At 42.8% G+C, this 144179-nt stretch overlaps 1 protein-coding gene across 2 annotated transcripts; it reads left to right on the top strand.

Annotated features, from left to right (window-relative positions):
• Positions 1–45666: 45666 nt before the first annotated feature.
• Positions 45667–118102, top strand: GLY1 (NAD-dependent glycerol-3-phosphate dehydrogenase family protein). 2 transcript variants are annotated; one of them, XM_086800638.1, is made up of 9 exons: positions 45668–46274; positions 73007–73143; positions 73281–73386; positions 73915–74116; positions 74237–74324; positions 74426–74573; positions 116843–116992; positions 117200–117349; positions 117564–118102. In XM_086800638.1, exons 1-9 carry the CDS (start codon positions 45693–45695, stop codon positions 117576–117578), a joined length of 1578 nt encoding a protein of 525 aa, XP_086656764.1. In that variant the 5' UTR covers positions 45668–45692; the 3' UTR covers positions 117579–118102. The 2 variants fall into 2 exon arrangements, with proteins under 2 accessions (XP_086656765.1, XP_086656764.1); XM_086800639.1 differs by lacking the exon at positions 117564–118102 and having other exon boundaries at positions 45667–46274; positions 116923–116992; positions 117200–117337.
• Positions 118103–144179: the final 26077 nt, after the last annotated feature.

The following is a 144179-nucleotide window of genomic DNA, read 5'->3' as shown; positions in this document are numbered from 1 at the left end:
ATAGGTGTACATTATGAATAGTACCATATATCTCAATCAAAATGTTTATTTATAAAATGTTTACATAATTTGGCAGAGGTGTGCATTAAGATAGTACCATATATCTTAAACAAAATGTTTTTGCAATATGGAACTCAGTCCCCATAGTATATACAAATTCAAAGAAAATGGTATTTATATCCCACTGCTTCCTCCTCTTCTTCCTCTCCTCTTCTTCCACTCCTCTCCTTCTGCCTCTCCTTTCCCCTCCTCTTCCCCTTAGATTCATTGGTTTTTTCCTTTAAATCTGCCAACATTTCATGGATGTCAAACATTTCTTGAGCTTCTTATTCTTTCCTTCATTCTTTCTACTTCCTCCACTTTTCTTCCTCCTTGTCCAAAGGCCCTCTATAGTGCAGCTCTTTTTTATTTAATATGTTAACTCCTATGTCACATTTAAAGTACATGAATCTGATCTTTGCTTCTAACTCTTCATTCGATTTCGTAGGAAAGATGCCTCTACCTGTGAGAATGCCAATAGATCATGTGAGCACATCCATTGCCACAACAAATAGCCAGCAACCCATATAACTAGAAAAGCTTGCAACAATCTCGTTGACCCATCAATTTGAACTCTGGCAAAATTGTGTATGTCCCATGTGTGTTCAACAAACATTTGTACGGGTTGTCATCTAGTAAGATTATAGTAGACTCTATATCCTGGTATAGCCTCCCAAAATGTCTTCAAATTCTTGAAGGATCTTGGCTTGCCATCTAGAAAATTGAAATCTATAGCATCACATATCTTGGACCCCAAAATGCTTTGATGTCCTTGTTGTCACCACTAGAACATTTTTAAAACCTTTTAACAATGTTTTCAGCTTTGGCACAACTCCATATATATACATCAAACCATCTGCAAGCCTAGGATAGAACTACAACTACATCAAACCATTTGCAAGCCTTTTACAATGTTTTCAACTTTGACACAACTCCATATATATACATCAAACCATCTGCAAGCCTAGGACAAAACTACAACAATCAAATTTGGTATAGATTTATAATTTTTTATAAGCCGGTGGTTTAGCAAAGTATGTGTGTGACACAAGACTCGTGGCTAATGCCATACTCTTTTTTTCCTCAGGTGGGGCATCCTTGTCTTCAATGCTCTAGTTGCATGACCTTATTATTTTCCCTTGACCTTTATTTAAAAAAACTTGCAAACATATAAGAATGTTAAACTAACCTCCTTATTATACTAACATGTAAGAATATTATCAAGCCTCCAAAAGATAGAATTGTATACCAAGCTCAAGCTGATGGTGGTTAATGCCTTATGTATCCTGTTGCTTCTTGATCCCCATGTTTCTTAAATAATCAAGAGTCATGTTTTTAGCAATCTTGTCTTGATTCTCATCAGGCACCTTTTCCATATCCTTAATTAGATTAGAGTTTGCCATGGATGCAACAACATGTAAGGAAACAACCCTATCATAATCACCTTTTTTCTCAATATAACATGTCTATCCTTCAATAGGACTCTCCTTTAAGCCTACTTCCCAACATTCTCTCAATATCCATGCATTCCTCCCCTTCTAGAGGGTGATTGTCTACACTATAGTTCTTCTATCTGTCATTGCCACCACTGGTAACTCCTTGTGCCATGGGAAGGGCATATGAAACTATTCTTTTCATGAAGATTTGCCTTACTGCCCTCAAGAGCACATGGATGCTCAATTGAGAAACCAATATGGCATGGTATAACACACAAAACATTGCCACCACTGGTAACTCCTTGTGCCATGGGAAGGGCATATGAAACTATTCTTTTCATGAAGATTTGGCTTACTACCCTCAAGAGCACATGGATGCTCAATTGAGAAACCAATATGGCATGGTATAACACACAAAACATGGCCAGGATGTGTCACTCACCTTGTGAACACTCATGGCTCGTCGATCCTTTACAGGCAACATCGTGAAAGAAGTACTCGAGAGCTAGACCTCATTATTGAATCCGCACACTAATGGAAGCTCGACCCCTCACAACTAAATATCACACTCTCACCCTCTCACATACATGCAAGCAAGCACACAAGAGCTCACCCTCTCACATACGTGCAAGCAAGCAAGCACACAAGAGCTCACCCTCTCACATACGTGCAAGCAAGCACACAAGAGCTCAAACAAGCAAGAGGAAAGTAAGAAAGCAATAGCATAGGAGAGTAGAGAAGAAGAGAATTTTATTGAATCTGCATAAGAGAATACAAGACCATGAGAGTTTGGCTTTCCTTTTGCCTTATCTCCTTCATTTCTAGGGTTCACACCATTTGGGCAAACAAACTTAAAAATAAGGTTCTTGGGATCTCTAGCCCACCTAGGCTAGTGTAAACACTCATCCAAAGGTAGTAACCTAAACTCCTTGATCCTGTGGTGCACCTTTCATAGAAAAGTGGAAAGAACACACACAATATATACATTACATGGATTTTAAGTGAATTCTGACCATTTCAGCACCTGTGAAAATGATTTAGTGTGGCCATCATCGATGCCATAGAGGCCCTCTCTGGTAATGGTTAACAAGCTCCCCTTCCTGATGTAGATTCTATCCTCGTAATATGTCGGTGAAGATAAGTTGTTGCCGCCTAAGATGCAAGGTGGCAATTGAATAGCCAAGTGTTGCAACGCCTACAATGGAAGGTGATGATTGGATAGTGTTGTGAGACCTACCATGAAAGATGATGATTGGGTTAGCTAACAATTTAACCAGTAAAATGTTCTTGCGTTAAGGCCTTAGGGATGTCAGGGCATTTTGTTGCTGCTCAGAGCAGATAATAGCATCAATATTTTGCTACTATTTTGTTCAGCAAAATGAGATTTCACTATTGAGGAGCGAGTATAGCAGCAAAATTTCACTGCTATACTATAATTTTGCTACTAGGCAGTAAGCATAGCAGCAAAATTTTGCTGCTATATTGAGATTTAAAATTCTAGAGAGTTATTGAAGATTGAATTTAGATTATACATGTCACATACATGCAGAAAATGATGATAGTTTTTTTAAAAATCCATCAGAACCCTTACAGCCATGCTTGAAAAAAAAAAGATAGTTGAAAACTTTTAAAGGAAAATAATTACAAAAACATTATCAATATCATGAATCTATCCCATCTTGTAGTAGATCCATTTGTGCTACTTTATGAATGTCTATATCTAATGGAAGCTCAACGAAAAGATGGGGTTCCATATCAATATCACTATCATTATCCAATAACGCATTGTCATGATCGATAGGTGACTCATCTTCTTCGGATTGATGGTTCTCATGCTCTTGATCAGCCTCCTCTAAATTTTTTTCTTCATTTTCATTGTTGTCTTCTTCCAATGAGTCAATTTGAGATAGTACTTGCACCTCATCCTCCAGAGATTTGGTCTCAACATCTTGACCTTGAAAGATATTTTTTGAACTAGGGGAAACTTGTATAACCACGTTGGATAAATTCAATCGGTGTGAAACACAATCTAAAATCACAAAGCAAAGGGGTTACACATTCATTATCTTACATCAAGATTTGTTGGTGATTGGTTGGGTTACTAACCTGTTGGGGACAGTGTTGAGATAGTATGAAAGTTTCTTTCTATCATTCCAAAGCTTGGTGGAATCAATTTGAAAAAAACCCATTCGGATGTTTTTTTTTGCAGTTTTTGAGTACCTCTATATATCACCTTAAACCATTTGACATCAAAGATGAATAGACTAAATGATCTAAACCCTACCTCAAGAATATCTTGAATAGTTCTACAATATGCAATATTGGCCTCTATGACATTGGTATCATGTCTATTAGCTTCACTTTTGTGCTTAAAAGTTACCATCACACCACAATTAAATATGTTTCTTTTAGAATCCACACGCTCTGTGCAAAAATGCCTTCCCTTTATCCATATTGCATTATATAGTTTGTACTAATATTAAACAAAAGCATGATATTTAGTTTAGTGCATTAAACAAGGGATATAACAATCAAAGCATGAGACAGAGATGAAAAATATACTTACTTGAGGGCACATCCTCGTGTACACTCATGCTCTTCTCTTGTGATCATCTCTCTGTTTTTTGATGCCATCGATATTTTCTTATGAAGCCATTCTATATTGATCACATTTGGAAGAGGTTCTAAGCTAGCGGGAATGGCAGCGTCTATTTGCTCTTCTGAAATCTCTTCTCTCATCCTTTTATCTATTGATTGTATCTTTCTATCTCCCAATCCACCTCTCCATAATAGGACTATTTAGAATGTAGAATGTATTCACCTTTTGGCATAATGCTTCATTCAGTTTTAATTTTTTTCTTTTTCCTTGTGGCACATTAGTGATTAGTTGGTCATCCTCCTAATTGCTCCACAATTGTGGCATGGGAGGATCTATGAAAGAGAGATGTTTTAAGATATACAGAAGAGACTCTTGTATCAACCATCCCTCTGCCATGCTTGCTTCTGGACTTTGTAGGGAAGTGTCTCAACACCTTTTGAAGAATTTTGTCTTCTTGCAAATCATCTCTATATTGACTCTCTCCACATTGTAAACATTGTGTTGCATCTTGATTAACCCCTCTAAATAGCATACAATCATTGGGACATGCATATATTTTTGTATAATCCATACCTAGCACAAAGAGAAATTTACAAGACCCATCTCGTGAGTCCGAAAATAGATTTTGAGGGGAAAGAATCTTCTTGAGAAGCCTACAACATAACATAAGAAATTGTATGTCAAAATATCTACAAGGAGAGTATATAAAAAAAGAGACATTTTCTATTTAAGAGAATATAATGATTGGATGATTCTCAACCATGTTTTCCCTATGAAGCCTTGCCACCTTTTGCAATCTACCCAATGTCATTAAATGGTGTGGTAATGTGTAACACTCTCCAATGGTTCTCCTCCCTATCATCATTTGCACTTGGTTTTGTGCACTTAGCACTTGCAAGTTGCGTGATTACTTGCTTGGGTATTATAAAAAATGATAGATAGTGATGTATTTTGGATTTTATCTGCTGCTCTGCTAAGGATAAACTCAACATGAACAACTACTTGTTATGGTCCTATATGATGCGACATGTATTGGTAGCCAAAGGGATATGTAATGTTGTGGTTGGTACTGAGAAATGCCTTGGCTTCTTTGATGAACATGATGTAGAAGACATACAGAAATGGACTTAGTTTCACATGGTGTATTACCACAACATAGCATACCTCCTACGTAAGAATAAATAAATGGGATGGAAGAGATACACATACACATGCGTTGCTTGCTTTGTCAGTCTCAAGAGGAGTATCATTCATCACATTTGGTCATGAAGGACTGTTAAACATGCTTGTGATGCACTTGTGTCATTGTACCAGTATGTAATGAATCATGTATTGCTTATATATGCAAGCAATTAGAGTCCAAACATATGGATGAGGGAGACTCCATGTATAATTTTCTTTACAAAAGTCAAGGCCTTTAAGGAGTATTTGGCTAGTGTTGATGAAGTATATCCTGATAGTTCATTGGTGCCTATTGTCTTGAATGTGTTGTAGACTTGTATTAAGGTTTTTCTTCTACCATCAGAGTCATGTGATGAAAAGAAATCCAAAAGCCTTGAAGTTTGAGGAGTTGGTTTCATGATCTTACAAGAAGAGAAATCTAGGTAAAACAAATCTATCATGCGTACAAGAGATCAGGCTTTTGCTGCTAGTTAACAAAGAGACAAAGGTAAATCCTTCCTTAGGGTAGTTATAAGCCAAAATCAGAGTCATTGGGCAAGCCTGCAGACAAGGAAGGTGACAAGCCAAAGAAAATTTGCAAATGCAAATATTGTAGGAAACTTAGTCACTACATTGATGAGTGTAAGAAGGAGAAAGAGAAAGACTTCGGTATGGTTGATGCATCCTAGTCACTACATTAATGAGTGTAAGAAGGAGAAAAATAAAGACTCAGATATATGGTTGTAGTAGCTGATGCATCAGCATCATCTAATGCAGAAAATAAGGAATCTACAAACTATGCACATGATGATTGGGCTTTCATTTGTGAAGTGCAATTTTGGACCTTCACATAAGGATGTATGCATGGTTGTTATAGATATAACATGTCTGGTATTTTCACTGTGATGCCAGTAAGCACATTACTTTTCATCGCAATTTGTTCTCATGAATTGAATCTACTCCAGAGGGAAACATTGTAAAATGTTCAAAAAACTCTAGAGGGAAATACTATAACATGTGCAAAAAACTCCTCATATCATGTAAAAGGAGCTGGTAAAGTTGTTCTCACTGCTACAAATGGTGGAATATTCATTCTTTCAAATGTATTATATGTACCAGGGATCAAATGTATTATATGTATTATATGTATTATATGTACCAGGGATCAAGAAAAACTTATTATTTGTCTCTACCATTACTAAGGCTGGATTAGTGGTTCAGTTTGTGGATGACAGATGCATTGTTCATGATCGCACTGAATGGAAATACAATTATTACTTCTGGTACTTTGTCTCATGGACTTTATAGGATAGATGCATATGAACAACAAAAGCATGATATACGTACATTTTCTACCAAAAGGCAATGCGTGATGCTAAGCCGTGGCATGTACACTTTGGTCACTTGAACTTTGGTAGTTTGTTATGTTTGTATAAGGATGACATGGTGTCTAAGATGCCACATCTTGAAGCCCCTATCAAACATATTTGTGAGGGTTGTATTCTTGGAAAAATGCAATAGGCATCATTTCCCAAAGATGGTTCAGTTAGAGTTGTCTAAAATTGTAGCTAATACACAATGATGTATGTGGTCCTATGAGGACACCATCTATTGGGGGCTACCTCTATTTTGTCACATTCATTGATGATTATTCTACCTGGGTATATCCATTGAAATAGAAATCATAGGTTTTAATGTGCTTTAGGCACTTTGCTACTATGGTTGAAAATGTTTCTACAAAAAAGATTGGTATCCTACGTATAGATCGAGGGGGGGAGTATATGTCTAAGGAGTTTCATACATGAATAATCATGGGATAAAACACTAATGTACTATGCCCTATACACCTCAGAAAAATGGTTTAGCTGAATACAAAAATAGGTCTCTCATGGAGATGGCACGTTGTATGGTCAAAAGTTAGGAGTTAAGTCATGGTTTCTAGCTAAAAGCAGACGTGTGCAGCATATGTTTGAATAGGTGTCCTACAAAGGCTTTGCATACAATTACACCTTTTGAATCTTAGAATGGTAAAAATCCCTCTATGGCTCACTTGAGTATTTTTGGTTGTCTTGCTTATGCTCTTGTGCCTAAGAAAATTCATAGCAAGCTTGATAATAAGGCTATCAAATGTAATTTTGTGGGGTACAGCTTGAAAAGTAAAGGTTATCGTCTCTATCATCCTACTACCAAGCGAATTATTATGAGTAGAAATGTTGTATTTGTGGAAGATGCAATTCAACCCTTGCTTTCATGTAAAAAATACAAAATGTATGCTCACATGACATATTTACCACTCTCCTTCCATTGTTCAATGTAGGACACATTAATGTAGAGCATTTGGGTAATCAAAGAAATGCTAAAAATAGCCCACACTGGTTACAAAGCAGCATGTTTTTTAGCCCATAAATCAACCTATTGAGTCAAATGTGGATGATGTAGTTGATGAGAAAAGAAGGGAAATCAAGGAGTTAAAAAGTATACCAAAATGACTGGTGCAAACACTGTACGTGATATGTAAGGTCACCCAACCTAAAAAGGGGAAACCTTAAGATAGTCTACTAAGTATAACAAAAGAAAAACTTCCCACTCCTTGACACCTCGATTGTGTAAAGATACGAGGATATGACTACTAGGTAAGACCTAGTTCTATCCCGCAGGAGGGGGAGCATGCTAGCCTAATCCTCTAGGTGATTATAAGAGACATTTAGGAGATTTAGGAGACCACGCTCCCCCTGTGCGGGATAGAACTAGGTCTAACCTACTAGTAGTCATATCCTCGTATCTTTACACAATCAAGGTGTCAAAGAGTGGGAAGTTTTTCTTTTATTAGACTTAGTAGACTGTCTTAAGGTTTCCCCTTTTTAGATTGGGTTACCTTACATATCACGTAGTGTTTGCACCAGCCATTTTGGCATACTTTTTGATTCCTCGATTTCCCTTCTTTTCTCATCAACTACATCATCCACATTTGCCTCATCATCAATAGGTTGATTTATGGGCTAAAAAAGATGCTACTTTGAAACCAGTGTGGGGTTGATTTTCAGTATTTCTTTGATTACCCTAATTCTCTACATTAATGTGTCCTGCATTGAACCATGGAAGGAGAGTGGTAATTATGTCATGTGAGCATACATTTTTGTATTTTTTACATGAAAGCAAGGGTTGAATTGCATATTCCACAAATACAACATATCTACTCACAAGTACAGCTGCTAGCCTCTAGAGTAGGGTTGCCCATGGACCTACTTGCCTAACATAGAGCCATCAAATAATTTTTTTGGAAAGCTACTCACCTAATCGGGTCCACCCATCCATAGGATGGTACCATCAAGGTATTTCATCCTCCCATTTTTCACCTAGCTCATGCGTTAATTTTGATTTTTAATTAGTCCTACCATGTTGTGTAATATATATAAATAAGTTTCTTAATTAGAGACCTTACACAGTGTTCGTTTAAAACACCACTTAACAATGATACAACAATACTAGAAAACAAGGTATTTAATTAAAAATAGATACAATGATCAAATATATCCACAACTAGATCAAGGCTTATTTTATTTCGTCGATTATCTAGAATTCGGCCTTCCAATCTCCATAGACTAGGCAAATTTCTATGGGAGCATATACCTCGTCGTAGTAGCTTGGTGAGGCCTCAAGCCCGCCTATCACCCTCTTAGGCTCCATCACTTAATCTGCTCCAAGTCACAGCAGCACTCCCCAAAGAAAACATGAAGCCACTAGTAGATCTTCTATCTGAGATACTACCAGCCCAATCAGCATCTGTGTACCCATGTACACATATCTCTGTCCTAGTTTCATAAAATAGTCCACAATGCAAAGTAAACCTCACATACCTCATTATGCGTCTCAATGCATCCAAATGCGGCTTCTGAGAAACCTGCATCAACTGACTCACCAACCCAACAGCATAACTCAAATCTGGCCTGGTGATCGTCATGTAGATCAAGCTTCCTACTATGCACCTATACATAGTAGGATCCTCCAAAATCTCTCCTAAATCTGCACTCAACTTACCATTCTGATCCAATGGCACTAAGATAGGCTTACAGCCTATCATACCATACTTGGACAACATGTCCAAGCCATACTGTCTCTGTAGTAATCCAATACCATGTGGTGACCTAATCACCTCAATGCCCAAGAAATATCTGAGCTCCCCTAGATCCTTCATCTCAAACTTCTGTCTAAGCAAGATCTTTACATCAAAGATCTCTGCATCATGGTCCCCCGTAATGATCAGGTCATCTACATAGATGACAACAAGCACAACCTCTCTATCACTGTGTCTCACATACAACGAGAAATCTGCGTTGGCTACATGAAAGCCAATAGTGACAAGATATTCAGAAATCTTGTCAGACCATGCTCTTGGTGCTTGTTTTAAGCCATACAAGGCTTTCTTCAACCTGCAAACATGCTCGGGGTAACTCACATTCTCACATAACCAGGTGGCTGCAACATATACACCTCTTACTGCAAATCCCCATGCAAGAATGTATTCTTTACATCTATCTGATGTAAAGACCATTTCTTTGACACAGCCACTGCTATATCACAACTCTCACTGTTGCCATCTTGGCAATTGGGCTGAAATTTTCCTCATAATCAATGCCATATGTCTGCGCATATCCTTTGGCTACCAATCTAGCCTTGTACCTGCTTATGCTTCCATCACTGTTATGTTTCTTTCTTGCCTTTAGACAATTGCACTAAATCCCAAGTCTCATTTCCATATAGTGCATCCATCTCCTCATCCATAGCTTTCTCCCAACACACATTTCCAACCGCCTCATCAATGCATGTGGGCTCTACAACCTGCACAACTTTTGCCATGTATGCATAGTGATGTGCCACATAACCATCATAGGTAAACCTTTGCACAGGATTCTTCACTCTCCCAGATCTTCACAGCTTTGCATTCATGGCTTCCATAGCCTTCCTTACACCAGGTGTTCTCATAGCTAGTATCCCAAGATCCTCATCAAGGCTCATCTCTGAGCCACTAGACTCTCCATCAACATGAGAACGCCTTGCAGAAATGTCAGGCATACTAAGGGGCTCAATCACTTTCTCTTTGCCTTTATGTGATGTACTAATCACATTTGCAGGACTGGTATTATGATGCAGCCTACCACTCCATGGTCTATCAAACAACTGAACCACTAGACGAGGACTCTCCTGGTCCACTCAAAGACTGTGATTGCTGACTTGCATTCTGTGCAACCACATTCACTCACATCAGCCCCCAACAGCTTCTTTTTTAGCAGCATACCAATTGCTCATCTCATCAAAAACAACATCCCTGCTGCGTACCCTCAACTCACGTGTAGCAGGGTTATAACACCTATATCCCTTTTGCTCAACGGAATACCCAATAAACACACATTTTTCAGCTTTTGGATCCAGCTTCGTTCTCAGCTCATCTGGCACATGCACATATGTAATGCATCCAAAGACTTTCAGATGAGACAAATCAGGTTTTCTGCCCAGTAAACCTCTCCTCTAGAGTTACATAATGTATGGCTGCAATTGGAGTCTTGTTCATGATGTAAACTGCTGTAGAAACAGCTTCAGCCCAATAGCTATGCGGCATATTCTTCTCTCCCATCAATGCTCGCGTAATCTTAGCAATGTGCCTGTTTTTCCACTCAGCAACTCCATTTTATTGCGGAGTGTATCTGCATGTAAACTGTCTTCGAATACTATTCTTCTTAAAAAATTCAGAGAACTCATTGGAGAAGTACTCTCCCCTTCCATCTGACCTTAGGCACTTTACATATTTCCCTGTTTTCTTTTCAACCATAACTCTGAAATTCTAAAAATGAGTGAACACCTCACCCTTCTCCTTCATGAAGTATACCCACACTTTCCTTGTGTGGTCATCAATAAATGTCACATAATACCTACAGCCTCCCATAGACATGGTCATCAATAAATGTCACCCTTCTCCTTCATGAAGTATACCCACACTTTCCTTGTGTGGTCATCAATAAATGTCACATAATACCTACAGCCTCCCATAGACATGGTCTTCGTAGAACCCCATACATCTGAATGCACAACATCTAGTGCATTTCTGCTCACATTTCTGTTACATGGAAATACATGCTTTGTTTGCTTTCCAAATTGGCATGCTTCACATATTTTCTGCATACCTTCAACTTTAAACTTTGGCAGCCCTATCATAATTCCTTTAGTCTGCATAGACTTCATTCTCTGCACATTCACATGTCCAATTCTTTTATGCCAAATGTCTGTGTCTGCAACAATTCCTGAACCATTTGCAAACATTGCAGCACTCACTTCAGGCATGTTTACATTCAATGTAAACATTCTGTCCACTTTGTTGCCTTTTGCAACCAACCTGCACTTGTCTTTAAAGTCTTCAACATAACAACCATCAGGGTTAAACTGAGCCTGCTGATGAAAAACAGGAAGAGGGAGAGGAGACACACACACAGGAGCAAACCCTAATGTATATTGCAAACCCTAACCATAGAGGGAAGCCATCTCCCTTCTCACACAATGCATAAAGCCATAATCCATAATACACAACACACACTATGTGTTGTGTCCACACTCAGCTAACCCTAGCTAATGTCCACACACTATGACCAGCTGGACGCGGTCATTTATGTCTCACACATGCTGCTACTTAACATGCCAGCACATAGTGCAGCTGGCACAAGCTGACATCGAGCTTGAATCTCAACAGCCCCTCTCAAGCTCATGATGTACTGCCATAGATGAAGATGTAGATGAGCTTGGGCTATCGAAGATGTAGATGAGCTTGGGCTATCAAAGCTCTCAACACTCCCCCTCAAGCTCATCCCACGTACTCCCAACATAGTATGGAAATACTCAAACTTCTCCCTACTAAGTGGCTTTGTAAAGATGTCGGCCACCTGCTCTTCAGTCTTCACATACTGCAAATCCACTATACCATCCAGCACTTTCTCTCTGACAAAGTGATAGTGGACCTCTATGTGTTTGGTCCGCGTATGAAAAACTGGATTCTTGGCCAACTGTATGCTGCTCATGTTGTCACAATGAATGACAACCTTGCCATCAATAGGCTCACCCAAATCAGCAAAGAGACTCTTTAACCATACTCCTTCACATGTAGCAATGGCTGCACCCCTGTATTCAACCTCTGTACTAGATAAAGCAACAATAGGTTGCTTCTTGCCACTCCAACTCACCACTGCACTTCCAAATGTAAAGGCATACCCACTAGTAGACCTCCTGTCATACGAGCTACCTGCCCAATCTGCGTCTGTGTAGCCATGTATATCCAAGCCTTTACCATGCTCATAAAGAAAACCATAATATGCAGTGGTCTTTACATATCGCATAATGCGTCTCACTGCATCCAAATGAGGTTTTTTGGGGCTCTGCATAAATTGGCTTACTAGTCCCATAGCATAACTAAGATCTAGGCGTATGATAGTCATGTAAATAAGACTTCCAACCATCTTTCTATACATAGGTGGATCATCCAACTCTTCACCAAAATTAGCCCGCAACTTCACATTCTGCTCCAAAGGTGTACTCATTGACTTACACCTTGTCATCCCATATTTTGCCAACATATCCAATGCATATTGGCGTTGCACTAACCATGTACCTGCATGGTCTTTGATCACTTCAATTCCAAGAAAATATCTCAATTCACCCGTCTTTCATGTCAAACTGCCCACTCAATGCCTTCTTGACATGCATAACATCTGTAGCATGATCTCCTGTGACAATCAAGTCATCCACATAGATGACAAGTAAGACAATCCCATGATCTATTTTCTTCACATAGAGTGAAGAATCTGCTGAAGAAACCTGAAATCCAAGGGAGATAAGATATCGGCTCATCTTATCACTCCAAGCACGAGGTGCTTGCTTCAAACCATATAATGCTTTCTTTAATCTGCATACATGAGTGGGATACCTCGGGGGTACATATCCTTCTGGCTATGCCATATAAACTTCCTCTTGTAGATCACCATTTAGAAATGCATTTTTCACATCTATTTAATGCATTTCCCAACCATTTGCTACAGCCATAGCAATGACTGCTCTCACTGTTCCTATATTTGCAACTGGACTAAATGTTTCATCATAGTCCAAGCCTTGGGTTTGTGCATAACCCTTAGCTACCAATCTTGCTTTATAGTGTTCAATGGAACCATCTGACTTGCATTTCACTTTGTAAACCCATTTGTAACCAATGACATTTTTGCCTTGTGGTAATGCAACCAAATCCTATGTTTCATTATGAACCAATGCGTCCATCTCAACATCCATTGCCTTCTCCCATACATGCTTCCCAATAGCTTCTGTATAGCATGTAGGTTCCACATGCTTCACCAAAGAGGTCATATATACGTAATGCATAGCAAAGTCACGATATGTCAACCTGTCAACTGGATACCTGACCCTTTGGGATCTCCGTAATGCATGCGGATCACTCTGAACACCTATCACTCTAGCATGTGGAGGCACATATCTATCCTGCCTTGCACCAGGTGTGCGTAAAACAGGTATGCCAAGTTCCTCATCCAAACTCTCTGAACTTGACGACTCATAACCTGTAATTCTAATTCCTTCAACTTTCTTTTTCCCTTTATCCACAGCACTACTGCCAGTGCTCACACTCTCATGCCTCAAGCGTCCTGACCATGGACGTATAGTGCTACTCTCAAACTCTGCTAGCCCAGACATAGAAATAGAACTTGCTTGTGAAAAGTTCACATGCACATCAGCATCAAGAGAATCAATGACACCCTCATCCTTTGCTTTGTACCAACTAGCAAGTTCATCAAACACCACATCTCATGAGATAACCACTTGCCTAGTTTGTGGATTGTAACATTTATATGCCTTGCGATCTTATGCATATCCAACAAACACACACTTCTTTGCCTTAGGAACTTCCTCCTTCTCTCGTCAGGCACATGTACATAAGCTATGCAACCAAACACTTTGAGGTGTCCAATGTTTGGCCTAAAACTTGTAAGCCGCATCTCTGGCGTATTTCCATGTATGGCTGTTGTGGGTGTCTTATTAAGTATATACACTGCGGTGGCACATGCTTCTACCCAATAATAGTCTGGCATGCTCTTTTCATTGAGCATCGCCCTGGCCACTTCACAAATGACTCTATTCTTCCTCTCAACAACACCATTTTGCTGAGGTGTGTATACCTGCAAGTTAACTGCCTTCTTATGCCATGCTTTCTCAAGAAATGCTCAAAAGCATGTGAGGTGTATTCACCACCTCCATCTCTCCTCAAACATTTTATCCACGAGCCATATTGCTTCTCTGTAGGAAACAGCAACCTCGCCTGCTTTCCAAACTGACAAGCATCACAAACATGCATATTCCCATCATACTTGAATCTAGGCAGCCCACTAACAATGCCTCTTGCATGCATGTTCTTTAACCTTTGTATGTTCACATGTCCAATCCTTTTATGCCACATATCAATGTCTTGTACCACATTTTGGCTTTTAGAGAACATGGCTGATTTCAACTCAGGAATCCTAGCATCCAGCTTAAATAACCTGCCTTCTTTCTTGCCTTTGGCAATGACTCTACATCCATTTTTGAAATCCTCAACGAAGCAACCATGCTCGTTGAAACGAACCTGTAAACCCTGTTCCACCATTTGACCAACTGAGGCCAAACTTTTTGTAATAGAAGGCACATACAAGACATCTGCCATAGACTTTGTTTCACCATTGTGCATAACCAATGGTACACTTCCAACATGTGTGCTAGCATGTTGGTTATCATTTCCTGTCTCCACATAGCCTTTCACATCCATAGGCTTCATATGCTCAAACCATTCGCCATGACAAGTCATATGGTTTGATGCTCCAGAGTCCATATACCAAGTGTCATCACTTTCACCATTTGTCATCATAGATCCAACAACATGTTTCATGGCAAACAAGTGATTTGCGCTGCCATCATTACTGCTTGATGCATAATTTCCACCACCATGTTGTGCATAATGTCCACCATGTTGTGCTCTACCCCCTCTCAAATCATTTTGTTTGCGGAAACAATCACGTGCCATATGACCAAATTTCCCACAATAATGGGATTCCACATTTTGCATAGATGTTTGTTGGCCTTGCCAACGTCCTCTCCCATAAGGATTACCTCTGCCTCTGTGAGGTGTATATCCACGACCACCTCTAGCACCATCTGTAGGCTAAAAATTTTGTTGTGGTGACCTGTCCTACCATCCACGACCATTACCACGACCACGTGATGCAAATCTCCCCCTGCCTCTAAATCCCCTTTGTGAATAGAAAGCCTAATTTCTGCCATTATCATCATGGCTAGAAGATGCATCATGAAAGGAGTCACTAAGTTTGATTTCCTCAACAAGCAAGAGTGAAACCAACTTATCAAAGTCTGGTAAACCTGTACTTCGAACCGAGATGGATGTATCAAAAGACTTATACTCCTTGCCCCAAGACCACGCAAGGTAATGTCTACCAAATCATCATCAGGCATGGGGGCATTGATTGTTGCCAATGCATCTGCATACTTCTTTATCTCTTGTACAAACGTCACACATGTTGCTACCTAACATGCCAGCACATAGTGCAGCTGGCACAAGCGGACATCGAGCTTGAATCTCAACACCTGCAAACCCTGCGCTCAATCATCTGGCTAACTGAAACCAAATTCTTTGTTATGTTTGGAGCATGAAGTACATCTACAAGGTACTTTACTTTGCCATCCTGCATAGACAATGGCACATCTCCAACATGGGCAATTGGATGAGCAGTGTCATCCCCTGTTTCCACAAAACCTAGTCTTTCAAGGTTTTTCATCTCCTTGAACCACTCCCCATGACTTGTGATGTGGTTCGAAGCACTTGAATCAACGTACCATACATCATCTTTATGTGCTGCTTCAACATTTTCAGACATGGCATTAACGACATGCTACATAACAAACAACCTTTCATCATCCTCATTGTTTATGCTCGAGGATGCATAGTTGTTTTGCTGTAATTTTCCATTTTGCATGTCACCTGCTTCTAATAACAATCTGCCTGCACATGTCCAAGCTTACCCCACAATAAAAGCATCCATGTGTATCATTATACTGCCTTTGCCAATTTCCATGACCTCTTTGACTCCCCCTGCCTCTAAATTGGCCTCTTCCACCTGTGTATTGTTGTTGTTGTGAATTTTGGGACTGTTGTTGTTGTTGTTGCTCGCCATAATTCTGATTACCTATTCGGCCACCTCCTTGGCCGCGTCCACGGCCTCCTCTATCTCGTCCTCTTCCTGAACTTGTGAAGAAGGCCTGTTGCTTTGAACTATTTTTGTTTTGTGAAGGTTGTTGGTCTTCGCCCAAGCTCTTCTCTTCTATGATCAACATAGACACCAAATTTGTGGAATTGGGAATGTTTTCCCGAGTCTGAATAGATGTCTTGAATGCCTTGTACTGCCCGAGACCACGTAGATAGACTTCCACCTTATCATCATCATCTACTGAAACGCCAATAGATGCACGAGACCAAGGTGTCCCGCGCCTCCTTGGGGGACTTGGCATCCTGTATGTGCCCAATCATGGTGTCTTGTATACTGATAGAGAGCCAATACATAACTTTTCTGGCTCCTTGGTTCCAATCCTTGAACTCTTTCACATCTGTATAGCAGTCGGATTGATCTCTGGTATCTCCGGTGCCTCTTCATGCTCACCTTCTATATAGTCCCAGTAACCCTTTCCCATCAGGAAATTTGTCAACTTGAACCTCCAAGCATGGAAGTTATTCTTATCAAGCTTCTCAGCAACAATCTGGTTTATGCCATCATTTGACATCTTGCCAGACACACAAATTTACCAGAAATAGCACTCTAGTTTGTCCTGCGCAAACTGCTGTATTTTTTGCAGCGGTACTGTACTACACTCAAATGTCACCAGTGACCTCAATGTGCATACATACACCTAATGGCAACTGTTGACCTCCTTGCAGCACACACAATGTCTGCACAACCAATCTGTCTTCTCGCAGCTCTTAAAACAGAGTTCTGCAGAGAATCCATGACTTACCCACAGTGCTCGAAATCGTCTGCTTTTTGAAAAACAGAGGTCCTAACGCGCCCGAAACACGTTTTTGGCCCAAGAAATTCTGTCCAATAGGACAATATAGTTGCCCTATAGGACAATATAGTTGCCTTATAGCTTTACTCCCGCAAAGAAAGCTCCTCAATCAGAGATCGTTTGCCGATGCCTCCTGTAGAGCTCTCGACAAGGGTGTAGTCCCCAACACAAATAGGGAAGAGTAGATGAAGCTCTTACCCTCGTACCGCTTCCTGTGCTTCTCTTGCTTGCAACTCAGTCCTTAGCATGAACCAGGCTCTGATACCATGAAAAGATGTAGGGGGGAAGAGAGTTTGAGCTCTTGCAAGCACACACACACTCACAAAACCCTAAAAGAGAACACACAAGGTGAGAGGCTGAAAATCTTCTTCTTCTTTACACAACACTCACACACCATATACAAAGATAAGAGTACACAATATGAAAAGGTACTCAACCAAATACATACTAGGGTTCTCTATAGTGTGAACCCAACTAAATGAGCTGGCGCTATAACTATGCCAGTCTCTAGAATGGTTGTCACACAGCATGTCATCCCACTGGCCGCATATCACCCATGATCTCACCAACCATGCCAGTAATGTAAGTGTGGGGCATATCCCTCAGGCAGGTCATTCAGTGTCCACCGCCTCACTAGATGAGCTTGATATCTCAACAAGAGTTGCATTACTTGGTCATATACACAGTGATTCTCTGATATCCGATTTTCCTCTATGGTCACATAGCTATCAGGTCTAGGAGTACCCCCATGAACTAGAATATGTAGACTATCTTCAACTTCTCGATCCAACAAACCCACTTTAAATTGATGGTGAGGTTCCCAATTTGGTCTGCTTGGATGATGAAGTATCTTGCCCCATGATACTAAAGTGATCTCTACCCCACCCTCTTTGGATATGAGAGGGAGGAGGGAGGGACAACTTCTCGTGTGTGTATATGCACCATCCTATTTCAAAATTTGAAATTCAAAGAGCAACAAGCTATCTAGAAGACACACTAATAGACTAGGAATCTCGAGTAAGCATCTCCCTCTTCCTACAATCATTCAATCACCAAGTCAAATTGTACTAGTAAGGTATTTTTTCAATCAGCATTTATTTTAGGTAAAACATACATTCAAACACAACCTTAAATAACAAATCCTAGGAACTAAGATCGACTCTGATACCAGTTGTAAGGTCCCCCAACCTAAAAAGTGGAAACCTTAAGATAGCCTACTAAGTCTAACAAAAGAAAAACCTGCTACTCGTCGACACCTCAACTGTGTAAAGATGCAAGGATACGACTAATAGGAAAGACCTAGTTCTATCCCGCATAGGAAGAGTGGTCTCCTAAATGACTCTTCAAATCAAATCACCCATAGAGTGATTTGCTTTACAATTTTTAAATTTGGGAAGCATTAATCACGTAAAAAGAATATCTCCACCTTTATAAGGGACTAGACACTGGAATAGGGAGAGTGGTCTCCTAAATGACTCTTCAAATCAAATCACCCATAGAGTGATTTGCTTTACAATTTTTAAATTTGGGAAGCATTAATCACGTAAAAAGAATATCTCCACCTTTATAAGGGACTAGACACTGGAATTGGGTAACCCCATTGCACATGACTTTCCATCCTTATAAGGAATCATGGAAAAATCACTCATAGTAGATAAATTTAATGGTGATACTTTCCAGACATGGCAGGTGAAACTTAAAGATAGGCAAAATTTGGACTAAAAAAGGGGCCTCTAAGAAGAGCCATGTGATCGCTAGAAAAAAGGGGGCCACAATTTGCACTAAAAAGGGGGCCTCTAAGAAGATCCATGTGATCGCTAGAAAAAAGGGGGCCACAATGAACCTTATGTCAAAATCTCCACATTTTGAGGTATGCAGACATTGATGGCCCACCTAGGTGATAGCTTCCACATGCCATTGGCAAAATTGGTGAGATTATGGTGTTGATATATAGTACTAGTGGATGATAGGCTATGTGACACAATCATATTTGAATGATTAGAGTATGGCAAAGCTTTAAACCTATGGAGCTTCTTTGTGTCCAATGCCTTTGTGAGGATATCGACCACCTGATCCTTTGTGCTAACATATACTTGATCTACATCACCTCCTATAACCTTCTCCCTTACAAAGTGATAATGCACCTTAATGTGCTTCATTCTAGTATGATATACTAGGTTATTGACCAACTATATGCTACTCATAATGTCATAATAAATGTGGCATATTCTTTCAGACATCAAGGAACGTGCCACTTCTACAATGTGCCTAATTTTTCTTTATACAAAACCATTGTGTTGGCGGAGTGTACCTGTATGTAAACTCTCTTGATTCCTTGCTTTCTCAAAAAAATTACTAAACTCATCGGAGAAATACTCTCCCCCACCATTTAATCTCAAGCATTTTATTTGTATATCTTTTTACTTATCAACCAAGACTTTAAATCTCTAAAAGTGACCAAACACTTCACTTTTCTCCTTATTAAATAAACCCACACTTTCTTAGTGTGATCATCAATGAATGTAACATAATACTTGCAACCTAGAATTGTTACAGTCTTGGTGGTTGGTCCCCATACATCTGAATGTATAACATCTAATGGCCTTACATTGATATGCTTTTCATGTGGGAAAGCATGTTTGAACTGCTTATACCAAGCTGGCATGCTTCACATACTTTATGCATACCATCAACCTTAAACTTTGGCAAACATGCACCAAAATTTTGGTCCTGCATAGACTTCAGCCCCACTCTATATTCACATGACCAATGTGCTTATGCCATATGTCAATATCTGCAATGACACCTGTTCCATGCATAAACATGGCTGCCTTTACCTCAGGCATGTTCATATCCAAAATAAACACCCTACCATTTCTATTACCCTTTGCAACTAAGGGACACTGATTTTTTTGAAGTCTTCCATAAAACATCCTTAAGGATTAAACTTCACTTGTAGACCCTAATCAACCATCTGTCCAATAGAAACCAGGTTCTTTTTAATATTTGTAACATGAAGTACATTTACCAAGTAATTTATTTTATCATCTTGCATAAACAATGGCACTTTACCAACATGCATAATGGGATGCACAATATCATTACCTATTTCTACATAACTTGGTTTTTCCATTTTCTACATGTCTCTAAACCATTCACCATGATGGGTCATGTGGTTAGAGGTGCCAGAATCCACATACCATAAATCTTTATATCTTGACACATATCTTGTTGTGAAACTGAGCATGTGCTACATCACAAACAACTTCTCACTTCTGTCATCACCACCCTATTTACTAGATGATGCATAGTTGGCTTATTGTAGCTTTGCACTTTTAATAAAGCAGTCCTTTGCCATGTGCCCTAGTTTGCCAAAATATTAGCACTCTATGCTATTTACACTATGATTTCTTTGCCAACCACCTCAATCCCTCTAGCTCCCCCTGACTCTAGACTGGCCTCTTCCACCTATGTATTATTGTCGTTTGCTGGTGTATATCATTGGACTGTTGTTATCCATAATTTTGGTTTCCATGTTAACCACCACCTTAGTCGACCATGACCTCTACCTGAATTGGAATAGAAGGCCTTTTTTGATGTGTTCTTGCTTTTTGTGAAGAAGAGTCCTCACCTAGAGACTTTTCTTCTATCATCAGCATGGACACTAAATCCCAAAAGTTGCGAGCATTCTCCCTGACTGCAATGGAGGTCTTGAATGGGTTGTACTCTTTTCCAAGCCCATTTAGACAAATGCCTAATAAATCATTATCTTCCATCGATACATTGATAGAATCAAGAGATTCAACAATACCCTTGATCTTTAAAGTATACTCATTGTGATAGACATGCTTTTCTTCTCCACAATATGTAACTCTTGTTTTAGTTGCAGTTTCCTTGTCTTTGTGTTGGTCTGGAACATTTGCACTAGGTTCTCCCATGCAACTACATATTGTTGTGCTTGACTCAATCTATAGGGTGCTTTGCACCATTGCACATATGGTTGATTCATTCTGATTGGTGCTTTGAAGCACTACAAATATGCTTTAAAGGAGTACACATATGCTTCATTCATTCTGAATGGTGCTTTGAAGCACTACAAATATGCTTTAAAGGACTACACATATGCTTCATTCATTCTGAATGGTGCTTTAAAGCACTACACATGTGCTTGATTCATTCTGAATGGTGCTTTGAAGCTTTGCATGTGTGGATTCTAAATCGGGCATGGATCTCAACTAACAATGCTCATGATCAATATGGGGCACTACTTTGAAGCAACAAAATGAATGTCGTGTATAAAGGAATGACAATCTCTCCACAATCTTGGATGATGGTGCTAGTGTCAACATAATCACTAAGGATTGCTGGGAGGCCTGTGGAAGCTCCACTCATAGGCACAAGCCTCGTGGTGGTCACAAGCTTGCCAATGGGAACACAAGTAGACCTTGGCGCATCCTGCAAGATGCAAACATCAAGGCATTCAGACTAAGTTTCCACCTTACATTCATGGTGTCTTACATACCGAGGTGGAGGCCTCTAGAGAGACAACTGTCAAAGCGAGGAGCTAGAGAGGATAAAAGAGAGGCAAGGGATGGCGGCCTCGGTCGGGGATGATGGAGCGGCTGCCATGGAGTCCTCCTAGGGGTTCAAGACTAGAAGATGCTGAAACTTGCCACGGATAAAAAACCGTCGAGAGCGATAAACGCCTCAATTGGAAAATAAGCACAGAGGGGAGGTGGGGAAGCAGGGCTTAAGGCTGAGTAGGTGAGGGAGGCGAAAAGGGTGGGCGGAGGATGATTGCCCCGCGAAGAATAGGAGAGGTGAAGGGGAGGGGGTGGTGGAGAGGTTAGGGCCGTGGGGGGGGGGATATGTGATGAAAATGGATGTGGATGTATGATGTGAAAGAATGGATGTGGATGTGTAAGTGAAAGAATGGATGTGCATGGAGTCTACCATGCCAATAGAGCTTCGAGAGGTAAAGGGGCTAGTTCCATTGCCTGCAGCTCCCAAGGAGATAGTGGTGAAGACACGCTATGGGATATCTAGTCCGCAGTCGAATCGACAGCATGGAGCAAAGGTGCATCATGTGCACCCCAGGTCCAAGTTTAGCAGGAGGGGATGCCACATGCACACCTTAATCCGGTGCCATGTAGACATGATTATTTCTTAGAGCTGCCTTAAGGGCAAAGTTAGAGGTTGTATATGGGCAATTTGGAGCGAATTTGGTGGCCCTATAGGTGCCCGAAGGTGTCTAGGACATGCACCAATGGTTGGGACATATTATGGGCCCAATATGAACACATTTTATGACATTTTTGATGACTTTTTATGGACTTGTTATCACTTTCCTATATAAAGGCATGTCATGGGTCATTCAATATAATTCAAAGACAAAAATAGCAGTTTGGATTACCCAAGTACATCTCCAAATCAATGTTTTCCCTTAATGCATAGAGGAGGACAATAAGCATTAGTTCAAGCATACCATTCATAGTCTAGATCTACATTGGATCTATGACAATCATTGTAATTACTCATTCATTCAGTAATATATAGTAGGAGTAGGTTAGGTAAAGAGTGTCTCTCTTCTTCTTCTCTCTACTTCTCTATGTCATGAGCATGTGATTAGTGTTAATCTTTATTGCTTTGTATTAATCATCATTAAGTACGCTTCCGCATAGTAGTCATGTTATACGGGGGCGGGTTCCTCGAATGAATAGAGGGGGGCCAATCACCATCGGGGGCTGCTGAGATAAATGCTCAAAACGGTTCCCTAACACAAGCGTATCCTCCTAGTGCCGGCTTGGCGTCGTACGCCGCTCGGCTCTCGACGTCGATCGGCGGTCTTGTCTCGGGCCAACGGTTTCCCACTTTCGTGTGCCCGCCTTAGTCAAGGCTTGGTGCTTTGGTACATGTGGGCCTGTGTCGCACCCACCTCTTGGGGAGGGTCCGAATTGGGGCTGTGCCGCCAGAGGGTGCCGGGGAGGGAGAGGGGGGGTGGTGGGGACAACAAGAGGCGGCCTCTTGGACTGTCGATGAGGGCAGACTCTAGCGAGGTGTCTCGTCTAGCGATAGATGAAACATTGGCTTGGGAGGCTAGAGTACTCAACACTGCAAAATTGGATCTCCGCGTAGACTAGGTAACGAAATGGTGTGAGGCACTGAGTCCCGGGAGGTGATGCAAACACGAAGGGATGGAATCCTAGCCTTCCATGCAAGAACCGAAGCAGAGGTTGGGGGGGGATTTCATCACCCTCCCGATAGCATCACCTATCACCGGGAGGAGAGAAAGGTACTCCTTCCCGAGATCTGGAAAGCAAATTGTCATAGGAAATCTTGAGACTCCAGCCAAAGGGTTAGACATCGGGTCGAAGTTGTGCTACCACCTTGCAAAGAAGGCTTGGGCCGTACGCAATGCGACGGGGCTCAAATGCATGACCTTGTCCGAAGCTACAGGTGAGTTGAACTCATCCTGGTTGTAGCAACGCTCCTAAGGATGAATGTCAGTGATCTTTCTAGGCACGCCGAGAAGGCTTGCCTGTAACAAATCCCTTAATGGTTCGTGCACTGGGCCCATTCGGCCCATGGGTTAGCCAACCACCCGACCACTGAATTGGTGGGATTCCTTTATAAAGATTTGATTGGGTTTTTGCCCGGGTATCGAGGAAAAGAGTTCCCAGGCCCCCTAGCTGGCGATTCATACAAATATCAAATAGGCACACCACATACACACCCAATATGAAATTGCCATTTATTCATGTATTGGTTTTTTATTAGTATACAGGACACCATGATTGGGCATATATAGGATGCCAAGCCACCTAAGGAGACATTGTTGGGGGTGACAACTTGGAAGATGTAAGATTCCTCCCCAGCCTCTCAAGATGTCCAGTATCTTCCCCTTGTAATCAATTCCCTCTTCAGAATAATAAAAGATCTTGTTTCGACCTATGTGGCTTAGAGAGAGAAAATGCTCTAGAGAGAGGTTATTCAGATTTTAGATATTTTTGGATGGAAAAATATCTCTTCTTATTAAAATAAATTCCCCCGAAACAGAAGTTCAAAAAGATTTTCAGAAGGTGCATTAGAAATAAATTAAAATCTGTTCAAAAGGCCTTATCCTAAGGGTCCAGATTTTCTGAAAATTTTTAATTAAGGTTCTGAGGGGCCAATCAGATTCATCCAAATGTATGGAGGAGATAAATTGAAGAAATAAAGAAAATCCCCCCAAAATAGAGTAAATACTCACATAAGATGAAGAGTGGACCAAGGACCAAAGGAAATACTAAAAAAATAAATTTTTGACACCTCAAGAGTGGGGATTCCCCCTCATGAAGGAGGCACCTATTTCACATGTGTTGTGGAGTTTTAAATTCTCAAATATTGAGATATTTCATCTCTCCTCTCTCCTCTCTCCTAATTCAAGTCTAGTTCCAAAAAGTAAGCTAAACTGACCCAAAAATGGTCAAAAAATTGACCAAACTGATCTGGAAAATTCTAGAATCAGTTTGCTTGGTTAGAAGCTCACTTTTTCCTATAAATAGAAGCCTCCCCCTTTGTAGAAGCTTAATAGTGTTTTATGCACTGTTACTCTACTCCACCCCAGAGCCAAAAACAATGAATTTATTGATAATTCATTAGTTTTTGACCTTTCCCTCTTCAAAAGAATTGGTGGCCACTCTTGTTACAAACAAGAGTAGATCCCTCAAACCATCAAGCCAAAGGAAAGCTCACAGAAATTCAAGTAAGCTAGAAATCCTACTTTTTCTTTATTCCTTTTAATGGTTTTCTAATTTTTATTTTCTTTAAAATGAAAAAATGATGTTATGCCTTGTTGGAAAGGCTTTCCTCCTCTCTTCATTCTTAAATTCAGCCTTTCTTTATCCTGGATTTTTAGAGAAGAGGATTATACACCGTAATCCTTAGAAGGCCCTGTATGAGAGAAGCAAGGTTGGCTATGCATATTGCGTTATGCCATTTGGCTTGACCAATGCCCCTACCTTTGGAAGATCGTGAAGATATTCATTGATGACCTATGCGTGCACTCAAAGTGGAAGGAGCATCTAGTTCATCTCAGGCTAGTCTTTGAGAGACTTTACCGCATCTTGTTAAACCCCCTCATGCATTAATTTTGGGGTAAGTACGGTGTCATTATTGAACACATTATTTTAAAAAAATGATATCTCCATAGACAAGAACAAGATTTGTGTGATTTTGGAATTTCCACCATTGATCAACTATAAATTTGAATGGATGGATGGATGTGATATGAATAGAGGTGATGTAATGTGAGGTGAATAAATGTGATGAGATGTCATGAGAATAAGATAGATGTGAATGAATGGATGGATGGATGTGATGTGAATGGAGGTAATGAGAGGTGAGGTGAATAGATGTGATGAGATGTGATGTGAATCAGATAGATGTGAATGAATGGATGGATGGATGTGATGTGAATAGAGGTGATGAGATGTGAGGTGAATACATGTACTTAGATGTGAGGTGAATACATGTACTTAGATGTGATGAGAATCAGATAGGTGTGAATGAATGGATGGGTGGATGTGATGTGAATAGAGGTAATGAGATGTGAGGTGAATAGATGTGATGTGAATCACATCTATTCACATGTGAGGTGAATACAATAGATGTGAATCAGATAGATGTGAATGAATGGATGGGTGGATGTGATGTAAATAGAGGTGATGAGATGTGAGGTGAATAGATGTAATGAGATGTGATGAGAATTAGATAAAGGTGTGAATGAATGGATGGGTGGATGTGATGTGAATAGAGGTGATGAGATGTGAGGTGAATAGATGTGATGAAATGTGATGTGAATCAGATAGATGTGAAGGAATGGATGGATGGATGTGATGTGAATAGAGGTGATGAGAAAACGGAGGTCCTAACACGTCCGAAACGCATTTTTGGCTCGAAAAATGTTGTTCAGTAGGACATCTAATAGGGCAGTATAGTTGTCCTATAGCTTTACTCCCGCAAAGAAAGCTCCTCAATCAGAGATCGTTTTGCCGGTGCCTCCTATAGTGCTCCCAACAAGGGTGTAGTCGCCAACACAAATAGGGAAGAGTAGATGAAGCTCTTACCCCCTCGTACCGCTTCCTGTGCTTCTCTTGCTTGCACCTAAGCCCTTAGCATGAACCAGGATCTAATACCATGAAAAGATGCAGGGGAGAAGAGAGCTTGAGCTCTTGCAAGCACACACACACTCACAAAACCCTAAAAGAGAACACACAAGGTGAGAGGCTGAAAATCTTCTTCTTCTTCACACAACACTCAACACACCATATACAAAGATAAGAGTACACACAATATGAAAAGGTACTCAACCAAATACATATTAGGGTTCTCTATAGTGTGAACCCAACTAAATGAGCTGGTGCTATAACTATGCTAGTCTCTAGAATGCCTGTCACACAGCCTGTCATCCCACTGGCCGCATATCACCCATGATCTCACCAACATTGCTAGTGGTGTAAGTGTGGGGCCTATCCCCCAGGCGGGTCATCAATGTCCACTACCTCACTAGATGAGCTCGATATCTCAACAACGAGTCCCTATGATGATATTCGTAACTGGAATGATGTTAATGACTCGTCTCATTCATCCTCATTGTGGTTTTGCTGAGCTTATTGCTTTTCACCCAAAATTCAAGAATCATCATCTTTCAATCAGAATCCAAATCAACTCATCAGTTCTCAACCAAAATTTTAAAATCATATCAACCACATTCCAATTCATCATCTGGATAGCATTTTTGCTTATAATTTCAAGGTCTTAGATTTACTCGTATATACTACCAATAAAGAGCTGTAAATATACCCTTGGTATATACGGGTAGACACGATCCTTGGAATTTTCAGGTAAAAAACATCATGTCTAGGCCTCATGCAAGTCAGGGATTCCATACAATTGCGGTACTTCCATTTGAAGACCCAATTACCTATTTATGAATCTTCATTTTGAATATCAATTTGTATGAATTTCATCACACAATTACAACCTTTTACTGCTACTTCGTAAATTTTTGACATTTCTAGCTTCTCGGTTATTTCACTTTAGCCAATTTGCACTGATACCAGCTGAAAGATCCCTGTCCCCACCGTGCAACGAATTCTGGGGTGGTGCTAGCAGTGGAAGTATCACTTCTTGCGTGGGGCAGGGTCCCTCACTCGGGGCCACTCGGGGCCACTCGGGGCCTCCCCCACGTATATCCAGACAAGAGACTAATCCCTCGGCTCTTCCAAAACCGAACCCGGAAAACATGAGCGATTCCTCCAGGATATTTTTACTCTAACATAGTCAAAAGCCTTAACTAATTGAACTGATCTAACCGAACCCGTAAGCCCCATAGTCAGATCAAGAAAAAGATTGCACTTGGATCATAGAGACCAATGCTTTTTTCCTCATTGAGAGGCACAGCCATTGATTCTTTTTCATAGAACATATTTTATCCAAGATTTACTTCATCTATCGTACCATAACAGAATTGAGTCTCATTTTAGGGATCCATCAATCCAACCTAACCCCATCCAGTCCCGTGGGTTAGCCAACCGCCCAACCACTATAGTGATGGGATCCATTTAAGAATTTGGTTAGGTTTTTGTCCTAGGTACCAGGGATAAGAGTTCCCAGGCCCCCTAGCCAGATATTCATACAAACTTAAAACTAGACACACCACTTACACACCCAATATGAAATTGCCTTTTTCGCAGATTCAACTGTCTTTAAAACAATCATTTAATGAAACTATAGTATCACTGATCATAATCCTCCAAAATATCCGGTTGAATCCTAATTTCCAATTTTTCCTTCATCGGTGTACCTATGGTATCTTTGGCAACCAGAACGCTCACCACCTATCCACTCACAAGGGCCTTTTTGATAGTTCCTAGCTCATAGTAACCACCAGTATTTTAACTTATAAAAATCAAAACGGAATCTCCGTTGAAGATCAGCAAGATCAACCAACAGATCCATATAAAAGAGCCATGGACTCATCCGTTGAGGACTAGCAAGGTCAATCAACCAGATCCATGCCCCAATTCAGAAAACATATCTTACTCCTTGTTCCAATATCTTCCCCGATGCACGTGTAGATATCTTCGGCGACCCAGAGCCCGAGCAACGTATGGTCAACACCCTCTAGGATCCTTCGCAGGTCACCTAGCGCTTCACTCATAGGCCGCTTCCTTGGTCCCTCATCCATCGTACCGGAAGCTCACCATTTGGTCAAGACCTCGGCCGACCTTGCTACGCGAGACGTCCTCCGTTGACTCTCCGTCAGCTATTGTAACTTTATCAAATAGGTCTCCACGACCTCATTCACAAGACGATCAAAATGCTTTTCCAGAATTTTTGACATAAAATAGTCATTTAAAAACAAGTAATAAATACAATTTCTATAACGAACTCTCATCTTTCCACATTGTTCCACATCAATCCTCATTTATTTCATATGTATTCCCATTCTCATCACATCATTTTTCCATCTCATCACATCTGTTCTCATTTATTCGCATCAGATCTCATCCACTCGCATCAAAATGCTTTTCCAGAATTTTTGACATAAAATAGTCATTTAAAAACAGGTAATAAATACAATTTCTATAATGAACTCTCGTCTTTCCACATTGTTTCACACAATCCTCATCTATTTCATATGTATTCCCATTCTCATCACATCATTTTTCCATCTCATCACATCTGTTCTCATTTATTCGCATCAAATCTCATCCACTCGCATCTACCCATATCCACATCTCATCACATCATATTCATTCACATCACATATTACATCTATCCCAATTTACATCACATCTCATTCATTCACATACCGATTAACATGACATCACATCTCATTCATTCACATCCTGATTCACATCACATCACATCTATTCACGTCCATCACATTCATTTACATCCATCACATCACATTCATTCATATCCATCACATTCATTTACATCACATCCATCACATCACATTCCTTCATATCCATCACATTCATATCTATCACTTCACATCCACATCACATCACATCTCTTTACATCACGTCACATTATTTCACATACACATCCACATCCATTTTTTCACATACATCCACATCCATTCTTTCACATACTCATCCACATCCATTCTTCACATACACATCCACATCCATTCTTCACATACACATTCACATCCATTCTTCACATACACATCTACATCCATTCTTCACATACACATTCACATCCATCACATCCATATCCATATCCATTCTTCACATACACATCTATATCCATTCTTCACATACACATTCACATCCATTCTTCACATACACATTCACATCCATCACATCCATATCCATTCTTCACATACACATCCATATCCATTCTTCACATACACATCCACATCCATTCTTCACATACACATCCACATCCATTCTTCACATACACATTCACATCCAATCTTCACATACAAATTCACATCGATTCTTCACATACACATCTACATCCATTCTTCACATACACATTCACATCCATTCTTCACATTCACATCTACATCCATTCTTCACATACACATCCATATCCATTCTTCACATACACATCTAAATCCATTATTCACATATACATTCACATCCATTCTTCACATCCCATATCAATCATATACATTCCGACTCCCATGACATCACATCTCATTTCTATGCAATTTTCAGTTTGATTTTCTTTTGAATACAAGGAGTATTTCTTGAATCAGTATCCCTAAAACTCATAGTGATTTGCTGAAGTCATTAACGTCATTTCAGTTAACGAACATCATCACAGGGACTCATCCCATTCATCCTCATTGTGGTTTTTCTCGGCTTATCGCTTTTCAACCAAATTTCAAAAATCGTCATTTTTCAATCAGAATCCAAATCAACTCATCAGTTCTCAACAAGAATTTTAAAATCATATCAACCACATTCCAATTCATCATCTGGATAGCATTTTTTCTTATAATTTCAAGGTCTTAGATTTACTCGTTTATACTGCCAGTAAAGAGCTGCAGTTATAACCTTGGTATATACGGGTAGTCACCGTCCTTGGAATTTTAAGGTAAATATCATCATGTCTAGGCCTCAAGCAAGTCAGGGATTCCATACAATTGCGGTACTTCCATTTGAGACCCAATTACCTAATTATGAATCTTTATTCTGAATATCAATTTGTATGAATTTCATCACACAATTACAACCTTTTACTGCTACTTCATAAATTTTTGACATTTTTGGCTTCTCGGTTGATTCACTTTAATCAATTTGCTCTTATACCAGCTGAAAGATCCATGTCCCCACACCGCGCAATGAATTCTGGGATGCTAGCAGCGGAAGTAGCACTTCTTTCACGGGGCAGGGTCCCTCACTCGGGGCCTCACCCACGTATATCCAGACAAGAGACTAATCCCTCAGTTCTTCCAAAATCGAACCCGAAAAAAATTTCCCTCACCCGGAAAACACGGGCGATTCCTCCATGATATTTTTACTCTAACGTAGTCAAAAGCCTTAACTAACTGAACTGATCTGACCGAACCCGTAAGTTCCATAGTCAGATCAAGGAAAAGATTGCACTTGGATCATAGAGACTAACGCTTTTTTCCTCATTGAGAGGCACAGCCGTTGATTCTTTTCCATAGAACAATTTTTATCCGGGATTTACTTCATCTATCGTACCATAACAGAATTGAGTCTCATTTTAGGGATCCATCAATCCAACCATCTAGTCCCGTGGGTTAGCCAACCGCCCAACCACTGTAGTGATGGGATCCATTTAAGAATTTGGTTAGGTTTTGTCCCGGGTACTAGGGAAAAGAGTTCCCATGCCCCCTAGCCAGATATTCATGCAAACTTAAAACTAGACACACCACTTACACACCCAATATGAAATTATCTTTTTCGCAGACTCAATTGTCTTTAAAACAATCATTTAATGAAACTATAGTATCACTGATCATAATCCTCAAAAATATCCGCTTTAATCCTAATTTCTAATTTTTCCTTCATCGGTGTACCTATGGTATCATTGGCAACCAGAACGGTCACCACCTATCCACTCAGGGGCCTTTTCGATAGTTCCTAGCTCATAGTAACCGGCAGTATTTTCACTTATAAAAATCAAAATGGAATCTTCATTGAAGATCAGCAAGATCAACCAACAGATCCATATAAAAGAGCCATGGACTCATCCATTGAGGACTAGCAAGGTCAATCACCAGATCCATGCCCCAATTCAGAAAACAACTCTTACTCCTTGTTCCAATATCTTCCCGGATGCACGTGTGGATATCTTCGGCGACCCACAGCCCGAGCATCGTATGGTCAGCACCCTCCAGATCCTTCGCAGGTCACTTAGCGCTTCACTCATAGGCCGCTTCCTTGGTCCCTCATCCACCGTACTAAAAGCTCACCATTTAAATCAAACCGAGGCTGGTCAAGACCTCGGCCGACCTTGCTACCCGAGACATCCTCCGTTGACTCTCCGTCAACTGGTTGCAAGTTTATCAGATAGGTCTCCACCACAACCTCATTCACAAGACCATCAAAATGCTTCCCCAACATTTTTGACATAAAACAGTCATTTAAAAACAGGTAATAAATAGAATTTCTATAACGAACTCTCGTCTTTCCACATTGTTCCACATAAATCCTCATTTATTTCATATGTATTTCCATTCTCATCACATCATTTTTCCATCTCATCATATCTGTTCTCATTTATCCGCATCAGATCATCTCATCCATTCGCATCTATCCATATCCACATCTCATCACATCATATTCATTCATATCACATATCACATCTATCCCAATTTACATCACATCTCATTCATTCACATCTCGATTCACATGACATCACATCTCATTCATTCACATGACATCACATCTTATTCATTCACATCCCCATTCACATCACATCACATCTATTCACGTCCATCACATTCATTTACATCACATCCATTTACATCCATCACATCACATTCATTCATATCCATCACATTCATTTACATCACATCCATCACATCACATTCATTCATATCCATCTCATTAATATCTATCACTTCACATCCACATATATTCATGTCACATCACATCTCTTTACATCACATCACATTATTTCACATACACATCCACATCCATTCTTTCACATACACATCCGCATCCATTCTTCACATACACATTCACATCCATTCTTCACATACACATCTACATCCATTCTTTACATACACATTCACATCCATTCTTCACATACACATCCATATCCATTCTTTACATACAAATTCACATCCATTCTTCACATACACATCTACATCCATTCTTCACATATACATTCACATCCATATCCATTCTTCACATACACATTCACATCCATTCTTCACATACACATCCATATCCATTCTTCACATACACATTCACATTCATTCTTCACATACACATCTATATCCATTCTTCACACATACACATTCACATCCAATCTTCACATACAAATTCACATCGATTCTTCACATACACATCTACATCCATTCTTTACATACACATTCACATCCATTCTACACATCTACATCCATTATTCACATACACATTCACATACATTCTTCACATCCCATATCAATCATATACATTCCAATTCCCATAACATCACATCTCATTTCTATGCAGTTTTCAGTTTGATTTTCTTTTGAATACAAGGAGTATTTCTTGAATCAGTATCCCTAAAACTTCTTGATCGGAATTTTGAGTTTCATACCAAAATTCCTCGAATTCTATAACCTTGATCCACAGATCAATTTGAAGGGTCTCAAACTTAGTTTCAGATTTGGCAGGAGTTTTGAGTGTATTTTTCTAAACTGGTCACACCTTCTTTCCTCAAAACTGACGAAAGAGTTTGGTCTTGGTCATAGTCTAATTCAAGGTTCGAGTCTCGGATAAGATTTTTCCTGATCTATCTTTCTCGAAAAGGTTTGATGGTTCAGTTACTATTTTACTGAATTTCTTTATGCATCTATTTATGCATAAAAATTAATTTTTATAAGAATAACACTTTTATAATTAAAAATGTTCCTTTATGCATCTTTCTATGCATAAATAGTAAATTTAATGAGAATAACACTTTTGTAATAAAAAATTTTCTTTATGCATCTTTCTATGCTTAAAAATTAAATTTAATGAGAATAACACTTTTGAAATACAAATAATTCCTTTATGCATCTTTCTATGCATAAAAATCAAATTTAATGAGAATAACACTTTTGAAATAAAAATAAGACCTTTATGCATCTTTCTATGCATAAAAATCAAATTTCATAAGAATAACACTTTTGAAAAAAAATAATTCCTTTATGCATCTTTCTATCCATAAAAATCAAATTTAAATGGCAACATTGGGGATCACTAAGACCAAAGAGGAATCAGCACACCAGAGTGTTCATCATAGTGTTGACCCCGAAGTATGACAATTTGGTGACCACATTGAACATGCCTATGTGCAACAACCTGCTGATCAAGGAGGAGATGCATTTCAAAGCCATAGATAGTAGTGATACTGAATTCTCCACAAATGCAAAGAAAGCCAAGGGAAAGGGCTCCAGCAACCCCAATGCTTGTGAGAAGAAGAAGAAATCAAACGCAAAGTGTTTCTATTATGAGACAAGCCTGGTCATATGATCAAATCATATAGATTGAAGGAAGCAGATGAGAAGAATGTCAATTTGAAGCCCCTGGAAGAAGAAGTCAGGGAGGAACAATGCTGAAGTGGAATTGGAGTTGTTTGTAGAAATAGAAGAAATATGTGCAAAAGAAAAACATTACAGGTGCCAGTTAGCACTCATAGTTGTAAGTGCTAGTGAGCACTCAAAGTTGCAAGTGCTAGTTAGCATTCAAAGCTACAGGTGCTAGTTAGCACTCATAGTTGAAAGTGCTAATGAGCACTCAAAGTTGTAGGTGCTAGTTAGCACTCAAAGCTGTAGGTCTTATGATAGTTAGCACTGGTAATATAGGTCTTATGCTAATAATTAGTACTTGTAATATAGGTCTTATACTAATTAGCATTGAGGTCATACCTAAGGCTCATCAACAAGTTGTTTTAGGTGCTTGATGTAGCTCTTTATTCTCTCATTCAGCAAACATCTTTCTTGTTGGGAGACATGTCTCTGATTCCCAAAAAGAGTACATCTTTTTCTTTATTTCTGTGGTGATTTGGCTAGAATGATCCCGATATTGTAAATGGATGTGAAGTTAGCAGTTTTGTAAATGGCCATCTCAAGGAGGAGGTTTATGTGGTACAACATGTCACGACCTTTATGACACTTAGAGAAGAATTCTATTTCTCAACACAAAAATTACAGCGCAAACCATAGACTTGGAATAAATTAAAAGCATTAACCTTACATAAACCATAGACTTGGAAAAAAATAAAAGCATTAACCTTACATAAACAAAATAAAATAAACACAACAACTAGAAAATAAGAAATATATTACTGTCGACACAAGATTAGGTTGAATCTCCCCTGGATGAGTGTGGCCCGTTATACCATAGGCTACTTTCCTAAAAGCCCACTTTGCTCACTTTGAGGTTGTTTTGGTGGCTTTATGTATTCCAAAAAGAGGGAAACATCACACTCCTTAGTGAATTTGCTGGTCGTATAGATCGCTTGGCCTCTTTGGCTTTCGCTTGCTTGAGATCTTCTAGGAGTTGGTCTCTTTTGGCTTCATGTGTCTTGGCTTTACCAAAACCTTGGCAGTCTCAAGGGCTGTAGAGGGCATCCATAATCACAAACCTTATGGCTGCCATAAGAATTAGAAGTTGAAGACCCTTTGGCTCATGAGTGTTGGATAGCTCCTCTTGGGTGGCTTTGGCTACCATAAGCTCATGCTGAAGTCCAAAGATTTCATGCATGGCTTTCTTGAGTTTGACTTTGAGATCTTGGGAAGCTTTTAAAAGCATTTGAAGTTAAAAGCTTTTAAAAGCATTTGAAGTTAAAGCTTTAGATAGGGAAGCTTTTAAAAGCATTTGAAGTTAAAGCATTTAAAAGCATTTAAACTTTAAACAAACAAATTATGCTTTTTTAACATCACTGATGTAGCATGATAAACCCCTCTTCTATGAGGATGCCTGTGATAAGAAAGAATGGACAGATGCAATGGACAAAGAGATGATTGCATTGCACAAGAATTACACTTGGTTTCCACCCAACAAGAAAGCCATAGGCTACAAATGGATTTACAAGCTAAAGTACAACAAGGAAGGAAAGATAGACATGTACAAAGCAAGACTTGTGGCTAAAGGTTTTCTAAAAAATAAGGGGTTGATTATGAAGAGACTTTCGTACCAGTATTTAAGATGAATTTGATCAAGTTAATCTTTTCGCTAGCCTCTCTTCATAAGTGGAAATTGTGGCAAATGGATGTCAACAATGCCTTCTTCAATGGCTAGCTTGAGGACAAAGTCTATATGTAGTAGCCTATAGGTTATGTCAAAGCAAGAACATAGCATCTTGTTTGCAAGCTGCAAAGGAGTATGTATGGCCTGAAACAAGCTCCAAGAGCTTGGTATGGCAGAATTGATAAGCATCTCAAAGCTCAAGGTTTTCAAAAGAGTAATGAAATTATACTCTCTACTACACAATGAAATGGAAGGACATTGTTCTTGTTCTTCTGTACGTTGATGATCTAATTTTGATAGGAAGCAATGAAGCCATGGTTGCAGCTATCAAATCCAAACTCTCAGCTAAGCTTGAAATGAATGATCTTTGATACTTGCACTGTATCCTTGGGATTGAAGTAGCCAGGACCACAGTAGGTGGTATCTTCATCTCTCACAACAAAAGTATATGTGTTGACTATTCTCAATGGAGACTTGTAAACATTGCAGTATCTACACCAATGGAATCCACTTTGAAGCTGACAAAGGATGAAATAGGACATCCTTCTGATACTACTTTGTAAAGGCAACTCATTGGTTCTCTCATCTACTTAACTCTACTTAACTATCACTAGGCCTAACCTCTATCACTATCACTAGGCCTAACCTCTATCTACTTAACTACCACTAGGCCTAACCTCTATTTTGTAGTCAATATTCTTGCTCAGTTTATGCAAAACCCCAAATTGTCTCATTGGAATGCAGCCAAAAAAGTGTTCAGATACTTGAAAGGCACTCAGAATTGGGGTATCTTATATGCAGGTGACACACTAAGTCTGCATGGATTTAGTGATTCTGATTATTCAACCTATCTGATGGACAGAAGAAGCATTAGTGGAAATGCATTTTTTCTTGGTGCAAGAGCCATTTCATGGTGTTCTAAGAAGCAGAATATAGTCAGACTTCCCTCTAAAGAGGCTTGGTCTTTATGGAGTTGATGGTCCTACTCCTATTCTTTGTGATAACATATCAGTTGAAGCCTTAGTCATGCATTAAAGGACCAAGTATATTAAAGCCAGCGAACATTTCATCAAGTAGAAGATACACTATGGGGACATAGTGTTAGAGCATTGCAATACAAAAGACAATGTTGTAGACATCTTCACTAAAGTCGTAGGCAAAGAGCTCTTTTTCAAGCATAGAGCAGGCCTTGGCATGATGGAGCTTTCCTTAAGGGAAGGTGTTTGAAGAGTAAGGGAAGGCTTCACAGTTGCTCCATGCTTGGAGAAACGGAAGGCTCAATAGTCTTCCATAAAATAAAAATGTTTTAGATTTTTTAATTTTCATTTTTCACCTCTAAGTCAGTTGTTTGAATCAGCTAACTGAATCAACTAATCAGATTCAAGTAACTAAAGAAGCTGCTGGAGTTAGCTTCCTATCTGCGGAGTCTTCAAGAGTCAGTTTTCTAAATCAACTATATGAATCAGCTAACTAAATCAACTGACTGAATCAATATGTAGTCAACTATCTAAACAAAGGTTTAGAGATGTTGTTGATCTTGAGGGAAGGTGTTAAAAGATGAAAGATTCACATCATCTAAGGTTTATAAAACCTTGGAGAAATGTACCGCCTGGTTGGTGAATAGATTTTCTACATCAAATGAGGAATTACAAGTCGCTTTTTCTCAGGAAAACTGCCGCGAGTTAGCTAATAGAAAGCTGCAGTATTACCCGTCACACCTAACCGATTTCATCGACAAAGATGAAGGCTCAATCACGATGCATCTACTATTGGGACGAGATGTTCATCCTAGATCATTATAAAAGCCTATTTTGTATGTAGCTACTAAAGGGCAAAGTGAACATAGTGAACAAGATAGTAAGCAAAAGCCATCTACTAAGTGTAGCCTGAGCCTAACACTCACAGCAGTGTATGAATTGTCAGATCTGAGCTATTTGAGATCCTTAATACTAGGATTAGGGTTCTTGGGATTAGCCCATTCACATATTAGAGTCATAATTTATTACTCTTGTATCTCATCTATTTTAGAAATATAAATAGTACTGATTCAGTTTTTAACTTATTCATTCAATCGGATGTGCTGGTTCCTTGTGGTAATCCACACACATTCTAAAGGTTCCATCATTCTTCTCCACAAGAAGCACTGGAGATGCAAAAGAAGATTGACTTGGCTCCACCCTTCCCATGTCCATCAATTCTTTCACTTGTTTGACCACCTCATCTCTCTCCACTTTGGATAATCTATATGGCGGCTTGTTGATGGGCCTAGCATTAGGCTCAAGCTCTATCCCGTGATCAATGTCTCTCTTTGGTGGTAAACATTTAGACATGTTGAATCCATCCTTGTATTCATCCAACAATTTTGGCATTCCCTTGTGCACTTCCTTCTCGATGGCCTCATTGCTCTCATCCTTGCAAAGCTACAATACATACACATAACCCATCTTCTTAAACTCTCTCTTAAGTTGGGTAGCATTGATCAAAGTAATCTTTGATGCATTCACTCCCATCAATGTAATTCTCCCTTCACCATGCATAAACTGCATAAAGCCTTGCTTCAAATTTATAGTGAAAGAACCAAGACTTGAGAGCCAATCATACCCAAGAACCATGTTGATGGGTCCCATATCAAGAAAAAGTAAAACAGCTTTGCATGTATACTCCTTTGAAAGCTCCAAGCTTACATCTTGACACATCATTTTGCAATCCATTTTAGCCCCATTTTCCACTTGAACTTCATGGAAAGTTGCCAAAGGTATGGGCTGTAATTTAAGACCACACAATGACTTCTTGTTCACAAACCTATGTGTACTTACACTATCCACCAAAACATGAGCCACTCTACCATTAACTTTGGCCTTAAACCTCAAAGTGTTTTCACCCTTGCATCTTCCATAAGAATCATGCACGACAAGGTATGCAAAGTTATGCTTGCATCACCAAAATTACACATAGGCATTCCATCATCATACTCTTGCCAAGCCTCTTGCAAAGTGCCACTGGGGTTAAAAGGATATCCCCTTCAAACACATAATCATCATCACTTTCCAAACATTCATTGCATCTCCATGATCATCTTCAATAGCCTCAACCAAGACCATGTTGACGATGATATTTTTGGCTTTGCAAGTTTTGAAATGCTCCTTGTTCCACTTCTCACCACATTTGTACCAAAGCCCTTTATTCCTCAACTCATTAATATGGTACTCCTTCATAAATTTACTTTTATTGACACCACCATTAGGTGGCTTTCCATCCCCACTTGAAGCTTTAGAAGGATTTGACCCAAATTTGAAATTCGTCTTGGCACCACCATCATAGATGGTTGGATATCTAGGAATGGTGGGGGTTGAAGAAGCATCTCTTGCAAACTTTGCAAAAGTTGGGACATTCAAATTAGTCCTACCTCCACTTCTATACATATTTTTCTTCATAGATCTCGGCATACATAATAGCTTCTTGGAGGTTATTAGGCCTTTGTGCTCTTACAGCCACCCCAATGGTTGGTTTAAGACCCTTGATGTATTTAAGCATCTTATACTTCTCACTAAAGCCATCCATGTGAAGAATAAGCTTCAAAAACTTTTGTGTGTAGTCCTTGACTTTGCCAAACCCTTAATCCAAGTCATCTCATTCACCAATCAACTTGTCATTCCTCAACTTGGAAGTAAAGGCATTTTGCATGGCATCCTTAAAAGCACCCCATGTGGTAATTTCATTACCATTGTCATGCAAGTGTCGCCACCAAATTGTGTGCATAGCCTTCCATATAGAATGAAGCAAAGTACACCTTAGCGTGATTTCTTCTTGGGTTCATCTCATAATACACGTCCAACTTATCAACCCATTCATCATATTCCTTATTGCTTGATCATTCTCCTTTGAATTTTACAAAGACAATCTTATCCTTGATGCCTTTGAGCTCATCATCATCCTCTCGCGTATTACGCATGCATGGCCTCATGGGTGGGTCATCATGATCTCAAGACTCATCCAGATGTGTAAAGTCGAAAGCCACACACTTCCCTTTTGCATCACCGCGTGATGTAGACATAATTTGTGAAGGCAAACTCCCAAAATATAATGATTTTAGTGGTAAATTTTCTTTATTGCCCAATTGCACATGCTCATTGCCACCCAAGTTCTTGTGTTAATAGAAGGAGTCTCCTAGTTGTTGTGAAGGACTCAATCAATCCATCACACTTGCATTGCCTTATGTAGTAGGTAACTCTTCCACCAGAGCTCTTTGCTTATGGATGGAATCCCCCTTGAAAGCTTCACGCAATGACATGTGATTCCAGTTCATACTTTCATCAAAGTGGCTTGGTTCTTGTTCATATTCTCAACCAAGCTCCCAAATGCATTGTCTTGTTGGGCTTAATTTTGGTTGATGGATTGAAGCATCGTACACATCATTTCAAGCATTGCTTGTGTCTCATTGCTTGGCCGGTGTCACTTGCACACTTGGGCTAGCATGCCCACTTGCATTCACATGAGCGTTGGTGATCGGCTCATCATAGTTATGCTCCAATCCCTCATCAATGTGTGTGCCCTCTTCATGTGCAAGCACATTACCCATATTTGCAATCTCTTCCGTTTCTTCAAGTGATGTCTCTTTTTTCTTTTGAGGTTTACCCCCCCCCCCCCCCCCCTGGCGCTATTATGGGGCTGAAAATGGAAAATTGGGTGTAGGAGGCTCAAAAGTTGTCAGAAATTGGAGATCTTGAGCTCTATGGATATCCTTAGGTGTGTACTACCCAACTATGCCAAAATAATAGAATTCCTATATGTCCTAATATTCTCTATTTTAGGGTTTCTTGTTAAAAATTGGAGATCTTGAGCTCTTTGGATAGCCCTAGATGCGTACTACTCAACTATGCCAAAATAGTAGAATTCATATATGTCGTAATATTCTTTGTTTTAGGGTTTCTATTACACTGCTAAATAGTAGAATTCATATATGCCCTAGATGCATACTACTCAACTATGCCAAAATAGTAGAATTCATATATGCCCTAATATTCTCTATTTTAGGGTTTTTATTATACTGTTAAAAATTAAGAATTGTCCTTAAAACCTTGAATATAAGCTCGGGGGGTGCACTACTAAGAAACCCTATGTATCACGTGTGTTCAAGGGGTATTTAAAAAACCCCTTACATGTAAAATTTTTTCATGAATAAAATGACCCCTTTGTCTTTATGGACTTATGGGTTTTTTTTCAAAATCAATTAAAAACCCCCTTTTATAAATGTATTTCTGTAAATCTACCGGCCAAGCACTTCTCTTACCCCCTTACCAAGTTTCAATCCGAGGCAAGGGTTAAGGCTATGTCTTCACCACCTGGTGCCTAGATCCCTTTCCGTATCGCTTTCCCATGGTATGCATGGCACGGAAAGTTTATGACACACTCCTGCTTGGACTCTCCTCCAATGCCAAGGATACTCTCTCACACAGCTAGATTCTACAATTGAATGTGTAAGAACAATGTGTGTGAGATGTGTAAGCTTTAAATGAAAGATTGTGAAGCTTACTTACATGTGGCACTTATAATTACATGCCTAATAAAAAAAATCCAATACAAGAGTTTCATGTTGTTGATGAGTTTCAATAGGTTTCCACATCCATCTTCCATGGCTCCAATTCCATTGCTTTGTTGATCTCTTCAATTGGCTTCTTAAAGAACATTTGATACACATTTGAAATGAAATGTCCATGCACTTATGCACAAAGATGACCAAAATCAATAGAAATTGGCCTCAATGATCATAGCTTCATGCATGAGATTCCCAGACATCAAGCAACATATGGAAAGATTAAGGAGATTATGCATTGGCTTCAATGAAATCCCCAAAAGAAACCCTAATTTGTAAGATTTTCCAAAAATCCCATTCTTGTCAAGAAACCCTAATTTCTTCCTCATTATTGTGCAATAAGGGTATGGATTAGTAGAGGAGAGCCATCTGCACAAGTCTAATGCCTTAGATCTCCAAAAGTATGAGGGCAAACCCTAATTTTCCAAGAAACCCTAATTTACAAGAAGAGGCCAAATTCATGTAATCTCATGCTTTTGCATCAACTAATCACATGTATGGGTCTAGCAAAGCATTGTGAAGATGAATCTTGAAGCAATTTTTCCAAAATGTGAAGTAAAACCCTAATTTTGCAAAGAGGCCATAAACCCTCATTCTCATCAAGATTCAAACATTGAGGGCATATTTGGGAAGAGAAAACAATCAAGAAGAAGATTATATGGATAATTTTCTCAATTTATGAGGAATCCCCTAATTCATGAGAACTTTCAGCCCCATATCCATCATTGAGGCACTTAATGTAAAGCTTACATGATATATTTGGAGTTCCATACCCTGTGGTGACCGATTATGAGCGTATGCACCTCCATGGAGCTCCATGAATTCACGTGTAGCACGGCCAGCCTTACAGGTAGAAAATTGCGATCAAAACGGCCACACCCATAGCTCTTTGTGAAGCTTATGCCTTCCCCACTCATAACCCTAAGCTATGGCAAGGATTAAGCTCAGGATTGAAGCTCCATGGCACTCACAAGACCAAGCAAAAAGAGGAGAAAGAGCAAAAACGTGAGCCTATGAAAATTTTTCTAATTCTTCCCCCAGTTTTAGTCCTAGGGTACCCCAAATTTACTCAAATGTGGTGCAGAGCCCAAATTTTGGCCAAGATCTACCAAAAATTGATCAAAATCTATTAAGATGGGACTCAATCCATGGTATCTATCACTCTCCCATGCTAAGAAAAATTTTCCACCCATGAAATAATGAGATTTTTTTTCAAGAAAATGCTAGAAATGGATCAAAGACATGGGCTCTGATACCAATGAAAGAAGGGAGGAAGAGGTGACTTGTTAGCGTGGATTCGGGAACACGGGACATTGTTTACATGGAGTCCAAAACATGGGTGAAGGTCACCATGGAAGCTTGTATGAGCAAGGCTTGATTGATATTGAGTAAAATGATAAAAGTGATTATTTACAACTTGGCCTTGTAGTTGTCTTATATACCTTTGACCCCTTTCACACTTATTAATGCCTTGGCCTCCAGATTGGGCCATACCCAAGGCCATGTCCCAAGGCCCATAATCCTTTAGCACTTTATTACATCCCTACAAAAATCTGCCTTCAAATATCAAACTGCCAAAACAAGCTTTGCCTAGAGCCTATGCTCTAATACCATGTAAGAATACATAATGGTGGAAGAAGGGTCAACACAATATAAAGAATTGGATTGCAAAAAGAAGTGGAGAGTAAACAATGTTACTGCTTGCATACTTAATTATAAACTGATGCTACTGCTTGCAAACTTGATTAAAAACCGATGGTGGTGGTTCACTCACCCATGTGCTCCGGGTAAAAAGCTTTGATAGTGATCTAGACAGACTTTGGATGGAGGATGTCTTTCTTATAGTAGGAGGCTTGAAATAAACTCGATGATTAACTAAGGCTACCAAACTAGTCTGTATATATTACCCATGGTTGGTATAGACATAGTTCAACCATGTTGACCAACCCACGAATTCATCCAAATGACCAACTGACCATATCATCCGAGTGGGACCATATTATACTATAAACAAGCCATCTAGGGCCAATTGGACCCTCAAATAGGCCTCGCAACCCGAGAATACTGTGTCCTCGGTTCACTGTCGTGCACTCACTAATGTGGTCACTTAGCTCGCAAATGTATGCATCCTACTTGTTGGTAGAGTCCCAAGTCTACATAAGTCATCTCCTAACCATTTGGCCATACTTGGGCACCATCCAATGTCTAAACTGTGAATTGTAGAGTGCCTGTGGGAGCTCACCACAACCACTACTCCTCCTCATAAATGGGGCCTTACAAAATAGAGCACATATGTCACTCACAAAAACAACACGAGGGTGGAGCATTGAGCAATTGCTTTTCCAACAACCTTGCCTTGAGTTGATTTACTTGCAAAAAACCAAGTTCCATTTGTAAGGTAAGATAGGTGTTAGTAATACGATCAAAGTGGCACAAAGACGAAAACATTTTTAAGAAGGCACTTGCAGGAAATAAGCCTTCAAAATTGTTGCCATTAGAAGCTAAGAGGATTTGCTAGCTTTCCGAAGAGATGCTTTTCCTTATTTCTTGGGCATTGAAACTACGTAAGAATTACATGCACATATAACACCTTGTAGTTGTTTGCCCTCCAATTTTGAAAAAGACACAATCAACCTTCAAAACTGTTGCCATTGGAAGCTGAGATGTTTTGGTAGCTTTCCGAAGAGATGCTTTCACGTATAACCCCTTGTAGTTGCTCCCCAATTTTGAAAAAGACACAAGTATTGGGCCCTAGAGCAATGTAAAGGTTATTTTTAACGCCTCACAAGTACACAACTTAATTAATAATCTTAAACTTGAGTTAAGAAAACATAAGCTCATGACAATAACACTTGATTGATGGCTTGGAGCTTATTGCTTGATAAGTTGGTCATGTTTTTGCATAGACATCTAAGACCTTGCTAAGAGCCTTGTGTAGTCAAATCTTGATGAGATGGCATGTGGCAAATTCCATCATCATAAATGATAGATGCCTTTTTTGTGTGACTATTCCTCGTTTTCTTGAAGCCTTTCAACTACAAAAGCCTTTGTATTAAATTTCTAAGCACCTAGTTTGCCCAACGGTCCTTGCTTTTGCTTCCTTCTTTGTCCAAGGGTCCTCTGTAAGCCTTTCTTTGAACTTTGGCTTCCCATTTACAAGAAGCTTTTGAATTTTCTCCTTAAGTAATACTTGGCTCCGATACCACTGATACGATCTTGGTATAAAAAGAAATCTCTCACCACACACTTAGACTTGCAAACTAGAATTGAATATAGCCTTGTGTAAATAAATCAAACCATGGCAAAGCATATGAAAGCACATAAAAGCATGGAGAAAATAACACAAGACAAACATTGGGTGTAATCTTTCTGTCCTCCCCCTCCCCCCGTTTGTGACGTGAAGTGGCTCCACTTCCCACACATGGGTATTTTTTATATTTTTTCCAAATTAGCCCAAGGAGCTATAATTAGTTTTCTTTACAAAATTAGGCTTGTCTTTTACAAAAATAACCATAAGTCATGCAACACAAATAATTGCACACACATGTGCATAAAATACAACACACCAACTATAATAACAAAATGTTAACATGTGGCCAAATAAATGAAGCAACTATGCATGATACTGTATGTACAAGCCTACACCCATATGCCATCCTAGTCGGCTCGACTTTGTGATCACTCATCAACAATGCCAATCATGTTAGTTACATACAATCAGTTGGACTTTTCACAGTCAATTCCAACATGACTGCATAAAATAGGCACACATGGAATCATGATACTGTATGTACAAGCCTACACCCATATGCCATCCTAGTCGGCTCGACTTTGTGATCACTCATCAACAATGCCAATCATGTTAGTTACATACAATCAGTTGGACTTTTCACAGTCAATTCCAACATGACTGCATAAAATAGGCACACATGGAATCACCCGTAATACCAATAACACTAGTATGGCCCCAAATATGCATGCTAGCCTGTTAGTATTTGATATGGAATCATCCATGATACCAACTATGAGCATGGTATGATGGTATTTTAGGCATCATTTAAATGTATTTGCCTTTATAGTACATATAAATAGGTGAGTATAACTCCAAAGAAGATGACAACCTCTAAGTGCAACATTTCTTATGGCGGCCAGCTAGACATGAGCTCAAAGAGAGCTTGGTCAGAATAGTGGGATCGTTGGGATCTAGAGGCTAATATTTACGGACTGTCCGGATGCGTGTGAAAGGCCCTAGCCCATTAATTTAGTGGATAGAGGTGATGAGTTTCTTGTGAGCCATGGCTGCTGCATGTCCACCTCCCCTTCTCCCTCACCTTCACCTTCGCGCTGTTTTCTCTTCTTCTTCCACCCGCACCTTGCCCCGCCTGCCCACCCCCTCCGATCACATACACCTGCGCTGTCAAGCTTCCCCTGAACGATATTTCGTCTCTGTGGCGGGCTCTGAAGCAAATTCCAGCATTTGCCTGCGCGAGTATCCCTCTGCAGAAATTAGGGTTGGAGAGCCCTCCATCACTGTAGAGTATGGGCCTGAGGAGCCTTCAGAAATTAGGGATGGGGAGTCCTCTACCTCTGCAGGAATTATTAGGGGTGGGAATTCTGCAGGAGTTAGGGCTGGGGAACCCCTTCTCTCTGATGAGGCATGCACAAGATTTACCCTAACAGAAACAAACGCAGCATTATGGGCTTCTTCTGATGCTGCGGAGAGCTTGCAGAGTTTTCCCTCTGCACCTGCTGCGTCGCAGACTCGAGACAGAAGCAAAGTTGTGAGGACCGCATGGGAGGCCCTTGTGCGATGGTCCAGGTCCTGGCAACTGCTCAATGCTCGCAAGGCCACCAATGTGCTGCAGAAAACAAGAAAGGTAGACACTTTGAGCTTCTAGCCCATAGCAAGTTAACCATTTTCTGAGAGATCAGGCTAATCTGTATTTAGGACTAACCTGCATTTTGGGCACAGAGTATTCCAGTGCATACATTGTATGGCTACCATCACAGATGAACTTTTGTTAAATAGCTGAATGTCTTCTGGGCATCCGTTTTTCATCACATGTTGGATATGGAGCAGTGGAATCATAAACATACCATGAAAGCCACTCGAGCTTCAAGACCTGCAGGTTGGGCATTATGTGATCGGATTTTCTCTTTAGTGCTGCCCTTCTTTTTGATGGAGTCTGCTCGATGAATACTTAGGTGGACATGTCCTCACAGATACACCCTTTCCCAGTATTGCAGAAGAAAACAGTGATAGAAGTTCTTGACGAGTGACTGGGCAAGTAGACAGCTCTGTGAACACATACATACAGCAATTTGTGTGTGGCATCCGATTGCAACACGAAGACAATAGGCAGAGAGATGACTAGCGGCAGCAGTTGGGGGCGGGACCTAACTAGGTCCTTTCCTTGCTTAATCGGTCTATTGATAAAGGTCCTCTCCTGAGTAAAGATCCCTCCCGTCCCATCCTCCACCTTACTAGAGTCCACTCCCACACTGCAGCCCTCTCCTGCTCCGCTGTATACAATGTTACTTATCCATATTTAGCAAGTTCTTTGCCACTCTCAGGTGTATACAGTAAAAAACTTGTGGCGGAATATATACAATTGCAATCTCTTGGCTAACGGTGGACATTTTACGGTGTGTATGCACAGCTTAGATAATATCTACTTGATGTCAGAGCTTTGACTGTGCAACAGACTTTTCTGCTAGTTTTTTGTGTTTACTTAAATGGCTCGATGGGGCAACTCCCAACTTCAATGGGAGAAACTATTGTTAAGGTATGGAAGCTGAATGTGAAGAACAGTCTGTCATACACATTATGGCTAGTGACCAGCTGGGCAGGCTAAACTTGTCATGACTATGGCTGTTAACAATTGGGAGAAGAAAAAAGCAGTTCTTTCATTTGTGGTTCAGAAAAGCAAAAACATAAGAAACAAGTGGGAGACTGAAGGACCCTAGAAGTTTGAGAAGCAATGAGGAGAGGCCTCAAAACAGTCTAGCAAGAGCAGCATGCTGAAGGGGTAGCCTGTGATAAATGTTTCATGTGGTGGCATTGGGCAATAGGTCCAGTTCAGGAGACTAGGGCTTCGGGCTTGTTGGAAAGACCCTCACAAAATGGTGAAAGGTTTGTGATGGCATTATGACTGGTTAGTAGGCCACTCCTTATTTTTGAGGAGTGAACAGGGACTTGATCTTGCTTTCAATGGTGTAGCTAAATGGCCATGGATAGTAAGGCCACGGGTTTGGGTGTTTTTCTTAATAGATAGAGTTAATGAGGGTGGGTACATGTAGAAAAGCATGGGGAAGAAACCCTACCTAGATGAATCCAGGAACATGCCCAAATTCACCTTTTAGGAATGTGCATGTTGTATACTCATGGCAGTCAACCCACAAGACTATATAACTATCAAGCATAGTATGGACTAGATACTATGACATCCCCACTAATGTCATCAGTGCCCAACAGTGAGTATAGAACTCTGGATCAAGATATGCTCTCTCTCTCTCTCACACACACACACACACACACACACACACACACACATAAGAGCATATATTCACACAAAGGCCTTCGTATTGTGTTTCTGTCAAACCTCCGAGGTGTAGGGCAGACTCAGCCATAATGAAGCCTAGCACTAAGGGAAGTAGCAAATAGAAAGAATTAGTACAACAAATAATAAGTAGTTGATAGGGCAAATGCACTGCTAAAGATAGAAAAAATACGCACAATATCAACTGGCCGCAACTCGGACGAAAAATTCACAATGTGAAATCTGCATGTCCGCTAATACGGCTGAATTATATATCTAGATGAATCTAGGAACATGTCCAAATTCACCTTTTAGGAATGTGCATGTTATATACTCATGGCAGTAAATCCACAAGACTATATAACTATCAACTCCATTATGCATAGTATGGACTAGATACTACGACATCCCCACTAACGTCATCAGTGCCTAATAGTGGGTGTAGAACTCTGTATCAAGATATGCTCTGACACGCACTCCACACACACACACACGCGCGCACACACACACACACATAAGAGCATATATTCACACACAGGCCTTCGTACTGAGTTTCTGTCAAATCTCTGGAGATGCAGGGCAAACTCAGCCATAATGAAGCCTTGTACTAAGGGAAATAGCAAATAGAAAGAATTAGTACAACAAATAATAAGTAGTTGATGGGGCAAATGCACCGCTAAGATAGAAAGAATAAGCACAATATCAACTGGCCGCAACTCGGACGAAAAATTCACAATGTGAAATCTGCATGTCCACTAATACGGCTGAATTATATACCTAGATGAATCGAGGAACATGCCCAAATTCACCTTTTAGGAATGTGCATGTTATATACTCATGGCAGTCAACCCACAAGACTATATAACTATCAACTCCATTATGCATAGTATGGACTAGATACCACGACATCCCCACTAACGTCATCGGTGCCCAATAGTGGGTGTAGAACTCTGTATCAAGATATGCTCTCACACACGCACTCCACACACACACATAAGAGCATATATTCACACAAAGGCCTTCGTATTGTGTTTTTGTCAAACCTGCGAGGTGCAGGGCAGACTCAGCCATAATGAAGTGTCACGTGCATCCCGCACTTGGATGCCACGTGGACATTCTGTACAGAAGGTGCAGGACCTGGGATGGTGAACTGGTCCCATGTGAGCCCAGTCCGGGACGAGTCAGCCAGGGATCCATCTCAGTCGTCCGAGGTCAGGTGTGCATTGTCCTGCACATGAGTCCAAGGTCAGGTGTGCAATGTCCTGCACAAGAAGCAGTGCCAGTCCGCGCTGTGAGTCTCCCTCTGGAATGATGTCAGATGTGCTGAGTATCTGGTTTGCAACTGGATGCCAGGCCTCTGTAGGCATGTAGGTTGCATGTAGAGATGGGGCCAGCCCATAGGGCTACCCCAGTGTAGGTGTTTGCATTGGCATAATTAGTATGGGCATGGGGGAGGCATAGAACCACCCCCAAGGGGCCAGGAGGGCCCAAGACTATGCCCACCAGCCAAGGCAAGGGCTGGAGGGGCAGTCGGCCAGCTCCAGACCCTCTGGACAGGCAGCCGACAGAGGGTATAAGCCCTGGACAGAAGGCGGCCAGGTGTGGGGGGCAGTCCCACACCTCTGCGTTGAATGCCCAGCAGCCAGGAGGCTGTCCAGGGGTCATGCGCAGGCTGGACAGGCTCCAAACCAGTGTGAAAACACTTTAATAGAGTGTGAAAGCATTTTATTGCTTGGAATTCAGTCGTGGGACTTCATAAAGCCAGCCGACTGCATGTTAGGAGGGGTATAAAAGCCCAAGTCATATTTCATTCATAGCATCTCATAATTCACCAAGAGCCTCAAGCATTCAAGGGCCAGGACAGCCAAGGGTTTGCTAAAGCTAAGGGGTGAAGGACTGAAGGTCAAGGGCAGGTTTTCCAGCCAAGAAAAGGTCAAGTACTTTGTATTTGTTTCAGATTTACATCATTCTAATAAAGCAAATACACCATCCGTGGTGGGGCCCCTACAGAGGGTAATTGGGACCCAATACTGTGTCCTTCTCCATCCCCCCCTTCTCTCTCTATTTTCTGCACATCGTCTTTCAGTTTTGTGCGTTAATTCCGTCGCGAAAAGAGTGCTGTTTTCTGAGTTTTGAAGTACCGATCCTTCTCCGAAGCTTCCGCATATTACAGTGGTATCAGAGCCTACTTCAAGGACGAAGATTCAGCAAAGAAAACCAGAAAATTTTTCGCTCGTGTGGTTGGTTGTTAGACGCCGGTGGACTACCCCTTTCGGAGTGACTCCTGTCCCTCGAAGGACGGTTGGTTTTTAGCCTCCGGAAGCCTCCGGAAGTCTCCCACACAGACAGTGGATGGTCAGATTGCGTTCCGGAAAGGAATTGCAGATTCCCGCTATGGCGAGCTTTGGCGACGAGAGAGAACCAGAACCATGGGACCAGAGTGCACCAGGCAGCCCAGTTAGGGCACCCGGCTTGAGTGTACAAGACATGTTCCAGCAGATGATGCGAGCAATCGCAGACCAGACAACCAAGTTGGACGAGCAGAAGGCGCGGATTTTGGCTCTGGAGGAGCGTTCTCGCTCTCCAGCGTCGCGTTTTCCATCTCCTCCTCCCTCTCCTTCCGTACCCCAGATACCAGATCCTCGTCACAGGGACCCTCTCGAGGGGTCACAGCCGCAGTCAAGCTCCTTGCTTGAGAGGCAGATACGGGCATTGGAGATTCGACAACGAGAAGACGAAGCCATGCGACGAGTGGAACACGAGCGTTACCTCCAAGCTTTGGACGCCAGATTGACACCGGCGGCGCCCTCGAATCATTTTCCCGAGAAAATGAACTTCAGTAAGTATAATGGTAAACTCGATCCCACTACTCTGTATTCATGGTTACATCAATTTGAAGCTTACTTTGCCGCAGTTAGGAAAACAGATATTGACAAAGTGATCTTAGCCAGTTGGTATTTGGAAGGTGAGGCCATTCCTTGGTGGACTCAGTGGGCTCATGCCCACACCAGATCAGGTATGGCAGCTTATGGGTGGGACGAGTTCGTCCGTGACCTTAAGCAGCGGTTTTTACCGCCCCACTACCTTGAGCGACTCGAAGACGAGTTCAGGGGTGCGCGTCAGAATGCGCAACCAGTCCTTCAGTTTGCCAATAGAATTTCGACCTTGTGTCTACAATTAGGCTTATCTGATGCGGACAAGAAAGGGCAGTTTTTGTATGGCTTGGACACACACATCCAATGGGAGGTGCGTATGTTTAGACCAGCCACCTTTGAGGACGCACTCTCGCTTGCGCAGAGTGCAGAAATGAAACACAATGGTGGCAAGCCCAAGACTTCCCAGCCGGCTTCTCCCAAGGCTAACACCTCGGGGGGCAAAAGCCAGAACCAGACGGGGTCTTCCCCAGGACAGAGCCCGGGAGCCTCTGGCTCCAAGAACTCGAACAATGCGTCTAAGCTTACTCCAGACCAGAAAGCGGAGGCAGGCAAGACAGGTGGCAAGTTGAGTGCTGAGGAGCTTGCTCAGTACAGGAAGGAGGGTAGATGTTACTTTTGTCACACAAAGGGACATACTTCTCGGGATTGTCCGAAGAAGCCTCCAAAGCCCGCCGCCGCCTCCACAGCTTCCGTGGTGAGCACAGCTCCCACACAGACCCCAGCGGCGACCCCTAGTTCTTCAAACCCCGGTGCTTCAGTAGGAGCAATTATTAGCCGGGAGCTCGAAGATAAGCAGAAGGGCGCCCATGACCAGGAGTATGAGCGCAACGAATTGCTCAAGTCCTTTGGCTACATAGGTGGCCAGAGAGTCGTTGTCTTGTTTGACAGCGGCAGCACGGAGGATGTGATCACGGAAGAGGCCGCTAGGCGTGCCCGCTTCGAGCTCACTCCGGTGGACAAACAAGTTGAGGGTTTTAGCACAGGTATGACTACGAGCGTCAAGTATGAAGCTCTAGGTGCTAAATTAGTCATTCAGGGCATAGAGTTTGTGCGTGACTTTATGGTTGCCCCTCTTGTAGGAGCAGACATAATTTTGGGTATCCAGTGGTTTCACAAGTTCCTTCCTGATGTCAAGTGGGACAAGCACACGTTCCAGATTGATCGGAATGTGTCAAACACCCCTGTGACCATTAAGTGTGAGCCAGGTATTCCAAACTTTCCACTCATAAGCCACTTGCAGGCTAAGCGAGCAGTCAGGAAAGGCGCACAGTGTGCGATGATTTACATCCAGACCGCCCAGACGGTGGCCAGTGCTTCCGAGAAGTACTCGGCTCTCCACGAAAAGTTCCAGAAGATTTTTCTTCGGGACAGTCTCCCTCCCCAGCTTCCCCCGTCCAGACCGGAGGATCACAAGATTGACCTCCTCCCAGGCTCGGAACCCCCGAGCAAGTTTCCGTATCGCCTTTCTAAGGCAATGGAATCGGAGTTGGACCGCCAACTCCAAGAATTGTTGCAAGCTGGCTTCATCCGCCCCAGCGTGTCGCCATTTGCAGCACCGATCTTATTTGTCAAGAAGAAAGATGGGTCTTCTCGGTTGTGTGTCGATTATCGTGCACTCAACAAGCTGACTATCAAGAGCCGATTCCCGATGCCTCGAATTGACTATATTCTCGAGAGGCTGAATGGAGCTAAGGTGTTCTCTAAATTGGATTTAAAGAGTGGGTACCACCAGGTTCGGATTGTTGAGGGGGACATCCCCAAGACAGCTTTCCGTACAGAACGAGCCCACTATGAATTTGTGGTCATGCCATTTGGTTTGACGAACGCCCCAGCTACATTTAACCGCATGATGATGCGTATTTTCCGGGAGTTGATTGGAGTGTGTGTGTTCATATTTTTGGACGACATACTCATATTTTCAGCTACAGTTGAGCAGCATGACATTGATGTGGAGAAAGTCCTTAGGTTGCTGGAAAGCAACGAGCTCTATGTCAATGAAAAGAAGTCAGAATTTTATCTGTTCCAGGTGCATTACTTGGGATATATAATCAGTGCCGAAGGCATTCGACTTGATCCGGCTAAAGTGGCCGAGATTGTTAACTGGGAAGTACCTCAGACTGCTTATGACATTAGATCATTTGTGGGTATATGCCAGGCATATTCCACCCACATTGATAAGTTTTCTGATCTCTCGGCAGACCTCACCGATCTGCTAAAGGGAGTGAAAACAAGGAGGCAAAAGATTCGAATGACTCCACGAGCGTTGGAGGCATTCCAGAACCTCAAGGTGGCTTTGTCAGAAGCGCCTTGTTTAGCCCTTGCCTCGTGGGACGAACCATTTCAGGTGATCACCGATGCGAGTAACATCGCAATTGGCGGTGTATTGCAACAGAATGGTCATCCAGTAGCTTACATGTCTCGTAAGTTACTGCCTGCCGAAAAGAATTACTCAGTCTACGATCGTGAACTCCTAGCAGTCATTCAGGCCTTGAAACATTGGAAACATTTCTTGTATGGCCGTGACTTCGAGGTCCGCACTGACCATCAGGCATTGCGCTGGATTCAGACAATGCCAAGTGCACAGTGGAGTGATCGACAGCACCGCTGGAGTCAGATATTCCAGCAGTTCGGTGGCATGATTGAGTACCTTCCAGGAAAGGCCAATCCAGTGGCCGATGCTTTGAGCAGGAAGGGACAAGTATCTACGATTCAGACCACTAGACTAGACCTTGTTGGTACTGGACTAGAAGACATGAAGCACACGTACGCGGATTCCGAGGAATTCGGTACGCAGTGGGAACAGGCATTGGATGCCACAGGACCATGCCATTTTCTGATACGCGATGGTTGGCTTTACTACAAAGGCCGACTGTGTGTCATGAAATCATTCCGGGCAGCTCTTCTCCATGATGCCCATGACGCCATTACAGGTGGTCATAGGGGCATGAATTCGACCCTGGAGAAATTAGAACGGCAATACTATTGGCCAAAGATGAGGCGTGATGTGTTTACTTATGTACAACGCTGTGACATTTGTCAAAAGGTGAAAGCTCCTCGTGGAAAGAAGATAGGGTTGTTACAGCCTTTGCCAATTCCTGAGGGTCCTTTCCAAGACATTTCAATGGACTTTGTCACAAATCTGCCTCCCAGTCCGAGTAAGCGTAATACACAGTGTTTGACTATTGTTGACAGGTTCAGCAAATTTGTGATGCTTATTCCTTGCAGGGCCAATGTGACCGCCGAGGACGTTGCCCAGCTTTTCATTCGGCATTGGTACCCGATTGGTGGGATTCCTAGGACCATAGTGTCAGACCGAGATGCCAAGTTTACCAGTCATTTTTGGAGGGCATTGTTTGATAATTTTGGTACTAAGTTGAATTTTTCCAGTGCATTCCACCCACAGACAGATGGCCAGACAGAGATATACAACCAGTTGGCCTTTGATGTGCTGAAGTGTTATGTCCACGATCAGCAAGCTATTGGCAGGACTCCATATGAGGCAGCGTTTGGAAGGCCTTTCCAGTCGTTGTTAACCAGGACGTCGTCTTCAGTACCGGAGGCGAACAGAGTGACGGAGTCTTACCAGGAGATCCTAGAGTCCGTCAAAGACAGATTGGCTAAAGCGCAAGAGGCCTACACTCGACAGGCCAATAAAGACCGAAGGGACATGAAGTTTTCGGAAGGAGATTGGGTATATCTTCGGATTATGAAGCAAAGATTAAAGCAGGTGGGCAAGCGATGCCCAAAGTTGTCTTTCAGGAGCTTCGGACCATTCCCTATCCGGAAAAAGATTAATGAGGTGTCTATGCAGTTAAAGCTACCTCCGAGTTGGACTATGCACGATGTATTTCATGTCAGTTGGTTAAAGCCATATGCAGGTCCACCCCCTTCAGAGGTCAAAGACGAAGCGGAACCAGACATCATTGATGAAGCAGAAGTAATGGTTCCAGAACAGATCCTTCTGCACCGTTTCAAGCATGGCTCCGGCTGAAGACTACGACAGTTCCTCACGAAGTTTCAGGACCGAGGAACTCATGAAGCGGTATGGCTCGACAAAGAATTCTTCGAAGACTATCCGGCTTTATTGACGGATTATTTGGAGGCTATGCAGCTTCCGTCAAGTTAAGCAGAAGGGGATGTCACGTGCATCCCGCACTTGGATGCCACGTGGACATTCTGTACAGAAGGTGCAGGACCTGGGATGGTGAACTGGTCCCATGTGAGCCCAGTCCGGGACGAGTCAGCCAGGGATCCATCTCAGTCGTCCGAGGTCAGGTGTGCATTGTCCTGCACATGAGTCCAAGGTCAGGTGTGCAATGTCCTGCACAAGAAGCAGTGCCAGTCCGCGCTGTGAGTCTCCCTCTGGAATGATGTCAGATGTGCTGAGTATCTGGTTTGCAACTGGATGCCAGGCCTCTGTAGGCATGTAGGTTGCATGTAGAGATGGGGCCAGCCCATAGGGCTACCCCAGTGTAGGTGTTTGCATTGGCATAATTAGTATGGGCATGGGGGAGGCATAGAACCACCCCCAAGGGGCCAGGAGGGCCCAAGACTATGCCCACCAGCCAAGGCAAGGGCTGGAGGGGCAGTCGGCCAGCTCCAGACCCTCTGGACAGGCAGCCGACAGAGGGTATAAGCCCTGGACAGAAGGCGGCCAGGTGTGGGGGGCAGTCCCACACCTCTGCGTTGAATGCCCAGCAGCCAGGAGGCTGTCCAGGGGTCATGCGCAGGCTGGACAGGCTCCAAACCAGTGTGAAAACACTTTAATAGAGTGTGAAAGCATTTTATTGCTTGGAATTCAGTCGTGGGACTTCATAAAGCCAGCCGACTGCATGTTAGGAGGGGTATAAAAGCCCAAGTCATATTTCATTCATAGCATCTCATAATTCACCAAGAGCCTCAAGCATTCAAGGGCCAGGACAGCCAAGGGTTTGCTAAAGCTAAGGGGTGAAGGACTGAAGGTCAAGGGCAGGTTTTCCAGCCAAGAAAAGGTCAAGTACTTTGTATTTGTTTCAGATTTACATCATTCTAATAAAGCAAATACACCATCCGTGGTGGGGCCCCTACAGAGGGTAATTGGGACCCAATACTGTGTCCTTCTCCATCCCCCCCTTCTCTCTCTATTTTCTGCACATCGTCTTTCAGTTTTGTGCGTTAATTCCGTCGCGAAAAGAGTGCTGTTTTCTGAGTTTTGAAGTACCGATCCTTCTCCGAAGCTTCCGCATATTACATGAAGCCTAGCACTAAGGGAAGTAGCAAATAGAAAGAATTAGTACAGCAAATAATAAGTAGTTGATAGGGCAAATGCACCGCTAAAGATAGAAAAAATAAGCACAATATCAACTGGCCGCAACTCGGACGAAAAATTCACAATGTGAAATCTGCATGTCCGCTAATACGGCTGAATTATATACCTAGATGAATCCAAGAACATGCCCAAATTCACCTTTTAGGAATGTGCATGTTATATACTCATGGCAGTCAACCCACAAGACTATATAACTATCAACTCCATTATGCATAGTATGGACTAGATACTACGACATCCCCACTAACGTCATTAGTGCCCAATAGTGGGTGTAGAACTCTGTATCAAGATATGCTCACACACGCACTCCACACACACACACACACACACACACACTCTTTTATTTATCGAAGTGACTTATAATACTTTTAAGTCAGTGTGTTCACATATATTTAATGAAGGCTGGACATATTCAATATTTGGGGCATGGAAAGGTGGAGAGAAAGGGGCGCCTACATGGGCTAAAAGCCTGGGAAAAGCATAAAGTGGATATTTTGGGCTAGCCCAACTACTTTTGGCATAAGGGAAAAGCAAGCCTAAAGGGGATCTGGTTGACTTTATAAAAAGGAAGGGAGGGGCTCCTATCTGGACCATCATGTGCTTGCAGCTTCTAGCCAACTGCATCCCTTCCCCTCTCTCTATTTCAGTGCTGGACGTACAACATCTCTCTTTCAACGCTGGCCGTACAGTATGTGCAGCAGGAGATTCTGACCGTACAGCAGTTCTCTTCTGCTGTGTGCTGGACATACACAGGCGACAACATTTGATTCGTTTTCTCCCACCTGTTTTGGAGCTGGTCGACTACAGGACCAACAACAACCATACTTTGCTATTGCTGGAGCCTGGCCACCTTCCAGTTGGTCACCCGCTGGCTGTTCAGACAGCCATACAGCAGTCATACAGTCCACACGTGGGCTTCAGCCGGGATTCTTCTCTCTGATATCATTGGCCGAGTAACAGGCAGCGTTTGGGGATGATTAAGAGCTGATTTATGGACTGTTTTGAGACACTTTTTGGGACTGTTTGTGACAGATTTGGGGCTGATTTGTGGCCTGTCTTTTGTGAAGAAGGATAAGCTTGAGTATTATATATATATATATATTATATATATATATATATATAATACATATGTATATTATATATATATATATATATATATTATATATGTATGTATATATATATATATGTATGTATATATACATACATATATATATATATATATATATACATACATATATATACATATTGTATGTATGTATGTATATATATATATATACATACATACATACATACATACATACATACATATATATATATATATATATATATATATATATATATATACATACATACATACATACATACATACATACATACATACATATATATATATATATATATATATATATATATATATATATATATATATATATATACATACATACATATATATATATAATATATATATACATACATACATACATACATACATATATATATATATGTATGTATGTATATATATATATACATACATACATATATATATATAGTATGTATATATATATATATGTATGTATATATATGTATGTATGTATATATATATATATACATACATACATATATATATATAGTATGTATATATATATATATATGTATGTACATATATATATAATATATATATATATATTTGTATGTATATATATATATATATATATATATATATATATGTATGTATTATATATATATATATATAATACATATGTATATTATATATATATATGTATGTATTATATATATATATATATAATACATATGTATATTATATATATATATGTATGTATTATATATATATATATATATATATATATATATATATATATATATATATATAAAATACATACATATGTATATTATATGTATGTATTTTATATATATATATATTATATATATAATACAGGAACATGTCCAAATTCACCTAATAAGAAAGAGCAATTTATAACCTCATGATAGTCATCCACTATTTATGCTCTATGAAAAGTCTCATGTATGCTTTGTGGAAAATCCGGTGTTGTATGCACCCGCACCTTGGTTTATTGTAAAAGCTTCTCTCTCAATAAAGAAGTTCCTACAGGAGGTAGGCCGTTCCGGCTCAGTGTAGTGTTCTATTTATTGTTTATGATTCTTCCGTTGTGTTTTCATACTCTATCTGGTATATTTGAAGTATTGGTCTATCACTCCGGTCCCCGATTTCAGTGACAATGTCCAACATGTGGCCATCCCCACGAGTCAGCGTTGTTTTACTTTGGGATTGCCCAAAGGCTCAGCAGGTTTGGCAAAGGATCCTACGCATCGTCACTATGGATTTGGCCACCGCCCATATTGTTACATGGGGCACAGTTGCTTGGGCCGCGATTGTCATGCCATATGAGGAGGAAGGTGGGGGACTAGCCCTTCAGGTCTCTCACCTTCGCATTTCTATAGTGCCATTCCCAAGCTCCATCCACACGTCGGTGGTCACCAAGTTCTTGCCAGAGTTGGGAGATTTGCAGCAATATAGCTACATGGCACATATGGAGATTGGTAACTTCAATGCTCAGAAATCAGCACACTTTATGCGATGAAAATAACGCACAAAACTGAATATAGATGTGTAGAAAATAGAGAGAGAGAGAGAGAGAGAGAGAGAGAGAGAGAGAGAGAGAGAGAGAGATGGAGAAGAGGACACAGTATTGGGTCCCGAATACCCTCTGTAGGTCCCCCACCACGGATGGTGTATTTGCTTTTATTAGAATGATGCAAATTTGAAAATAAAAGACTGAACCTGAACCTTCTTGGCTGAGGAGGATCCTCTGCCCTTGACCTTCAATTCTTCACTCTTTGCGTTAGCTTCTCCTTGGCTGTCCTGGCCCTTGAGTTAGCTCCAGCACTTTGTGAATTATGAGATGAATGAACTGAAATATGCCTTGGGTATTTATACCCTTTACTAATGCTGGTCGGCTGGTTATGTTTTCGTCCACGACTTGTTTAATAGCATTAAATGCTGAAAAGTCATGCGCATTCACATTGCCTTTAATGGCTGGCCAGGCTGTTATTAAATGGACGGCTGGGCAGTCCTGCGTTTGCAATACTGTATTCATATGCATTGGTATTGAAATCTGGTCAGAAATGCTCATGACACTATGTACTTGATTCTCCCAAGATCAATTTACTTTATTTGAGGGAGGGGCCGGCCCTTACAGCTCATTGTGCATCTCTTGTCAATTCAATAAATTACTTCTTGTATTGAGCACGTTGTCCATTAAATCTTGGTGTATTTAAGTGTATTGATTAGCATTGTGTTCAACCAAGTTACATCCGCTCGCGCATCCCAACACTTGTGAGGAAATGGGAGAAAATTGCTGAAGAAATTCGTGGCGATGGCTCTCACATGAGGGGGGTCTGTAACAATGGATCTATCTGGGCCATGCAACTTGCGGATACTCTCTCTTCGGGTGCATGGGCTTGCAATCTCAAAGAAATCTATAGGGACCCTGTCTCTTGCCTGCGTTGAAAAAGAGGCTCTGGCATGGTATCTGTACTCCACCTGCCGCTCCTCTATGGATCTGAGCTCCGTATGGGCGGCAACGAGTTGACTCTCAATCCACGGGCTATCTGATGTGCTCTCCTGAAGCCGTTGTAAAGAGGCAAGACCATGTGAACAGTCCTCTCTTGCTCTTCCAATCTGCTCTGTGCTGCCTGCTGTAAAACATTGCTAATCTCACCAAGGCCTGCTCTAGGGCTTCTGCGATTGCTCCTGAGTGAAAAGCAAGCCTCTCCCAAATCCCCCTATCTTGCTATAGATCCCTAGGTTCTAAATGAGGCTATATGGAATCGGGTACTCACTTGTCTGTGTTGTCTCTAGGTGTCATCCAGGGAGAGAATAATTGGTGCGTGGTTGGAAAAAGGTAATGCTATTATGCTAGCCAAAATACGAATCATGCCACAATGCCCACAAGCCCACTCGTCAACATAGAACCGATCGAGTCTGGATAAGTTATGGTCGGTATTCCTCTTGTCAGATCTGGAGAAACACAGACTCTTGGGACTACGTCCAAACTCTGGAAGATGCCAAGGGTTCTGTCCCTTGAGAGCCAAAATCAATTCCTTCCATGCCAAGTACTTGATATAGTCCCCATGTCACCTTCGAGTCTATCATCGGTCGACTCAAACATGTTAAAGTTCCCACCCATACACTAGAAATCTGCCCGTGGGCAGGGACCGATGGACTGTACTCTAGAAGGTGGCTCTGCCTGCCGCCGCGTTCCGGCTCGTAGACATTCAGGAAGCCTACACAATCCTCTCCTATCTTGATGGTCACCACTGAGCCTGTCCAGTGACAATGGTGTGTGAGTCAACCATTGTCGGCAAAAGCTGCTTATTGATGGAAATGCATATTCCACCATGTGTCGCGGAGGGGCCAAAAGAGTGGGACTAGAAGGTGTGACTCTTGCCTTGCAAGATCTTCCCACAGCGGCAGGCACAAAATTCCTCACAGCTTCTATTTTCTACTGTTCATGTGTGGCATATGGGGCCTGACATGACACACCGGTATGGCTGGTGGAGCTTGACATGGTGTGTCTGTATGGCATATGGAGGCTGACATGACAGTACATGTATGACTCATGGAGCGTGACATTATAGTACATGTGTGGCTTGTGGGGCCTGACATTGTGTACATGTATGGCTCATGGAGCCTGACATGATGTGATTTCCCTGGGGTTAGCTATCTTGGTGATCTTTTGTATTTATATTTTGGGGAGATTCCGGAAGGATCATGAAGCCCTGGACATTTTTTTTTATAGAAAGAGACTTCTATTAAGTATGAGAAAAACATACAACAATCACAGCTATAAGCCGGAAGAGAATAGAATCACCCCAGTATGTAAGGTGATTTCAACCTCTGAGGAGCATCATGATGCCATGTAAGACCTGTGGTACTAGAGGACAAGAAGATGCAATGGTCCCATTCCCGCATAAATATCACATGCTTCGCCTGCGCAGAACGAGAGGGCCCCTGAATGAGAGCCCAAGTAGCCATAAGAGTGTGGATGATATCACCCGATATGAGCAAATGGGTGTTTCTTCCAATCTAGCTGCACTCATGTGTATGCATGACTTTGATTTTATATTTGAATGACTTGTTTTATTTGCTTGGACAATGCTTGAGATTACTGCATGTGATGTCCATGGGGCCGGGGACGACTGGGCACCCTGTGGACATGTATGTGCACACCTGTTTGGGACTGATAGGTGGTCTACATGTGTTTTGTAGGAGGTAAGTGTCCCCAAAAACCCAATTTACAGCTTTATGATTTCACATACTAATAATTATGGGTGCTGGTCCACACTCACTTATAAGTGACCGGACAACTTATAAGATATTCACATTGGGGAGGACTATTTTAATACATGTGGCAGCCAAAGGGTGGGCACTGGACTTGTTTTGAGCCAATTGATAGTAGGTGTGCCCCCTTCTGGACCAGAAAAGCACACGACTGAGCTATTTTCAGCGGAGGAACTCTATTACGGGTGAAGGACTATGCTTTGTCTGTGCATTCGAGAGCTGGCCGACTGGTTTTTACCGCTTCCTACAGCCATCTACCACTACCTACTACGACGGACTTCACCCAGTTATGTGGCCAAGGCTGGTCGACTCCATCTGGTGGCTGTTTTGTTTCTGGCCGACTGAAAACAGCCCTAATAAAGTGCTGGTCAGGGCATCCAAAGGCAGAGAAAGGCTGGCCAATTTGTGTGGGAGGCATCCTCTACTGATCGGAGACCTTCTGGCTTGTGGCTTCTGAGAGCTGGTCAACTGCTGTAATTAGCCCTTCAAAGCTGGTCGACTTGTTCTGTGAGCCAGACATGAGGAAGATGAACATGCAGGGCTGTCCCGGGCTGATGTGGGAGTGCTATGGGTTGTCTATGTTTGTCCTACATGTGCTTTATGCGAGAAGTGAGGATGGGAAGAAAAGAAAGTTTGAGTCAGGGTTGCAATGAATCATTCAGAAGAGCCTTGTGGTGTATCCCCAAAACACTTTACAGGAGCTCATATATTTAGCTACTATTTTTGAGGAGCTACATGGTAAGGGAGCATCAAAAAGACAAGAATTAAGCTCATATAAGGGAAAATTCAGAGCTGGAAATGAGAAGAAAAAGGGTGGACAGCCACCTAAGTTTATGCCCAATGAGTCCAAGGATGCAAAAGGGGGCTCGAAAAAGAAGGCGGGGGGTAAAAAGGATGATCCTAAGCCGTCCAGACAGCACATTTTTTAGTGCATGAGAGAGGGGAAGTGCTTCTTGTGTGGGAGCAAGGATCACATGAAATCTTAATGCTCCCAGAATGCCAAAAAGAATAATGTGCAAGATGCAAAACTGAGTGTGAATGTTATACTCGATGTACAGGGTAATACTGCACATGAGCCAAAAAGCAGAATTTTATGCAAAGCTTGGGGCAAGCTAAAGGATGAAATAGCTTTATTCCTTTTTAATAATGCCTCTATAGATAACCTTATGTCCATTTAGATGGCTGCTGCCCTTGGGCTAAAGCTCGAGGAATTGGGCATGGACTTTCATGCAGATGCTCAAGGAAGTCAAGGTCACTCCCATTATCGAAAAGCTTCGCATACAGATTCAGGGATATTTGGATCATGAAGACTTCTTGGTGGCACCACTTACGGGATGTGATGTGATACTTGGGATGCCATGGCATTATCGTTTGGATCCCAAGATTTTGCACAAAGAGAAGTGCACAAAGAGAAGAAAGTACTGTTTACTCGTAGGGATAGGGAAGTTTGTATTGATGCGGGTACTACTGGGAGTACCATATCTGTGTTGTAAGCCACATTTCTATTTCCAAGGCAATAAAGAAGTCAGCTTGTTCTTACTTGGTCTTTGTACGTGATAATGTTGAGCATGATGCTGTAAATCTCGTAGATCAAGATAAGATTGGACAGTTATCCCCAGATAGGGCACATGGTCATTGTATTGACATAATGCCTGGTAGCTCTCCTCCTAACCGACCTCCTTATAGGGTGAGTGCTGCCCAATAGGAGGATTCCTCGAATCGATGATATTCTTGAGAAGCTTGAGAGAGCTGCTTGTTTTAGTCTCATTGATCTTAAGAGTGGCTACCATCAGATTAGAGTGGTACCTCAAGACGTACACAAAATGGCTTTCAGAACATCATTTGGGCTATTTTATTCTTGGTGGTGCCATTTGGTCTTAAGAGTGGCTACCATCAGATTAGAGTGGTACCTCAAGACGTACACAAAATGGCTTTCAGAACATGCTTGTTTTAGTCTCATTGATCTTAAGAGTGGCTACCATCAGATTAGAGTGGTACCTCAAGACGTACACAAAATGGCTTTCAGAACATCATTTGGGCTATTTTATTCTTGGTGGTGCCATTTGGTCTTACAAATGCTCTTGCCACTTTCAATAGAATGATGGACATTATCTTTAGACCTCACCGCAAGCTCACAGGAACTTTCTTTGATGATATTATTATCTTTTTGAAGAGTGAGGCTGAGCATAAAGAACATCTCGCCATTGTTTTTGAAGAGCTTAGGAAACACAAGCTTTTCATCAATGGAAAGAAGAGTGAATTCTTTTTGTCAGAGATCCATTATTTGGGGCATATTGTTTCGAAAGATGGTGTACGCATTGGATACCGCGTTTGCACAGGTTCGGACAGCCATAGAAAGATCTCAGGTTAAGCAGAAAAAGGCAGCTAACAAGCACATGCAAGAGGTTATTTAGAAGCTAGGAGCTGGAGATCCTCTTTGGAAAAGGAGAGGCAAGGGATTGTGGCCTCGGTCAAGGACGATGGAGCGGTTGCCATGGAGTCCTCCTAGAGGTTCAAGACCAGAAGATGTCGAAACTTGCCATGGATTAAAAAACCCCGAGAGCGATAAACACTTGGATGGGTAGACAAGAGAGGAGATGTGGGGGGGGGGGGGGGGATGAGGGTAATGCCGGGAAGCAGCAGGGCAACGAGGGGGCTTAAGGCGAGGGAGGATGAGGTGAGGGAGGCAAAGGTGGGATTGAGGCAGAAAAAGGCAGGGGCGGGAGATGATAGGCGGGAGGCAGCAAGAGAAGGGAAGGTGGAGGAGGGGGGGGGGGGGGGGGGTTGCGCTATGAACAAGGGACAAGGGCAGGGAGGATAAGGCAAGCGAGAGGGTGCTTGGCGCACAGGGGGAGAGCTCCAGGATTAGCTTGACGTTATTGTGAGACTGCAACTGGAGGCGGTCTCGTGGACTGCCGACGAGGGTAGACTTTGGTGAGGTGTCCCATTTGGCGACAGATGAAACATTGGCCTGGAAGGCCAGAGTTCTCAACTCTCTGCAAGATTGGATTTCCCCGCAGATTAAGGAGCAAAATAGTGTGAGGCACTAAGTCTAGGAAGGTGATGCAGATATGAAGGGATGGAATCCCAGCCCTCCGTGCAAGAACTGAAGCGGCGATGGGGCATCATCCCCCCGATAGCAGCACCTATCATCGAGAGGAGAGGAAGGTATTCCTTCCTAAGACCGGGAAAGCAGACTGTCATAGGAAAGCCTTAGACGCCAACCAAAGGGTCGGACGCGGGGTCGAAGCCGTGCTGCCATCTCGCAAAGAAGGCCTGGGTCGTATGTAGTGCCACGGGGCTCAGTTGCATGACTGTCCGAAGCTACAAGCGAATCGAACTCAACTTGGTAGTCGCCACGTCCTAGAGGATGAATTGTCAATGATCTTTCCAGGTGCGTCGAGAAGGCTTGCCTATAACAAATCCTTGAACCCCCCGCGCGTTGGGCGGCTACTCACGATCTTGCATACCAAGGTGGGGGCCTCCAAAGAGGCAATTGTTGAAGCAAGGAGCTGGAGATCCTCTTTGGAAAAGGAGAGGCAAGGGATTGTGGCCTCGGTCAGGGATGATGGAGCGCTTGCCATGGAGTTGTCCTGGAGGTTCAAGACCAGAAGATGCCGAAACTTGCCATGGATTAAAAAACCCCGAGAGCGATAAACACTTGGATGGGTAGACAAGAGAGGGGATTGGGGGGGGGGGGGAGAGGGTAATGCGGGGAAGCAGTAGGGCAAGGAGGGGGCTTAAGGCGAGGGAGGCAAAGCTGGGACTGAGGCAGAAAAAGGCAGGGACGGGAGATGATAGCAGTGCGAAGAAGGGGGGAGGAGAAGGGGGAAGGGGTGCTTGAGAGACGAGGGCGCCACAGGGGCATTCGACGGAAGAGGGGGAGGCAGAAGGGAGGCGAAGGTTGATAAGGGGACGTGGGCTGCAGGCGGAAGAGGGGCAGGTGGGATGCAGCAAGACAGGGGAAGGTGGAGGAGGGGGGTGTGTTATGAACAGGGGCAGGGAGGGCAGGGCAAGCAAGAGGGTGCTTGGCGCACAAGGGGGGAGCTCTAGCATCAGCTTGACGTTATTTGTGAGACTGTTGAATTCTCATTTTCCTAGCTTGTGACAACTTCTCCTTCCATCTTCCCGTTGATTGAGAGGCTTAAGAAGCCTCAATAATTGAGTTTGTTTCCATGAGGCATGAAGGAAAAACTTGACAAACTGGTAGTCCCCTGGGCGTTAGGTTACTAGTGAAGGCGAGTGGCCAGTGGAGAGGGACTCCGCGAAGGAGACCATCACGGACGCAAACTACGTCTCTCGTGCCATGCGTATGTGTAGAATGGTGTAAGCCCAGCGGGGCATGCAGTGACAGGCTCAACTACGTGTCCAAGAGATAAAGATATAGAGAGAGAGAGGGGAGAGAGAGAAGGGAATATGGATCTTTCACAGTACACCACACTGAGCGGGGAACAGGCCCCGCTCCCTTTTCAAGAATTTATTCAGGAACAATCCCCGGGCACGTTGGCCAAGATCAATACAATCAATGAATACAAAACAAACAGATATGGCGATGTAGGATATCCAAGTCGATGTCGATGTCGAGGCACAAGATCTCTGATGCCGAGCACACCACGGGGATGACCAGAAGTATCTCTCACCTGACTAGTACCAGATGTAATATCCAAATCCAAATCCAATGAATCAGCCTCTTGGCAGATAGGAGACCGAACCATGATGTACCTAGACAGAGGACCCTGACATATTTCTTCGGCACCAGCACCAGCAACCCAGCCCACACACCTCCTGATACCTTCTCCATTGGGCCATCAGGGCACCGACCACGCTCCTAGGTAGTCACCACTGATAGAGCAGTCATCTTATGTCGTGCTCGTTGGCCACGCCCACCAAGATCCCGACCACAGCATCCTCACCATCGCCAGATCAGAGCCATTATTACTCGGCATCGGAGGCGCCTACCTCGCTTCTACGACCTCTCCATTCTAGACAGCCCCATGGCGGAGATACTTGATCTAAGGAGAGGGCAACACTTCAACTGATCAGCATACATGGATCTACCTGATATACATTTTCCAGTATTTTCTACTCAGTATCGTCTCGGAGTCTTACAATTATGTTTTAATAACTATGAGACAATCAGTTTATTGTACTTTTTAGTCTCATTTAGTTGTTCTCTTTGATGAGACACCAACTTCAGATGTACTCTCAGTTTTGGTCTCATAGGCCATTATCTCCTATTAGAGACGTTAATATATCATTTCATTTCATTTCTCTCTCTCTCTCTCTCTCTCTTTAGACTTTGGCAATGAGGTCCGGAGGAAAAGAAAAGCATGAGGCTTTTGCCTTATATACCACCACTGGCGAGAAACCTACTGGTAATTCGGGGTCATGGAAATGGACGTGTAACTTTTATGGGAAGGGTTACACAAGTATTGCCACGAGGCTCCTTGCACATGTCCAAGCTTGGTGGGTTGAAAAATGTGTGTTCATTGGTTAATCCCTTGACAAAAAGGAGTACAGATGTTATAACCCTATCACATGTCAGATAAGGGTGAGAAGGGAGGGAAATGGTGTCATGCAAGGAGATTCTTCAAGAAATTGCGGATGGTATAGTGAAGAAGTACTCGCTTATCCGCAACCAAGGCAAAGGTGGACGTGGGGGAGCTTCCATGTTCGGTACCTGCGCATCCGTGACTCCTTTGCCCGTCCCATCTGACTCAGGCTCCGCCTCGAGTGGTTCCAACTTCCAATCAAAGAGGCCAAGGGAGGAGAGCTCTCCAGCAATGAGGTAAACCGCTACGGTGCAAACATTAACAACCTCACCTATGTGAAGGCGAAGATGAAAGCCGATTGCACGCATGGTCATCGATTGCAATCTCTCCTTCCATGTGCTCAAGGTTTCACAATGGCACAAAATGGTGAAGGCCATTGTGGAGGTGGGGCCATTCCATGGCGAATGGCATGGTATCACCTACCATGAGATGTGCACCACCGCGCTTAATGATGAGAGGCAAAGGATCAACGACAAACTCACACCCATGCGGGAAGGATGGGCAAAGTATGGTTGCTCTATCCTCTCCGATGGATGGAGTGATCGGAAGAAGAAGAGGGGTATCGTGAAGATCCTTGTTTCATGCGCTCTCGGCACATACTTCTTATGCGCCGTGGATACCGGAAAACTGGGGCAAAAAACATCAGGGGACTTTATCTATCGTCACATCTGGCAAGCCATCATAGAGGTATGTACTATGCCACATGTGCATTGCGATTTAAGTTTGAACTCTCAAGTCTCGACTCTCTAGTATCTATGTTCAAGATTTTAAGAATGTCATTGCATTTGCCATTGTGCTGCATGTAGGTTGGGCATGAAATCATCACGGACAATGCATCCGATTGCCGCAAAATGGGACGCTTGGTAGAGGCGGAGTTCCCATCCATTGTATGGACTCCTTGCGCCTTGGAGGATCTGGGAAAGCTAGAGTGGGTGAAGAGGTGGTCGCACAAGACCTATCCATTGTGAATTTCTTCACAAAGAAGATACAGGTGCTCGCTATGTTTCGCGAGCAAAGGGACTTGGGAGCTTAAGAAGCCCTCTTCCATGCGGTTTGCTTATATGTGGCTTCTCTTGGAGCGGTTATACGACGTGCAACAAAAGCTCTAGATCACCATGGTCTCCCCGGATTTTGTCGCATGGCTAAGAGAGGAGATGGTGACTAGTGTGGATGAGGCCCGAGCCATTCAACAGCTATTCATGCAGCATGAGGGAGTCCTTTTGGCGCGAGGAGCATGCCATTGTCATTGCGGTTTCTCCCTTATGTAGGGTTTTGCACATGGCCGAAATGGAGGGCTGCACATTGGGGCTACTCACCCACTTCATGCGAGAGGCTCTAGTGGAGATTTGTGCGACCACCGTGCTTGATGAGGAGGTCCCCGACATTCCTATAGAGGGGATTAGGTAAACCCATGTCCCATGTTTTCAAATCTCGTTTTCACATCTCTTTCTTGTTCCTTAAAGGCTTAACCTTAAAGTGACCTTTTTGCATTCTAGGGATCCCACCAATCCTCCATTCACTCTACGACGCGATTCGATTGTGGCGCTTGTAGAGAGGAGGCGGCAATGGATGCTTAGACCTATCCATGGTCTTACGACATTGTTGCATCTCGCCTATAAAGTACCAAGGCTCTTCGCCGATGAGGAGCTACTTTTCAATTGGGATGTCTGCTTGCCAAGGATACTTCTCGTCCACGAGCAAAGAGACTTCCTCCAAGAGCTCATTCGGTATAATGATCAGAGGGGAGTTGCTTTCACAAACCCACTTTGCTCGAGTAGGGAGTCAATGGTCCGGCCACTTTTTTGGTGGGAGTCATTTGGTTATCAAATGGCTCACGTACAAAAAGTGGCTTTGAGAGTCTTGTCACAGATGACTATTGAATATTTAAGACTTAACTTTAAAGTTTTTAGTATATACTCTAGAATAGTAACTACTAACTAGTTCTTACATTCTAACTCTCTATAATTTTTCCATAGGATTGCTCTTCGGAGGCATGTGAAAGGAACTCGAGTTCCTACTCACTCATACACACAAAGATACGAAACTGTCTCAGCACCATGCAGTTAGAGCGGCTTGTATATTGCCGTGCTAACATGCGCATGGTGGAGAAGATACAGGACATGGAGATCTCCAAATAGATAGAGATCTCCAGAGTTCAAACTTCGATTCATAGCATGTCATGAATGATGAGTTATGACTAATAATTTATAAATATTTGAAATTTACTTTCAAGTGAATGTCGACGAGTTCAAGTTCACAGCAGTGGACACTCTTAAGAGTGTCCACAAGGAGCGAGATCCAGACGAGGAGGCCATATATGCCGATCTCTACTGGGAGCTAGAGGATATTGAATGTCGAGTTTCTTGTACTCGTAGAGGTCGCGCAAGCTCGATGTGGCACACGAGTAGGAGGCCGCGGATGTACTGTTCGGCACCCTACTTTGATCTCGGTGGCTACATATGTGAGGCGTGGCTCCGGCTCGACTTCGAGGAGCACTTTAGCACTTGTTGTTGAAGAAGAGGATGCTCCTATTGGTAGATCCCAAACACTATTAATGAACCCTTAATCGTTTGAAAAAATTGAGATTAGTATCCACTAATCATTAATTAGTGAAGATAATCTCCAATTATGAGAGTAGAGAACAAAGATGTTAACACATTCCTAGGGTTAACAAGAGCTACTACCATTATCTTACATTAAGGAGTAAAGGTAGATACACTAAATGGTCATACATGCAAGATATGAATCAATGGTGTCCAAATCTACACCCTTGAAACAGAAATTCAAAAAGAACTTTCCAATGTGCAATTGGAATTAATTAGAAATGGGTATAAAGGACCTTAGCCTAAGGGTCTAGATTTTCAGAAATTTTTGGATTATGGTCCAATTAAGGTTCCTATGGGCCAATAGGATCAATCCAAGTGTGGGGAGGAGATAAATCCAATTTATAAAAGAAAATACCCAAAAATGAGTAAATGCCCACATAAGATGAAGAGTTGACTTAGTACAAGGTTTATTAGTAAAAAACTCTGAGTATTACTAAAAAAATGAGATATTTTGGATATAATGATTCATTTTTGACACATGTGTAAGGAAAAGGGGGCCCTTCAAGGAGGTGCCTATTTCATATGGTTGGCCTCTGATGATGGGAGCACCTCTAGCGAGGGCATTTCTTTTCCTAGTGATTCCTCTGAGGAGGAGGACTATTTTCTAGACATTTTTGTACTTAGTGTTGTGACTAGTCACAATACACTTTTTTGTATTTCCTATTATAGGCCGCGGGTCATGACTCTTATTTATGGCATGCCGCATATGTTCAATGTTCATTGTTCATGACTCTTGAGTCTTTGTACTAGTGTTTTAACTTTTTTCTAGTTTATGACAAGTTCCAACTTCTCTAGACTTTGCATCTCTAAATGTGTACAACTATCTTTTTTTCAAGTGTTTTTTAAAGTGGATCGTACCTCAATCGAACTTATTTTTCAAAATTTAAAAGTCTCGTACCGGTATCGTTTTTTGTGCCTTCGTTTCGTACCTAACAGCTATGATGAGGCCCTTGGTCTCCCTTTGCTCTTGACATAGCTCTGTCACTCTAAGAAAGTTTCTTGTAGAGAAATCTTGCTCTGATACTATTGTGAGCCTAGCGGGGCGTGCAGTGACAGACTCAACTGTCCAAGAGATAAAGATATAGAGAGAGGGGGGAGAGAGAGAAGGGAATAAGGATCTTGCACAGTACACCACACTGAGCGGGGAACAAGCCCCGCCCTCTTTTCAGGAATTTATTCAGGAATAATCTCGGAGCACGTTGGCCAAGATCAATACGATCAATGAATACAAAACAAACAGATATGGCGATGTAGGATATCCAAGTTGATGTTAATGTCAAGGCACAAGATCTTTGATGCCGAGCACACCACGGGGATGACCCACAAGTATCTCTCACCGGGCTAATACGAGATCTAATATCCAAATCCAAATCCAAATCCAATGAATCCAAGTCCAAGTTCGAATCCAATGTCCAAGTCCAAGTTCATTTCCAAGTCCAAGTCCATATCCAAGTCCAAGTCGAAGTCCAAGTTCTAGTTTCAATCTAAGTTCTAGTCCAATCCAATGATCAAGTCCATGCTCTATTTTCAATCCAATGATCAAGTCCAAGTTCTAGTTCCAATCCAATAATCAAGTCCAAGTCCAAGTCCAAGTCCAAGAGTCACTCGCTCATCCCATGAGTAATCTCCAGAATTCCTACAGCCTTGTCGATGAGGAAAACCATGGAAAAGCTCTTTCTAGCAAGAAAACTAATATAAAACTTGATTTAATGGTTTTCGGGTGATAAAACCCTCCAAAAAGCAGTTTTTAGGGTTTTTGGAGCAGTTTCAGGGTTTCTGAAATTTTCAGGCTGTACAGTTCCGTACGGCGTGGCACAATAGTTGATGTAGGTGCTTTGAATCAGTGAAGGCAACGATGAAAAATTCCATGATTTGGTTCATGATCAAGTAGATGGTGATGGAGAAGATAATCTACGCTACAACGAAGATGGCAATGCGATGAAGAGGTTCTTCTTCAACTTGCTGCTCAAGAGAGGCTCATGCTTCTTTTATGCTTGGGGAAGTCTTGCTTTTTGCCAAAAGGTGATGCTTTTGCTTTGCTTTTGCCTTTTTACTTTGCTTTTGGTCTTTTTAATAGTAACATATTACTCAACTTTAGTCAAAAGTTCTTGTTTTGCTTTCTAGCTTCAGAGCTTTGTTCTTTGGCCCTAGAGTTGCTTTTTGAAAAATCGGCTTTTAGCTTTTTCGTCTGGCTTTGTCTCGTCTTTCCAATGGTGCCCTTGGCTCGCGGTCAACCCTGTTTGACTTTTTGCTTTTTCTTGTTTTTTGACCAAGAATGGTGCTTTTTCTTAATCAAACCTTATGGACCTTGTCCCCATATCTTCTTCCATCTATCTAGTGTCCGGGCATGGGTTTCATCATATGAAATAGAGCTAGGAGGGCCAAATGGCAATTGTTGGACCAGGAGTAAAGCTTGTCCAATACAGCCTTACTTGCATCCAAAGGAGTGAAAAATCCTCCTCCAAAAAGTTTCACCACTTTGTCCATCGTCATGCCCCTGATACGGTCAAATATGGCCTCCACTTTGTCCATCGTCATGCCCCTGATACAGGCAAATATTGCCTCCACGCTTTCTTTGAGACCCTTAAGTAAATTTGCTAGTTGTGTGGAATCCATAACAAGTTGCTTGAAACCAAGGATAAAGAACAATGGCAAGGGTTGCAACGCTGCTTGGGTGTGATATGGTGATCACCTATACACTTGGAAAGAATCCAAATAGTGATATTTCCGGGGCACGTATACGCTAGAAGGAATTTTAATGATGTAATTGTTGCAATCCATGTCATAAAACTTGGCTATCAATGGATATCCAAGATCTTATGATAAAAAATATGTATCGACCATCCATGGCATAGTCTAGCACATTTCTATTTGCATTGACCATATCTTAGTGTAAATTGACTATTATGATTTATTCTCCATGCATTGCCTATGATTTATATATCGACTATAATGATTTATTATCCATGCATTATATTAGCCCATAATTTCCAACTATGAGGTGTCAAGCATCATCCACAAGTGATTTACCCAAGTTTGAGGTGTCATTTGTGCCCTATTTACACAAACCACACATACCAAAGTGTTGCACTTGACAAAACTAGCACATCTGCCCCCTTTCCCTCCATGGCATGTGGAATGGCCAGATAAGCATATAAGTACCACTAATAGCCTCTTGGATCTGTATTTGTTGGATGGAGGATTGTGATGCTCTGGATTGAGGGCATTGGCCCGCAGAAGAGAGAGAGAGAGAGAGAGAGAGAGGGTTGAATTGTGCCTTGGCAGGTGGTTGTGATTGGTGGAGGCTCTTTTGGAACAGCTATGGCTGTTTTATTAGCAAGGAATAAATCTGAGATGCAGGTCAGCCTGCTTCTTAGGGATGCCTCTATATGTGAGTCAATCAATACCAACCATGTGAACAGGTATAGACTTGAGTTTAGCTAAGTCGTGGCAAAATTTTCAGACTTTGTGGTTTACTGAAAAATATCATGAAGAGCATTGGGTGTGTTTTTTGAGATTGTTAATTTGGAGCCTTAAGTTGTTTCTTTTGAGTTCTCAGAAAGTATTTCCCGAAACACACACTACCACACAATATTGTGGCAACAATCAATCCACAAGAGGCATTCAAAGACTCTGAATACTGCATCCATGCTGTTCCAGTTCAGGTAAGAGAGCACTTTTGAAGTGATCAGTTCGTTGTTTTTGGTTCTGTAACACCCTCGTGTAGGCAATCAGGACTAACCTGCATCGAGGGCACCAACCACATGCACACAAATGCCTAGAGAACACGCAGTTGACAGACTCACCAACCCATTATGTGCCCGACTGCTTTGGACCACCCTTGAGGTTAGGGGAGAGATCAGGTGAATTCATCTGACGGTGAGGTCTCCAAGTCATAGACCTCCTTGAGCTAGACCCACAGACTTTGGCTCCACACTCAGTTATGTGCACTTCCACTCACTTCTATAGGCCCCAGGCCCTGTTAATAACCTTGATTTTATGGTATTATTAACCAATAGTCTAATGGTAAAGCATGTTACAGGGTGCATGATCTTTAAGAGTAATAACTACGCCCCTTAGCTTGTCCATGCCAAGGTTTTTCTTATCTTTTTCTTCTAATATGTGAGTGCTTTTCATTTTGTAAGATTTTGGACCTATTGGCTGCAGAAATGACTTGTGCTGCTTTGTTACAGTACAGTGCAGATTTTCTGAAGAGCATATCCGAGCATGTGCCCGCAAGTCTCCCATTCTTTTCGGTCAGCAAAGGTTTGGAGCTATCCTCCCTGGAGATGATGTCACAGGTCATTCCACGGGCGCTTGGCAATCAACGGCAGCCCCTGGCAGTAATATCCGGGCCCTCCTTTTCAATTGAGCTAATGGATGAGCTTCCGACAGGTGTGAGAAGTCTGAGATACTAGCAACAATATGTAGCCTTGATGAGTTCACCATTCAAGTCTCTCTCTTTCTCTCTCTATGCAGCCTAAAATTTCAAAGTCTTTCTGATTTTATATTTAGCTATGGTTGCTGCATCGAAAGACAAAGAACTTGCAAGAGCTGCACAGCAACTCTTGGCGTCTCGATATTTAAGGATTAACACATCGAGGTGATTCGTGACATCTGTCTGGGGCTTTTATACTGATGCTTTCAGTCATGCATGGAGGTTCATGCTAACACAATTGCATTGGGTCTGTCTCCGTATCGCAGTGATGTTGTCGGTGTGGAAATCGCAGGAGCATTGAAGAATGTGCTTGCCATTGCTGCTGGTATTGTGGAAGGGATGAATCTGGGAAATAATTGCATGGCCGCTCTGGTTGCTCAAGGTTGTTCCGAAATTCGATGGTTGGCTGAAAAGGTGTGCCATGTAACTAGAAGCTTGAGTTTCTCTGTTTGAAATGCATGTAAATCTTTGTAAGGATGGTAATTTTTTTTCCCTGAGTAGACCCTGCGATAGTAGCAGTTTTTCTCCCACATGGAGAAACCCCCCTTTTTGTCACCTTGGTAAAGCTTGTCATTCTTAATGTCGGCATAAAGCATGTGCCAGACGTTTTGCCATAGATCAGGTGATGACCTATTGAGGATCTCTAAATGGCCAAAATATACAGGCTCCAGATTTGTGAGACTGTGATTGGTGTGGGGCCCTTTTCTCGAGTGATTTCATTGAACATTTTTTTTGTTTATTAAAACCCAAATACTTTCCTCCATATCCCACATTATAAAGCCTGCTGTACCAACTTCTTCACCTTGCTCATGCCTTTTATCTCCTGTATTTGCAACTGTGTCAGATCTTAATCAACAAAGACATGTATGTTCCCTTCCGTGCCGTCCACGTACAAAATTAAATCTTCTGATATCGGCCCCAAACGATGCTGTTAGGAACAAGTCCTCAGCCCAACGTTGCTGCAGATCAATTTTTAGCTCCTCCAATCAGTCTCCCATTGAGTGCTTCTGACTGAGCTCGAGAAATCTTTAGAAATTAACAATGAACCTTAAACGCTGTCTATATAGGGTGAGGGGCAGGTCGGCCGACCTGAAATTACCCCTTTTCCCTGCACATGATTCTCCCAAGATTAATATACTATATTTGAGGGAGGGGCCGGCCGTTCGGCTTAGTGTGTGGCTCTTGTCAATTCAGTAAATTGGATCTTGTATTGTGCTTCTTGTACATTAAATCTTGGTGTATTTTAAGTGTATTGATTAGCATTGTGTTCAACCAAGCATTCCATATCGACCGGTGGAATTTTAAGATGCATGTTCTAAATGCACCTAATACTGCTGCTAGATGAGGCTAACTGTAGGGATAATCATGGCATTGCATATGTGCACGTGATATCCCCTCCTGTTGAGCTTGATGAAGGGTCACGCGAATCCAACCTTTTGTCTTTGACTTTGGATGACTGTCATCATCCCTTGCTTGCTCTGAGACTCCAACTTTGTCATACTTACTTCTGCCCTAGCAACTATACTGAATCTCTTATCTTGCCTCTGATTCCACTCCATGACTGGGAATGTGCATCTGTTTCACTGTTGACCCCTAACCTGCATACCCTTGCCCTTGAACGCACTGACTTTTGATTGATGTTTGAGGTTGATCAAGGTACCTATTTAGGGCTGCACCTCGTGTTCCCGGGAAGCCACTGAGGTACTCCTTTGAGGACCTAACTTCCATGGGCTAAATACGGAGGATTCACCTAATGCATACCTGACCTTCTTAATGCTTCTTAACTGCTTTGGGTTTACCTTGCTTGGACTTATACACCCCTTATGACAATGCCCTTGAGACCTACGACAATGCCCTTGTGGTGCAAGTACGACGCCCCTGGGGTCCTCGGTTGGTCCTCGTGTGATGAAGGTAGGTTGGGTGTGGCTACTAGTCAAGGAATGACTATTAGTCTAGGTATGTTAACTTTACATATTCTGTTTCACTAGTCCAGGTATGGTAACTTTACATATTCTGATGTGAAACTGTGGGACCTGCAGTGCTTGGTGATGTGGCTGCACCTGATACTGTGATACCAATGTGACATAGCGGAAGCCTTCATGCCTTAATCGTAGCCCTTAAGCACCCTGAGGAACATTAACGCAAGAGAGAGAGAGAGAGAGAGAGAGAGAGAGAGAGAGAGAGATGGAGTTTCGTCGAGAGAGGCCGACCTGAGGATGGGCGAGGACATCGCTCGTTGCCCTAGCTGCTCCCTCTACATCACCGTCGTCTACAACATGGAGGACTTCCAAGGCACTCCCATCGCCGTCGCCTGATACATCGCAGAGAGTTTTGTGGCCCGGAATTAACCAGGTATTACTGTAAGTACAGCAGGTACACTAGGGTTTCTAGCAAGTACTGCAGGTCCAGTAGGGTTTCCAGCAGGTGCTGCAGTACAGTAGGGGTTCTTGCAGGTACAATAGTTTCCGCAAGTACGGCAGGTACAAAAGAGTTTCCAGCTGCCGGTACTGTAGGTACATTAGGGTTTCTAGCAGGTGACTTGCAGGTACAGTAGGGTTTCAGCAGGTGGTGCACGTACAGAAGAGTTTCCAGCCAGTACTGCAGGTACAATAGGGTTTCAGCAGGTACTGCAGGTACAGAAGAGTTTCCAGCCAGCACTGCAGCAGGTGCTGAATTTGGGTTTGAGAGAACGGGTTTTCTTTGCTTTTGTACATGGATTTGGATGACCCGGCTGCTGTTGTTGGTGGCATGGCTGCCAATAGCCTTAACATGGATCTTATTGAGGAGATGATCGAGAAGGATGTGGGTTATGCTTCATATGCCTCGGAGCAACAAAAACGTCAAAGGCTTGATGTTGATGCAAGCTACACTCCGGTGAATGTTGGAGAGAATGCAGAGGAAAGTTCTCAGGTACCTTCTCCGGAGTTTGCACGTTTGCTGCAGATCACTGGTGAGCTTCTGCAAGAATATGTGGCTGCAGTAGATAATGGTGGTGTGGCTGATGTATGCATGGAGACTCCTTTGTTGCTACAATAGCTAGCAGATTTTCATGATCGTGCTGCTATCTTCTTCTTTACTGGGCGTATTCCGTTGTTGCCTCATCTTAGAGCATGGTTGGGCCGCTTGGTGTCGCCTGAGGCACTTGAGGAGATTTCCGATGGTCCAAGAGGCTTTTATGAAATAGTTTTTCGCACTTCGGAAGCCCGTAGGGCAGTCTTGGAGCAGGTGCCACTCTTTTTGGATGGGCAGTTGGTTCATGTGGTTCCGTGGAAGCCTATGGCAGAGTACCAAGATATGTTGTGCCAGGCTTGCCCAGTTTGGGTTGAAGTGAAACAATTCCCACCAATGTATTGGCGTGTTTTACCAGGTCTCATGCGAGGTATTGGTGATGTCTTGGTGGTGCCTCGAATGACATCTAGAAACCGAAATCGTCTATGCATGTTGTGGGATACTGGGAGACCTAGGCTGATACATTTACGTATCAATATGGTTGGGCTGCAACCTTTAATGTATGAATTGAGGTGGGATACATTTGCTGGCCAGTGTTTCAAATGTGGTGAGATGGGCCACTTTGTCTCCGAATGTCCTAAGAAAGAACAAGTTGTTGCTACCAAGGATATCGTTGATGGGCAGTTGCCCGTGGAAGATGAGCATGATGCTCCTTTACATGATGCCCAGCACATGGATGTACATGTGGATGTTCAGAATGAGGTTGAGCAGCCATGGGTGGAAGTATGTGGTAAAAAGACACGATTTGTTGCCCCGCGGGGGGATTTCTCAGATGCTGTTTGGCGGGGGCGTTTGCGTACTCATCAGCGGCCCTTACATACATATGCTCGTCGCCCTTTGGGTTCAGGTGCCCAGCAACAGACTAGGATTGAGAGGCCGGGAGGCCAACTTTCTCAGGGTATAGGGGCTCTTGGGGTGGATAGAGTAGAACGCTATCCTATTAGAAGTCGCCTAACAAAAGAAGCACAACAACAATTGCCTCATGTTTGGTTCGAAGGGTGAGGTCATCTCACCATGGGATGGTCATTACCCTTTGGCACGTGCTCGGGAACTCCAAGGGCAGTCTGAGATCACAAATACCATGTCTAAAAATGCAATGCTTCAAAAGGTTCGTGATTTGGCAGATTGTCCTGGGCCTAGTACACGGCCTTGTTGATTCCTTTTCTGGGAAGGCTTATGAAAATTGTACAATGGAATGTAAAGGGTATTTCTTCGCGCCAAAAGCAGTTCAGGCTTTCGCGCACAACTTTTTGTCATGGTTGGGATGTTTGGTGTGCAGTTGAACATAAGCAGCATAAGTTGGCTGGCAAAGCCTATGTATATAAGGGGTTTCATGTTTTCTACAGTGGACATCCTGCTTTGCAGTCAGGTGTTATGTTTGCTGTTCGTTCGCAGTTTCAACCTTCTCTTGTGATTCAAGATGTTCATGGAAGATTTCTAGTGATACAGATTGTTTGGGATGATACGCCTTTATGGTTGTTAGGGGTGTATGCTCCAAATAATGCTCGTGCACGCTGTCTGTTGTGGAATGACTTGTGTGCTCTTTCAATCTCTCATCCTGGCTTTGTGATGGGAGACTTTAATATGTCTGTCTCCAGGGAGCAAGCCACGTCGCCTCATTCTGTAATGGATGGCCCGGAGAGAATGGCGTGGGAAGCTTTTGCAGCAAGGTCGCTAAAACAAGACATGTGGTCTTGGTTGCATCCAGATGAAAGGGGTTACACTTATGCCTCACAACAGTTTCGGGGCACTTATGCTAGATTGGATAGGATGTATATTTTACATCAAGATCTCTTTTTGCCAGAGGTTCTTACTATGATGGTTGATCAGCAACAGGTTTTCTCGGATCATTGGCCGCTTGTGTTTGAAATGGTCTATCATCCTGTGGGTGCGTATAAAGTCTTGTCGGGACGCTTGCCTTTGCGCTTAAATCACACTTTTTTGGAGCATGAAGTTTTTGATGTTTATATGTGCCAGTTGATACGACATTTCTCCACAAGAATGTCCATGGTTGATTATCATGCTTGGCCAGTGTTCCTTACTAACACTCGGAAATTAGCGCGGCATTATGGTCTTGCTAATGCCTCTATACAAAAACAGCATGTGGCTCTTCTTGAGTCGCTTTTAAAGGGCTTGCAGGCGTTCATGTTTACTGACTCTATGGATGCTGAAGTTGTGGATGCCATAGAATGGCTGAAAAAGGAGCTATCTAGGGTGCAGGAAGCACAATATGTTCGCTTTAAACTACTTGCACGTCTTGATGCTTTGCGGGATGCTAACTGTCAATCTCATCGCTTCTATGATAAGTTGCATCAAAAACATATACGTGAGAATATTGTTAGGCTGATGGATGCCCAAGGCAACCTTGTTACTCAACCTTCTGAGGTTATTCAGCATTGCATCAGGTTTTATGAAGATTTGCTTGTCCCTCGAGAGGATGTCTCGCCGGCTGTCCTGGCTGCAAGGGAGTCATTGTTTGCTGAAGTACGATATCAAGTTGATCCTGATGTGGCGGTTCAGCTTGATGCTCCTGTTACTCAAGGGGAAGTGGAAGCTGTTCTCTCCAAACTTCCCATGGGAAAGAGCCCTGGTTGGGATGGTTTGACAAATGAGTTTTTCCGAAAATATGTTGATCAGCTTGCAGAGCCTTTGACGCTTATTTGTCAAAGGGTTTGGGATGAGGAATATATGCCTGCCGATTGGAAGTTGGGCATACTTCGTTTGTTGCCCAAAGTCCCTTCGCCTACTTCTTTGGCTCAATGGCGCCCGATCTCACTTATGGGTATTATGTATAAAATCTTTACAAAGATTTTTGCCAATCGCTTGCAGAAGGTGCTTCGTGCTCTTATTCATCCATATCAATATGGATTTGTGCATGGCAGGAATATTTTGCATAATATTCTTAATGTTCAAATTGGAGTGGATTATGCCAAGGCAAAGAAGCAAGAGATTGTGATGGTGCAGCTGGATCTTGAAAAAGCTTTTGATCATGTCAGCTGGTCTTTCCTTTCTCAGTTAATGACAGTCATGGGCTTTGGTCCCAAAATGGCTAATTTGGTGCACTTACTTGGCTCTGGCTCTATCACGCGGATTATGCTCAATGGAGGACTTTCGGATGGTATTTCTCCCACCCGTTCTCTCCGGCAGGGCTGTCCTCTTAGCCCTCTTTTCTTTGCCATTGCCACTCATCCTATGTTATCTCGCCTAGATGCTATGGCATCACATGGTGAAGTGGTTGGTTTGCATCTCCCTCATGGCAAGCAATTGGTTGCTCAAGTCCTTGCGGATGACACTGTTATGTTTCTCAGGGCCGAAAAAGCCAATATAGATCGAGCAATGGAAGCTTGGAATAATTTTGCATTGGCTTCTGGGCTGAAAATAAATTCAACAAAATCAGCCCCCATTGTATGCACGGAATTTGATCTTGAGCCATTAGGGTGGCAAGGCCGTGTGGTGCATACAGGAGACATTGTTCGTCATCTTGGGTATCCGGTAGGTGTGGATGTGGACCCCCAAGCGCTTCTTGCTTGGATTTCTGCTCGGATCTCGGATAAATTTGTGTATTGGAAAGCTCAAGGGTGGCCTATGCACGTAAGGGTTAAGGTAGCTCAGGTTATTATGCTTAGCATGATTTTCTATTTTTTGCCTTTGCTACCTTGGACGCACAAATCTCTTCTCCATTTGGTTGCTCCCATTCGGTTTATGCTGTGTAAGAGGCAAGGAAATATTATGGGTCAAACATGGATAGCTTGGAATCACATTACGACGCCTAAAAGAATGGGTGGGGCTGCTTTATTGGATGTCCGCTTGCATATGGTGGCGCGTAGGTGGGCGCTTTTTCAGGATATGTGTTTGCAGGAACAGCCTTGGGTATTCATGGCTCGTGACTTGATTGAGTTGGAGGGATTGTCACATGGACGGACGCGTGTGCAGGCTTCATGGTGGGACATTGTGAATGCGGCTCATCCTGTCCGTATTCGCTCATCTCACATTTTATCGCATATTTTCCTTTCTTGGCATGAAGTTCTACTATTGGCTCGGTGGGATCCTGGTCATGAAAGACTACTTTTGAACTCTTTGCAGTTCGAAACATTTGTGGAGTCGCGTGTCATTGTTTGGCCAGACAGAGATGCTTCACGCATACGACTCAACCGCATGGTCAGGTTAGGCTTGGTTAGAATCCGAGATGCTGTGATACCTGGTCGTGACAGGCCATATTCGTTTCGTCGTATTCGGCAGCACTTTAGGGTTCCTCGGACATTTCAGCCACTATGGGTTGACATCATGCATGCAGTTGAGCCTTTTACTCCATTGCCTCCGCCATCTGCAGATCAGCCTTGGCTTGATTGGGCACTATGTAAATCTGGTGACTTGATATCACTTTTAGCTAACTAGGTCTATCATAAGCTCGTATCAGAGAAAGATTGGTTTCAGCCAAGGCCAATAAGGTGTGGGGATTGCACAAGTCTAAATCATGGTGGCAGAAAACTCTTATGCGTGGTTGGCAGTCTAAACTCCCTTACCAAGGTAAGGTTTTCATTTGGAGGATGTTGGTGGGAGGGTTACCTACACGGGATCAGCTCAGCCATCGTAAAATTACATTGGCCTCTTGCTTCTTCTGCATGACATGCACTATGCATCTGTTCATGAGTTGTCCAGTGGCCCGTCAGATCTGGTCTTTTGTCTCTCGCGTTTGGGAGGCAGTAGAGAGGTCTACTGTTTCGGCTCATCAGTGGATATTTGGGATTTGTCCTCAAGTCATTACTTCGGACAGTCACCTTGTGATATTCCATTTCCTTAGATGGACAGGACTTTGGCATATTTGGACTACACGGAATGGGTTCATCTTTGATTCCTTGTCTGGAATACATGGGTATATTCTACGTATCTGCGGTTTGCTGCTTTGGCAGTTTTCTTCTCTTCTCTTCTCTCAGCTCAGCTACTGGATGCAGATGTTATTTCGTTATGGTCTACGGGGGCTCGGCTGGCTCATCTCTGATGCTTTTATATGGGATGCTTATTTGGCTAGGAGGCTTTCTTATTAGTGTACAGGTTTGCATGGTCATGATCCTTTAGAGGATCTTTTGTGGGGGGTTTTTTGGGGCCATAGGTTTTGTGTGAGCCATGTGGCTGATGTACATTTTTACATATAATATAAAACACCATTTCACGAAAAAAAAAAGAGAGAGAGAGAAATGAAATGAAATGATATATTAACGTCTTCAAAAGGCCAAAATGACCTATGAGACCAAAAAGGTTACAACAATTGGTGGATCTGATACAATGTCTGTGTAAGAAAAGCTAAAAACAACTAAACAACTAACTAAAACTGAAACAACTATGAGGAAAAGTAAGGTACTAGGAGCTCCTAATGGATAACATCTGGGAGGAAAACTCCAGCAACAAAAGTAAGCATCATATACATGACTATCCAAAGATGTCTCTCATCGGTTGATGGCGGATATCCTCAATGTCCTCCATGGTGAGTACTCTGACTGGACGTCTCCCATGCCGTGCTAGTATGGTCCTGATCCTGGTGTCGAGATGGGCCTCTCATCTTGGGGCGCCTGGACCGCCCCAGCTCTATAGCATGATCAATCACTGTACCTTTGGTGCGGCTATACTCTGGGGCTAGCTGCAATGCCTGCTGGCCTGACTGCTCAATCTCTGGTCGAAAGAAGTCTGTAATCTGCCTCTGTAGGTGTCTCTCCCTCTCTGATCCCCTCCCTCTCACGAGACCCTCTCTAAGTCTACGCAGCTCTAGCAAGTATAATCCGAGGCATCTCTGATCCTAGTATCTCATGACTCTAGAAAGTAGTCCGAAACCCTCTCTGAACAGGCAGTGAAAACGGCCTCGTATCTCATAATATACTGGACAGTGACATATGTAATGTCACTCTCTCTCTGAGAGAGAGAGATATTAAGCGTCTACTAAAGACCCACTGGGCCTATGAGACCAAAGTGATACAATAATGTCCATGGCATATCTCATCATGGAATGGAAAATAAAAGAAAGAAAACATAAACATAGCTATCTCACTGGGGTGATACAAAACTGTCCATGGAAACTCATCATGGAATACTAAGTGTTTCTTAGGAGTGCTCCAGCAGCGTTTAGGCTTTCTGGATGTCGGGGAATCATGTCGTTGCTCAGCACGGCAGTGCATGTGTGCACGTGACAGTGGATGCCTACAATTTACTCCAATATGAGGCTCGGGAGCTGGTTGACAATCTTTGGAAGTTTGTATGTGTCATCATTTCCGGGGTCTCTAGGATTTTAGGCATTAATTTCTATTTTATCAGATTTACAGGATTTATGGACTTTTGGACAAGCTTTGAGAATGGGAGGTTATCCAAGTTTAGGTTTTGGGCACCCTAGACATCTTGATGGGTGTCCAAGAACAAGAAACAAATATTGGATTATGTGAGGCGTGTGCATGACAGGTCATGGGTCTGATAGGAACGCTCGTTGTGTGGAAAGTAGAGTCAAAACATGTAATTTGTGCATCTTCTCAATGAAGGGTGTGTGTGGGCACTGTCATGAGATGGACATTTATCTGTATAGGGACCTCGTGTCAGCACCTAGACCCACTTGGATTGGGCTAGGGACCTCGTGTCCGAACCTAGATCCAATCGACTTGGATTAGGGACACTCTGGTCCGCACCTAATCCGAGCAGATGGCGTTTGTACAAGCTGTTGAGAATGGGAGATGCATTGCATTCTTGTGTGCTTGTTTGGGTTCATTGTTTTCATGCTCTCTTGCTTTGTGTGTGGTTCCCTCGAGGCTGAGAACGCCCGAAACAATGCCCGTGGGTTTTGTGCGCATGAAAGTGTATGCTGACGTGGCTTGTGCGTGCTGACAGGTGGTAAGTATGGCTCAAACACTTGTATTTTCTTCTCTATGGCTCTATCTTTTATATGCAGGTTCACACTTTTATAAAATATGGGTGCCCACATTTATTAATAGTTGGACATTTACACCTCATTAAACACGGTGGTGGACAATTTGTAAAATGGCAATGGGCAAAAATGATGGACATGACCAAGGTTCGTTCTTTTTCTCTCTTGTGGGCCGGGCACCTGGGCAAGGACTCCTGAGGGCATCGAGGGCAAGCCTTCCCCACCCCCCTCCTCCAAAATTGTGATGCATGGGCTAAGGGTCCCAACCTTTGGATCTTAGTCCAACTTACAATAAAATTTTCAACAAAAGAAAGTTGTATCCGTGTATGTCACTCTCCACGCCACCTTCCTCCATGCTCATGACTAAGTCTCTCTGTCACCATTTGGCCACCCAATTGGTCCACCTGTGCTTTCTTATAATGTATGTACATTGGACTGGTGTCCATGGCAGTTGTTTATGCTGAGATTGATGCCACTCATGTGATACTGTAGACTTGGCTTTCCGTTGGGACTTGTGCCTCTGTGTACATGCCCAGAAATGCTTGGTGGATTGGTGTTCCATTGGGTCTGGTACCTCGTGTACTTGCGTGGAGCACGTCTATTTTGGTATAGTCTCATGAACGGGGATTGTCCATACTAATGCTGCATTGCATAGCATCTTTATGTGCTTGCTTGCAATTGAAATTGCATGCTGTTTTCATGCTTGCTTGACCAATGTGTAGTTCCGGGTAAGGGGACGCCCGCCCGTGAACCGTGTGTGTGAAACTGTCTGTTGACATGGTTGTGTGGCATTGAACAGGTAGTAAGTATTACCCAATCTAGGCTCAAATAGCTTTTAGGACTTAGCCAATATTTATAAGTGAGTGCGTTCCCACTTCATTAAAGTTAGGGCGCCCAAAAGTCACTTATAAATTATGACCGCTTCCAAGTTCACACTCACTGAAGTCCCAAGGCGGACAAGACTTAATGTCCAGGACTTGATCCTTCCCTTTTACTCATAAATGGGCATCTCCCCATGTCCCTTCACCTGATTGGACCCCAATTCACTTACTTAATAAGAGAAAATTCGTGTTTTCTCTTCATGAAGATTTTTGGAGGCTGAAAACTCTGTTTTTCCACCATTTCTCTCCATTTCCAAGCTCTCCATAGCCATACCTAGCTTGCTAGGGTAAAGAGTGTTTCCAAGTGCTAATCACTCTCTTACTCACTCCCAATGACTGAAATTCAGCAAAACAGCTCTCATTTTTGTTGCAATTTTTGGTCTTTTTGCTGAAAACCCTAATTTCAGCCTTCCATTCTCAAGTTGAACCATAGGGGAAGCTTTCCCAAGGTCCCCTTAATCCTCTTGAAGACTTTTGCGCGAAGAAAGGCGACAAATCAAAGATCTCAACACTCCAAGGACTTCCATCGCGAAGATTTCCGCCGTCATCGACTCTACTTTCTATTGGTAAGCTTTTATGCTTAAATATGGGAGCAAGTAGCAGGAGGGAGGAACCGGATTACAAGATCACATACCCTGTGTAGTGTTCTCTTGTCCTACGTGCTCTCTTGTAGACTGTTGCTACCATGTGTTTGTGGAACAATAGAGAGCAGATGGTAGGGAACATGGGCAGTTGAGAGGGTAGCGTGGGTTGCAAGTCTACATCGACAACCACTTGTTTGCAATACTGTATTCATATGCATTGGTATGGAAATCTGGTCAGAAATGCCCACGACACTATGTACTTGATTCTCCCAAGATCAATAGACTTTATTTGAGGGAGGGGTCGGCCGTTCCGGCTCATTGTGTGTCTCTTGTCAATTCAGTAATTTACTTCTTATATTTGAGCAAGTGGCCATCAAATCTTAGTGTATTTAAGTGTATTGATTAGCATTGTGTTCAACCAAGTTAAGTCTCTCAGTTTGAAGGGACGCTTCTTGGTAGTGTTATTTTGAGCCTTTGGACCATTGTTATGTTGGTTTTGGTCCTTTTTAGGTGGCTGTCCCATCATTTTGCAGGTTTTGGACAGCCCTCTCTTTGCCTTGAAATGAGGGTTTAGCCTTATTGGATCGACTCAATTTGAGTTCCAATTGCTCCGTGGCGGTGGCAGCTGCGATTAATTGGTGTGGTATGACCAGGATACATTTATAGTCCCGCTTTGTACACAGGTTGCAATCCCGATTGAAACCTTCTCTTCCTTTCCGCCTTGGTGACATGCATAAATGGAGACACCTCCAAAAGCACTTTCCAAAACTTTTGTACATAGGCATTTACTGATTCCCCCTCATTTTGCTTTACCCAATCCCAGTCCATTGTTATCTCATTCAATGCATTGGGAGGCAAGAATTGAGCATAGAACCTCTCCTTGAACTCTTCCCATGATCTAACAGGATTCGGTGAGAGCTTCTCCGTGAGCCACCAATGGGCAGCAGTGCCTTTCATGAACATGCTTACATGCCGGATCATGGATTTCTGAGTGAAATCCTTATCACTGAAAGCAATATCAAACTGGGCAATAAAAGCAAGTGCCTTTGATGCATCATATTCCCCATGATATGTGTCAAACTTCCCGGATTTGTCTCCGGCTTTGAAGTCACGAGACTTTGATGCATGTGTGTGCATCTCAACATGTTTTCCCCCATGTTTGTCCATTGGGACAGCTCCTATGACTATCATCATTTTAGGACCAAAAGGTGATGCATAAGGCATAGATACATGTGCCCTTTAAGCATGAGACATGGCTGGCCCCTCAACATGCATTGATACATTTTCAGCCATAACTTCTCCCTCACGAGCACACTCGAAGGCATGAGTGGCATGAGAGATGCACGGAATACCTGCACCAACAAAAAATTGCAGCCCATGATGCATGTGTTGTGCATGCACATTTTCAGCCGGCAATGGCATTTGACATACATTTTGACCACTACCATAAACATTGTATCCTTCACGGGCTACATAAGGTGTTCCTGCATGGCGTGAAGTCACTAATTGTTCCTCTCCCATAGCATGGAGATTCATCCTCTTAGACATAAGTTCTTGTTCGGGCACTTGTGGGGATTCCAAGACATGTGAGATGGTTGCCTTTTCTGCATAGGCATCCTCGATACGAGCCAAGTATGCACGTGCTGCATCTCTCTGTTGTATGTGCAACTCTTGAGCAATCATTGCCATTGCATGATCCATATAAGATTCAGCTTTCTTGGCCTTCAAACGGTCATGTACCAATGGATCCTCGCGGCGGTAGAGATTCAATTCTTCTTGTTGTGCATGGAGAAGAGCCTGCATACGAGTAAGTTCAGCGCCCAAGACTATGGACTCTTCTTCCTGCATCTTTTCTTTGCCATGGGACGGCTGTCCCACATATTCATGTTCCCTATTGTGCACCACATGAGTTTGCTCATCCTGTAAAGCATTGGAGGCATGCATTTCATTGTCCCTGCCTCTTGTATTGGCATCTCCAACATTCATTGTATGGTTGTCCATATTGTTCTAAGTGTAGAGATAGCTAGTGTTCACGGTGATCATCTCTCAGGATAGAAGTGAAAGAGAACCGTATGCTCTGATACCAATGATTTTGTGTGGAATGTGATGCATGTGGAAATTGCATAGGAGCTGTCCTTAATCAAGAGGGACATGCCGTGGCTTATGAGAGTCGTAGATTGCTGTCACGTGCATCCCGCACTTGGATGCCACGTTGACATTTCTGTACAGAAGGTGCAGGACCTGGGATGGTGAACTGGTCCCATGTGAGCCCAGTCCGGGACGAGTCAGCCAGGGATCCATCTCAGTCGTCCGAGGTCAGGTGTGCATTGTCCTGCACACGAGTCCAAGGTCAGGTGTGCACTGTCCTGCACATGAAACAGTGCCAGTCCGCGTTGTGAGTCTCCCTCTAGAATGATGTCAGTGGTCCTGTGTATCTGGTATGGTACCGGATGCCAGATCACTGAGTAGACAGTGGTTAGGACAAGGGGCCAGCCCTTAGGGCTACCCCGGATCTTAGTGTGGGCATGGGAATGGTGTGGAAACACCGCCATGAGGGCCAGGAAGGCCCAGGCTGAACCCACCAGCCATGGAGGGGCTGTAGGACAGCCCTAGGGCAAAGATAAGGCTATTTCCAGGGTGTGGATGTGGACCCCCAAGCGCTTCTTGCTTGGATTTCTGCTCGGATCTCGGATAAATTTGTGTATTGGAAAGCTCAAGGGTGGCCTATGCACGTGAGGGTTAAGGTAGCTCAGGTTATTATGCGTAGCATGATTTTCTATTTTTTGCCTTTGCTACCTTGGACGCACAAATCTCTTCTCTGTTTGGTTGCTCCCATTCGGTTTATGCTCTGGAAGATGCAAGGAAATATTATGGGTCAAACATGGATAGCTTGGAATCACATTACGACGCCCAAAAGAATGGGTGGGGCTGCTTTATTGGATGTCCGCTTGCATATGGTGGCGCATAGGTGGGCGCTTTTTCAGGATATGTGTTTGCAGGAGCAGCCTTGGGTATTCATGTCTCGTGACTTGATTGAGTTGGAGGGATTGTCACATGGACGGACACGTGTGCAGGCTTCATGGTGGGACATTGTGAATGCGGCTCATCCTGTCCGTATTCGTTCATCTCACATTTTATCGCATATTCTCCTTTCTTGGCATGAAGTTCTACTATTGGCTCGGTGGGATCCTGGTCATGAAAGACTACTTTTGAACTCTTTGCAGTTCGAAACATTTGTGGAGTCGCGTGTCATTGCTTGGCCAGACAGAGATGCTTCACGCATACGACTCAACCGCATGGTCAGGTTAGGCTTGGTTAGAATCCGAGATGCTGTGATACCTGGTCGTGACAGGCCATATTCGTTTCGTCGTATTCGGCAGCACTTTAGGGTTCCTCGGACATTTCAGCCACTATGGGTTGACATCATGCATGCAATTGAGCCTTTTACTCCATTGCCTCGGCTATCTGCAGATCAGCCTTGGCTTGATTGGGCACTATGTAAATCTGGTGACTTGATATCACTTTCAGCTAACTAGGTCTATCATAAGCTCGTATCAGAGAAAGATTGGGTTTCAGCCAAGGCCAATAAGGTGTGGGGATTGCACAAGTCTAAATCATGGTGGCAGAAAACTCTTATGCGTGGTTGGCAGTCTAAACTCCCTTACCAAGGTAAGGTTTTCATTTGGAGGATGTTGGTGGGAGGGTTACCTACACGGGATCAGCTCAGCCGTCGTAAAATTACATTGGCCTCTTGCTTCTTCTACACGACATGCACTGAAACAGTTATGCATCTGTTCATGAGTTGTCCAGTGGCCCGTCAGATCTGGTCTTTTGTCTCTCGCGTTTGGGAGGCAGTAGAGAGGTCTACTGTTTCGGCTTATCAGTGGATATTTGGGATTTGTCCTCAAGTCATTACTTCGGACAGTCATCTTGTGATATTCCATTTCCTTAGATGGACAGGACTTTGGCATATTTGGACTACACGGAATGGGTTCATCTTTGATTCCTTGTCTGGAATACATGGACATATTCTACGTATCTGCGGTTTGCTGCTTTGGCAGTTTTCTTCTCTTCTCTTCTCTCAGCTCAGCTACTGGATGCAGATGTTATTTCGTTATGGTCTACGGGGGCTCGGCTGGCTCATCTTTGATGCTTTTATATGGGATGCTTATTTGGCTAGGAGGCTTTCTTATTAGTGTACAGGTTTGCATGGTCATGATCCTTTAGAGGATCTTTTGTGGGGGTTTTTTTGGGGCCATAGGTTCTGTGTGAGCCATGTGGCTGATGTACATTTTTACATATAATATAAAACACCATTTCACGAAAAAAAAAAGAGAGAGAGAGAAATGAAATGAAATGATATATTAACGTCTTCAGAAGGCCAAAATGACCTATGAGCCCAAAAAGGTTACAACAATTGGTGGATCTGATACAATGTCTGTGTAAGAAAAGCTAAAAACAACTAAACAACTAACTAAAACTGAAACAACTATGAGGAAAAGTAAGGTACTAGGAGCTCCTAATGGATAACATCTGGGAGGAAAACTCCAGCAACAAAAGTAAGCATCATATACATCACTATCCAAAGATGTCCCTCATCGGTTGATGGCGGATATCCTCAATGTCCTCCATGGTGAGTACTCTGACTGGACGTCTCCCATGCCGTGCTAGTATGGTCCTGATCCTGGTGTCGAGATGGGCCTCTCATCTTGGGGCGCCGAAACCCTCTCTGAACAGGCAGTGAAAACGACCTCGTATCTCGTAATATACTGGAAAGTGACATATGTAATGTAAGTCTGTCTCTAAGAGAGAGAGATATTAAGCGTCTACTAAAGACCCACTGGGCCTATGAGACCAAAGTGATACAATAATGTCCATGGCATATCTCATCATGGAATGGAAAATAAAAGAAAGAAAACATAAACATAGCTATCTCACTGGGGTGATACAAAACTGTCCATGGAAACTCATCATGGAATACTAAGTGTTTCTTAGGAGTGCTCCAGCAGCGTTTAGGCTTTTTGGATGTCGGGGAATCATGTCGCTACTCAGCATGGCAGTGCATGTGTGCACGTGACAGTGGATGCCTACAATTTACTCCAATATGAGGCTCGGGAGCTGGTTGACAATCCTTGGAAGTTTGTATGTGTCATCATTTCCGGGGTCTCTAGGATTTTAGGCATTAATTTCTATTTTATCAGATTTACAGGATTTATGGACTTTTGGACAAGCTTTGAGAATGGGAGGTTATCCAAGTTTAGGTTTTGGGCACCCTAGACATCTTGATGGGTGTCCAAGAACAAGAAACAAATATTGGATTATGTGAGGCGTGTGCATGACAAGTCATGGGTCTGATAGGAACGCTCGTTGTGTGGAAAGTGGAGTCAAAACATGTAATTTGTGCATCTTCTCAATGAAGGGTGTGTGTGGGCACTGTCATGAGATGGACATTTATTTGTTTAGGGACCTCGTGTCAGCACCTAGACCCACTTGGATTGGGCTAGGGACCTCGTGTCCGAACCTAGATCCAATCGACTTGGATTAGGGACACTCTGGTCCGCACCTAATCCGAGCAGATGACGTTTGTACAAGCTGTTTAGAATGGGAGATGCATTGCATTCTTGTGTGCTTGTTTGGGTTCATTGTTTTCATGCTTTCTTGCTTTGTGTGTGGTTCCCTCGAGGCTGAGAACGCCCGAAACAATGCCCGTGGGTTTTGTGCGCATGAAAGTGTATGCTGACGTGGCTTGTGCGTGCTGACAGGTGGTAAGTATGGCTCAAACACTTGTATTTTCTTCTCTATGGCTCTATCTTTTATATGCAGGTTCACACTTTTATAAAATATGGGTGCCCACATTTATTAATAGTTGGACATTTACACCTCATTAAAACACAGTGGTGGACAATTTGTAAAATGGCAATGGGCAAAAATGATGGACATGACCAAGGTTCGTTCTTTTTCTCTCTTGTGGGCCGGGCACCTGGGCAAGGACTCCTGAGGGCGTCGAGGGCGAGCCTCCCCCACCCCCCTCCTCCAAAATTGTGATGCATGGGCTAAGGGTCCCAACCTTTGGATGTTAGTCCAACTTACAATAAAATTTTCAACAAAAAAAAGTTGTATCCGTGTATGTCACCCTCCACGCCACCTTCCTCCATGCTCATGACTAAGTCTCTCTGTCACCATTTGGCCACCCAATTGGTCCACCTGTGCTTTCTTATCATGTATGTACATTGGACTGGTGTCCATGGCAGTTGTTTATGCCGGGATTGATGCCACTCATGTGATACTGTAGACTTGGCTTTTCGTTGGGACTTGTGCCTCCGTGTACATGCCCAGAAATGCTTGGTGGATTGGTGTTCCATTGGGTCTGGTACCTCGTGTACTTGCGTGGAGCACGTCTATTTTGGTATAGTCTCATGAACAGGGATTGTCCATACCAATGCTGTATTGCATAGCATCTTTATGTGCTTGCTTGCAATTGAAATTGCATGCTGTTTTCATGCTTGCTTGACCAATGTGTAGTTTCGGGTAAGGGGATCCCCGCCCGTGAACCGTGCGTGTGAAACTGTCTGTTGACATGGTTGTGTGGCATTGAACAGGTGGTAAGTATTACCCAATCTAGGCTCAAATAGCTTTTAGGACTTAGCCAATATTTATAAGTGAGTGCGTTCCCACTTCATTAAAGTTAGGGTGCCCAAAAAGTCACTTATAAATTATGACCGCTTCCAAGTTCACACTCACTGAAGTCCCGAGGCGGACAAGACTCAATGTCCAGGACTTGATCCTACCCTTTTACTCATAAATGGGCATCTCCCCATGTCCCTTCACCTGATTGGACCCCAATTCACTTACTTAATAAGAGAAAATTCGTGTTTTCTCTTCATGAAGATTTTTGGAGGCTGAAAACTCTGTTTTTCCACCATTTCTCTCCATTTCCAAGCTCTCCATAGTCATACCTAACTTGCTAGGGTGTTTTCCAAGCTTCCAAGAGTGTTTCCAAGTGCTAATCACTCTCCTACTCACTGCCAATGACTGAAATTCAGCAAAACAGCTCTCATTTTTGTTGCAATTTTTGGTCTTTTTGCTGAAAACCCTAATTTCAGCCTTTCATTCTCAAGTTGAACCATAGGGGAAGCTTTCCCAAGGTCCCCTTAATCCTCTTGAAGACTTTTGCGCGAGGAAAGGCGACAAATCAAAGATCTCAACACTCCAAGGACTTCCATCGCGAAGACTTCCGCCGTCATCAACTCTACTTGCTATTGGTAAGCTTTTATGCTTAAATATGGGAGCAAGTAGCAGGAGGGAGGAACCGGATTACAAGATCACATACCCTGTGTAGTGTTCTCTTGTCCTACGTGCTCTCTTGCATATTGTTGCTACCATGTGTTGGTGGAACAATAGAGAGCAGATGGTAGGGAACATGGGCAGTTGAGAGGGTAGCCTGGGTTGCAAGTCTACATCGACAACCACTTGTTTGCAATATTGTATTCATATGCATTGGTTTGGAAATCTGGTTAGAAATGCCCACGACACTATGTACTTGATTCTCCCAAGATCAATAGACTTTATTTGAGGGAGGGGTCGGCCGTTCCGGCTCATTGTGTGTCTCTTGTCAATTCAGCAATTTACTTCTTATATTTGAGCAAGTGTCCATCAAATCTTAGTGTATTTAAGTGTATTGATTAGCATTGTGTTCAACCAAGTTACATTGGTATCAGAGCATACGGTTCTCTTTCACTTCTATCGTGAGAGATGATCACCGTGAACACTAGCTATCTCTACACTTAGAACAATATGGACAGCCATACAATGAATGTTGGAGATGCCAATACAAGAGGCAGGGACAATGAAATGCATGCCTCCAATGCTTTACAGGATGAGCAAACTCATGTGGTGCACAATAGGGAACATGAATATGTGGGACAGCTGTCCCATGGCAAAGAAAAGATGCAGGAAGAAGAGTCCATAGTCTTGGGTGCTGAACTTACTCGTATGCAGGCTCTTCTCCATGCACAACAAGAAGAATTGAATCTCTACCGCCGCGAGGATCCATTGGTACATGACCGTTTGAAGGCCAAGAAAGCTGAATCTTATATGGATCATGTAATGGCAATGATTGCTCAAGAGTTGCACATGCAACCGAGAGATGCAGCACGTGCATACTTGGCTCGTATCGAGGATGCCTATGCAGAAAAGGCAACCATCTCACATGTCTTGGAATCCCCACAAGTGCCCGAACAAGAACTTATGTCTAAGAGGATGAATCTCCATGCTATGGGAGAGAAACAATCAGTGACTTCACGCCATGCAGGAACACCTTATGTAGCCCGTGAAGGATACAATGTTTATGGTAGTGGTCAAAATGTATGTCAAATGCCATTGTCGGCTGAAAATGTGCATGCACAACACATGCATCATGGGCTGCAATTTTTTGTTGGTGCAGGCACAGTTGCATAGAAACGCGTTTCATACAGGTTCGAAACGTACGAAACGTTTCGTCCTGTATGAAACGCGTTTCATACATCATGCATATTTTAAAAACCTTAGAAAACGTTTCCTTTCATACATCATGCATATTTTGCATCCCCTTTGGAGGAATGAGGAGCAATACCTCAATGAGGAGCTAGAGTCAGGATGGGTCGAGTACATTACCAAGTTGGTGGGAGTGGGAGGTGATATACAGCTTATGAGAAAGCTCGAGGATGAGCTTCTCATTTACCGCAATGGTAGCCATATGTTTGGGCGAGCTACTGCATTGCTCAGGGAGACACAGTTGGAGCCAATGCTACTCTCTTTTTGACTCTAACTTAACATTCTTTTTTGTACAATGTAGAGACGGATTGCATTGAGAGTTCTCTCCTAGGATTGCAGTTCAGGGCCTTGTGAGAGAAATTGGAGTACATGGGCTCTTTTTCACACGAAAAAGAGAAATAGACTCTCCTCACCACAATTGGAGAGGCTTGTCTTTTGTCATTGCAATCTCTGATTGCTAGAACAAAAGGGTCCTCCCATTGAGCCTCGCCAAGTGAATCCAGATAAGATTGATATCATGAAGTGCAAGGAGATTTCCGACATTCCTCAGGAGGAGAGAGACATCTATTCTATGCTCTATGAGGAGATCATGGCTCCGGCTCGCACTACACGATCTTCTCGAGAGGCTAGTACTAGTGGTGCACCTGCACCTCTAGAGGATGAGGCATTTGAGGACTCGGCTACCGGCAGTGACCTTGAGAGTGAGGCTGCAGAGGCAGAAGATGCAGATGAGGATGAGCATGAGGATGCAGATGAGGATGCATATAGTAGCTAGCAGCTGCCAGTATCATTTTATTTGGACATGTTATTTATTTTGATCTTGGATTTTGAGTCATGACTCATCACCCACGTGGTGATCCTTTTGATTTCTGTCTAGTCATCAGTGATCACCCACGTGATTTGTGATATCATCATATCTTACATGTATTTTGTTTTTATTGAAATGAATTCAATTTGGTCTCTTATAAGTTATGTCAACAGTTTTTTCTTTTGTATATTTCAAGTAAAAAATATACATGTTTTTTCTATTTTGTATGAAACCTTTTTGTACCCGTTTCTTACCTTTTATGAAACGTTTCAAAACGTATGAAACCCGTTTCATACCTGCCGTTTTTGAAACGCCTGGCAACTATGGGTGCAGGTATTCCGTGCATCTCTCATGCCACTCATGCCTTCGAGTGTGCTCGTGAGGGAGAAGTTATGGCTGAAAATGTATCAATGCATGTTGAGGGGCCAGCCATGTCTCATGCTTAAAGGGCACATGTATCTATGCCTTATGCATCACCTTTTGGTCCTAAAATGATGATAGTCATAGGGACTGTCCCAATGGACAAACATGGGGGAAAACATGTTGAGATGCACACACATGCATCAAAGTCTCGTGACTTCAAAGCCGGAGACAAATCCGGGAAGTTTGACACATATCATGGGGAATATGATGCATCAAAGGCACTTGCTTTTATTGCCCAGTTTGATATTGCTTTCAGTGATAAGGATTTCACTCAGAAATCCATGATCCGGCATGTAAGCATGTTCATGAAAGGCACTGCTGCCCATTGGTGGCTCACGGAGAAGCTCTCACCGAATCCTGTTAGATCATGGGAAGAGTTCAAGGAGAGGTTCTATGCTCAATTCTTGCCTCCCAATGCATTGAATGAGATAACAATGGACTGGGATTGGGTAAAGCAAAATGAGGGGGAATCAGTAAATGCCTATGTACAAAAGTTTTGGAAAGTGCTTTTGGAGGTGTCTCCATTTATGCATGTCACCAAGGCGGAAAGGAAGAGAAGGTTTCAATCGGGATTGCAACCTGTGTACAAAGCGGGACTATAAATGTATCCTGGTCATACCACACCAATTAATCGCAGCTGCCACCGCCACAGAGCAATTGGAACTCAAATTGAGTCGATCCAATAAGGCTAAACCCTCATTTCAAGGCAAAGAGAGGGCTGTCCAAAACCTGCAAAATGATGGGATAGCCACCTAAAAAGGACCAAAACCAGGATAACAATGGTCCAAAGGCTCAAAATAACACTACCAAGAAGCGTCCCTTCAAACTGAGAGACTATTTTGTGTGGAATGTGATGCATGTGGAAATTGCATAGGAGCTGTCCTTAATCAAGAGGGACATGCCGTGGCTTATGAGAGTCGTAGATTGCTGTCACGTGCATCCCGCACTTGGATGCCACGTAGACATTTCCGTACAGAAGGTGCAGGACCTGGGATGGTGAACTGGTCCCATGTGAGCCCAGTCCGAGACGAGTCAGCCAGGGATCCATCTCAGTCGTCCGAGGTCAGGTGTGCATTGTCCGGCACATGAGTCCAAGGTCAGGTGTGCACTGTCCTGCACATGAAACAGTGCCAATCCGCGCTTTGAGTCTCCCTTTAGAATGATGTCAGTGGTCCTGTGTATCTGGTATGGTACCGGATGCCAGTTGACTGAATAGATAGTGGTTAGGACAAGAGGCTAGCCCATAGGGCTACCCCGGATCTTAGTGTGGGCATGGGAATGGTGTGGAAACACCCCCATGAGGGCCAGGAAGGCCCAAGCTGAACCCACCAGCCATGGAGGGGCTGTAGGACAGCCCTAGGGCAAAGATAAGGCTATTTCCAGGAGTTGACAGCCTTTATATGGCTGTAGGGCAAGTATGGGGCAGCCCATACAGGCTGCCCAGCCCTTGGATTGTGGGCAAAAGCTGTGCCCAGCCCTCTGGAAGCAGGCGCATGATGCCCAGCCAGTTAGGAAAAAAACGCAGCATTTTATGTGATTTATTTCAGCATTAAATGCCTGCTCATGATTGGGTAGTATAAATAGAAGAGGCCATAATCCCATTCATTGATCTCATTATTCACCAAGAGCTCAAGCAAATCAAGGGCTAGACAAGCCAAGGGAATTGCTAAGCAAAGGGGTGGAGAATTGAAGGTCAAGGGTAGGGATTTTCTAGCCAAGAAAAGGTCCAAGATTGCTGTATTTTCTTTCAGATTTCTCATCATTCTAATAATACACCATCTGTGGTGGGGGCCCTACAGAGGGTAATTGGGACCCAATAATGTGTCCTCTCCACCTCTCCCTCTCTCTCTCTCTCTCTCTCTCTCTCTCCAGACATTGTATTAGATGTCACATGGTTGTAACTTTGGTCTCATAGGTCACTTTGGCCTCTTGAAGACGTTAATATAACATTTCATTTCATTTCATTTCTCTTTTTCTCTATTTTTTGCACTTCTCCTTTCAGTTTGTGCGTTAATTTCTGTTGCGAAAAGAGTGCTGAATTCTGAGTATTGAAGTTACCGATTCTTCTCCGAAACTTCCGCATATTACAGTGGTATCAGAGCCTACTTCAAGTACAAAGATTCAGCAAAGAAACCAGAATTTTTTCTTGCTCGTGTGGTTGGTTTTTAGACGCCGGTGGACTACCCCTTTCGGAGTGACTCCTGTCCCTCGAAGGACGGTTGGTTTTTAGCCTCCGGAAGCCTCCGGACATCTCCCACACAGATAGTGGATGGTCAGATTGCGTTTCGGAAAGGAATTGCATTTTCGTGCTATGGTGAGCTTCGACGACGAGAGAGACCAAGAACCATGGGACCAGAGTGCACCAGGCAGCCCAGCTAGGACACCAGGCTTGAGTGTCACAGACATGTTTGTTATGTGCACAGTGTGTATCTACCGTGTGCTACACGCACACAAGACTAGCTTCGAGGTTTAGGGAAGCTTGGAGCTAGGCAGGCTGACTGGCCAGTTGAGTTAGGAAACGACTAACGGGCGGGCACCCAAGTGTGGACGCCCGATGACCGGCCAAGAGCCTATAAAAAAGGGTGGCCAAGGTTAGTCATTAGTCATATAGAGTCTCGCATGATTTGTGAGAGCTCTATGGTCTTGGAACTTGGATCTAGTGCAGACGTGCACTTGCTTTACGCAACCGAGGCCGGCAGCAATCTCGAGGCCCGCGAGGGCAGCTTCGTGGCGGTATGGGACGTCGCGAGGAGGAGATTGGTCGGTACGTCAACCTAGTTAGCTCAGCTCGTGGCTCGATGGGGACAGCCAAGACTGTGGGCTTGCCCACGGCTGTCATGGTTGGGAGGTGAGTCAGGCCTGCACCCCCTTGTTGTTTGTTTGTTTGTTTGCAGGATTCGAGTCTCGTACCAGGAACGATCACGAGGAGATCCGGTGGGGATTTGACAGTGGTATCAGAGCATGCCTCGTGAACAAGCAAGTCGGTAGGTAGAGAAGATGAGGTCGAAGAAAGGTGCAGGTGTTTGTGCTGAAGGCACAGACCAGGCTGGCGTAGGCAGGCGCCTATGCCTACGCAGGCAGGCGCCCAGGCCATGCTGGCTGGTGCCCAGGCCTACGAAGGCAGGTGCCTAGACCACGCCTACATAGGCAGGCTGGCGCAGGCGCATCCGCAGGCCAACTGTCCGAACTCAGGCGGCGCAGGCCGGTGCCGGCCGCTCTGGACGCCTGAGTATAGGCGGCTTCGGCAGGAACGTATGGCCGGCAGTTAAGTGGCCGACGATAGCACAGCAGGCGGCGGCGACTTCAGGTTCACGCATACAGCCGGCGGCACTAATCGAGGAGGAAGGAGAAAAAAAAAACACAAAAGCATTCGACGCTTTTGTTTTTTTTTTGAGATTAAACTTTTTTTAAAAAGGTTTAAAGGCCCCTCCAAGGTTTAAAGGTGGTGTTTTTTTTAAAGAAAACAGAATATATATATATATATATATGAGGTAGGAAGCTAGCTCACCTCCCAACCGTGACTGGCATCCATTGATCTCCCTTGAGCCAAGGCTAGAGCCCCTGCACAATCCCTTAGGCCCATGTCTAACTCCGGCGTCCCATATTGCCGAAGCTTTTTTGAAGCTTCAACACGCCAACCTACGTACTCACCATGTGCACTGCATGAGCATGTGTGTTCTCCTGGACCAAGCCAGACCTTCAATGATGCATCCACACAAGTGTGTCTCATAATAACCTAGGCTCTCACTTGCTATAAATAGCTAACTTGCTATAAACAACCATCTAATACTTTGGAAATCTTGAGAGAGAGAGAAAGAAAGATATATTAACGTCTGCGAAAGGCCAAAGTGGCCTATGAGACCCAAACATAGTACACAGCTGATGGTGTCTCATCAAAGTAAGACAAAAAGGACTAAAAAAGTCCTAAACAGCTATGAAAGGAAAATACTCCTACTGAGGAACAACAAAAGTGTATAATATCTACAACTAGCATAAGACTGGTGTAATCTGCTCATCTCAGTATCTCTCTCATGGGGTGCTGTAAGATAGAGAGACTAAAGTGCCAGGGTAGTCGTCTCCTGTGGTGGGTGATGATGGCTCTAATCCACCGGTGATGAAGCGGCCGTGGACAAGGTACTGGTAAGCGTGGGCGTCTTGCTCGACAAAGTGCTATGGCTCTGTCAAGGGTGACTCCTCCTAAAGGACGTCTGGCTCTCTGAGAGAGAGAAAGAAAGAAAGAAAGAAACGTCTACTAGAGGCCAAACTCGACCTATGAGACAAATCAATGTACAACTGTCAATTTCTTCTAGATGTCCAGAAAAAAAAAGGACAAAATGAACATGAAATAAACTATGAAAGTACTGAGCTAGTGGGGGGGTGTGATGGATGGAGCACTACTGCTAGAGGCTCAGTATGCAACCTATATGCGCAGGGTATACAAGAATGCAATGCAGATCTAACTAGCTCCAACCAATACCATAATGGGGGTGTAATATGTGATACATAGGCGATGGTGAGGCAAAAATACCTCGGAGCATGATCTTCGGGTGTGAGTGTAAGTGAGCTAGCCGCTCCTGGATATGGTGCTGATGTCGAGCCCGTATCTCTGTGATCTCCCTCTGATGTAGTCTAGGAGTCTGGTAGCCTGGTGCTCTCGGTCTTTGTCTGGCTCGGAGGTCCGCAGCGCACTGAAGTGTAACCCCCTCCTATGTCTGGGTAGGCACTGGGATAGATCTCTGGAAGAAATCAGTGAGTTGGAGCTGTCGCCCACCTCTCCGTGTGGTATGAGTCCGTAGCACTGTCTCTCTTTGGCGCTCTCTCTAGCAAGAACTGGCCAAATCTGCGCTGGTCTGCAGACTCCATGATCTGGTGGAGTGAGGGATGTCCACTGAAGATGGTGGTGTATCTCTCTCTAATGACACTATATGCTCTGCATCTGCATACATAATGTTCCTCACTCTCAACCTCCTCCTGGCATAGTCTGCATATCCTCTCTGCTCTGGGGATCCGTGCTACCCTACCTGCCTCAATCTCAAGCTGGTGTGATGACACTCTGAGCTGGCCAATCACCACTCGGGCACTGTGAGGCATCTACACATCCATGTATCTAGGTCTCTGTATGAATCCATCCGCTGAGATACGCATAAACTGATCTCTGTACTATAGCATCTTCGGCGGTAGAGATTGACTGGGTGTAGTCCAAGTCTCTTGAGTGTATTGCTGCCATAAATCTTGCCGAAGGACTCTGTTCCTCTCACTGTGAGAGAGCTGGATGTGTGGTGCATGTATATCATACTGGAAAGGTGGCAGGTGATCTATGTCAAGACCATGCTGAGTGAGCCACTGTATCATCTATGAATACCATGATCTCCTATCTCCACTCTATGCGAGCTGACTGGACGCCTCAAAAGCTCTATGTGAGAGTTGATCTGATGGCATATCTTTGATCCTCTCTGTATGAAGCAGATCGTCTGGAAGAGGGCCTCTACTAGCATAGGAGGTGCAGCAAACTCCGTCCGGACAATGTCATGTGGGATGGAGGGTTTGCTGCGGATCATCCGTGAGAGCATGAGAATCTGAGGCCTCTCTATCTGAGACCGTGTGGAGGTGGCGAGCCCAGGTGCCTATACTGCTGCAGCATACATCAATGCAGGGGTGACTAGTGTGTCAAACAACCACCCCTTCGTGCGGGGCTCTTGGAAGTGTGCCTGGTGACACTGTCTCTCTAGCATGGCCAGAGCTGCATACCCTCGTGTGAGTCTATCCCTGGCTGCCTGTGCCATATTAAATCTTCCTGGTGGAGTCGTAAATGTAATCCCCAGGTACACATATGAGTCTACCACCTCTACTTGTCCTCTTGCTAGTGTGAAGATGGCTTGTCGTCGAACCGGCCCTGAGGTGTGGAAAATCATGGCCTTGGTTTTCCCAAGGTTCACTGTAAGCCCTCTCTATGTGCAGAAGTCATGGAGTGCATGGAGATGGTGCTGTAGTCCCATCCGCGACTCAGAGACCAGAATAATATCATCTGCATATAGCGTAATGTGGACTGGGGTACCTGAGATGTCTACCCCGTCCCCACCACCGTGACCAATGAAGTCAGCCACCTTATCAATGTATAGCCCAAATAGTGTAGGAGAGAGTGGGCATCCTTGCTTCACTCCTATGGTGCTAGCAATAACATGAGATAGCCCCCCGGGGCATCGTATGCGCCCGAGGACCTGCTCATATAAAGCATAGATGCCCCAAACCATCTCTGATGGGATCCCCAATGACTGTAGGCGCTAGAAGAGTCTCTCTCGTGGCACCATGTCAAATGCTTTGCGGAAATCCACAAAGGAGTAGTATAATCTCTTCTCCCGTGCCCTAGCCTGGTCAATAAGACATCTCAGAGTGAATATATGGTCAATAGTGGAGAAATCTCGTCGGAATCCAGCCTGCCCTGGTGCTCGCAGTCCCTCCTTCTCTGCATATGAGCTCAACTCTGCCTCGAGCACTGCGCCATAAAGTTTGGCCAATGTATGACCAATCATGATAGTCCTGTAGTTGCTGGGGTCTAGCATGTCTCCCGCTTTGTGGAGAGGCACGATGGTGTGCATAGTCCACTCAGTTGGTAGGCCCTCCACTAGTGCCCTATTAAAGAGGTGAGCAACAGAGGGTCCCAGTGTGTCAGCTGCATAAATAAGATGCTCACTCTGTATACCTGTGTGGTCAGCCAATCTCCCATGCTGTAACCGGCGGATAGCTCTCTCTACCATTGAGGCGGTAAAGAAAATAGAGGTGGTAGGGCGGAATTCCTATGGCTGTGGTATGGGCGGCTGCTGAGGGATATGGTAGAGGCTCTTTGCATATGTGTGCCATGTGTGTGGATCCTCAATTGGGGTACGAGGGTGAGGCTCTCTCATCCTGCGCCATGCAATGGCTGCATCTCTGCTCATGAGTAGGTGGTATATATCCCAGTACTGTGCCTCCTCATATGCACGCCTCTTAATGGCATGTGAGGATCCTCATCTGTCGGCTCGCCTGTCTCAGTGTAATGGTCCCCAGTGCTCTCTGGGCACGGAGGTGTCTATATAGCTCTCTGCACTCATCATCATACCACCGATTCTGGGGCATGCTCCCAGATCTATCTGTGTGTGCAATGTGTGTATGATGGGGGAAGCTACGAGTGTCGGCCGTATGTAGTAGAGATAAAACCTGGGTGGTGAGTGTGTCTAGAGGTGACAGGGGATCCATCTGGAATAGCCCGTCATATACATGATGCTCATATATGTCTGCCAAGTCATGGGTGAAGTAGAAAGTTGTATGCGATGCCTGTGTGGGCTGTGTGGGCTGTGGGTGTTGGTGTGGAGCTCGCCAGTGACAGTAAGAGGTACGTGTGATCCGCACCAATAGGACAGGGGGGGATGGTGAAAGATGTCACTGCCTGTGTGGTCTCCATGGACCCCATGATGTAGTCCACTGTGCTACCCCCCCTATCGTGGAAAGCATGTCAGTGCTCCTGAATCCTGCCACTGTCTCATCCCGTTATAAATAACGAGATGGTGTCGCGCTCCCAGCTCAAGTAAGTGATGACCATATCTGTTGTTATCCGGCCCCATGTCCTCTGACACCCTGCAAGCAACCGTGTCTTCCACCTCTAGTGTGTGCATCACCCCGGGGTGCTCGAAATCATAAATGTCGCACTGTCGGCTCTGTGTCCGTGCATTGAAGTCCCCCATAAGGAGGTTGGAGTAGTGTATGATCTCATCTGAAAGGGCTGCATATGGTGACTCTCCCAATGGCCCTGTGTCCTCCTCCTCGCCTCTACTCTCATCCTCTGCTGGCATGGCATATCTCGATCCTCTAGGAGAGAAGTAGCATAGAGCAATGTATAACACCCTGATTGTTGAGAGCTGCAGTCTAATCCACATGTATCTAGCCTCCTGGTCACGTGCTACCACCTGTAGGGGCTCCTGTAGCTCTCGCTTGAAGAGTACCGCTATACCTCCAGATCCTCTCGACGTGCTCTGCCGTGTGGTCCCCCTATATGTAAACTCCCACTGATAGCCCTCTACTTTGGGTAGCCCCCTCTCTGGGCTCTGGTGCATCTCTGTAAGTAGTATGATGTGTCCAAAGTAGTTCCAAAATATGAACAAAAAATAAATAAGCAACAAAACAAAACTATCTCACTGGAGTGAAATCTCATCATGGAATACCAAGAACATGGAAATCTCATCATGGAATACCAGGAGCATATATTAATACAAAGTTCTACACCCACTATTGGGCACTGATGATGTTAGTGGGGATGTCGTAGTATCTAGTCTATACTATGCATGATGGAGTATACGGTTTATTTTCTTGTGGATGACTACCATGAGGTTATAAATTGCTTTTTCTTATAAGGTGAATTTGGGCATGTTCTTAGATTCATCTAGGTATACCAGGAACCATGAAACATTAGAGGAGCATCAACCCCCAATGTATGGTATACCACTCTCCAAAATATCAAGCATGGGGCTAATGAGTATGACCGAGAGGTCTCCCTCGGCTATGATAGAAGTGATATGCACTCACCAAGCACAATTCTTTTGTAGGCTTGTAGCCTTACCTTTTGACCCATACAAATAACACCACTAATAAGTGTATGCCACATGGCACAGTTATCTTTTCCACCCATAAGAGTGTGTTCACACACTACTAGCATAATAACCCTTTTAGGGGTTGTTCACATAGATAGAATGTTTTTTTTCTGGGAAAGAGATCCTTCTATTAGTTAATAAAAAACAGCCACGAAGGGCTAGATACAAACTCGCCTCCATGTACAGGGCGGGAGACAAATAATTAAGAGGTGGAGAAAGATGCACTTCTTCTTAGGTTGGCCGCTCTACGAGGAGAAGGCTATCTCGTACAGGGGGAGGGGGGGGGGAGGAATAACCACCCAGGTGGTCTGTAATGCCAAGTGGGAGCACCAACTCTATCAGTAAGAAAAGGGCTAGGCCGCGAGACCTTCAAGAAAGCTTCCCGCCACTTCGGCATGCGGTCAGAACCACCCTGCAACTTCCCCCACTTACCGCAGAGAGTATGGATGATGTCGAGCTAAATGCTTTTGATGGACTCCAAGTCCACTCTCCCGGGTCCCACTCCAGGCGCGTGAGAGGTTTGCTCTCCCAAATCCATAGCCGCCAGATTCTCTCCCTGGTCACCTTGGTCGGCAAGGGGTCTATGTGCCTGAAATCCAATCACCCTCACCCTCTATAAGGTACAACCACTGAAATCGTCCAAGGGAGGCTCTGATCTCTCTAATCTTCTATGGGGCCAATAGAAAAAGTGAGCAAACCTTAACCCTGATCCACTCCATGGACTGCCAGTAGAATATCATGCCTAGTAAAGACTCCTAGCCAGTGTGGGGGAGTCGAGTTTGGGATAGGTGTCACCCACTCCTAAGGAATAGCAGAGTGGATGTCGAGGCGGGGATTGTCTCTACCCTGGATCCCTGCAAGGCCTGTCTCTTGAACCTCCGGGGGCAGCTGCTTGTGTGCAAGTCAATCTCGGAGGGATCCGGCAGGTCCTATGCTCAACGCGCTCCATGATACATGATGTTGGGCCCCCAACATATGGTGAGACCCCCGTATGGGGTTGAGCACAATATTGCCAGAAAATGAAGCAATTAACACAATTAAACAAGCTGAAAATGGCACCACAAAATAAAGCTTCACAAAACTTAAAATTGAAATCACTTGCACACTGCACTAGGGCCGGAAAGGGCTGCCCCCCTTGTAATAGATTGTATTATCAAGGTTCCTGTTAAACTGTCCATAGGCATTCATGCAAATGAAAACAGCATTGCAAACATAGTTGTTGATGCGGTTGATTGGTTCCATAGCTTCCATTTGATTACTCCTCGATCCCTCATAGCTAATCAAATGCAACTATGCTCCATTGGCATCCATACACAAACATTGTGTGTGCCAAGATCGAGACAGAGAACCATAATGATTAGTATTCGGATCTTGAGTAGTGAAAGAGAGCTTAAATGAGCTCTTACTGCAATTCTTCTTCTTGCATTTGAGTACAACCATCGTATGGTTGATGTCCACGCTTCTAGGGGTCCATTTCCACTCTTGGCTGAAATAGGGTTTCTGTAAATTAGAGTTTTCAGCAGGTATTTGGACTCCGAAATTGGGGCTTTTGGGTGCAAAAGATGCCCAAGGTAGAGGGCTATAGATGTACTATGGTTGCCCCAAAATTAGGGTTTCTGACAAAATTACGGTTTACAAAAAAATTGGGGGCGATAGAAGACTTAGGAGGCTCCATATTCATGAATAGAAGAGGAAATTGGTGATCATATGGAGACTATGTAAGTAGAAGACAAGATTTCTCAAGCTTTCATGGCTATGGGAATCATGAAAAAGAAGAAAATCAGCTTTTTCATAAGTGTGTGTCCAAAAATGAAAAGAGAAGCTCCCATATGGTTGGTGCCCTCTTCCAGAGAGAGGAGAGAGAGGGAAGATAAGCTTTCTCAACATGTAGAGGATGAGTGGAGGGAGCCTATTGGGCCACCCGTCCAAACCATCCCTCCTCTTGACATGTGGGAGGCCGCCCAAAGCTCATAACATGCTGAAAAGGGCGCCTGAATATGTAACTTGGGTGGACACACTTATTAAAGTGTGGATCCGCAAAACAGAAAATTTGCCATGTGCTCATGAAATGAGCAACATAGAGTAAAGTAGTATACTTACCACCTGTCTACATCCCACAAGCGAGGTCAGAAGACAGTTTCACTCTCACGGTTCACGAGAGGGCATCCCCAACTCATGAACTACACGCACAATTCATGCATGCAACAAAACAGTTCATGCGAAAATAGGTTCAAAACCGTACACGCATAGATGCAATGCAAGAATGCACCATGGAGCAGTTTCCCATTTCATTTAGCTAGTAACCCATGGTACCATATTATGGATATGGGCGCGGATTAATATCCCCAGCCTACATAACCGACCTACTGGCTCTTGGTGTTGACAAGAAGTCCTTGACCATGCTAGTCCATCGTATGGAACTCGTCCATAAGCCTGAAGGGCAAAGAACGCCCAAATAGTGACATATGGCCATTGGGTAAACGGACCACGGGGTTCCATATCAGTGGTTGTCGAAGATGCTCCTCTGAGGCTACCGGAGCTAGTTGCCTAAGGGCCTGCGTGAGGTGCTCCCAAGCTCGGAGTAAGTTGGCTGCAAATTTGTCCTCAAAAGCTGGGCTAAATCTGTGGGCCCGCATCTTTGTGAAGATCCATCTGCTACAAGGCTTGGGGTACGGGCTGAAATCCGGTCCAAGAGGAAGTCCTTCCAAGGCTCACCACCGGAAAGGAGTCCTCTAACAATTAGCTTGCCCAGTAGGGCGCGTCTTTGAATAGCAGAGTTAATGATGCCTAGGCTCCCTCTACGCCGTGGATGAATGATCACTCTTGGCCCGGGCAGGTCTCCTGTTTACTGCTGGCCCATAAGAAGTTTCGGATCAACTGTTGTACTTGGCCAATGCATGCTCGGGAGAAGGCCCAACAAGAAGTAATGTACCACATGGTGGCAAGAAGAACCTCGTTTGCCACCACCACTCTACCGGCTAAGGAGAACCTTGCAGAACTCTAGTACAAAAGCTTCTTCCAAATGCTCAGAAGAAGAGGGACGAGCTGTGCTCCGAAGAGATCAATGCCCACCTGGTAGCCGAGATAGCGGGCTAGAGTGCCCCTCAAAAGCCTCAATTGGGCGCCAGGTCGGGGCGGGTGCAGAGCCTACCCAGAAACTGCACGACTTGTGCTAGTTGATCTGCGCTCTTGATGCACGACAAAAGATCTTGATCGCCTCAACGAATCTCTGGAGATTCCCCACGTCTTCTGATAGGTATGCTGTTGTGTCATCTGCAAACTTTGAGTCCAGCAGCTCCTCATGTGTACGGAGAGGGAGACACAATCTCTGGAGCCTCGTCTCCTGAGCTAAGAGAAAACTACTCATGGCTTAGGTGACGAATAAGAAAAGATATGGTGCCAGAGGACAGCCATGTCAGAGTGAGTCGGAAAGGAGAATCTATCGCCTCGGGCTCCTAGAATGAGAACCTGACTGTGAGGGGATGAGTAGAGTCTTGAAACACCACGAATCCACTCCATAGGGAACACCATCCGGCGCATCGTGCCCTCTTGAAAGCTCCAATCAACCCTATCATAAGCTTTCTCAAAGTCTAGGAGTAGCACTATGAGGTCCTGTTGCCACATCTTGGTTGAAGTTGTTGCCTTCCTAAAGGTGAAGATGTTGTCCAGAATGCTCCAATCTTGATCAAAACCTGTCTGAGTGTCATGGATCAAGTTAGGGAGGAAAGGCTGAAGTCTCCGGCTGATGGCCTTGGCCAAGATCTTGTAGGTGGTCCCAAGAAGGTTGATGGGTCTCTATTGCCGGATCTCCAATCTGTCACCACCCTCCTTCGGTATCAAACCCTGTGAAAGCCTCTCTGGCATGGCTCCTATGGTCATAATCTCGTTGAAGGCTACTCGAAGGCCGCTTTCCACGAGATCCCAACGGCGAAGAAAGAAAGAGACTGGAAGCCCATCCTCCCCTAGGGAGAACCGTCAATGCCTCTGCTAGCTCCTCTGTAGTGAAGGGAGTCAATAAGAAGGACCGTAGAGTGGGGGGAACCACCTCTCTCGTGTGCTGCTAGACCCTCTCGCGCGCGTGCGTCCATCACCTGCAGGGATAATGGGGCACCCATGAGGAGAGATTGGAAAAAAATAGTGGCGATGGATCTCACATTTTTTTTTTTGGGGGGGGGGGGTGTAGAAACAATGAATCCATCCTGGCCGTGCAACCTGCGAATACCATCTCTTTGATTGTTAGGGCCTGCTATCTCAAAGGAGTCCCCATGACTCTATTGCCCATCCGGGTCCAAAAGGAATCTTGGGCATGGTACCTGTACTTCACCCTCCTCTCCTTGATAGATCTGATCTCCGTACGGGCGGCAGCAAGCTGACTATCAATCCATGGGCTATCGGGGAAACACTCCTCCTGAAGCCACTGGAGAGAAGCAAGACCCCTCCTTAGGCTCCTCTCTTGCTCATGAAATCATAGTTCACATGGATCGTGGAACGGGAACGAGAACGAGGCTTGACTTCGGAACGGGGAACAGGGACGTTTGTGCTCGGAACGAGAACGGGAATGACACGTCATCATGAGATAGAGTTTAGATAGAAATGAGACATTAATTATGTTGCAAACAAGTTACAAGATAGACAAATCGAATAAAGAATGCAATTGATTTACAGCGTACAAGCGTACAAACTGGGAAAAACTTCAAAGAGAACAATTTTCAAAAGTAATAGCAGCAGCTAGCCATGTCCATAGATTTGTCATGAAGAAAACAAGGGTACAACAAAGGGCTTGGATAACTAAGGAAATGAATACAAAGAGCTATTAAGGCACTCTAAAAAGGAGAATGTCAAATAGAGCTTAGAATTTCATCCAAACTCTCATTCCTAGCTGCATCGTGAGGTGGTGAAGCTGGAAGCTCATCAAAATCTGAATCCGAATCTCCCTTCATGGATATGAAGCTCTCATTGTCAAGATTACCACTTGCAAGTTGAGCCAGAAGGCGCAAGTTGGCTGCCACATACACCAAATCATTTGTCCTAGTTGTTATCAGGCGGTTCCTCTTCTTTGAGGCAACATGGCTAAAGACACTCCATAGTTGCTCAATAGGAGAGGAACTTCCATTCTGACTAAGAATGCAGATGGCAAGACGTTGAAGATTTGGAGATGCTGCTCCATAATCCTCTCACCGAAGAGGCCCTCCCACGTGTGTCTTGTCCGCTTGCGCATCTGTAGAACAGAACTTTCTAGCTTTGTTCCTATACAAGGAGAACTGGCTTCTAATTGCTCTACGTACCACAACATCTGGAACCAGTCTCGCAAGAATAAGATCCCAACCTTCAGAGACTTCATTTATCCCTCTCTTGCCCATTGCCCTGAAACTCCGGATCTAGCACAAATGCAGCCACATGCATATTTGAATGGTATTGGTCCCACCTATCCTGACATAGTTTTCGGAGTTGCTCTCGCTTGTGTTCATCTACTTCGAGCTCCTTGATGCGCTCCACCATCTTGTCGATGCCTTCGTACACCTTACCAATACATAGCTTTCTGCTATCCACAATTCAGAACATGTAGATGATAGGCTTGGTGATGTGTCGACAACATGCTTCACTTCACCCCATGAGTTGTCATTCATGATATGGCTGTAGCATGCTCTTCTGTGTGCTGTGAAAATTGTAGGTGAAGCGGGTTTCAGAATATTTGAGGAGGTCATTGTTTCGAGACCTTCTCCTGAACTCGGATAGAATGAGTTGGTGCCGCATAATGAAGCTAACAATCTCTTTACCCCGTGCTATGCACCACGGAGCAACCCAAGGAAGGGCATCAATGTCCTTCAAGAGATTATTCAATCCATGTGCAATGCATGGAGTGAATCTGATGTGCGGGGACCTTGTCAAAAGCTTTTCGCCTGTTGCTCGATTTGAGTTCTCCGTCGCCGATGACTTGGATGACATCCGCAACACCAACTTGCTCGATTACTTCTGCTCACTCCTCCACAATGACATTTGAAGATTTTCATGTTGGAGAGGCATCATGGGAAGACAAAAAGAACGCATTGCCTCGAGAGTAGGCCATAATGCCATGGATAGAATGAGAACGGCTATCGCTCCATCCATCACTAATGACAGGGACACCATTCTTTTGCCAACCTTCTTTGCCATTTTGCATGGCAAGATCAATGGCTTCTTTCCCTTTAGCAGAAGGGTGGTCGTGAGCCGCTCCAAGGAGAGGAGAGTATAGGTAGGCCCAAGCTCAGCAATGAGGCGAACCATTTCTTGGAAGTAGGGAGACCTTGCTACATTGAATGCAATATGGTCACGGTAAAAAACCTGGCAAGAGCTACATCCACTGCTTCTCTTTTGCATGAATCCCAAGAGGTAGCAAGAGTGTGTTGGGTGCCTCTTGGGGGTGGTTGATGCATGGAAGAGGAGCCAATCGATGCAGAGAATTTATGGGTTGAGAGGTATTGGAAAGAGCTGTAAAGAGTGAAGGTTTTACAGCCATAGACCTTGGAGGGGGAGCATGAAAAAGGATAGCAATTTGCTTGGCTTCAAGCTCCCTTTTTTTCTCGGCAGAGATGGCTCCACAAGGTTGTATTTCTTGGCCAGCTTCATGAAGAAGATGTCCTCGTACCTAGTTGGTTCCCGCAAATTTGGTAATGTTGCAATAGCAACATTTCCATCTCCTAGCTCCCCCTCCCAACACCTTGTTCAAGGACATCCACTTCTTTCCACCATGACCAAGAGTTCACCTTCTTAGCTCTTATGGTACCCTTGGGAGGCTTTATGAGAGAGCTCAGAGAGAGAATGGAAATTTAATAGAGAGAAAGAACGATATATTAAGCGTCTACTAAAGACCCAATGGGCCTATGAGATTAAAGTGATACAATAATGTCCATGGCATATCTCATCATGGAATGGAAAATAAAACAGATCTCATCAATGTAGAGGCCGAAAAGAGTGGGTGATAGAGGGCAGCTCTGACGGACTCATAGAGGGTGATGATGCTCCAAACCACTTCAGATGGGACTCCTATCTCTTGTAGACGGTGCAGGAGGCGGGCTTGGGGTACAGTATCAAAAGCTTTGCGGAAATCCACAAAGCATCAGTAAATCCTCTGATATCGTGCTCTACCCTTCTCGATGATGGCATGGAGGGTGAAGATGTGGTCAAGGATAGAGTAGCTTCTCTGAAAGCCAGCCTGTCTTGAGGCTCTGTATCCTTGGCTCTTTGCAAATGAACTGAGCTCCGCCTCTAGCACTGATCTATAGAGTTTGGCCAACGTGTGGCCAATCATGATCGTCCTATAATTATTGGGATCAAGTGGATCTCCGGCTTTAAGGATGGCGGTGATGGTGTTGGTAGACCAAGAGGGTGGAAATCCTTCATAAAGGGCTCTATTGAACATGTAGGCCAATAAGGGTGCCAGGGTATCATCGGCATGCGAGATGTACTCGGCACTGAGTCCCTCATGAACATGGGCTCGCCCATTGCGTAGTCTACGAATGGCCTTGAGGACCATGCCCTTTGTGAAGAAGGTGGAGGTGGTGGGACGGGGATCTGATGGTGGGGGTAGGGGTGGCTGATGGGGGATATGATAGAGGGAGTGTGCATAGGAGTGCCATGTGTCTGGGCAGGTGAGATGGGTTTGGGAGGGCGATGTTCTCGGAGTTTCCCCTAGGCCTCTTTGCAGTTCGGCCCTAAGAAAAGTCGGTATAACTCATCCTGTTTCTGAGCGTAGAACTCCGGTTTCTTGCGTTGGGTGAGCCGTTGAGAAATCCATTGCGCTTGGGGCTTCGTGATTTGCCTAATCCATACCTCATGCTTAAGACGGGAGCGTGTGGCCCGACATTCATCATACCAACAATTTTGGGGCATGGAACCGCAAGGTGGCTTGGCGGTAGACCGCCGTGTGTAGATGAAAGAAGTGGTGGTGGATGTGTGGGGTATGGTGGTGAGCTGTGATGTGAGGGTGGATAGGGGGACAATAGGTTCCACATCCTGGAGTTGGCGGTAGATGTGGTTGGAGTAAACAAGGCCAAGCTCGTGATCAAAAAGGACCTGAGTGTAATGTGAGATGGGGGGTGGTGGCGGAGGGGCGGGTGGTGTATCTCCTCTGGATCCACAGGGTGGAGGATCTCCATGTCATCATAGTCATACACCTCACACTGTCTGCTCTGTGTGTGGGCATTGAAGTCACCCGTAAGAAATACTTCCCCTAGTGTAGAATAATGCATAATCTCCTTTGACAGACAAGTGTATGGCGAGGCTCCTGTTTCCTCCTCCTGTGGCATGTCCTCTGTAATGACATATGAGGATCCTGATGGAGGAAAGTAACATAGGGCTATGTATATAACCCTGTCCTGTGAGAGCTGTAAGCTGATCCACATGTATCTGGTCTCTGGATCTTGTGCTACCACTCTCAGTCTCCCTTGTAGCTCCCGTCTGAATAGAACTGCTACTCCCCCCGACCCTCTTGAGGTATCCTGGGGTGTGGTCCTCCTGTATGCTGACTCCCACTGGAATCCCTCTACTCGAGGTAGCCCTCTCTCTGGGCTCTGATGTGTCTTTGTCAGAAGCATGATGTCTCTCCCCACCATAACATGCTCCAGTCGTCCAGGATGCACCCATAGTGAACCATTACAGTTCCATACTGCCATGTGTATCTCTGTCAGTGGCCTGGTCTGTGTCCCTTAGGCCCCAAACCGCTAAGCCATGGGACGGCCATCAATGATGACCCGACCATCTCGATAGAAGGCCTTCTTGCCTTCTCTCCTCGCGTGTAAGACTCGTGGCATGCAAGCTCTCCTATGCTCTAGCTGCATCCTCGTGAGATCATCATCCAAGAAAATAGGAGCTCCCTCTAAGCCTCGTAGTATGACCCTCTTCCTCATGAAGGTGACCCTCTCCGTCTCTCCTACAAACTTTAGGATAAGGTCTTGCTTGCGTGTTGAGTCTTTCCCGGCTCTCCATGCTTTGGTGAAGGGGAGAGGGTCCTCTTCCCTGTAGCCTAGCTTCATGCATAGAAGGTGTCCGTCTTTCTCGGGAGTGGAGTTGGGTGTCTCGGCTATACCTGTGACTCGAATGTTGAGGCGGCGGGCATGCCTCATCTTTTTCTCCTCAATGGTAGTGTGAATGATTTGATGTTCTTCACTTTGAGTCTCCTCCCTCACTTCTTTGCGGATGTTCTTCTTCACCACCTCAACCCAGCCTGACTGCTTGGCTTCGAGTTTTCCCTAGTTTCCACTCTAAGATGGTGAGAGGATATACCCTAAGCTGAGCAATTGCTCTCCGACATGTGTGAACGTATGTATCCTGCACCCTCAATGAATCGGTCCTCTGAAACTCTCAAGAAGTGGTCTATAAAACTGGAGCTTGCTGCTAAGCTGTGGGGGCAGGGACCCCCGATGTATGTGAAGCCCTAGCAAGTGCAAATGAATAATATGGTTGATCTCTTGCCATGAGAGATCCAAGTATGGGTGGGGAGTCAAGGCTATACTGAAAAGGGGGGAGGCGGTCCATGTAGAGGTCTCGTGTGTCCCCAACCACTCAACCAACTAAGAGTACCATGTTGGTGCTCTCCGACATGTGTGAACGTATGTATCGTGCACCCTCAATGAATCGGTCCTTTGAAACTCTCAGGAAGTGGTCTATAGAACTGGAGCTTGCTGCTAAGCTGTGGTAGGGACCCCCGATGTATGTGAAGCCCTAGCAAGTGCAAATGAATAATATGGTTGATCTCTTGCCATGAGAGATCCCATTTGGTTCTACATCTCTTGCTGCCATTGGGTGAGAGCAGGTTCGTCTTTAATGATTGGTTCATCCGCCATGGTAGGGGAAGCAGCTGGATTACTTTGCTGAAGCTCCTGATGGCGTTGTTGTGCCCTAGTGAGAACCATTGCCAAAAGAGCAAGTGGGTGCCATAGAGGAAGGCTGAGGCGAGGTTGTCAATGGAGGAACAAGAATAGATCACCCAGTGTAGCGTGGTCAATTAGGAAGAGAGAGTAAAGGGCTAGGACTGGGACTGGCAGCTGGTGGCGAAGGAGTGGGTGTCCAAGGAGTATATGTGGGTGTGGAAGGTTGAACACTGAATTCCAAAGGAGCCTGCTCAAGGTAAGTATTAATCTCGTGGTAGACGAGAGATGCCTCCAGAATGGCGAGGCCAAGATAAGGGTGCCGCTCCAAGAGGAAACTGTAATGATGTAGGTCCCAGGGCGAGGTATGTATCCTGAAAGTCCACACGTCAAATTTTCGGTCACGGGATGTGGGTGTGGCAACTTGGATTCAGAAATAGGTTGGAGGAGCAGGAGTTAGCATTGGAGCAGGGAGGTTATAGGTACGGGAGAGAGTGTGTCCTGAATATAGCTGAACTCGTATGGTCCCTCGGCCATAAGCCACCACCGTAGGAAATTTTACTGGAAGACGGTGAAGTGTGTCCAGCAAATATGAGTCGGTGTTTTCAGTCCCATAACAAGTGATATTGGCCCCAGATATATGTTGTGCCCAAAAGATAATGAAGTGGCTGGTTTCTGAAGTATAAAAATGCCTCATATTAATGTTTACAGGCACAAGGAAAGATCACACCTGAGAACTGTGTGGAGAATATTGCCATTGAGAATTGCAGAGGCCATGATGATCAGCAGGTAGTGAAGGACCATGAACCAGGCTGTTGGAGCGAATAGAATGCTGATCGAAAACAGCACGCCAGGTTGTTCTTTTTTTTTTCTAAATGCGGTGGTCAGGCTGGCCGTTGGGTTCTCTTTTTTGTTTTTTTTTTCTTAGCGCTGGTCACTGGCGGTGGGTTCTCTTTTCTTTTTTCTTTTTTCTTTTTTAGCGCTGGTCGTTGCCGTGGGTTTCTTTGCACAAGTTGGCTGTTGGGTTGCCTTTCACTGGTCGGGCTACCGTTGGGGGATAGTCGCCGGCTGATCACGTGGGTTGGTTAAGGCCACGTGTGAGGGAGGCTTAGCCTTAACTCATAAGACCAAAGGTTATTGTATTATGTGAAACGTCACATAAAAAAAGGAAAAAAAAACATGAAGGGTTGTGGCTTCAAAAAGCGAATGGGTGGCGCCCCTTGCGTGGAGAGGGATTCAGCCCGAAGGGAGTGCTATTAGGACCTCCAATAGAGTACAGGGCAGCCTACAAGCACTTGGATGGAAACCTGGTGTGAGTCTCTGCTTCCCACTTTTTTTTTTTTGTTTGAGAAAATTGGGGAAAAAATGCTTAATCAAGCAAAATTGGGCAAAATTAAATGGGGCATTCTCTCCTGTTCTTCCATACAACTCTTGCTATCCCTAATTCTAAGGTTAATTTGCTGATTTAGGGTTTCTGATTTTTAGGGTTAGGGTTAGGGTTTTTTGGATGTGGGCATCCTACAGGTTGGAGCTTGTTTGCTCTAATACCACTGTGAGGACTTCCTAGTCTATTAAGACATAATTAAAATTGAATATAAGGACTAAAGATAATTAGAGAGCGGAAAGCTGAGTTGTTTGCATTGAGACACAAGGCCTTGTTAAATAGGGCCCAAAGAGGTACAAATGAAGAGGCACATCCCTGGCGAAAGGGTGTGACTCTTGAATGAATAGTTATGTCTTTTGGACGTAGAGGTGTGTCCTTTAATCAATAGATGTGTCCCTTTGAAGAGACGTGTCCTTTGATGATGACCCATGTGACAAGGTGTGACCCTTTACTGGTGTCCTTTCAATGATTAAGAGTAATTAAGGGTAATTAAGTCACAATCGTGACAATAACCTCTTGATTCAATTTGATATGAGACTTGTCATATGCATATAACAAGATGGGCACTACCACTTGAGCCAATGGGCGAGCCTTTGCCTCCAAATCTGTCCATGAGAGAGAAAGAAAGAAACTTCAAGAGACCTCGGGGGTCTATGAGACCGAAAAGTAGTACTGTGAATCCATGAGAATACTTGGGGGCCAAATCCATCCCAGAAAAGATAATGGAATCTCCCTCTGATCTCATCGTAGGATGGGCATCTGAATAGATAGCGCTCCACAGCCTCCACCTCGCCAGTGGTGCATACTTTGCATACACGGTGACGTGCATCTTGTGGGCTGCCCTCAGCTCTGCCAGACTCAATCCCAAGAGGGTGGGAAGATACCCTCAACTCGCCAATCACTATCTGCATGGTATGTGACATGTGCCTTTGTAAGTATCCTGGGCTCTCTCTCTCTCTCTGATCTTAACGTCTGTAGAAAGACAAAATGACCTATGGGACCACATAAATATCATAAAGACCATGCTGGTCTTAAGCTAAATCTGTGATCTAGCAAGAAGAAGAAGAAGAAAACGTGGTACTAATCACCTAGTAAATCTGCGATGCCAAGCATCCAGTACGGTCACCTTCACTAGAAAACATCTGGGTTTGGTTTTGGTTTGGACTATAACAAAAATCCTCTAGAGAGCTCTATGTCATGATAGACTGCTCACTTCCCTTCCTTCCAAGCTGCTGCTCTTTCTCTGGATAATCCTATATACTTGTGCTTGAGTTGAATTGGGGTTAATTCCTCTGTAATCCATATCTTTTTGTTCCTTGTCTGGTGGTGTTTCAATTTCCAGGCTTGGTTTATTTTTTAGGGTCATGAGACGATCTTTCAATTCATGAAGCTGCTGCCAGGTGCAGTATTCTTTTCTCGGACTTTGTTGATTTGTTCAAGCAGGTAAATGGTGAAGCAGGATGGGGGAGCCTCAGGCTTGGACGACAGCTGGAGTCTTGATTGCGCCTGCAGCTATGAGACCTAACCCGCCTTGCTGGGCTGTGGGGCTGTGCCCTGGGGCGGCACAGCAAGAAAAGAGCCTTTGGTGCAGAGGACATACACACACACACACACACAGAGAGAGAGAGAGAGAGAGAGAGAGAGAGAGAGATTTTCTATGGGTTGTGATGTGACACAATGTGTGCATCTGTGTAGATGGGTGCAAAATCTACAACTCTTGCAGGGTTGTCTGGTACAGGGGATATAATGCTTACCTGTTTTGTGAATCTTTCAAGAAACCGGAGTGTGGGAGTAAGGCTTGGTTCAGGAGAATCACTAAGTGACATACTTTCCTCGATGAATCAGGTGACGAACATCTTGCAAATCTGTCTTAATGCTGAGGTGTTCTTGTCTAGCACATTTGTAAGCGCACAATTCTCTCGTTAGCGGTGTCAACACATTTGCACATGAATGACCCAACCGGCTTCACTTGAGAACTACGCGATGAGAATCAAGAGTCTTCTTCCTTTTCTTAATCATGTACTTCATTTCATTCACGTGAAATTTGTGTAGGTCGCTGAGGGTGTGGCAACTGCAGGAGCAGTGATCGCCCTAGCTCGCAAGTACCGTGTTCAAATGCCTGTTCTGACAGCAGTGGCTCGTATACTTGAGAATGAGCTCACGCCAAAGAAGGCTGTTCTTGAGCTGATGAGTCTTCCACAGGTCTCTGCTTTTATTATTTCAAAATTTGACCTTTTCCTTATTTCTCAGTCAAAAGTAGCTTGTAGGCTGTCAAGTTATTGTAGTCTCCGCATGCACGCACACGCATGCGCACAAAAAAAGAAAAAGAAAATATCCTTCTATTGAACTAGAAACACCTTCTGTTTAGGGTTTTGAACAAGAATAAGCCTGATGTTGACTACCATTATTTTTGCAGGTGGAGGAAGTGTAGCAGATGATTTGCATGTAACGGCAGTCCTTTGTTATGTAACACTTGTACAAACTGCTGCTGGGGGAAGGTCCTCTCATTCGATACAAACTCCTTTTCTGGTAAGGTATGTAGCAGGGCCTAAGATGTTGCTTGAGTTGCATCAATTTGAGGCTGCTATATGCTTGGCAATGGCCTTTCATACTCAATATCTTAGCCTGAGATGCAAAACAAGGATGCAGTGGCTAAGTGACCGATGACACATTTCACCTTCAGGCTTAATCCTCCATTTTTGTCCCCCCTTGTTTGTACACTATACCAGGAGAAATTGCAATGCATTCAACTGCATTCTTTTTGGACTGTAATATCCTGAAATTTGAGTGATATGTTGTAGCACCTGGCATCAGATTTTACAGAAGGTTTACAGCAGCAACACACATTATGATGATGTGATTTAAGAATGCAAATACCGAGTGCCAACCAGTAGACTGGCCATGTGTTTATTCTTGATCTATAAAGGGTAATATGGAATATGGGGGTACATATGATTCCATTGTGTGAGTCACTGCAGTTACTACGGCTTGTGGAGAGGGGATGTATATGCAAGAACCTCATTGGCAAGTTCCTTACAACAAATTGATGGAATGGGCGAGGGAAATGATTGAAATTTGCCTGGTTATGGCTTATACGCAAAAGCGATCTGTCTTTTATGGCAAGTGTACAAAGGCCTTGAGGTGATCAAAGGTATTTTGTAGAATATTAAGTCTACACGCTGTATCATACCTTCAAAAGCACTTCTTTTTCCATGTAAGATGCCTAGTGGCCTTCGCAGTTGGAAGTGGTAAGGTACTCACAATTTGTTTTTTTTTTTTTTGCAATGTGTTGTGCTTCCCTACCACCATGTCTGAGAAAGCCTGCGTACTCTCAACTCCTAGTTGTAGTTCAGAGGGTGCAATGTAACAAAAGCTTTCAAGACACAAACGCCCTGATTCATATGATGGATCATATGATCAGTGAGTTATCATTTGGTGAGCAACCACAAAGAGGTAGGAAGACTTTTTGTTGTTGAGGTTCGATGAGATGGTCAATGGGTTAGGATGCGGGGCATGGAGGATAGTAATCGTGAGACAATCAAGTTTTCATTTGAATTTAAAGTTTGTCACAGGAAGGCATTTCAAGAGGCAAAGAAACAAAAAGTCCGAGGGGCATAGAGAACAAAAGCTTTGTCTTGGCGCTTTGATAATACTTCCAAATAGGTATGTCAATCCTAAGATTTGGGAAAAAGTCCTTTTTAAGGTCGTGATCTCAAATCAACTATATCAATATCCTTGTCATTTTTGAGCCATTTTTAAAACCTAATTACACTTGTCTTGAAAATTTTTTTGAATACTAAAAGGAATGGGCAGATTATTATGATTTTCTTGGCCTTGATAAATAATCCATAATATTTTTTGTGGAATCATGTTTTGGATGAAAAGAGAGACGAGGCAAGCCATAGAGAAGAGAACACGGAAAGAGAGGAGGTGGTGTGCCTCTACGTTTGTTTGTGTGCCAACATGTGTGTGTGTGTGTGTGTGTGTGTGAGAGAGAGAGAGAGAGAGAGAGAAAGAGAGAGAGGTAGAACAGCATCTTCAAAAAGACCTAGAGGATTTGAGGGACCAAAAAGGTAGTATGATGTCTCCATGATAAATAGTGAACCATGGAAAATAAAAAACGTAGGAAACTATCTACATAAGCACCAAAAAGGTAGTACTATGTCTCCATAATAAATAGTGAACCATGGAAAACAAAAACTGTAGGAAACTATCTACATAAGCTAAATGTAATGCTACATCATGACAATATGTGGTCATACAATGATACCATACGCCACGAAAATAGATTGCAAAGCACCCTCTATGACAGGACCTCGCCCATGATATCCTAGATCTAGAGTTATCAAGTGTGCAGATGAGTTTGAGATGTGGGGCATCTGGCTCTCAGAAGGGATCACACATGCTTACTAGTGACATCTCATCGTGTATATGGGCCCTATAACTAAGTTTACTTATTGCTAGGTGCCCCTTGAGAACACACTAAACAAATTAGAGATCTAAAACCTCAACAAAAGAGGCCACCTTCATGTCCCCAAGCCCACTACTCCTCTTACAGACAAAAGACTATTTTTTTTCTTTTGGAAATCCATAGGTTTGGTTCCGCCTCCACTAGACTAGGTCTTGAGACTACTCTCTAACCTTGTCAAGCTTCAAGGCACTATCTATGCCTTCATTGTCCATCCTTTTCTTGGCATATTCAATAAATTTCACCCATCTTGCATTGATATCATCATTTGTGTAGGATGAACAAGGGATTGAAACATCCCAAGTAAGAAGTCCACTTTGTGATTGTCCAAGATCGATACTCACATAAACACACTTAAGCATCTACAATCCATGTTCATCTAATTAAGAAGCTCATCTAAGCATCTACAATCCATGTTCGTCTACACAAAATCAACATAAATATTCAGGGGGACATAGGTGCGTTTGGCTAGCACTCACCACCCAACCATAGGGTCCAAATTAACTATAATTAGTAAGCCACCTCCAAGCTAGAGACCAAGGTAACCATTAGGGTCAAAAATGCCAAAAAAGGGCCGTGAACTTTCTTAATCAAAGTGATTTAACTAAAATAGTAGAGATAAATAGTTATATTAAATGCGTCCATTTTAGAGGAGAGTGTCTTCAATATGCCATCCATCACGTATGTACAGTATCTTTAATTTACCTGTACTTGGTGGCCGTCTTACCTACTTTAGTACACATTTTCTAAAATAAGCTTATTTCAAAATTTTGAATCCATGACATACTTCTCTCTTCCATAGGGCATGACGCGATTTTTTTTTTCTCTTTTATTTTTACTATCTTTTCTTCTCTCTGCCATCTCTTGCTTTCTCTTTGAATCTTCATCATTGTGTGTTCAGTACTAGTTTCTTTCCTCTTCTTGCTATGGTGACTCCAAGGATTGATCCACACTTAAAGAAAAGATACCATATCAACTTGGGGCTTGACAAAGACTAGTGCACATGGAGAAAAGTATTCATCATAAAGCTCTACATGATGAGGCTGAAGGTCAAAAACTGCATGCAGAAGGGAAGAAGTGTGTAGATTTGTGGATTCAAGGAGGTTTATACCCTCTTGACCCATCAACTGGTAAGGTTCCATCAGGTAGCACTTTGCATGGTCTTGTTCGATTCATTGGGATGGTAGAGAAGACTTATTTGGATATTGCTCAAGATTGAATAATCAAGCTACTATTTTCTATTATCAATACACACATGGCTGAAACTATGCTTGGTGTGTACAAGCAATCTATTAAAGGGCTAGAAGCCATTGCGATCTCACAAACTCAGCGTGTAAATGAGTTAGAAAGACTAATTCAATCATCTCAAGAAGCGGTAATAGAGCTTAGACAAACTAACAAAAATTGGAGGAACATGCACTCCAAAAAACCCAACTAAAAAGCACTCCTTTTGGGTTAAGAGTGAGATCTAGATAGTTTAAGACTGTTACATGTCTAGCAACATATGGGGGTGCTAAGAAGAAACGGATGAGGCTTGCTCGAAGCTATATGAATAGTGTGGGAGGTTTCTTCTTGGATAATTCTCTAGATAGAATTGTTATAGTCAAGTATACTATAAAAAACAATGACTTGATTGAAATGCTCAAGCTTTTGGAGTATGCAAGGCTTCGAAGGAGGGGTGTCAAGAATGTTTGCAATGACTTTTGTGACTTGGTCAAGCTTGATAAGGTGGTGGAGGCTTGTTATAAGGTTTTAATAACTAGGAAGAGATACAAAGCCATATTCAAGCTACTCATCCAAGGTATGAAGCCTTGTTGTCTTCGTGTTTTCGTCTTACCCCGACCACATACTGCAGAAATGGCATAACACCAATAAAATTTGGTTATTCCAAGGTTCATATGTGAATACAAACACATTGACGATTTAACGGCGGACAAGCCAAAAAAAAAAAGAAAAAAGAAATCAACATTAAAGTACGATATGTATAATAACATATTTATAGACATTAGAAGAGTCCAATCAGCCATGGTGAAGTTCTATCAGTGTACAATAGAGGGCTGTAAGGGTAATCTTATTTTTGTTATCTAGCTTGATGAGGTACGAATCCTCAAACATAAAAAAACGGAAAGAATCAGTAGTATAGGACTGATGAACAGAGCTTTAAATTACACCCAAGGTAAGGGCGACCAGCCATTACATTGTGCACAATCAAAGATGGAACTATGGTATCTAGGGGTATCTACAGTGCTAGATGAGAGTCATGATACTCTTAAATGGTTTTCCTGGCACACATAAATTCCATTGATGCTCAGAATAGAGGTGAGAACCTTGTGGTGTGGATGGGGTAGAAAACTTTACAGTAGAGTGGCACATGGGTGCTAACTTGAAAGCATCGAAGTGCATGTATGGGGTGTGTGATGGTCCTAGATCAGCAAACCCATGCCTCTATCACATGGCAGGCATGAACAATCCGGAATGCTATAACCTTACAATGGTTTGTACGAAGCCTCCATCCAAAGACAAGACAAAGGAAGTAACAGTGATGAAGACCAAACTAAGGCTTAAGGAAAATCAAAGACTGGGAACAAGGGAAAGTCAACAAAAACAGCCGAAGTCAAGGGTGAACCATGTATTGTGCTTGAGGATTCCAATTAGGATCCCATACTTCCTATAAAGATAGAGAGAGTTCACGTTTATACTTTACATGCAAAAATTAGAATACTGGATAAAGCTTCATCTTGACTATGCTCATTCTATTTTGCCATCAAAGCTATCGACGGATGCATGTTTAGAGCAATGTGAGATATTACTTTCTAACATGGGCTTTCATGGTGGACATGTGCAACTTAAAAAGGATGACAAGCAATCAGGTACCACTGGTGATGTTCTAGTAGATGTGTCAATGGGAGGAGCCAAAGCTAGGAGGTTCTTGTCAAACTATGAGAATAAACAAGTTATAGCAGTATGGGAATGTTGGAAAGCTCTATGTGAGCACTCAAGCTAGTGATCCAAGGATGACAAAGCTTCGTATGAGAGTCTAGATAGATCTTGATAATTTTATATAACTCTTACCTAAGCAAACAAATGAAGGTGATTATGTAAGTTTGAAACAACAATCAAGACGCTTGTGAAATCAATTGTAGCTTCCTCGGGAAACAAAAACATAACCTTTTACTGAGTAAGAGTTTTTGATTCATGTAATTCGTACATTTACTAATTAATGACATAAATCAATTATTAATATGTTATTTTTCTATGTGAAGCATATTTGTTTACACATGGCCCATACTTTGTGAAGAACCAAGGGCCTCTTGCTACATGGAGAACTTAAGCCATGGAAAAATCGCACTATGCCGCTCGTATCAACTATTTTCGTACAAATTGACACAGTGGCAGGAAAAAAAGAACAAATGCATTACGAAAGCTCTTCAATACATTCTATTGAAGGCAAATGCAACGATACAATGTAATTCTTAAAAGCCTGGTTGGTTTATAGCACACAAAAATATGAGTCATTGAAGCAAATATTAGCGAGGAATCAATGGAATTGTCATTCACATCATTAGAGACAATTCATAATTACCCAACCAAGTAAGGTCGTTATGTTGCATCTTTTTTGCTTTATAAGAAACTTTTCATTTTGCTTATTGTTAAAGTAAATATCTTCTCAAGGTGGGAAGGATGAAAATGGGGAGAAGGGGAAAAACCCAATGTCTTTTTTCCACGTGGAAGAGGATATTACAAAAACAAATGAAATAGATATGCAAGATTTAGATCTTAACGAGTATGAGGATATAGAAATGAATAAATCTCTAATATAGAGAATAAACTTGAGAAAGTGATGGGTCTTCTCAGCTCCTTAATGGGAGAGGGAAAGGATTGGGAGTAGAAGAAATATCTAAAAATAACATTGATGAGGGAAGGGAAAAAACTCTAGAAAAAGGATTGAATGAAACCATAATTGAAGAGGGTCCCAAAACTAGAGACCAAGGTATGGTATTCACATATTTAAAGGAATCCACTTTTAGTGGAGAAGAGAAGGAGAGAAATAAAGATGCGGTCCATATTTTTCTACCAAAATTGTAAGATTTGCATCTTTTAAGAAATGTGCTTGATCATAAATGTCCCATTGAAGCTAGCCCATCCTTACAAGAAGGCAAAGATTATAAGTGGTGGATGAGTTTAGCGGAAGCTAGGCAAATACCTAATTCTTGGGATTCATTCAAGGAATTGTTTTTAAAGGAATATCTTCTTGAAAATGAAGAAGATCGGAATTGGGAGGAGTGGGATAATTATTCTATGGAACAAAAGAATTTAAATCTTCCTGAAAATGAAGAAGATCGGAATTGGGAGGAGTGGGATAATTATTCTATGGAACAAAAGAATTTAAATCTCACTCAATATATAGCTTGCTATAGAGAAATTTTCTTAAAACTTAAGGGCATATACAATTTTCAAAAAGTAAGAGGCTTTATTAGAGGCCTAAAAAGCGAGTACAAGAAGGAAGTTCGCTCCAAAGAGCCAAAAAACTTAGATGAGACTATAAGATTTGTAAAATTTTTTAACTATACCATGGGTAATGGTAATAGTAAAGAAAAAGGTAAGAATTTTTCATATAAGCCTCATGGAGAAAATTTTGGCTCTAAAAAAAGATATTTTTTTCTTTAAAAGAGATGAACCTTCAAAAAAGCAAAAATCCAATCCTAGTAAGTTTCTAAAAAAGCAAGATTTTGAGAGAGAGGTTAAAGAAAAACTTTGTTTCTCTTGGGAGATGATAAAAATCATTTAAGTTTCAAGAAAAAGAACTTACTGGGAATGGTAATGATAAAACTAAAGAAAAATTAGCGTACACTATTCAAGTGTTAACACTTAAGGATTGTCCTAAATATAAATCGGTCAAGGTTTGTCATTTTGATGAAAAGCATTGTTGTATGGTGGCAAAATCTATGTGGGAACCATCATTTGGACCACACGATTTGGTTTGAGTGCATGGAAATATTAAAGATAAAAAATTTAGAATCCTCATAGATGATACGACCTCACACAATTTTTTAAATTACAACTTGGTTAAAAAACTTAAGTTGCCTCAAGTCCCAAGTTCTCATAAGTATATATTATCATTAGCCAATGGCTATGATAAAGATGAGTGGGATATTGTGGTAAACCAATTTGGGATAAAGACTCAAGAGTATGAAGCACTTTTGGATTTTCAAGTGATACATATGTCGACCACAGAAGTAATTCATGGGAGAGAATGGTTATTTTCATTGGGGGAATTACTTTCGAGAAGCTTTTTGCATAATACACTAACATTTGAGCATAAAGAAAAATTTATTACATTACAAGGAGAGCATAATGTACCATTTTCATCTTTGATATGTAATATTGAGCTCCAAAAGCTTCATTAAGATAATGAAATAGAACAAATATTTTTCTATTATGCAATGCCTTAGCTTAAAAACCATTGTGAAAAGCTTGATTCAAGTATTTGTGAAGTAGTTAATTCTTCTTTGAATAATTTATTAAAAGAATTTAAAGATGTTTTTCCAGAAACATTGCTTAAAGGTTTACCTCCGGATAGAGGGACAGATCATCCCATAGAAGTTTTAAAGAATTTAAAGCCAATTAGTAAGCCACCTTATAGAGTAAGTTTAGTTGAAAGACAAGAAGTTGAAAAGTAGCTAGCTGAATATTTAAAACAAGGCTTTATTAGGCCAAGTAAGACTCCTTGGGCTTCACCAATATTATTGGTGAAGAAAAAAGATGGATCTATGTGCTTGTGCGCCATGGCCCCAGATACAAGGATGCACTGGTTGTCTCTATTTGAGGCAAATAAGACAACTAAAGCAATTTTTGCCTTGCCAAAGGGTGACCATGAGTATAGAGTGTAAGTTTTTTCTATTGCAAACTCTAGAAAGTATGACATTTTGCATACATTTTTTATGTTTTCCAATTGTTCTTTTGTGGTAGATGGCAACCTCGTGAGACCCTATTTGAGAAGATTTTGCAACAGACTCAAGAGATACTCCAAGATTTTGCAGAGATGCCTAATGGTATTGTCATTCTTGCGAAAGCACTCCTTGAAGGAGTACTTTGAGGAAATAAAAATCGAGGCTTGCAGGTATCTATTTCCTACAGAGAGGTGTTTCGAATTGAAGGCACGAGGGGTGGACTTGAAAGCCATAAAGAAATGTGATTTTATGCAACTGGGAGCTCAGAGACTAGTTTACAGGTATGCATAAGAATGGTGCACTATGATGAAAGTTTTGGTGAGTAGACTTGTTGGAAAACATGTGTGTGAAATCTTGGTTGCATGTAGATTTATGGTACTTAGGAAAGGGGGAGGTCACTTGGCTAGACTTCGTGCTAGTGTCAAGTAGTGGGCTTCAATAGCAAATGAATACCTCACCATGTATCCTTGTCATTTACGTTCTTTGCACAAATGGGAGATGGATAACTATCCGTGGTGGGTTCTTCAAGAAGTCCTGTGTCTCAGTTAGAGGACGCATTGTGGCTTGGGATGCAAATTTTATATTCTTAGATCTACCATGTGGTGGTATGCATTATGGTTCCATGACTCACCCCCCTTGGGATCTTGTGTCTGAGGATCATGTGCGTAATGGCATTTTGGTGGCTACATCCTACGTAGGATGGTTGCTCATGATGTTCTCCATGGGAGGTTTGTGGATGTCTTCCACTTTTTATTCTTTGCTTTTGTTTTATGTCTAGTGTTTGTCTTTTTGTAGTGAAATACTTGTTTTGCTATTTAGGTGACTGTATGGAATGGATTGAACGCTACTATCGGGTGTTCGAGCTAGAAATTTTGAGGAGGACCGTGGTGATTCATCACTCTCCTTATGGATACCATGAGAGTATTGGTGCTATGATAGAGGTATTCAAGTGTTGTCTCAAAAATTACCTTGGCTCTTTAGCATTGATCACTTTACTTGCACTGGATTATGGAAACTAATAAATGTGTTGTATATGTGTGCAATATGTAAGGTATGGCTAGAAATTAATATGGGCATAAAAGGTTGGCTAGAAATTAGATTTCAACTTTGTTGGAATATCTTTGAGATGGCTAACAGTAAATAGTGGTCTCAATTTCCATCAAATCTATTTTTCATGGCTTGCAAAGTTCGAACATAAAATATAGCTTTCAATATCAGTTCAAGATTGAGAAGGAAGATAGTGAAACTAGGTTATTGTGTAAGAAGTATTCTAATTCAAAGTCTTGGCTTCTAGAAGAAGGTTTGAAGTCTTTGCTCTTTTTCCTTGAGCATCCAATTCCACAGGCTTCTGTCTTCAACAAACAAGGCACATAAAGCTCAAAAAGAGAACCATACGATTTATTTTCTTCAGTGCTTCGTAGAGATTAAAGAGACAGTAGATGCTGCACATGTTTATTTTCCAACAAGCTCTTTAGAAGTGGTGGCAAGGTTTTTTTGCAAAATAGGAAACACTCATTGAGGATCTAAAAAATGATTCCTTTTAGATGCCGATTTTGTTTATTTGGCATGAATGTGAGGTTTTTGGTAGTGAAGCAAATCTTGCAAATGATGCAAGTGGTCTTGTACCCATGGTAGAAGAATTACTGTCATGAGAAACATTTCCTTTGAGATTGTTTGAGAATGTTGTATATGTAGACTCAATCTCACCTCTAAATCTAAAAAACTTTTATCTTATACATCGTGCTAGAAGATTTGCATCCATCTTATTAGCCACTAAAGCATGTGCAGTGTAATTAAAAAAATAAGATGATCTCATAGCTCAAACTTAGGTGCATACCGAAAAATCCTAATAGCTTTAAGTTTCTATAAATTTCTCTAGAAATATTACTCTATCAGTATTTGAGGGGACAATAGAACAACCAAGATACCTTGTAACCACCTTAAGTTGTGTGAAGTAACATAGTAAAACATGCATTTGGGTAAAAGAATGAAAGGGTGTCAAAAAAGTACTCCTTTTGACCAAGGCAAAATTGGTACTTTTTTTTATAGTTGTGAGTACTTCGATTATTTTGCATGTCAAACTAGAGTACTTTTTAGGTTTGGCTATTTTTTATTATTTTGCATGTCAAACTAGAGTACTTTTTAGGTTTGGCTACGTTTGATTATTTTGCATGTTAAACTAGAGTACTTTTTAGGTTTGGCTATGTTAGATGCAATGTTTTGTGAAAGAAAATTATCAAAGAAATATTCACATAGGATATTAGTACTTTTGAGTGTTTGTACTATTTTGGCCAATAGTATGTACACCCTTTGATTATTTCACACCCATTTAGTCAAATGTTATATATTGTTAATATCTCTCTATTGTTGAAGGGAGTGTCTCAACCTCCGAAAAGAAAAATTTCAAAGAACCCATGGGCCTTCTCTTAAGATGGTAGAGAACCCATATTATCTTTAGGACTAGATGACCCACAATGCGAATAGAATGTCTCCAAGGTTCTCTATGGCATTCTCTTTGCAGGATAGGGTACCCATAAGTTAAGTGTGTTGAAATATTATGCCCGTCATGTCATGTTGTTGGGCTGCCACCCAGATTGCTGTTGAACTGTGCAACAAACCGAGTCTTCTTGTTTTGTAACAAACTTGTAACAGCTTCTTGATGAACGGGTAGTACACCTGTGGGTGTAATGGAAAAGGGGGATTAGTCAAATAAGGGGATGGAGGAGTGAGAGTGAGTTTAGTCTACCCGGTTGAGACTATAGAAGAGGGTGTGTCACTATCTGGAGAGAGATACATGTCAGAGTCTATTCAGGCTATGAGGAGAGGAACAATACTGAATAGGGACACTAGAGAGTTGAGAGAACAATTTATGGGCAAAGTTTTTCTAAGGCATTTTATCGTAATATTCAGGAATGGATTGGGTCTCATCTCACTATTGCTTTCATCTGTGTTATATTCAATCTTGTGTTAAGTTATTCCTGTCAGAAAATGTGATAGGTTGTGTGGAATCTAAATAGCCATAGCAGGAACTAACTTGCTTGGTTTCATGCTCAATCTCCCCGCACTTAGGCAGATGGTGGCTCAAGATTTACATGTTGGTTTATCGCATTGAGATGCATTAGTCACATCTCCTCCAGAGACGACTAGGTGGTTTGGAACCAAATAAGTGGTGGGTCCTGACCAAACATCGATACTTTTGGCGATGCTGCTAGGAAGCTAGTACGCCAGCAGGTAGGGGAGTGAGAAAATACAGGTTAGTCCTGCAATCAAGAGTGAACCTATTTGAAATAAACTAGGAAAAGGGAGTGTGCACATACTGGGGTTAGGTATGTTCAAGAGAGAGCCATAGGAACACAATGGAGCATGCATGGAGAATGAAGGCAGCTCAAACAAAGCAACACCAATAGGTCAAAGCTACAAAGCATGAAGGATAACTGCATCATCCAAGAAGACTGATAGAAGGGATTCCATGTCACCTGGAAAGACAAATTTAGGAACCATTGAGGAATCAGGAAAAAGATCATCAGGAGCCACAAAACAGGAGGGCAAGAAGCTCAGGAAGGAGAAGAACCGACAGCTGTGGGAAGGATGTCTCTCAAGTATCCTAAATTAAAGGACAAGAGTGATGAGGATCCGAACGCCCACATCTTCGCCTTCCAAACCACGTTCCTGGCCACCAGAGCTCTATTGCCGTGCAAAAGACAGAATATTTTGCGATAATGTTGGGTGTTGCAAAGCCACCATAGCTGATACACACAATATGGTCTGGAGCACTTCCAGATGTTCAAAGAAATGAAGAAGGCCTTCCTGAAAACATTCAAGAAAGATAAGACCATAAACAGAGGTGCTGGAAAAGCTGCAGGAGGCTGACACAAAAAAAGAGGCCAACAAAAGACTATGCAGCTGAATTACGAGCAATGCTGATGTGCCCAGATCAGCCCAACCATCATGCTCCAGCCATGTTGAGCCAATGGTTCGTGCGAGGACTTGTGGGAAAAGCTCCAAACGGCATATCATTTGGATGCCCTTACATTTGAAAAAGTGGTGATATGTGACAAGAGCTACGAGAGTTGAAGGGATTTTGAAGCAAACAAGCAAAGAAAGAAGAAGAAGGACAAAAGGAAGAAGAAAGAGGAAGAAACTTCATAATCGGATTCCAAAGAAGACACCTCAGAGTCAGAGTCCAGTGTCAAGAGTCGGATGCCGAAGAGCAGAAGCCTCAGAAAAAGAAAGGCATGAAGCAGGCAGTAAATGTTCAGGAAGAACTAAATGCCGCACTCACCAAGATTGTCGGAGGACACACAGGATTCGGACTCAGACTAGACGTTTGGTGCATGAGGTGTAATAATCAAGGGCACATGAAGGAGGAGTGCCAGTTAAGGAACACTTACTAAATATGCACTATCTGCGGGAGAAACAATCACACTGCAAAGACATGTTACTATAATACCTAAACAGAATTCCAAGGGTGACGAAAAGGCAGCACAATAGCAAGCTCCAGCCATTAACCAGGTCGCCACATAGGACCTCAAGTCAACAGACCTAATGGAAGAGGAGGTGGAAAACTTGGACCGAGGGGAGCATGTTTTTACTACAATGGTCTAGGAAATAGACAAAATGACTGCCCCATCTTTTAGTGCCATCAGCAAGAACTGTAAGAGGCGAGGATGCAAAGGGAGACAAACCCTACAGGAGCTGATGCAATTGTGAACATCGTAAAAGTAGACCATAGAGCAAGAAAGAAACAAGAGAAACCACCAGAAGTGATGGCTATGACAAGATCATAAGGACTTGTCAAGATGTGAGAAGAATACCGAGTCTAATCCCAACATGATGTATAGGTGTGGATGATAAGAATGGATTTGGTCTTGCACATACATCATTCAGCATACAAGAATAAGATAAGAATAGATATGCATACAGTAATAGTGTGTAGTAGATCCAAGGTGATAAAAGCAGCATGGCAGCCAAGTGGAGATGCGCAGTCATGAAATGAAAAAGGAAAGTGTATGGGCGAACATGGGAATCGTGCGGTGAAACTTTCTAGAAGAATCAAGGTGGCGACACGTTGAAGAAGGGCACAATTTAGGAGGAAGAGACAAGAGAGGAGAGGTATTGTAATGGAGAGGTTTCCTGTAGATCAATTATCTTTGTTGGGGTTTTTAGGCTGGAGACCTTGCATTTTTTGTGGTTTCAGACACAAGTAGTAAACAGTGTGAGTGGATTTAGTCTAGCCAGAGAAGAGGGTGAGCTGAAGACTAGAGGATCAACTAGGATATGCTGCCCTAGGATCTTTGTGTAGCATCTTGGTTAGAGACTTGGCTCAACCTAATGCATCCTCAACTGTAGCGGCGGCTGAAGACAATGCTTTGAAGTATTGTTGTGCTGGGGTATACCTATAGAGGATCCCTATGATGTTTGGTGTTTTCTTCTTATATATTTTGGCCCATGTTTAGGGATGTTGAGACACTGATGTGTTTTTTCTCTATTTGAAGTAGACAGAGAGTTTGGGTTTTATCCATTATAAGTGGATGCAAAGTTTTTTGTTTTGATATTTTAGTTGTGATGAATCAGTGGTTTTGATTGAGTTCATGGAGATGGAACACTTGTGTGTGTCAGTATGATGTCTGGAGATGTAAGATCCCTCCCAAGCCATGTATGTATGTGTCTCTTTTAATATAGATTTCAATAAGGAAAGAGAGTGTAATTAGAGAAGAGTGAGACAATAAGGCTAGAAACATTAGGAAAGTGTTAGAATGAAAATATTAGCTCCAAAAATCCTAAAAGAAATAAGAACATAAGAATAGTTCTATTAAGAGATAAGTATCCCCAAAAATAGAATTTCTAATTTAGGTGATAAGAGGTCATATTTAGAGTACTTTTACACATTTAGAGTCCATGCATACTAAAAATGTGGAAAAACAACGCGTTTCTAAAGATGGCGCGTTTATGGCTATATACAGACGTTATTGCCTATTCTGCTCGCGTTGGCTTGTAGACCAGATTTCTTCCCGTTCTTTTGACTGGTTATATGACCATATTTTGAGTTTTTATCAGAGAGTTATGGCCGAAACAATTTGCTGTTTCTGTCAGGGTCTCTACACAGAGAAAACTGTGAGAAGGCAGCAAGTAGCCTCAAGGTAATCCTAGAGTTTGAGATATATATATCCCTTCATTCTTACCTAATATCTTAGATAAGAAGCTTAGATTGCTATGGTCTTTCGAAGGAAGAGACCAAAACTCCATAGCTTTTCTTTTAGAGAAAGAATAGTATGCCGTAGCCCTATAAGAGAAGGCTATTTTGCCATAGACCTTAGAAAGAGAGAAGAGTCACAGTACGAGTAAGAGGAGATAAAGCTTGGGGAGGATTGGATGATTTCAATCGTAAGACAAGGTATTAGAAGACTCTATTCTCATATGTCAAGTTCTAAAGCTCTTGTTAACGAGCAAAGGCAACGATAAACGATAAATTTCTATAAGGTATATATATATTTTGTTTTTCTTATCATTCTTAGGGGTTGAGGTATGGCCCCAGCTTCTCTATTAATTGTTAATATTTAAATATTTGATTGATTTACTATTTAAAGTTTGTATTCTTTAGCATATGCCTTAATAAAGAATGTCTTATCGGGTCGTCGGCAATCTCAAGTTGAAATGCTAAAATCTTTGTGAAAAGGATTGTTTTCTTAAGAAGGTAACATGGATTCTAGTCCTATGGTTTAGTTGAGTAAATGGATTGTTATCTTGGTTAAATTAAGGTACAGGTACAACTTCTCCCTGCCTTGACGCTGCCCCGTTCTTATGCTTGTGTAGCCAGACGGCGGAGACGTTAGTAAGGCCCGGAGTTGGCCCATGGTATCCCTCATACCATTGGGAGAATGAGGTTTGCCGATTGAGGCGAGTGATTGTGATGCTGCCTAGTTCTGAGGGCCCAGGCTAGTGCGGTGAATTAGCCCACCCTAGTGCGCAGACATCCCTCTGAGGGGCGAGAGGATCGAGCGATGGAGCCTGAGAGGGTGACAGGCCGGCTTGAGTCCTCGCCAGCGCCTGACGATGAGGTGTATGGTCCCGTAGGGTTTTACCCAGCATGTAGAGGCTGGAAGGCCGAATTCTAGATCATCGGCGGTATAAAGGAAAAGAATAAGAGAGCCGGTTTGGCTTGGATAAAATTGATGCATGTATAAACTTTTCTTTTAAATCTTGTCTTGGCATTATTGTACTGTGAAAAAATGTTGTTTTAATAAACCTTGTGAAAAGAGTCTTAATTAAGGAACATGTTTATTTTGGTCAAATAGTGTGGTAGGATTAATTAGAAAACGAATTGACGCGTGAGTATGGTGGAAAGTGGGAGGATGGAATGCCCCGATGGCACCATCCTATGGACGGGTGGACCCGATTAGTCGGGTAGCTTTCCAACATATTAAGTGAAAGCCCTACACTAGATAGATAGGTTCTCGGGTAATTCTACTCTAGGAAACTAGGCTAGCGACTGTGCCTTGCATGGCTAAGGAAAAAAGTATTGTCTCTAGGAGTCAAGACTAGTAGTTACCCAAATTTATGATCAATTATCCTATGGATGATTTGATTTTTAGAAGACCACGCTCCCCCTGCGGGATAGAATTAGGTCTTACCTATGAATTGTATCCTTGAATCTCTACATGGTCAAGGTGTCGATGAGTAGGAAATTTTCTCCAAGTTAAGACTTAGTGGACTATCTTAAGTGTTTCCCCTATTTTTGAAAAAGGGGAGAACCTTACAGGAGAGTTGGTGCTGAGTTAGAGCTAGCTTAGTCAACATTAGATGAGATGAAAATAGAATCAAATGAGGTAAACTTAGTATCAGATATAATCAGATGAAGGTGAAGAGGGCTAGGATTGGTTTGTCTGGGTCAAAGGGAAGTGGCTTTGAGTCAAATCTGACAGTTAGAGGACTGTCAGAGCAGTCAATCAAACTAGTTTGTGGGCTGAATGGGTGATTCAGAGTGAGCTACTGTGAAAGTCAGTTGCAAATCAGCTGAGAGTCCATTGTGTTGGATCCTTGCAAGGTTTGAGTGTTTTGATGATCAAGAAGTGTCAGAGGACACAGAGAAGAGGAAATATGATCTAGCTCAGTCAGTTCAGTCAGATTACTTAGATGTGAGTTAGCAACAGTCACAACAGAGAGTCTTTAGTGTGTGATATATCTTTGAGATTAGAGTAACCTGAGAGTCCGGGAGAGTCACAAGACACATGAGAGAAAGTTTCTAATTTCGTTGAGGTAGCAAAATCAGTTGGATCTGTTTCTAACAAAGCTAAGTCAGTTTCAGTTGGATTCAATCACATGAGAGAAAGTTTCTAATTTCGTTGAGGTAGCAAAATCAGTTGGATCTGTTTCTAACAAAGCTAAGTCAGTTTCAGTTGGATTCAATCAGATAAGTGTCAATAAAAGGTCAGTATAGAGAGTCAGCAAAGTGGCAGCAAGATTCCAGGGTTATGGATCTAAGGTTAGCTAATGCTGGAGGATTATATAGGATCTTGGAGGACTCATATTGGGCTGGGGTTAGTATCAATCTTCTGAATCAATTTACAGTCAGCTGGGGAGGATTCAGGTTAGCAGACTGTTAGTAGAGGAGGTCAGATGGGCTATAAAACTAGAAGATCCGAGGTATTGGAGGTGACTTGGGAGGACAATTGGAGGAGTCAGTCGAGTCAGATTGAAGGGTGTTGAGGTGTCCAATTGTATCAGCTGATGGGCTGAGGATGTTGGAATTAGGGTTGTAGGAAAGCACACAAAGCTTGGAGAAGAAGAAGCAAGAATGCACACAACACACAGTGTATTAGATTGTGTCAATGTACAAAAGATAAGTTAGCCCTAGAATGATGGGCGTATATACAAGCCGGGGGAAAAAACCTCCTAAAGAGGGAAAAAGTGCCCCAACGGTCCTAAGTGTGTTCACACACATCACTGCCTATATATATGGTAACAAATCCCCCCTGGGAGTGATGGTGTGAACGAGAGCTGGCACTCATGTATAGGGGAGTGCCATGCCCGAAGTAGATCAATCCACAAAGGGGAGCAAGCCCAAAGCTTTACGAAAAGCTTCGAACTTCTCACGAGAAAGCGCCTTTGTGAAAAGATCGGCGAGGTTGTCCTGTGTTGGCACATAGGCCAAGCTGATCTCTCCTGCTGAGAGTCTCTCCCTGACATAGTGATAATGCACCTCAATGTGCTTTGTGCGAGCATGAAAAAGTGGGTTTCTCGCAACTGCCAATGCACTCTGACTGTCAGTGAAGATAGAGGTGGCAGACTACACCCAAGTCAGCCATAAGCCGTCTGAGCCACACACACTCAACCGTAGCTGTGAAAGCTGCCCTGTACTCAGCTTCACAACTAAGCCCAAAGCTTTGCGGAAAGCTTCGAACTTCTCACGAGGAAGCACCTTTGTGAAAAGATCGGCGAGGTTGTCCTGTGTTGGCACATAGGCCAAGCTGATCTCTCCTGCTGAGAGTCTCTCCCTGACATAGTGATAATGCACCTCAATGTGCTTTGTGCGAGCATGAAAAACTGGGTTTCTCGTAACTGCCAATGCGCTCTGACTGTCAGTGAAGATAGAGCTGGCAGACTCCTGTCCAACACCCAAGTCAGCCATAAGCTGTCTGAGCCACACACACTCAACCGTAGCTGTGAAAGTTGCCCTGTACTCAGCTTCACAACTAGAAGTGGGCGTATATACAAGCCGGGGGAAAAAATCTCCTAAAGAGGGAAAAAGTGCCCCGGCGGTCCTAAGTGTGTTCACACACATCACTGCCTATATATATGGCAACAAATCCCCCCTGGGAGTGATGGTGTGAACGAGAGCTGGCACTCATGTATAGGGGAGTGCCATGCCCGAAGTAGATCAATCCACAAAGGGGAGCAAGCCCAAAGCTTTGCGGAAAGCTTCGAACTTCTCACGAGGAAGCGCCTTTGTGAAAAGATCGACGAGGTTGTCCTGTGTTAGCACATAGGCCAAGCTGATCTCTCCTGCTGAGAGTCTCTCCCTGACATAGTGATAATGCACCTCAATGTGCTTTGTGCGAGCATGAAAAACTGGGTTTCTTGCAACTGCCAATGCGCTCTGACTGTCAGTGAAGATAGAGGTGGCAGACTCCTGTCCAACACCCAAGTCAGCCACCATAAGCCGTCTGAGCCACACACACTCAACCGTAGCTGTGAAAGCTGCCCTGTACTCAGCTTCACAACTAGAAGTAGCCACAGTAGGTTGCTTCTTGCTCAACCAAGATATGCATGAGCTACCGAGTATGAAACAAAAACCACTTGTGGACACTCTTGTGTCATGCCCAATCTGAGTCCGAAAAAGCATCTAAATCTGGCGGCAACGATCCCTCCTTGGGATAAAACAACCCAAGATGTATGGTGCCACTCAAGTAGCGAAAGATGCATTTAATAGCCTTCCAATGCTGAGACCCTGGGCTATGCATAGACCTGCTCACCTGTGAGACTGCAAACTGAATGTCTGGCCTCGTAATGCATACATAAATGAGGCAACCAACAGCTGTCTGATAGAGTGTGACATCAAAGTGATCTCAGCATCATGAAGACTCAACTTTAAACTTGTCTCCATTGGAGTAGCAATAGGCTTGCAGTCTTCAAGGCCAAATCTCCGCAACAATGTCTCAATATACTTTGTCTGACACAAAGCAATACCTCCATCACACTGCTTAAATTGTATCCCCAAATAATGATGCAAATGCCCCAAATCTGACATCTCAAAAGAGGCATTCAAATCAGCCTTAAAATCAGCAATATGACTTTCATTTGGTCTTGTGAGCAGCATGTCATCGACATAGAGAGCAATGATTAGATGTACATCATCCACACATTTAACATACAAAGTGCTTTCTGTTGGACTATTCTGAAAACCATGTGCAGTCAAATATGCATGTATCTTTTCATACCAAGCTCGTGGAGCTTGCTTTAAACCATGTAAAGCCTTTTTCAACCTGCACACTTTGTTTTCCTGCCCTCTTTGAACAAAACCACGAGGCTGCGATACATACACCTCCTCATGCAAATCTCCATTTAAGAACGCAGTCTTTATGTCCAACTGACGTACATTCCAACCATTATGAGCTGCCAATGCACAAATGCTACGAATGGTAGTCATACGACAAGTGGGAGCAAAGGTCTCATCAAAATCAATGCCCTTTTCTTGAGCATAACCCTTTGCAACAAGTCTAGCCTTATAGCGATCAACACTGCCATCTGGCTTTCATTTCAACTTAAAAACCCACTTACATCCAATGGCCTTTTTACCAATAGGCAAATCACACAAAGACCATGTACCATTCTTCATTATAGCATCATATTCACTTTGCATTGCAGCCAACCAATTTTTGATTTTTGTGCCTCATCAAATGAAAGAGGTTCTTCCTCTTCACACATACTAGACACAGCCAAAGCATAACAATCTGATGCATAAGAGGCATGCTGAAAACCTGAACGAGTACGACTAGATATAGGTGCATCAATTTTACTATCACGCAAGGTTTGCACCAACCATTTAGGCATACCTCTAGCCTGCTTATTTTCAGCCCTATCCTCAGAAATTACATCCTGTAAATCTGCATCAGAAATAGACTGATCTATGATGTCATTTGAAATCTGCATAGGCTGAATATTTGCCTCATTAGGACTTACATTTGAATTCCCACCTGTAAATAGAGGCAACTGTATCAAATACATCCCGTGAGCTCACACCTATCTCTTTGGTACATGATAACAAGGGCTGCACAGCATCTTCCACAAAAACAACATCTCGACTAATCAAGATACGCTTTGACCGTGGATGATACAATCTGTAACCCTTGCTCTCAGCACTGTAACCAACAAAAATGCATTTGACAGCCTTATCATCCAATTTTCTACGTTGTTGCACAAGCACCAAAGCATAGGCCAAGCAACCAAAGACACACAAGTGACCAATAGAAGGCTTCTTGCCATGCCAAGCTTCATATGGAGTAATAGACTGCAAGGCCTTAGTGGGACACCTGTTAAGTACATATGCAGCACACATGATAGCCTCAAGCCAAAACGCATGTGGCAAAGCTTGGCTCTTGACCATACATCGTGCCATCTCCATAAGTGACCTGTTTTTCCTCTCAGCAACACCATTTTGCTGAGGGGTATATGGCACTGTATATTGGTGTTTTATCCCACGACTAGCCAGAAATGCATCAAACTCTGTTCACCCTTGCTCGTCTAAAAAACGTAAGAAATGCTGAATTAGTTAGAAGCACTATTGTCAATCCAACCACTGGAACCAGAATCAGTTATGGGATGCCATGAAAGTACACCTTCGTGAAAGGTTTTGTCCTCTAGGATTTCGAGAGGATAAAATGAATGAATTTTTGGAGGTAACCCAAGAAGGGAAGACCCTGGAAGAATACCACCAAAATCAATTGCACCAAAATATAGTGATTAGCACTTATTAATTACTTATTAGCAAATTAATCCACTATTTTGTGTGCAAAAAATAGAGTATGCGGGGAGTCCAGATCTCGTGCCTTAGACTTCAAATGAGCTCAAATGCTTTCAAAGCCATCAATAGCAATGAGTCTAGTAGAGGATTAAGCCAATAAACACAAGATTTGACCAAATATTGAATGCTTAATCTCTGTTTTACTAAAGTCACCTCCTGCAGATTTGATGAAGAGCTTGGATCTCACTGTAGACTTGATGAAATTGAATTCTGACTTCACCAGCTTGTAGAGCATGCTTGAAAACCCCCGGGGCTATGAGGAATTAGAGCCATTTGATTTGTGGAAGTAGAGATCTTTGATTTGCTGCAGAAAAACGGCACCCACTAATCAACGAATTTTGGAGTTCTACGCGGCGGTTTGACGTTCTAATTTGACTGGCTGGAGCTCCTTTGGGTTAGCTATCTTGGGCTAGAAGGGTTTGTCCTAATGTGATGTGTGCAAGGAGCTAGAGCTCCTCCACTAGCTGGGGGTACAGAGGCTAGCTGAAAACTAACTAAAATTTTGATTAATTTCTAATTATCTACTAATCCTAATTAACTAGATAATGGGCTCATGAACCTGATGAATTCTAGGCATGGCTCTGATACCATGTTGAAATTAGAGCAATGTGATGAGCTATGGTGGATCAAACATTAGAATCAACATCATTAACAAAGTGATTATAGTAAATAATTAAGACATAATTAGTGAGTAATTAGCAAATAGCTTAATGTAGGTATGGATAATCAAAAACTAGCAAATTCTCATTAGGCCAATGCCTCAATTTATAGAGTTTACATCCAAGCATCAAATCCCACTGATTTCTCCTTGATTCACTCCACCTCTCCCAGATTATCTCCACCTCTTTTGCTTGATTCTCTCCACCTCTTCACTTTTCCCAAAATATCTCCCAGAATATCTCCACACTTCCTAAATCTTCTCATGCTACCCTTTATTCTCTCCCAGTAGATTCTTCTCACCTTTTCACAGGTTCTTTCACATTTACTCATCCTCTTTTACAGCCTCTAACCAAGGGCTTGTTCCCGCACACACCCTATTCACTTGTATATTTCAACACAGACCAGGGCGGATAGGGAAAAAGTTGATCTGGTCAAGGAAAAAGCCAAGTTGGATGTCTTGGTGGATGTCAATGAATTTTCGAGAGGTATACGAGGTCAAAGCTAAAAAGATGGAGTACTGGGAAGGGTAGGCCATCAAAGATCTAAAGGAGGTGTGGGGGGATTATTTAGAGAAGTTATCAGTAGTAATGCAAGCCCCGACACCATCCTACAGAGCAGCAGATAGATGATCCCTTACCAGACAGGACAATAATCCAGAAGGAGGCTCCGAGCAGTTAAACCCAACCCAGCTAACATGCCCAGAACCAACAAGAGCATTAGAAGCAGCACCTAGCTGAGAAGGTAACAAGGAGGTTCGGGCTAGTGGGAAAAGTGCTAGCAAAGAAACGCAGCTGCAGAAGGAGATTGAGCAACTAAGAAACAAGGTGGAGGTCTGGAAGCACAGATTCAGTCTTGTGAAAGGAGACGGGAAGAAGGTAGCCACGCCAACAGATTCACACTCTTGAAAGGAGACAGGAAGAAGGTAGTCGCACGCCAATAGATTCACACTCTTGAAAGGAGACGGAAGAAGGTAGCCACACCAACAAACGGGAAGGGGAGGGAGCTTGTAATATACAAGGAGTCATCAATGGACCTAATCCTCGACAATGCGCTTAAGGAGCATGTGTGGGCTGCAACAACAAAAAAGCTGGAGGAACAAGAATTTCACGAAGCTGCACTAAAGGCGTAGATTAAAGAACTAGAAGCTCCAGTGAATAGCAGTAGAGGCAGGATGGGTTGACCATAACAAGAATGAGATAGACACTACAACCCTGCCAAGAATACAAGAGAAAAAATAGGAAAAATGACCATCAACAAGCTGAACATCTCACCTTGATGCTAGCACATGCTGACCTCTGAAAGGAGAGAGGAACAACTGGGACACCATGAGGAGGATGCATGTAGAAGAGACGGGGAAGAGGCAGGAGCACATGGATACTACTAGGAGAGCATATGCAGAGGAAATCAGGGCCAAGGACAAGGTGATTGAAGATTTTGAGGGCTGGGCCAAAAGGGAAATGGGAGCTAAGGAAGAGCTGCAGAAAAGGGTCCAGGAGGAGCTGGGACAATAGAACTTGGGTGTTTGGAAGGGCACTGCCTTAAATTGCGTGCATAATTTAATCCAAATAGCCCAGCAGGCAGGCACCATGAGGCCTTCCAATTGGGAGGAGATTGTAAAATTCATGAACCAGTTGGAAGGGCCGAAGACCACCGACAGGCATGAGCAGGGGAACTCTCAAGCGGGCACATCAGGACAAGGAAGAATTCCCTCCCCCCGGATCCAGAGTGGTATGCAAAAGCAATGGTCTCTTATGACTCGCGGATCTGGGTAAGGAGGCAACAACTCATTCAAAGAGTGACCCTGCTAAAGCCCCTTGCCAACAAAGTCAACCAGCAGACAACAGGCAAAGGGAGACACCAAAGTGTAAACCTACAGGAATACCACCTTATGGGGGTGAAAATGGGGTCGGGGTGGGAAGAGAAGGCCCAAGGAACCAAAATAGACAATGTTCAAAGAAGACCTCATCACCCCCAAGCAGACAGAGCCCCACGCCTTCACTTTGCAGGAATGGCAATGAAAGTAATACACAAGGCAAGGGCGAGGCATCCGGACGCAAGGCCCATTGAAGTGAAATCTTGGAAAGCTAATGAAAGGACTGGCATTGGGCACGCCTAGGTAAGCAGCAGGAAGAGAGCTTACGAGCCACAGTATGTCCCCAATTTCCCAATCAAGTCCATCTCAAGGAGCATTGCCCCCACGGAGGAGTTACGCGAAGAAGGCGGCTCTGGAACATGCCATAAGGAATTCAGACGGGAGGATCCGGACCAAGTTGCAATTCAGGAACAATTTTTTTCAAATCGCAATTGTGGGCTTCGCTACTCTGTTGTGGCACAGCGTTCTTTGGGCAAATCCATACACTAGAGGAATCAAGCAAAGACACCAAGAAACGCACGAATTTGACGTTGTAGTAGTCGGCGCTTGAATTTTTACAAAAAAAGCTAGATATTGACAAGCTCGCATGAAATCAAGCTATTTCTAACTATACCCGAGGGTTTTCAAAGGTCTTGAACGTGCCTGTGGTGTCAGATTTACGAATGGTGTGGTGTGCATGGAGATCTAGACCTGCACCTCTCTTTTCATTAAGGTTTTGTTAAGTTCACTAATACTTGATTAAAAGGTTATTAATCCCAAGCATCAGTAGCTTAACTTTATCTTCATTCATTACTATTCCACTCTCTCAAAACATTTAGCTCAAATGTGAGTTCAATTATATGGATTGACCACTCAAATCTACTTATATTTTTTTCTTGAGATTAGTATATTTATACTAACACATGTTTTTAAAAACTCGCAGGTGTATAAAACGTGAAATATTTTATAGCTAGTAAATCTCGACTCCTAAAACAAAGAAATTTATTAAACGTGACACAAGTATAAAATGGCTTCTTGGCTCATTTTTATAGCCCGATTTGAGCTCTGTTTCTTTTTTGAGATAGATTTTCTTTCTTGAGCAACAAAGCTCTGCCTTGAAAACACATGGGTTCTTTTTCCAAACCATGTGTCTCATTCTTTTTCGAGATAGATTTTCTTTTTTTAAGCACCAAAGCTCTTTCTTTGAAAATACGTGGGCTCTTTTTACAAAAAGCACAAGGGCTATTTTTCCCAAGGACATTGATTAACATTAAACTTTTCCAATTTTCCAATTAGAAACTGCTTTGCTTTTAGACAAGGAGGCTACCTTTTCAAGAAAAAAATATTTATCTCTTAGTTTCAGATCAGTGAACCTATTTAAACCCTCCCAGATTTGTCTTTATGATTTTTTTTGCATTCTCTAGATTCCCCCAACAACATCATCACAATAGTGGGCTCCATAGGCAACAACGACAACAAACACATCTCCGAAATCATTGGCAACAACATCTAAGAGCAACAACAATATCTTTGAATAATATGAACATTCCATCAAGTACAAATTTTCCCATTTTTCCACGTTTACTTTGTTTTGTTCTTCAGATGACAAGAACAAAGAAGGCAAAAACCAAAGTGTGTGCATGAATAGGCCTTACAGTTGGGCAACAACTATAATGTAGAGCATGTAGCTATAACGAAGGGGAAATCTATAGGTCCTTTAAGGAAGCATGGAAGGGCCATATGGTTCTCACAAAAAGTGTGAATGCTTTGAGACATCCAAAAAGCACAGAAGGCACTTATGAATGTTATCCTATAGCTTCCTTTACAAAGATTATGCAAGAGCATATGTGAAAAACATGAGACCCTACAAGCTTTTAGGTGGTAGAGAGAGGTAGAGAGAGGATCTTAATTGTTTATAAGAGGCTTCATAATAAATTTTAGTCAAGGTTTTGCAAGAAAATTATATAGATATGTACTCTTCAAGGAGAATACAATATAAATTTGATAAATCAATTGAACCCGACCCATGGACAGATTAAAAAATCTTTGAAATACTAAATATTCCTCCAAGCAGGAAAACACGTGACGGGCAAGATAAAGATGGAAGAAGTAACCCATTATGTATATACGAGGAAGGCCCACTGATTTAAAATTGGAAGAGTCCTAAAAACTTGTAGAAAAAGGGCTCAAGAAACATAAAGTCTCTATTCTTCTCTCTTTAAGGTATACACTAAGCCCTTCATAATAGTCCAAAACATAATTCAAATTGAATCTTTTAGTGAAAATAATTATCTTTTTTTGTTGAAATCTCTTGATGGGACAGAACTCGGATGACAATCAAAGAAAAGCTTGGAAAGTGAATCCTACCTTCTCAACTTACATCAAAAATTCAAATAGAAGATGAATTAAGGCATTGATTTAGTATCAAAGTTTTTTTATTCCCTTTTATCATGAAAGGTGCTCCCTCTCACACGATGGGGAAACCAAGTGCATTCCCTTCTATCACACCATGGGGAAACTACAACATATTTATTTCTCTCTATATGACTTTAATGTTTTCTCATTTTAAGTTTATAATGTACATTTGTGGAAAGCATATGGTCATACTAATAGAGCATATGGCATGAGTAGAAGATTTGTATGGATCAACAAAATACTTCAACAAACTTGTAAGTGTTTATTTTAATATTTTTAGTTAACTTATTGAGATTATTATGATATTAAATCTTTTGGGTTAGCAGTTCCCTTTTCAGACCAATGCTCATACATGTGGCTAGAGAGTTATCACCACTAATATAATTAATTTTACAGAGCATTATTTTTCAATGAAACGAATGATGTGAAGGTGAGCAATCAGATGATGGTTTTATCTTTCTTCTTGATATTATATTTAAATAATGATGCCCTTAATATTATTTATTTATTTATTTTTCTTAGGATATTTATTCAAATGACTACTACATGTGGCTAACTCAAGCATCATCAATTCAAAAAATGTTAGATGTCGCCATAGCGTTGGACCAAGGAGAATAATGGTCCATGTTGAGTCATTCCCCTTTCACATAAGTCTCCACCTCCTATAGATAAATCACATACATGAGTAATAAAGTACCTATTCATCACATACTATTCATCACATAATAAAAAATTAAAAAATTATACTTACTATACTTACTAAAAAATAGAGGTTACAATCACACTAACCAAGTTATTACTAGAATGAAACATAAGATTTTGAAAATAGAGGTTACAATCACACTAAACAAGTTATTACTAGAATGAAACGTAATATTTTAAAACTTGATAATCAACTATGTCCTCTTGATATGTTATCTTTGTATCCCATTGCTCACACGAGATGTTTTATCTAGTCTTCAATTGGACTCTCGCTAGCTATATGCAATCTTTGTTCTTTTCAATTCTTTACAAGTTGTAAATAAGTGAACAAAATAGCTAAAGGGAATAAACCAACTTTAGGTGGACATCTTTTCTATTTGGTTTCATTGAAGCTTGCATCATTTGCAAGTTTTATCTTGCAAGCTACAATCACATCCATAGTAGGTTGTGGGCATTCAAGACTT

This window comes from Cibotium barometz, chromosome 7 (assembly GCF_041138505.1).
Source record: "Cibotium barometz isolate CiBa-2024 chromosome 7, ASM4113850v1, whole genome shotgun sequence".
NCBI lineage: Eukaryota > Viridiplantae > Streptophyta > Polypodiopsida > Cyatheales > Cibotiaceae > Cibotium > Cibotium barometz.
The sequence above is the reverse complement of the archived record's forward strand: the minus strand, read 5'-3'. Positions and strand labels throughout refer to the sequence as shown.

Bases quoted from the DNA above. Each gene is read 5' to 3' on its own strand.
- GLY1 (XM_086800638.1), top strand. From the start codon at position 45,693: ATGGCTGCTGCATGTCCACCTCCCCTTCTCCCTCACCTTCACCTTCGC. The intron at 73,144-73,280 runs GTATAGACTTGA...TTGAGTTCTCAG, and splicing joins AATACCAACCATGTGAACAG to AAAGTATTTCCCGAAACACA. The intron at 74,117-74,236 runs GTGTGAGAAGTC...TTTTATATTTAG, and splicing joins AATGGATGAGCTTCCGACAG to CTATGGTTGCTGCATCGAAA.